Source organism: Suncus etruscus, chromosome 15, assembly GCF_024139225.1.
Source record: "Suncus etruscus isolate mSunEtr1 chromosome 15, mSunEtr1.pri.cur, whole genome shotgun sequence".
Lineage (NCBI taxonomy): Eukaryota > Metazoa > Chordata > Mammalia > Eulipotyphla > Soricidae > Suncus > Suncus etruscus.
Window position 1 is genome coordinate 19,728,703 of NC_064862.1, and position 125,221 is coordinate 19,853,923.

General features: G+C 42.9%; 3 protein-coding genes across 3 annotated transcripts; 1 reads left to right on the forward strand and 2 right to left on the reverse strand.

Annotated features, from left to right (window-relative positions):
* Window positions 1-14,776: 14,776 nt before the first annotated feature.
* Window positions 14,777-28,704, reverse strand: VPS29 (VPS29 retromer complex component). Its single transcript, XM_049789379.1, has 4 exons — window positions 28,652-28,704; window positions 18,940-19,131; window positions 15,464-15,699; window positions 14,777-15,243 (listed from the first exon to the last, which is right to left on the reverse strand). Exons 1-4 carry the CDS (start codon window positions 28,652-28,654, stop codon window positions 15,126-15,128), a joined length of 549 nt encoding a protein of 182 aa, XP_049645336.1. The 5' UTR covers window positions 28,655-28,704; the 3' UTR covers window positions 14,777-15,125.
* A 41-nt stretch (window positions 28,705-28,745) lies between these two features.
* On the forward strand, window positions 28,746-63,100 carry RAD9B (RAD9 checkpoint clamp component B). Its single transcript, XM_049787766.1, is given in 14 exon segments — window positions 28,746-28,752; window positions 28,839-29,051; window positions 34,328-34,398; window positions 35,993-36,065; window positions 36,068-36,129; window positions 37,386-37,500; window positions 47,512-47,618; window positions 47,742-47,806; window positions 48,675-48,797; window positions 50,159-50,206; window positions 50,208-50,379; window positions 51,959-51,971; window positions 62,092-62,155; window positions 62,917-63,100. Coding segments are annotated over 14 exon segments (1,317 nt in total).
* PPTC7 (protein phosphatase targeting COQ7) lies at window positions 59,191-115,288 on the reverse strand. The gene is made up of 6 exons (XM_049789362.1): window positions 115,063-115,288; window positions 79,973-80,152; window positions 73,367-73,565; window positions 67,198-67,321; window positions 65,455-65,584; window positions 59,191-63,169 (listed from the first exon to the last, which is right to left on the reverse strand). The coding sequence occupies exons 1-6, from the start codon at window positions 115,286-115,288 to the stop codon at window positions 63,111-63,113; spliced, it is 918 nt and encodes a 305-aa protein (XP_049645319.1). The 3' UTR covers window positions 59,191-63,110.
* Window positions 115,289-125,221: the final 9,933 nt, after the last annotated feature.

A 125,221-nucleotide genomic window follows, 5' to 3' on the forward strand; every position in this document is an offset into this window, starting at 1 on the left:
TAAACTTGCAAAAATTCAAAAACAATAAAAAATAAAACATCTGCTTTCTCGTTTGTTTCCCTGACACTGAGAGTGGTGGGGTTCAGGGGAACAATGGGGGTGACACAGCTCTTAAATACACTGTTGCCTCCTGGAACTCCTTTGGAATGAGACAGCTGGTGCTCCCTCACATCTTCAAAGCAGGTTGAGGGGCTTTCAGTTTTTAGGAAGGTATAAGCAATCCCTTGCCCTGTCATTAGAGCATTTTCATGAAGAGAATTAAGAATTCAGTTGCCCCCAGAATCAGAAGGTATGGCCTGATTAACAGGCAGTCAGGAACCAGTCATGGACATGCAGATTTCTCTGAATGTTTTTGGGCAACACTGAGTCTGTTTTATTGGTTTTTCTGGAAAGGACACAAGAGTTGTGATGCCCTTCCGAGAACAATCCCTTGCTCCAAGACGAAATACTGAATAGAGGTGTTGGGAAGAAACACTGACTGGATTGTCACCTACTCTTGGGGTCCCAAAGGTGCCTGAGGATCCACCAGGGAGTTCCATGAAAATGGAGCCAGAGAGATGGCATGGAGGGCATCTTGCATGCAGAAGGTCGGTAGTTTGAATCCCGGCATCCTATATGGTCCCCCAAGCCTGCCAGGAGCGATTTCTGAGCGTAGAGTCAGGAGTAACCCCTGAATGTTGCTGGTTGTGACCCCCCCCCGAAAATTAATAAAATGTGCTTTTTGTTAAAAACACTAATATCTACTCTCAGGGCTCTGTAACAAGGCACTGCCCAGGGTCTCAAAAACATCCCAGGGATATTTTTCTGGTGGGCACTTGATGTCATTTTTCTAGACTTTCTGAAAGCTTGTTCCTAAGAAAACAGAAAAAACAAAAACAACAAAAAATTCCTCCAAAAAGCAAAAAAACAAAAACTACAGAAACCTAAACTTAAGTAAACAAACCCCTCCACCAAGAAAAAGAGGGTGCCAGAGCAGTGGTACAGCGGTAGGGCATTTGCCTTGTACACGGCTGATCTAGGTCAGACCACGTTTCAATCCCCTGGCATCCTGTATGGCCCTCCCAATCCAGGAGCTATTTCTGAGTGAATAGCCAGGAGTAATCCCTGAGCATCACTAGGTGTGGCTCCCAAAATAAACGAGAGGGGTGGAGGGAGTGAAGGAGGGAGGGAGAGAGGAAGGAAGAGAGAGAGGGAGAGAGAGAAAGAAACTTGAAATATATCAGTCATGTCAGCATAGCCTTTTTTTTCCCTTCATCCCTTAACTCCATTTATAATTATGTTATATGCTGTTCCTTAACAGCTCACGTAGCCGTTGCGAAAACAGCAGTACTGATATATTCAGTTCTGTATTACAGAGTGTTTAAAAACCTGCTCTTGTAGGTAAGCAGAGAAAAATGTGTGTGTGTTCACAGAGTTTTATAGCACACAATTGATCAAAATAACTAAAATATAGTAGTATAAATTATTGTAAATACATTTTTGTAAATGAATGTAGACATTTTATTTTTACAGAATACTTAACCTGATTTCTGTTCAACTTCTCTATGCATAGCCTAACCATAATTATAATTTAACCATTAATTCATAAAATTAGACTTGAAATAAATGTTGGATTGCTCCCTAACTCAGAAGTTCCTCATGTCATTGATAAACATACAGTTTGATGTAAGTATTAGTTGCTATTTTATCTACTTGGGGGAAAGATGGAGGAATAAATGTAAATGATGAATATATATAATAAATCAGATTATTACATGATTAATGGATCACATTATTTATCAAAAACAATAGGATTTATATGATGAAACAGACAATAGCCATCAGTGAAAGAAAATAGGCCCATTTTGGCAGGCTACACAATTAACACACAAAAATCAATGGCCTTTTTATACACCAATAATGATACGGAGGAAATAGACATTAAGAAAACAACCCCCCAGGGCCCGGAGAGATGGCACAATGGCGTTTGCCTTGCAAGCAGCTGATCCAGGACCAAAGGTGGTTGGTTCGAATCCCGGTGTCCCATATGGTCCCCCGTGCTTGCCAGGAGCTATTTCTGAGCAGACAACCAGGAGTAACCCCTGAGCACAGCTGGGTGTGACCCAAAAACTAAAAAAAAAAAAAAAAAAAAGAAAGAAAAAACAAAGAAAGAAAGAAAACAACCCTCTCGGGGCCGGATGATAGCACAGTGGCATTTGCCTTGCAAGCAGCCGATCCAGTACCTTAGGTGGTTGGTTCGAATCCCTGCATCCCATATGATCCCCCGTTCCTAAGGTGGTTGGTTCAAATTCTGGCGTCCCATATGGTCCCCCGTGCCTGCCAGGAGCTATTTCTGAGCAGATAGCCAGGAGTAACTCCTGAGCACCACCAGGTGTGGCCCAAAAACCAAAAAAAAAAAAAAAAAAAGAAAGAAAAAGAAAAAAAATACAGTCCCATTCACGTTAGTGCCACACAAACTCAATTATCTTGTAGTCAACTTGACTAAAGATGTGAAGGACCTATACAACTATAAAACAACTATAAAGCCCTGCTCCAAAAAATAAAAGACACGCAGAAATGAAAACACATACCCTGCTCATGGATTAGCAGGATTAACATTATTAAAATGGGGCTATCCCTAAACCACATGCCCAGAGACCCAGTGAGGTGGGTCCCAAAGAGGAGTTTAAAGGGGTCTCAAGACTCTCCCCATTTCCCACCCGGCTCATTAGGGAGGGTTTGGGTGGGGGTGGTGAGCTTCCAGGCTTCCAGCTCTTTGAAGGATCTCTTTCCTTCCTGGGAGCCAGGAGTGTTTGCCAGCATGGGTGATGGCAGGCCTCTGCCATGCCAAAGGCCTTTTTAACCAGGCCTAGGAGGGGTGTGGGGCTTCAGTCACCCCAACAACCTTCCACCACCTCTCTCAAGAACTCCAGGGCTACCTCTGGGCCACACATGAAGGGGGCCAGTGAGGTGGGTCCAGAAGAGGAGTTTAATGGGGTCTCCAGACTCTCCCCATTTCCCACCCAGCTCAGGAGGGAGGGCTTGAGTGGGGGTGGTGAGCTTCCAGGCTTCCAGCTCTTGAAGGGAGTGTTTGCCAGTGTGTGGAATGGCAGCCCAAGAGCACAAGAGGTGCTAGCTTCAGGAAGTCATAGGCACCTTTCCTTAGTACCCCTGTCCATTCTGAAACCGCGCGGGGGCACTATAAAAATACAGATAATTATTTGGATACCAGTGCATTTTATCTGTTTGTCATATACAGAATGTCTATGTTGTATACTTTCCTTCCCTCCTTGACTCACCACCCAAAAGCTCGTTTGTAGTCCTTTACTACTTCACTCCCAACACCCATTCCCCCCCCCCCCCATTTAACCGTTTTTACCACAATTTCTTGGCTCCACATGAAGCACATTATTATCCCTAACCAAGCTAGCTGCCAACCAGCTAACAAAGTGGAAAAATAGACTCTCAGGCCGAAAGGAAAACAGAAATCTGTTCCTACTTATCTACTCTCAGCAGCCGCCTCTCCTCCATCTTCCTTCACTGTGTAACTGTGGTTGCTACCATACTACGTTATGAATCGTTCCTAATCAAAGGCATTTTCCGACATGGTACTGCTAGGGGTCATTTTATAGACTCCAGAAGGCCAAATCACAGACCAAAGTAGTGTCCACTTCGTTGATTTCTGCTCTCAGCTTTGTTCTTTCCTTCTGACTCCCTATTTTTGATTCTTTTTGTTGAGCACTTTCTAATTCTATGAGCTGCGTCATTAAGCTATTCAGGTATGCCCCTTCTTTCTTCCTAATGTGTGCTTGCAAAGCTATAAATTTTCCTCTCAGTATCTCTTTTGCTGTGTCCCATAAGTTCTGATATTTTGTGTCTTTATTGTCATTTGTTTCCAGGAAAGTTTTGATTTCCTCTTTTAATTTAATTTCGGACCCACTGGTTGTTCCAGGTGTTAAAAGTTTTTCTGTGTCCCTTTGTAGTTCACATATCATTTCAGAGCCTTGTGGTCAGAGAAGGTAGCCTGCAAAATTTCTATCCTCTTGATATTATGGAGGTATGTTTTATGTGCCAGCATGTAGTCTATCCTAGAGAATGACCCATGTACATTGGAGAAGAATGTGTATCCAGGTTTCTGGGGATGGAGTGTCCTATATATATCTGCTAGGCCTCTTTCTTCCATTTATCCTTTCAGGTCTAGTATATTTTTGTTGGGTTTCAGTCTGGTTGACCTATCAAATGTTGACAAAGCCATGTTGAGGTCTCCCACAATTATTGTGTTGTTATTGATATCCTTTTTCAGATTTGTCAACAATTGTATTAAATATTTTGCTGGCCCCTCATTTGGTGCATATATGTTTAGGAGAATGATTTCTTCCTGCTGTACATATCCCTTGATTAATACAAAATGTCCATCTTTTCCCTTACAACTTTTCTGAGTATATGTATCATCTGATATTAGTATGGCCATTCCAGCTTTTTTATGGGTGTTGTTTGGTTGGATGATTTTCCTTCAGCCTTCAGCCTTTTATTTTGAGTCTATGTTTGTTCTGACTTCTCAGGTGTGTTTCTTGTAGGCAGCAGAAGGTTGGATTGAGGTTTTTTTTTTTTTTTTTTTTTTATCCATTTAGCCACTCTGTGTCTCTTAACTGGTGCATTTAGTCCATTGACATTGAGAGAAAGAATTGTCATGGGTTTTAGTGCCATCTTTGTGTAGAAGTTTGGTGTGTCTGTTGGTCACTCTTTTTTTTTTTGGTTTTTGGGCCACACCCGGTAACGCTCAGGGGTTACTCCTGGCTATGCGCTCAGAAGTCGCTCCTGGCTTGGGGGACCATATGGGACACCGGGGGATCGAACCGCGGTCCGTCTCCTAGGCTAGCGCAGGTAAGGCAGGCATCTTACCTCCAGCGCCACCGCCCGGCCCCTGTTGGTCACTCTTGTCTTAAAGTAGATCTTTCAGTTTTTCTTTTTCTTTTTTTTTTTTTTTTTTTTTGTTTTTGGGCCACACTCAGCGGTGCTCAGGGGTTACTCCTGGCTGTCTGCTCAGAAATAGCTCCTGGCAGGCACGGGGGACCATATGGGACACTGGGATTTGAACCAACCACCTTAGGTCCTGGATTGGCTGCTTGCAAGGCAAATACTGCTGTGCTATCTCTCTGGGCCCTCAGTTTTTCTTTTAAGGCTGGTTTTGAGTCTGTAAAGTTTCTGAGCTGTTGTTTATCTGTGAAGCCATATATACTTCCTTCAAACCGGAAAGTGAGTTTTGCTGGGTGCAGTATTCTAAGCGAAGCATTTATTTCATTGAGTTTTGTCACTATGTCCCACCACTGCCTTCTGGCCTTGAGTGTTTCTTGTGACAGGTCTGCTATAAATCTCAATGATGCTCCCCTGAATATAATTTCCCTTTCTGATCTTGCTGCTTTCAGTATTCTGTCTGTCTCTGTGGGATTCGTCATTGTGACTAGGATGTTTCTTGGGGTGTTTTTCCTGGCATCTCTTTTAGTTGGTACTCTTTGGGCATGGAGGATTTGGTCACATGTATTCTTTACATCTGGTAGTTTCTCTTTAATGATGTTGTTGACCATTGATTCTGCCTGGAGATTTTCTTTCTGGGTCTCTGAGACTCCAATGATTCTTAAGTTGTTTCTGTTGAGCTTATCAAAGACTTCTATTTTCATCTGTTCACATTCTTTGAGTAATTTTTCCATTGTCTGATCGTTTGCTTTAAGGCTTTTTTCCAATCTCTTCTGCTGTATGGAGTTGTTATGCATCGCATCTTCCAGCTCACTAATTCTATCCTCAGCTGCTGTTACCCTTTCGGAGAGCATATCCACTGAGTCTTTCAATATGTCTACTGAGTTTTTCAGACCTGATATTTGACCTGATATTTCAGTTTGGAGTTTTCTGATTTCTATCTTCATATAATCTTGATTCTTATTAGTGTTCTGTTCTATACTTTCTTTGAGTTCTGTGAACATCCTCCATATTTCTTCTCTAAACTCCATATCTGAGAGACTAACTAGGTGGTTAGCCATTTCTGGGTCATCAGAGTTTCCATCTTCATTCTCTTTGCCTGGTGCTGGCCTGTGTTGTTTCTCCATTGTCACACTTGTATTGTGGTGATGGTATTCATTTGTATTATTGTGGTGGTATTCATTGGCAAGTCTGCTAGTAGGAATGCTGAACAAGTCCAATCTCAGGCCACTGGGAACAGCAAGACCCAAGACGACTGCCGGCACCTCTGACACCCAGTAGAAACCAGCAGGTATCAGTCTGTGGACGATTCGTTTCACCTCTGAAGCAGACAAGTCCGCTAGCAGGAATGCTGAAGAAATCCAGTCTCAGGCCGCTAGGAACAGCAAGGCCCAAGATGACTGCAGAGCACTCCTGACACCCAGCAGAAATCAGCAGGAATCAGTCTCGTTTCTGGGTTCTTTGTTGTGTCCAACTGAACTGTGTTTATTCCCTCTGGAAATAATCGAGAGATGTGGTTACTATAGCTACAGAGTATGATTCTACTTCAGTATTCCTTTGATCAAAGTTGTTTTTAATCCCCTGATCCCTCCTCCTCATCTTCCTTTAGTCCCGAATCCTCTGACCCTCTTCCTAATCCTCCTTTCCCCTTCAATTCCTTTTCTTCTGTTTGCCTCCCTATTCTGTGGGTTCAAGCTAATCTAGGCATCCCCTCTTTACTACATTACATTTTCTCGTACAGTTATACTACTAGTAAAGGAGATTATTTTGTGTTTGTCCTGGGTTATTCACTAGACATATTTTCCCAGTTTCATTTAGATTGCAGCAAAATGCTTGATCTCATTGTTCCTTGCAGCTGCATTTCACATTGTGTATCAGTGCCAGGAACTTAATTCAGGATTTCAGATAAACAAGGGTTGAGGGCAAGCATTGAGCCATACCTATAGCTCCTAAATGTTTTCTATGATTTCATGGTTTTTCCTCCTTTTTACTATTCATATAATTTGTTACATATGTATTTGTGAGCCAATTATAGTAATAGAGGGTAACCAACCTTACATTTCAGATTAATTTCCATTTGGGCCCAGACATATATATAAAATCCTTTTGCTTTATTTGGGGAGGGGAACACCAGAATTATTCACGGGCTACTCCTGACTCTGCAATCAGGTATCAGTCTTGGCAGACTTGGGGGCCTCTATGGGATGCCAGGGATCAAACCCAGGTTGGTCATGTGTAAGACAAGTGTCCTGCTACCGACCCCAAATGCCTTGCTACCAGGTTTGATATTTAACATTTTGTGGAAGATTTTCATGATTATGTTCACAAGGGAAATTTATCTTTTTTTTATTGTTTGCTATAACGTCCTCTGATTTTCATTTATGGGGTGACATTCATAGAGAAACTGATGTGACCTTATTTCTGAATTTGTGAGGACTCAGTATTGCCTTTTAATCATTTGACAGTTCAGAGATAAGCCATCTAAGCCTATTTCATTTGTGGGAAAATGTACAATTACTCATGTGCTTTTTGCTCTAGAACTATTATTTAATATTTTTAGTCAGTAGGTAATTGGGATCTTTCTAAAAATTTGCTTCACTTACACTTTGAAAAATTGATGTAACCAGATAAAAAAGGAAAAAGTCAAGCTCTCACTGTTTGCAGATGACATTATACTCTACTTAGAAAACCCTAGACTCTACCAAAAATCTTCTAGAAACAATAGACTCATATATCAAGGTGGCAGGCTACAAAATTAACACACAAAAATCAATGGCCTTCCTATACACCAATAATAATAGGGAAGAAATGGATGTTAAGAAAACAACTCCATTCACATTAGTGCCACACAAACTCAAATATCTTGGAGTCAACTTGACTAAAGATGTGAAGGACCTATACAAAGAAAACTATAAAACTCTGCTCCAAGAAATAAGAGAGGACACAGGAAATGGAAACACATACCCTGCTCATGGATTGGCAGGGTTAACATCATTAAAATGGCAATACTCCCCAAAGCATTGTACAGATTTAACGTGATCCCTTTAAAGATACCCATGACATTCTTCAAAGAAGTGGATCAAACACTTCTGAAATTGATTTGGAACAATAAACACCCTCGAATAGCTAAAGCAGTCCTTGGGAAAAGGAATATGGGAGGCATTACTTTCCCCAACTTTAAGCTGTATTACAAAGCAATAGTTATCAAAACAGCATGGTATTGGAATAAAGGCAAACCCTCAGATCAGTGGACTAGGCTTGAGTACTCAGAGAATGTTCCCCAGACATACAATCACTTAATCTTTAATAAAGGAGCAAGAAATCCTAAATGGAGCAAAGAAAGCCTCTTCAACAAGTGGTTTTGGCACAACTGGCCAGCCACTTGCAAAACAGCAAACTTAGACCCCCAGCTAACATCATCTATGGAGGTAAAATACAAATGGATTAAAGACCTCGATATCAGACCTGATACTATAAGGTATATAGAACAACACGTAGGTAAAACACTCCATGACATTGAGACTAAAGGCAACTTCAAGGAGGAAACTGCACTCTCCAAACAAGAGAAAACAGAGATTAACAGATGGGAATATATTAAGCTGAGAAGCTTCTGCACCTCGAAGGAAATAGTGCCCAGGATACAAGAGCCACCAACTGAGTGGGAGAAACTATTCACCCAGTACCCATCAGATAAGGGGCTAATCTCCAAAATATACCAGGCACTGACAGAAATTTACAAGAAAAAACCATCTAATCCCATCAAAAAATGGGGAGAAGAAATGGACAGACACTTTGACAAAGAAGAAATACAAATGGCCAAAAGACACATGAAAAAATGCTCCACATCACTAATTATCAGGGAGATGCAAATCAAAACAACTATGAGGTACCACCTCACACCACAGAGATTGGCACACATCACAAAGAATGAGAGTGCAGTTTCCTCCTTGAAGTTGCCTTTAGTTCTGGCAGGATGCGGAGAGAAAGGAACTCTTATCCACTGCTGGTGGGAATGCCATTCAACCTTTCTGGAAAGCAATATGGAGATTCCTCCAAAAACTGGAAATTGAGCTCCCATACAATCCAGTTATACCATTCCTAGGAATATACCCTATGAACACAAAAATACAATACAAAAATCCCTTCCTTACACCTATATTTATTGCAGCACTATTTACCATAGCAAGCCTCTGGAAACAACCAAGATGCCCTTCAATAGATGAATGGCTAAAGAAACTGTGGTACATTTACACAATGGAATATTATGCAGCCGTCAGGAGAGATGAAGTCATGAAATTTTCCTATACATGGATGTACATGGAATCTATTATGCTGAGTAAAGTAAGTCAGAGAGAGAACGATGCAGAATGGTCTCACTCATCTATGGGTTTTAAGAAAAATGAAAGACATTCTTGCAATAATTTTCAGAGACAAAAGAGAGCAGGGCTGGAAGTTACAGTCCACTTCATGAACCTCACCACAAAGAGTGATGAGTTTAGTTAGAAAATAACTACATTGTGAACTATCCTAACAATGAGAATGTATGAGGGAAATAGAAAGCCTGTCTAGAGTACAGTTGGGGGCGGGGTGAGGAGGAGGGATATTTGGGACACTGGTGCTGGGAATGTTGCACTGGTGATGGGGGGTGTCTTCTTGTATGACTGAAACACAACCACAATCATGTTTGTAGCCAAGGTGTTTAAATAAAAAATATTATTAAAAAATAAAAGAAAAAAAAGAAATGTGGAAGGAAGATCATTTAGCTAGAGCATTAAGGAAGATTATACTGGGAAAAGTAATTCAGACTGTGACACAGGTTAATTGGAGGTCTTGGGACTTGAGTTTAGATTTGGTGTATTATTCAGATTTCCTTATTGTGTCAGTTTTTTGTGTAGTGGGACTCCCAAGAGAACTTGAATCCACTTCTCAGCAGGGTGGAATCCTGGGGGTGGGACTCCCTAGAGGAGTTGGGGCCACTCTTGGCCTTACTCTTCCAACCACATTGGATGGTTGGTTGAAACACTGCTCAGGCTCTGCCCTACAAGTTACCACCAATGTCCTTTCAGCAGTGCTGGGGGACCAACAGGGGCACATTGGCCCCCTGTCCTATCTCCCTTGCCCACTGTGTCCATTTTCTGTAAGTTGTGTTCTCTAATTTGTGTTCATTTAATCTGAGTTAAATGTGTTGGCATGAATTTGTTTATTCTTTTATTTTCTTCTCATGCTTGCAGGATATTGACTGGCAATTCCTTCTTTGGCTTGTTACAGCTGATTGGTGTTTTGCTTATGGAACCCCATTCTCTTTACTGGATCATTTGACCTACAGATTAATGTTCTTGATCTTTTTTAAAAATACGTTTTGGGGGGGTCAGAGAGATAGCAAAGCAGCATTTGCCTTGCAAGCAGCCAACCCAGGACCTAATGCGGTTGGTTCGAATCTGGCATCCTACATGGTCCCTTGTGCTTGCCAGGAGCTATTTCTGAGCAGAGAGTCAGGAGTAACCCCTGAGCACCGCCGAGTATGGCCCAAAAACCAAAAATAAAAAACAAAAACTAAAACAAAAACCAAAAAAAAAAGACAAAAACAAAAACAAAACAAACGTTTTGTTGGGGCCAGAGCAATAGCAGAGTGGTAAGCTGTTTGCCTTGCATGCAACCAACACAGGATGGGCGTTGGTCTAAATCCCGGCATCCCATATGGTCCCCCCAAACCTACCAGGTGTGATTTTTGAGCACAGAGTGAGGAGTAACCCCTGAGCTGAGCGCTGCCAGGTGTGACCCAAAATCAAAAAAATTTTTTTTTGTTTTAAGACATACCTAGCTGTGCTTAGGGCTTACTCTTAGCTCTATGCTCAGGGATTAGTCTTACTAGTTCTTAAGACCATGGGGGCTGCCTGGAACTGAATCCAGGTCAGCCCCTTTCAAGGAAAATGCCCTGAACTCTGTACCATCTTTCCAGTACTTATTTTAATTTTATGTATTTGTAAAATCTTATTATGAAGTAGATATCTGCAATTTTCTGCATTTCGTGTCATTATATTTATTTTAATAAATTTTATTTTATATAAATCATTTAATTGAAACATAAAATACACAGTTGCAAAGTTGTCATGATTGATTTTCAGTCATATAATATACAACAACCTTCACCAGTGAACATTTCCAGCCACCAATGTCTCCAGTTTCCCTCCCGATCTCCCCCATGCTCTCGACCCTGCTGTCTCTGTGACTGACATTTTTCTTCTCTCTCTCTCTTCCTTTTTTATCCTCAGACTGTGGTCTGCAAATAAATTTTATTTTTAATATTTTAATTAAGTTTTTATTTTTATTAAGTTGTCATGATTTATAAAGTTATTCGTAGTTGAGCACACTGAGTTCCAACTCCAGTCCCTCCCCCACTGTCAACTTTCCTCCACCAGTGTCCCCAGGTTCCCTCCTACTTTCCCCTAACTCACAGCCTGCCTCCTTATAGGCACTTTTTGGAGGAGGGAAGGAGGGGAGTTTAATGAGAGCCTCACCTGGAGGTATTCAGGACTTGTGCCCGGCTCTATACTCAGGGATCTTTCCTGGTAAATTCAGGCCACATGGTGTGCCAGGAATAAAACCTAGGCCAGCTGCATGCAAGCAAGCACCCTATCTGCTATACTATTGCTCCACCCCCGACACTTTTTTTTTTATTAAAATTGCAACATATGAGGGTCCGAGAAATATAGTACAAGCTGGTAAGGCTCTTACTTTCAGTGTGGCCGACCTGAGTTCAATGCCCAGAATCCCATTTGGTCCCCCTCCTCCCAGCCCTCCAGAAGTGATTCCGAGCACAGAACCAGGAGTGATTCTTGAGTGCAGAGCCAAGAGTGATTCTTGACATTGAGAGTTATGGTCCCAAACTACAAAATTATCATACATTAGTGGATTTGTTGAGAGGATACTTTTTACATTGTATCTTCAGTCTAGTATACTCCTTTCTAAACATGAGGTTGAAACAATTTTGTTAGGATCCAGAGCGATAGTGGCCCACTTGCACAAGGCTGACCCAGGTTCTATCTGTTGTACTACCTATGTTCCCCAAGACCACCAGGAGTGATCCCTGAGCATTAAGCACTGAGCACCACTAGATGTTTAAACAAATTTTTGTTTTTTTGTTTTGTTTTTTTTTGGTTTTTGGGTCACACCGGCAGTGCTCAGGGGTTATTCCTGGCTCCAGACTCAGAAATTGCTCCTGGCAGGCATGGGGGACCATATGGGACGCCGGGATTCGAACCGATGACCTCCTGCATGAAAGGCAAACACCTTACCTCCATGCTATCTCTCCGGCCCCACAAATTTTTGTTTTGACCTAAATTAAGAATAGTTGGTAAGACTACATCAAACAAACAAACAAAAAAAGACTACATCAAACTAAGAAGTTTCTGTATGGCAAAAGAAACGGGCTAAAACTAAGACATCTAATTGAGTGGGGAAAATATTTGCACTCAAACACATGAGATAAAGGGTTGATACTAGCATATATAAAAGTACAAAGATCAATCCCCACCCTCTCAAATCTAAAACCCTCATCAAAAAACACCTCTCTTTGGGAAGACCAAAATTTGCCCAACAAGCACATGATAAAATGCTCATCATCACTTATCAGGGAAATCCAAATCAAGACAATCTTGGTGGGGATGTGGTGAAAAAGGAACTCTCATCCACTACTTTTTTGTGTGTGTGTGGTTTTTGGGTCACACCCGGCAGTGCTCAGGGATTATTCCTGGCTCCATGCTCAGAAATTGCTCCTGGCAGGCACGGGGGACCATATGGGACGCCGGGATTTGAACCGATGACCTCCTGCATGAAAGGCAAACGCCTTACCTCCATGCTATCTCTCCGGCCCCTCATCCACTACTTTTGCAATGTTGTCTGGTTCAACCCCTGTGGAAAACAGTATGGAAGGTTCTTAGTAAACTCAGAACTGAGTTGTCATATAATCCAGCAATTCCACTTTTGGGTATCTGACCCTGGGACAGAAAAATTTCATTCAAAAGGATGTATGCATCATTATTCATTGCGGAACTCAGTACAATAGCTAAGAGTTGGAATCAACCCAGATGTTCAACAACAGATGAGTAGATCATGAAGAAGTAATAAATATTTACTATAGAATACTACATAGCTTTAAGGAATGATACAATCATGCAATTCACTGCAACATGGATGGAACTGGAAGATACTATGTTAAATGAAGCCAGAAGAATAAATACAGGATGATATAACTTATACGGGGTATTTAGAATAACTGCATGAAGGAATACAGTGGTTTAAATGGGGGATGTCTAGAACACTTGGCCCCAGAGTACAGCGAGGAAAAGGAAAGAAATTGAGTGGAAGAGAAAAACAGGTGTGGGGGACAGGGGCCAAGGAGATTCAGGTGCATTATTGGTATTATGAAAGGACAGAACTAAATATCCAAGCCACAGAGTCAACAAAAATGAAATCATGAGGCCCATACTTTAACAATAAAACTTAAAAAGGTGCCTGTTATGATGACAGGCTGTGGCGCAGAGTGGTGTATGGGATGGACTTTGGGAACATTGGTAGAGGAAGGACAACACTGGTGGATTGGCGCTGAAATATTATATGTCTAAAACTTAATAACTTCGTAAATCACAATGCTTTAAATAAGAAATAATTAAAAAATAGTTGAATTTTAAAACAAGTTTGGAGTCAATTTTAATATGTTATATGTTGACTCATTTAGAAAAATGAAAAAGATTTGATATTATAAGGGAGATCCTAAAGATTGTTTCACTTATACATAACTTTTTTTTAAACTTTATTGAATTGATTGGTTGGTTTTTGGGCCACACCCAGTGGCACTCAGGGGTTACACCTGGTTCTGCACTCAGAAATCACCCCTGGCAGGTTGGGGAACCAAACAGGATGCTGGGGATTGAATCGGGTCCCTCCTGGGTTGGCCACATGCATGGCAAATGCCCTACTGCTGTGCTATCTCTCCGACCCCCTTTATACATAATCTTAATAAATGTCTAGTTTCATTTGGTCTCTCATTTTTACTTTTTTTTTTTTTTTTGGTTTTTGGGTCACAACCAGTAGCGCTCATGCGCTCAGGGGTTACTCCTGGCTCTATGCTCAAAAATCACTCCTGGCAGGCTCGGGGGACCACATGGGATGCAGGGATTTGAACCATCATCCTTCTGCGCCTAAGGCAAACGCCTTACTGCTGTGCTATCTCTTCAGTCCCTCATTTTTACAATTCTTTATTTTGGTGGGTTTTTGTTTTTGTTTTTGGTATTTTAGGCCACACCCAGTGACTCTCAGGGATTACTCCTGGCTATGCGTTCAGAAATCGCTCCTGGCTTGGGGGACAATATGGGATGCTGGGGGATTAAACCACGGTCCATCCTAGGTGGGCATGCAAGGCAAATGTCCTACCACATGTGCCACCGCTCTGGCCCCTCATTTTTACAATTCTTAAAAAATTAGGTCACGGGTCCAGAGAGATAGCACAGCGGTGTTTGCCTTGCAAGCAGCCGATCCAGTACCTAAGGTGGTTGGTTCGAATCCCAGTGTCCCATATGGTTCCCCGTGCCTGCCAGGAGCTATTTCTGAGCAGACAGCAAGGAGTAACCCCTGAGCACTGCCGGGTGTGGCCCAAACACCAAAAAAAAAAAAAAAAATTAGAACACGATTTGGGACATTGGTGGTGGGAATGTTGCACTGGTGAAGAGGTGTGTTCTTTACATGACTGAAACCTAATCACAATCATTTATGTAATCAAGATGTTCAAATAAAGGAAAAAAATTAGAACACTTTATCAAGAAAGTATAAATGAAAGGTAACTTTATTACTTAAGAGAAAAATGTATACAAGAAAGTCTAAAATATTTCTTCCCATGCATTACTTTGTAATAAAATTTCGAAGATATATTCAGGATACATTTTTCTTAACGTGACCATTTACTGTGTGGTGAACATTTTTTCATAGAAATCATATACATAAACTAAATATTTTCTTATAGTTTACAAGAAGCTTAGCACATTGTATTAACAGAAGATGATATATTTTACTGCAAAATATATAAAAGTGATACAATTTTGTGACAATTGTTTAATTACTTGATTTCAACAAGAGAATGAAGAAAAAAACACAAAAATCATCAGGACGGTCTGGCTTTAAGATTTTTTGTATTCAATTCGTTCTACTTTCACGTCATCTCCAATTAGTTGATACACATAAGTGACAACTGTCGAAGCCTGAATATCCATCAACACAAATGAAGGAATAATGTTACTGAAAGAAAATACAAAGAACTTCAGTGTGTTGACAGTAGCATTATAAATTTAAATTTAAGAAGAAATTTATTACATAATTAAAAATAATAGTCACTAAAGAATGACTACCAAAATGGTTAGAACTATTCAAATGGCTGAATTTCTCTCTTATGAAATGTCACACAGGCAATAATTGACCTTACAAAATAAAAAAAATTCTCAATTCATATACTACTCACGTTTCCAAGGCATTATATGCTCCAGTGGCAGAACCTGGGTTAATGTAAAACTTATTTTCATGCTCAAATGCTTCAAATTTGTGTGTGTGCCCCGAGATAAGAATGTCCACATCAAACTGCCTCTGCAAAAGAGCTAAGCTGGCCATATCTCCCCAAGGGATAACTTGATGCCCATGGATCAAACCGATTTTGAATTGTCCAACAGTTACAACTTTCTGTTCTGGATAGTTCAGATTCTAAAGAAATAGACAAAGAAAACAGATATATTAGAGATACAAATGTTTAAAAGACCTGCTGAAATATTCATTCTCATTGACATTTTAATGTAAGTACTCCATATCCAACACATGTATTAAATAGCCTAGGCATATAACCTGAAGCAAGGATACATTCAAATTAGGGGGCCAAAGACATAGCTCAGTGGGCTGAGCTCATGCTTTGTATCCAGAAGGTGCCAGTTCAATCCTGTGAGCAGAGAGCAAAGTCCCTGAGGATGGCCATATGTGACCTCAAAATCAAAATAACAAATCAACACCCCAGGTTTTAAGAGTTATATATGTGATTTAAACTACAGTGTTAACAATTATAAAGCAGTACCAGTTAAGCACTTTTTTTATGGGTCTTATAACTACCAGCTTATTTAATATTTATAAACAATCCCAGGAGGCAAGTTCTATTACTTCTGAATGAAATAGGCAAAGTTAAAATAACCCGCCAAAGGTCACATGCTAGAAAGTGGCCGAGGTAAGGTGGAAACTCCTGTGCCAACCAAAAGTGACTCTACACCCCCCCCCCTTGGTTTCTGGGCCACACCCAGCAGTGTTACTTCTGGCTCTGAACTCAGAGCCTTCTTCTGGCAGGTTCAGAGGACCTTATGGGATGCCAGGAATCAAACCCAGTTCTGTCCCAGGTTGGCCACATGCAAGGTAAATGCCCTACTACTGTGCTATTGCTCTGGCCCCCAAGTGACTCTTTAGCTGAGTCAGGAGTAAGCTAAAAGCACTGTTCTGTGTGGCCCAAAAACAAAAAAGAATTTTAGCTTATTTGTTTTTTGGGACACACTTGGCAATGCTCAGGGGTTACTTCTGGCTCTGTGCCCAGAAATTACTCTTGACTGGCTCAGGGAACCATCTGGGATAACTGGGGATTGAACCTGGGTCAGCCGCATGAAGGCTCCAGCCCACAAAAGATTTTTGTTTTGTTTTGTTTTTGGGCCACAATTGTGGTGCTCAGAGGTTAATTCTGGCTCTGTGCTCAGAAACCACTCTGAACAGACTCAGGAGACCATATGGGATGCCGGGAATCTAACAGGGTTGGTCCTGTGCAAAGCAAGCACCCTACCCACTATGCTATCGCTCTGGTCCCTCAAAAGATTTTTAAAAGACAGAAACTCTAGCATTATAGCTCTAGTATTTGTGAATTTAGTATATCAGAAGCAAAGAGTTTGTCATTTACTTGGGGGGATGAGACAGTGGGATTTGGACCACACCAAACAATGCTCAGAACCCCTGGCAGTGCTCTGGGACCATATTGAGTGCTTGAGATCGAACCCTGCAAGCTGTGTGCACTGTAATTCATGATAGTCCCAGAAGGACAGAACTTGATTCCTGCTAAGGAAACTAACTTAAGTATATATACAGCATAAACAGAAACAGGTTTTAATAAATCAAATTTACAAACAAAAAGTTTGCCCATCCCTCCTCAATGCCTGTCCTGTACTTCCACAAACCTCTTAAAATAAGGTCTAGGAATATGGTTAAAATGGTATAGCATAAGAGTAGGAGGAGAAAAAAGGCATAGCATATGCCGTATATGTGCAAGGCCCTGAATTCAAGCCCCTCTCCAATCACCTGTGATACAGAGTACCACCAAAAGTGGTTCCTACAACAACAAAAGCAGTCATATCTTCTCCCTATCCAAACTATCCACAATAAGGGCCGGAGAGACAGCACAGCAGCAAAGTGGTAGGGTGTTTGCCTTGCACGCAGTTGACCCAGAATGAACAGTGGTTCGAATCCTGGCATCCCATATGATCCCCTGAGCCAGCCAGAATCGATTTCTGAATGCAGAGCCAGGAGTAACCAAGTGTCACCGGGTATGGCCCAAAAACAAAAACAAAAACACAAAAAAGGAAGGGGTGTTAGAGCCACTGAAAACGAAGGAGTAGGTGGGGGCATTGTCAACCTTCTTACACCTGTAGACAGGAGTATCACCGGGTATGGCCCCAAAAACAAACAAATAAAAAAATAGAGCTGAATGTGTCTGACAACACAGCTAATGAATGCAACCTCAGAGAGCCAACTTAAGTATACAACCTTAGACAACACACACATACCACCCTGTTCATCCTAGCTCCAAAGGGAATTATTAATAAAAAGTAATTTTATGTCTTAATGTATATTTTAACAAGCAGTATAAAATAAACTATTTTGTGCCAAGTTAGGTGATGAGATTAGGGGGGAAATGGAGGGGATACTGGGGACAACAGTGGAGGGAAGGTCAGACTTGGAACACTGGTTCCAACTGGTGTTGGAACACTGAATACCTGAAGAAACTGTATTATGAACAACTTTGCAACTTACAGTTTTTTTATTTATTTTTTGGTCTTTGGGTCACACCCAGCTTTTGTTCTGGGGTTACTCCTGGCTCTGCACTCAGAAATTGCTCCTGGCAGGCACAGGGGACCATATGGGATGCCAGGAATTCGAACCACCATCCTTCTGCATGCAAGGCAAACATCCTACCTTCATTCTATCTCTCCGGCCCCGCAACTTACAATGTTTATAAAAATTTAAAAAAAAAAGTAAGGCTGAGATTATACTATGCCTGAAGGAGGCTCATTCCATCCTGGCATCAAGTAATCCCATGCACTACTGGGAGTAACCCCGGAGCACTTCTGGAAACAATTCTTGGGCCCAGAGTTACAAATAGCCCCTGAGCATTTCTGGGTGGATCCAAAATCCAATGCTAGGGAGATGGCGCAAAGGGCTGGAGTACACACTTTGCATGTGAGATTCTCAGGTTTGGGCCTTAGCACAGCATAATCACTTACCATTTCTGGGAGCAGTCTTGAGTACTGCTAGGTGTGGTACCAAAACTGACAGCAACAACAAAGAAAAATTTAAAAAAAGAAGTTGACAAACTCAGGTCTTAAATTGAGGTTCTATATGAAAGATTAAGAAGGCAAGAGCTGTGACAGAGCACTTCCCTTGCACGCATGAGACTATAGGTTTGATCCTTAAAACAGGGGGGAAATAGGGGCCAGAGTAGTGGTGCAAGTGCTAGGGAGTTGATCTTGCATGCGCGAACTGCGGTTCGGTTCCCCAGTGTCCCATATGGTCCCCCAAGCCAGGAGCGATTTCTGAGCACAGATTTCAGAGCATCACCGGGTATGGCCCAAAAAAAAAACGAGCCAAAAAAGGTCAGAGGATAGTCCAGTGTACAGGGCATTGGAAAGGGAGAAGGAGATACATCACCTCATCGAAGTCTCCTCTTACAATATGAACATCTCCAGCCAGAGTCTTGAGGTAGTCATAACTCTCTTTGGTGCAAAGGTTTCCGGTACAGAGAATATGCTGAATTTTTCCTGGCACCAGCAGCTTTTTGAATTTAGCAGGCAAACTGTTGCACCGGTGTGGAATGTGCAGGTCTCCTAATACCAACACCAACTTTAGAGTACCCGGGTGAGACAAAATGTCATGTTAAAAATGTTATAAAAAAAACATTCCTTCCTCCCATAAAGCCCTCAAATTAAACTTATCAAACATTCCAGAATCCCAAAGAGCTGAAGTTATACATATGGTTCCGCTCAAGACCATGTAAATAAAAATATATGATAATGTGCTCTGATATAAATCAATTATCATTTTGGTCACAAGGGCCAGTGTTTGCCTTGCACAGGCCGACCCGGGGTTTGATCCCTAGCATTCCATATGGCCCTAGAGCCTGCCAGGAGTGATTTCTGAGCACAGAACCAGGAGTAACCTCTGAGTGCTGCCAGGTATAGCCCAAAAACCAAATAATAATAGTTTTTGTCACAAACGTGCAAATAACATAATAATTGATTTGTCAAGAACACAGTGCTTAGTGCAGTGGCGCAAGCGGTAAGGCGTCTGCCTTGCCTGCGCTAGCCTAGGACAGACCATGGTTCAATCCCCCAGCATCCCATATGGTTCCCCAAACCAGGAGCAATTTCTGAGCGCATAGCCAGGAGTAACCCCTGAGCACCACTGGGTGTGGCTCCTCCCCAAAAACAAATAAACAAAAAAATTAGCAGTATAATAAAAATAATACTAGGCCATATGGAATTTTTATATCTAATATGGCAACTCATATTTTCATATGTCATATAAAGCTTTACACTGATTAAGAGAACAGTTAAAGATATAATAATCAAAACTTTAATTCTATGGAGCCAGAGAGATTTCACATGGTGGGGCATTTTCCTTGCATGTGGCCAACCCAAGACAGATCCTGGTTTGATTCCCAGCATCCCATATGGTCCCCCGGCCTGCTGGGGGTGATTTCTGAGTGCAGAGCCAGGAGTAACCCGAGTGCTATGGGATGTAGCCAAACAACCAATCAATCAACTAATAAATGAATAGTTCTGCTTTGTTTTTTTGTTTGTTTGTTTGTTTGTTTGTTTGTTTGTTTTTGAGTCACACCCGGTGGTGCTCAGGGGTTACTCCTGGCTCTGTGCTCAGAATTCGCTCCTGGCAGGCATGGGGGACCATATGGTATGCCGGGATTCGAACACTGTCAGTCCTTGGTTGGCCTCATACAAGGTAAACAACCTACTACTGTGCTATCTCTCTGGCTTGTAACATTTTTTTTAATAATTCCATAATTTACTATAAGGGCAATTTTTTTGAGAAACACAGTCCAAAATTTTTGTTATTTTAGCTATACCTAAAACTACTGGCTATATATGTTATGGAAGTATAAAAATAGCATGTTTTATAAATCTTAGATTTTTATTGTCAAATAAGTCAAATGTCTCTACTGCATTACAGAATTTTTACTTATATATATGTATATATACATATATAGTTTAAATAATATATAGTTTTTTGGGAAGAGGGCACACCCGGCAGTGCTTGAAGTTAGTCCTGGTTCTGTGCTGCAGAGTTACTTCTGGCAGTGCTAGAGGTACCATATGGGATGCCAGGAACTGAATCGCCAGGCCAACTGCATGCAAGGCAAGTGCCTACCCACTGTACTATTTTTCTGGCCTCATATAGTTTAAACTGTGTGTGTGTGTGTGTGTGTGTGTGTGTGTGTGATGTAATTTGGGGAGCATAGCCTCCCAGAGCTGGGGGATCATGTGGTGTAGTTTAAACTGTGTGTGTGTGTGTGTGTGTGTGTGTGTGTGTGTGTGTGTGTGTGTGTGTGTGTGTGTGTGTGTGTGTGTGATGTTATTTGGGGAGCACAGCCTCCCAGAGCTGGGCGATCATGTGGTGTGAAGGACAGAACTGGGGCCTCTCACATATAAAGCATGTGGTCTAGCCCACTGAGCATCTCCCTGATCTTGCCTTTTTGTTTTTTGTTTTTGGCTTTTTGTTTTTTGGTCACACCCCGATGTACTCAGGGCCATATGGGATACCAAGATCAAAACAGATCACTCACATGCAAAGCAAGCACCTTACTGATGTACTATCACTCTGCCCCCTCACTCTCCTTTTTTTACTGCCTAGATTAAATTATTATGAACTCAATGTATAGTTCCCAAACTTAAAATAACATTTTCATAGGTTCTTTGTGTGTGTGTGTGTGTGTGTGTGTGTGTGTGTGGTTTTTGGGTCACACTCGGCAGTGCTCAGGGGTTATTCCTGGCTCCAGGCTCAGAAATTGCTCCTGGCAGGCATATGGGGGGGACCATATGGGACACTGAGATTCGAACCGATGACCTCCTACATGAAAGGCAAACGCCTTACCTCCATGCTATCTCTCCAGCCCCCATTTTCATAGTTTTAATGTGCATTAGAGCATTAGAACAAAAGAGTTCAACTAAATGAATTTAGCAGAGGTGGTTTAAAATTGCAACATAATCTCAAATGACAAAAATAAATTTTGCATTTAAATATATAATAAAAATTTAAAAACTACAAAATTTTAATTTAAAAATCAAATACTCTTTTTTTTTCAGGGCCACATACAAAGTTTCTTGGGGATTATGTAATGCTGGTAATAGACTCCAAGACTCCTGTATGCAAAGCGTGCATTCCAACTCTTCTAATATATATAGTCTTCTAAAGAACTTTATTTTTGGTGGGGACAGAGGTCACACCTACCGGTGATCAGGGTTTACCAATCACCAGGGCTTAGGAGACTATATATGATACTGTAGACTGAATTCTAGTAGGCCTTGTGCAAGGCAATCTCACTTTGTCTGTTGTACTATCTCTCTGATTCCTTGTTTTATTTTTTTGGAGTTGTTTTTGGGGTCTCAACTAAGTGTGTCCAAGGCTTATCCCTGGCTCTGTGCTCAGGGATTACTGCCGGCAGTATTCAGGGGACCAAATGCAGTGCCAGGGATCAAAGTGAGGTTGGCTTACCCACTGTACTATCCCTCCAGCCCCAAAGAAAATGTTCTCATGTTAATTACTATAAGCACTTTTGATCGGCTATTTTCTATAAAGATGTATATATCTTTTAACTGTTTTCAAAATAGGCAAAAAGAATCGTTAGTATAATCAAAGAAAACATTAAATATTTAAAATTGAATAAAACAAAAAATAGTTTTGTCATCAGTCTGTAAATTGAAATTAATCAAAAAATAAAATGAGTAAAATTAAAATGATTACAAAAAGAAATGTTGATTCATCTTAAAACAAACTCAGAGTAAATGCAAGGGGAGGGTACTAATAACAAAGTAAGAGTCACTGAAATAATACAAGGTTACAAAATTAGCTTGAAAAGATACTGTTAAAGTTCTTTATATATATAATATATATATACATATATATATATACACATATATATATATATATATAGGGAGGGTTGGGTTTTTGGGCCACACCCGGTGGCACTCATGGGTTACACCTGGCTCTGTGCTCAGAAATCACTCCTGGCAGGCTCGGGGAACCATATGGGATGCCGGGATTTGAACCACCTTTGGTACTGTGTCAGCCGCTTGCAAGGCAAACGCCCTACTGCTGTGCTATCTCTCCTGTTCCAAAGTTCTTCTTTATAAAGAGTAGTGTCAGATGCATCTGTTTAATAACATTATTGCAACTCAAATCTTAATGACAAAGTATCTTGAAAAACTAAAAATCACATTAAATTTCTATCCTTAACTTTAGTTAATAAAAAGAATATCTGGGGGCCAGAGAGGTGGCGCTAGAGGCAAGCGCTAGCCAAGGAAGGACCACGGTTCGCTCCTCTGGCGTCCCATATGGTCTCCCCAAGCCAGGGGCAATTTCTGAGCGCTTAGCCAGGAGTAATCCCTGAGCATCAAACGATGTGCCCCCCCCCCCAAAATAAAAGAATATCTGGAAATATTTTGATCTTCATGTACAGAAAGGGATACCTTCAGACATGGATTGAAGTACAATTAATGTGGGAAGCTGATATATTAAAAAAAAAAAAAGTGAGGCGCCAGAGCGGTAGCATAGTGGGTAGGATGTTTGCCTTGCCCGTGGACAGCCTGGGTTCAATCTCCGGCATCTCATATGGTCCACCAGACCTGCCAGAAGGGATTTCTGAATACAGAACCAGGAGTAACTCCTGGGTGTAGTCAAAAACACCTAAAAAATAGAAACCCCTAAAACTCATATCCTGAGTGCAGAGCCAGAAGTAAACCCTGAGTATTGCCAGATATGCCTCCTCCCCTGCCAAAAAAAAAAAAAAAAAAAAAAAAAAAGCTATCTAATAGGTTGAAAATGTTTAGAACCAATAATGAATGAGCTATTTAATCTGAATGTGTTAGAAAAAAAAACTTTAGCGAGAGATTATATAATAATGGTTGATGATTTCAATTCTATGATCTACTATGCCCAAGTATATAGTCAAACAATTAACAGTCTAAAGATATAACAATGATAGAAACACTTCTTATTGGGGAGGGGGTCCAGCCACACCCAGAAGCGCTCAGAGTTTAATTCTGGCTCTACACTAAGGGACCATTTTGGGTATTGTAGATAGAAGCTTGGTCAGCAGTGTGCAAGTCAAATTCCCTACCCCCTGTACTAGTTCTCCACCCCCAAATATTTTTTTAAACTGTATTGATTGATTGACCACACCCAGTGGCGCTCAGGGGTTACTCCTGGCTCTGCACTCAGAAATCACCCCTGGCAGGCTGGGGGACCATATGGGATGCCAGGAATCAAACTGGGTCCCTCCCAGGTCAGCCACATGCAAGGCAAACACCCCACTGCAGTGTTATCTCTCCAGCCCCAAAATATTTTTTCTTAATCGCTAAGAAATTATTTAAAATTAGTAAGGATGCTTACAGAACTCAATTAGTTTTCTTTTTTGTTTTTGGGCCATATCTGGCAATGCTCAGGGGTTATTTCTGGCTGTATATTCAGGGATCAATCCTCGTAGGCTTAGAGGAACATATGGGATGCCTGGTTGGCATGTGCAAGGCAAGATACCTTACCTGCTTTACTAACTCTCCAGCCCCAATTTTGGCTTTCTTTAGTTTACTATATAGTTTTATTCAACACAACAGAATTATAGAAAAATAGAGCTACAGAACCAAAGTAATACTCTGAGAAATACTGTTATCCAAATTCCATACTATTCTGATTAGATGTGATCCTTTTTTGGGGGGGTGGGGAACCTCCCCAAAAGATTGAAGGTTCCTGAGACCAGAGGAACCCATCAGCAATCTGCCAAAGTTGGCAGTTCAGTGTAAAAACCCAAAAATATGATGCTATAATAAAGTCCAAGACCCTGCAATGCATCGAAGGACCAGGGCGGCAATATGGTTATTGGACTATACTGGGGAACTCCAGGGACACATCCAGAAGTGTTTAGGATCTCTAGGGCTACATTCTTTGATAGTTGGAGGTGAATGTAACCATGCTGAACTATCTCCAACCTCAAAAGGTAATCTATTTTTGTTTGTTTGTTCATTTGTTTTTGGGTCATACCTGGCTATGTTCAGATTCTGCACTCAGAAGTTACTTTTGGCAGTGCTCAGGAGGTCATATGGGAAGCCGGGAACAGAAATTGGGTTGTGCAAGGCAAGCACCTTACCTCCTGTACTATCCCTCTGGCCCTGCAGATGTAATCTTTAAACACACACACATACACACACACACACACACACACACACACACACACACACACACACACACACACAAAATAGATCCTGGAAATGCCAGCCCTATTAAATTTATATAAAGAATCAATAAAATCACAGTGTAAGAATTTGGTACTTCCTATTTGATAGACCTAGAATGGATGAAAAAAATTCAGTAATCAGATACCCAAACCACAATTGTTAGTATGAGCTAAGAGAAGAAACTTACTCTGTGCCCAGCCTTAGTGAGATGAAGAAGTTGATTGCAGACAGGGGTTGGAAAAAAAAAAAAGGGTGAAACATGACCAATGTTAAAAGAAAGCAATGAAAAGAAGCAAACAAAAAGAAAACAACCAAAATTTCACATTAAATGAATATGCAATTGTTGATTTCTGAGTGTTATGAAAGAAAATGTTAAAAATCAGCTTGGGGGCCGGAGAGATAGCATGGAGGTAAGGCATTTGCCTTGCATGCAGAAGGACAGTGGTTCAAACCCTGGCATCCCATATGGACCCCTGAGCCTGCCAGGAGCGATTTCTGAGCATAGAGCCAGGAGTAACCCGAGTGCCACTGGATGTGACCCAAAAAACAACAAAAACAACAAAATCAGCTTGGGTCAAAAAATAAAATTACTGTAGTCCTAAGCATATGTACACTTAAAACAAGCAAAAATGATTTGCTATCATTTTAAAATATGTGCATTCAAACACATAGGCAGCTTATCAATTTCCTCTGATTTTCCTATTTTATTCTAAACATTGACTGTCACTTTTATTTCCAATCTTTAGACTTTATAACATGACTTGAAAGATTCCCTCAGTAAGAGTTTAGATGGAAACTAACACTTTCTGAATTCTCTTTTTTTATGATTCTACAGCAAGTGTGCTCAAGAATTACTCGAGCTCAGAGCTCAGGGTATTATCTAGTGCTTAGGATCAACTCTGGGGCTCCCCACACACACATATTATGTGTTCTAGTCCTGTGAGGTATGTCTCTAGAGGTATTTTCTAAATTCTGAAGATCTAAACCTCAAGTATACTGATATTTTGGGGCCAAATCTGATGATGTTCAGAAGTTACTCTTATTTCTGTACTCAGGGATCACTCCTGGCAGTGTTTGGAAGACAATATGGGATGTCGATGATAAAATTCAGGTTGGGGCCAGAGCGATAGCATGGAGGTAAGGTGTTTGCCTTTCATGCAGAAGGACGGTGGTTCGAATCCCGAATCCCATATAGTCCCCTGTGCCTGCCAGGGGCAATTTCTGAGCATAAAGATAGGAGTAACCAACCCCTGAGCAGTGCCAGGTGTGACCCAAAACCCAAACTCCCCCCAAAAAAAAAATCCAGGTTGGCCACGTGCAAGGCAAGTGCCTTCCTTACCTATTGTGCTATCTCTCCAGCCCAATATTATTCTTTGTTTTGGGGCCACACCCAGCTGTGCTCAGGGCTTACTCTGACTCTGTGTTCAGAGATTATTTAGAGTGCCAATAATCAAATCGGGTTGATCACATACAAAGCAAGTGTTCAGCCTGCTGTACTATCTCTCAGTTTCCACAAGTATACTGATTTTTTTCTTTTTGGCTTTCGTTTTAACACCCAGTAGTGCTCAGGGGACCATACAGGATGCCAGGAATTGAACCCAGACTAAGCACATGTAAAGCAAACACCCTACCTACTGTATTATTGCTCCAGACCCTGATTGTTTAATTTTTTGTTTGTTTTTTTGGGTCACAACCTGATACTTAGGGGTTACTCCTGGTTCTGCACTCCATAATCACTCCTGGTGGACTCAGGTGACCATATGGAGTGCAAGAATTGAACCCGATTTTTAATTTTTAGGTTTTTGGGGGTTACTCCTGGCTCTGTGCTCAGGAGACATTTCTGGCGATCCTCGGGGGAACAATATGGGATGCTGGGGATCAAATCTGGGTCAGCCACATGCAAGCCAAATGCCCTACTCACTGTGCTATTGCTCTAGCCCCCAATTTTTAATTTTTTTATGTTCAAAATTTCAACACTGATCTCTCTTGATTTATAACAGATTTATTTCTCATGAAATCAAAATAGGCTGAAAATCATCCTAAGAAACAAATGAATTTACTACACTGATATATAGCCACCTACATGATGAGGAAAATGTAAAATGGCTAATCTAGTGGTTTTCAACTGTCTTTCCACAGACCAATGACAGGCTGCAGAAATTGTTTATTTAACAAATGGTACACTTGGGTCGATTCACAGTTCTACTGTAAACAAATATATAATATTGATAAATGTATTGTTTAATATTTTTCTCTTAACAGTTCACAAAATGTCATTTTCATCAGAATGGAGGTATAAAAAAGTTGTGACCTACAATCTATATATATATATATATATATATATATATATATATATATATATATATATATATATATGTGTGTGTGTGTGTGTGTGTGTGTGTGTGTGAGTTGTAGTTTGCTTACCAGTATAAAAAGAGGATTAGGGCAAAAGAGATAGCTCAACCAGGCCATGTTTGGGATTATAAACCCTCTATCAGGGGCCAGAGTGATAGCACAGCCATAGGGTGTTTGCCTTGGACTTGGCCGAGGATGGACGGTGGCTTGATTCCCGCCATCCCATATGGTCCCCTGAGCCTGCAAGGAGTGATTTCTGAGCACAGAGCCAAGAGTAACCCCTGAGTATGACCCCCCCCCCATTAAAAAGCAACCATAATCATAATCACCAAGGGGAGCAACTCCTGAGCATAATCACCACCACCAAGAAAGAGAAAATACTATGCATATTGCTGGTCTAGAAAAATATATAACTCAAGATATAAATATTAGAGTTTCTTTTGGTATGTGTGCATGCCACAGCCAATGATGATGCTCAGGGGCTATTCCTGTCTCTGCAGTTAGGAATTCCTCCTGATAGTGCTTTTGGGACTGTATGGGATCCTAAGGATTGGACTAGATCTGTGGTCGGCAAGCCGTGGCTCATGAGCCACGTTTGGCTCTTTACACTTTTTAATGCTGCTCTTCTGTGTGCCGGGCGGCCGGCCGCTCCAGGAGTCAGGACTCTGCTCCTAGCCTCTGTCAGTGCATGCCCTGTGTGGCTCTCAAAATAAATTTCAATCGCGGTTCTGGCGAGATTTGACTCAGTTGAAAAAAAAAAAAAAAAAAAAAGGTTGCCCACCACTATCTAGTTACTAGATAGACTGTGTCTAAGGCAAGAGCCGTCCCCACTGTGCTATCTCTTTGTCTTTTCAAAGTTAGTTTCTAATGAACGCTTATCACTGTTACAAAAATTGTAAAAAGAAAACTTGAACTAATTTTTGTAAAGTTGAAAAATTGCCCATAGGTTGATTAAAATGAACTAATTTTTGTGAAGTTGAAAAATTTGTCCTTAAGTTGAAAATTGTCCATAATTGAACATTTATTGGTTGCCACTAACTCACCACCTAAAAAAATCATAATAAAAAGATTCCTCAAGCCAAAACTGATTTTTCTAAACACCCCAATTTGCTTTTAGAGGGGGACACTACAACTAGCCGTCCTAATCTCCTTTGCCAAACAAAATGCTCCCCATCCTAAAAGGCTCGGCTCCGGCTCGATTCTGCATCTGTTCTGCATCGTTCCCTGAATAAATCAACTACCCTACGGGGGGGAAAAACCTTCTGTCGTGTGAATATGGGATCAGATCGGGTCATTTCTTTCCTCTTCCACCAGGCAAAACTGGAAAAGCACCAGAAGCCTAAAGTAAACCCTGGGCTGTCGTGGTTCTGGATCATCCAGGCCTCCCTCCTCTCCTCCAGGGCTCTGGTCCGCTCCGCATCGCCATCGCCTTCCAGGGCCGCCCCCAGCACACGCGGCCCCTTCTGCCCCTGGGCCGCCCCGGCCCTCCTCGTCCGCTCCCCGGCAGCGAGGCCCGAGCAGCAGATCCCCGGCCGCGTCCTCACCATCCTGACAGTCGGACGCGGGCTCCGCTCGGCTCCACCGTCGCCGCCGCCCTTCTTCCGCTTCCGGCTGCCCCGCCCACTCCACGCTTGGCCAATGAGAGGCCGGCCTGGCCTACGGGGGCTCGCACGGGCCCTTCCCCGCCGACTCGGCCCGCGAGGCCATTTCGTTCCGTTCCGTTTCCGGAAGTGGGAGGGAGAAGGCGGCCGGAAGAGGAAGAGGCCTCCGAGAGATCGCGACGCTCAGGAAGGCGCAGGCGCAGGCGCAAGCGCGGGAGTGCGGGCGGGAAACATCCGGGCACCTCGGGCCGGGCCGAGCCGGTCGCGCCGCCGTGCAGTCAGTCAGTCAGTCAGGGCCCCGCCGCTATGCTGAAGTGCGAGATGAGCAGCAGCCACGTGAAAGGTGTCTACTGAAGGAAGTCGGGAGTGGGACCTGCCAAATGGTGCGTCGAGGAAAAGAGAACACCGGGAGCTGAGAAAACCCTGGACCCGACTCGCCTCCATCTGCCCTGGGTGGCGCCAGGGCCTCCCGCACATATGCAAGCCACGTGACCTGCACGTGCCTCCCCATGTGCTTTAGCAATAGTAACACGTGTTGGAGGGGCTGGAGGCATGGCAGTTGCCTTGCACATGGCCCACCCGAGTTCCATCCCCGGCCTCCCATAGGGTCCCCCGCATCCTGTGCAGAGCCAGGAGTAATGCCCGAGCACTGCCAGGGTGTGACTCCTCAAAACAACACAAAATTAGGGGGAAAAAGGATTTATATCAAAGCAGCCATGGAGTCACTTCACTCCAGGTCTGATTCCAGGCCCTTCAGCGAAAAGTGCTCCTCCGTGGGAAGACTTGCCGCAGACATGAGTTGGACCCTCACGAAGAACGCGGTGACAAATCGGAATGCTCTGGATCGTGATTGTAAATGGACCTTTAAAGTAGGTTACCCTAGCAAGCCTCTATCTAGGGAAATCTGGTCCTTTCTTACAGTCCAAATATGTCGTCCAAGAAAAAGATCATGGAGAGGCCTCTTGCGTTTCATTTGGACTGGCCCAAGTGGTAATGACCCAGAAAGTTGCCGCTGCCTATAATTCTAGAAAGTTCTTGCACAGTGTTGTTCTTGCCTCAATACTCAACTGTATGATGTAATTTTGGTTTTCCTCCTGAACTATAAGCATGGGAGGACAGGAACTTGTCTTGTTTTAGTTATTGTTTTATGTATTTATTTATTGCCAGCTTCAGAGAAAAATGGTTAATGCAAAGTGATGCAAAATGGAAACTTATTTTTTGGTCATTCTGTACAGTATCAATTTTAAGGCCCATCTATTTTACCCAACTTCGTGGTTCTTTTTTTTTTTTTTTGTGAGGAGTGGGTATGGCGGGGGCACCTCTCCCAGCAGTATTCAAGAGTGCTTGGGGTGACATTCAGGTTCTCTCTGGCACCTTTTCATATTCTTAGGTAATATGATTTTCTGGATCGATTGTGTGTACTGATATGGTCATCCATCTCTGGTGCAACATAACATCCTTTTAGTTTTATTTGTGGGGGAAACATCCAGCAGTTGCTCAGGGCATACTCTGACTCTGTGATCAAGGATTATACCTGGTGCTGTCCAGAGTGCTGAAGTGCTGCTGGTGAGGGAACCCATGTCAGCAGTATGTAACACAAGTGACCTAACCGCTGTGCTAGTCTCTTGGGCCCTTTTAAAATTATTATTATTATTATTGTTATTGTTATTATTATTATTATTTGGTTTTTAGGTCACACTCGGCAGTGCTCAGGGTTTACTCCTGGCTCCATGCTCAGAAATCGCTCCTGGCCAGGCTTGAAGGATCATATGAGATGCCAGGATTCGAACCACTGTCCTTCTGCATGCAAGGCAAACACCCTACCTCCATGCTATTTCACCGGCCCCCAAATTATTCTTAATTTATACTAACATTAAAAGTGCCAGACTAGGGGGCCGGAGAGATAGCATGGAGGTAGGGTGTTTGCCTTGCATGCAGAAGGACGGTGATTTGAATCCCCGTACCCAGATGGTCCCCTCAGCCAGCCAGGAGCGATTTCTGAGCGTGAAGCCGGGAGAAACCCCTGAGCACTGCAGGGTGTGACCCAAAAACAAAACAAACAAACAAACCAAAAAAAGTGCCAGACTAGTTTAGGCAATCGATTTAACTTAGCCCAAACTTCTCTTTTTGAGGGGCATCAATGTGGGGGTGTGGCGGGGGATCTAGCATTTTCCATTCTCTGCAACATTTGGAGTGCATATTGAGTGTCTCTAGTTTCTTTCTAGTGACTTGTTTTGGTGTTGGTGTTGGTTTTGGAGTGGGGTCCACACGCAGCAGTACACTACTGCTCCTGGCTCTGTACTCAGAAGCACTCCTGTATGGCTGGGGGACCATCTGGGGTAACCTGTATTGAACTCTGGTCAGCCTGTTCAAGGCAAGCACTCTGTCTCCCCAGTCCCACCAGCTCATGACTTGTCTTGAAATCGCCACCTGTCAAGTTATTAAAATTTCCCCTCATTTACTTCCTTTTTCCCTTGCTTTCTTTCTCCCTTTTCTTCACCCAGTGGTGCTCAGAGCTTCCTCCTGGCTCTGCTACTGAAGGGTCATTCCTTGCAGAGCACTAGGGACCATCTGGGTTGCTGTATATTAAACTGGGTAAGCTTTGTACAAAGCAAGTGCCCTGCCCTCTCCAGCCCCCCTTTTTTTAATTTTACTTAAATTTCATAGAATTTTGATGCATAAATTGTCTTAGATCTTTTATTGATAACTTCAGAGTGGATAAATTCAAGAGATCACAAATTGAGGCAATTCTCAAAGTTTCCTCAGAGTGTTCTTTTTTGTTTGTTTGTTTGTTAGTTTTTGTTTGTTTGTTTTTGTCTGTTTTTGGGCCACATCCGGCGATACTCAGGGATTGCTCCTGGCTGTCTGCTCAGAAATAGCTCCTGGCAGGCACGGGGGACCATATGGGACACCGGGATTCGAACCAACCACCTTTGGTCCTGGATCGGCTGCTTGCAAGGCAAACGCCGCTGTGCTGTCTCTCCGGGCCCTCCTCAGAGTGTTCTATTGCTATCATATGAAGACATGCTTCAACCAACTTGTATTAAATTATATTTGTAAAAAAATTCAAGATTTTTTTTTTTGGTTTTTGGGTCACACCTGGCAGCACTCAGGGGTTACTCCTGGCTCTATGCTCAGAAATCGCCCCTGGCAGGCACAGGGGACTATATGAGATGCTGGGATTCAAAAAACCGTTCTTCTGCATGCAAGGCAAATGCCGTACCTCCATGCTATCTCTCTGGCCCAAAATTCGAGAATTTTTAACTTGCTTGTAATTCCTCTGAAACATGTCAAATGCCCTGATAAATGATAAAGTTCAACACTTGACATGTTTTGTGCATAATAGTGACTATTATAGTTTACATCATATTTGAAGTTGAACAGCCCCTAAGAATCTCCCAAATAGTCTAATGAAACTCTAGAAAACCAGCCTAATTGAGGTGTAAAGTAGTTATATTTCACTTTTATCAATCCCACTAATAACAAGTCAGCAGATCAAGATAGCAACGCTTTACATAGTAAGGGTACATGGATTGGAAGGGAGCTCAGATGGCATTTAACCCAGACCCTCACTCTTTTATAAATGAGGAAGCAAATTCAGAAAAGTTCAGCAAATTAAGCATATTTGGGAGTTACAGCAGGACACCTACCAAGACCATATTTTTTCTGTACAGAAGTGACCATTTACTGGTTTCCATCCACAGATTAGTACTAATTTGTGGGCCAGTTGAAAATATCTAAAATGGGGGCCGGGCGGTGGCGCTGGAGGTAAGGTGCCTGCCTCGCCTGCGCTAGCCTAGGACGGACCTCGGTTCGATCCCCCGGCGTCCCATATGGTCCCCCAAGAAGCCAGGAGCATCTTCTGAGCGCATAGCCAGGAGTAACCCCTGAGCGTCACAGGGTGTGGCCCAAAAACCAAAAAAAAAAAAAAAAAAGAAAATATCTAAAATGCCACGATTTTTTCTTGGCCTTTTCTTTTTGTTTGTTTGTTTATTTTGGGGCCACACCTGGTGATGCTTAGGACTTACTCCTGGCTCTACACTCAGGAATCACTCCTGGCATGCCTCAGCCCTTTGTGTTATTTGACTTTGATCCTCCCTAGAGATTCTAGGGCTGCCAAGAATCATATCTTTTGATTTTTTTGGCCACACCTGGCAATACTTAGGAGTTGCTCTTGCCTTTGCTCTCAGGAATTACTCCTGGCTATGCTCTGGGACCACATTGGATGTCACATGTAAGGCAAGCACCCTACCTTCTATACTATTGCTTACCCTGGACCACCATCTGATGCACTGGGAGAATCTGAGGTGTTGGGAAGCTAACCAGGGCCCCAAGCATGTCACACATGTAGTCCTGCCTTTTGGCTGACTTTTCCAGCCCTATTAAAACCTTGGAAGGTGGGGTAGGGGTTCAGACTGTGGACATTGGCAGCAGGAGATTGGTGGCAGGAAATATGCAGTATGAAGAGATGGGTGTTAGAACACACATTATGACTGAAACTCAATCATGAACAACTTAACTCTTGGTGATTCCATTTAAACATTTTATTCATGGGGCTGAAGTAATAGCAGCAGATAGGACATTTGCCTTGCATGCATCCAACCCGGGGTTCAATTCCAGCATCTCATATGGTCCCCAAAGCCTTCTGAGTGCAGAGCCAGGAGTAACCACTGAGTGCTGCCGGGTGTGGCCAAAAATACAAAAACCCAAAATTTTAAATTCAATTTTTAAAAAAGAAAAAGGGGGTAATAAATAGTTTACACCAACTTCTCCATGCTCTATTTTCACACTTCTGGGAGATGGGGGAATGTAAGAGATGTTTTTTTTTTTTTTTTTTTGTTTTGGGGGGCCACACCCGGCAGTGCTCAGGGGTTACTCCTGGCTGTCTGCTCAGAAATAGCTCCTGGCAGGCACGGGGGACCATATGGGACACCGGGATTCGAACCAACCACCTTTGGTCCTGGATCGGCTGCTTGCAAGGCAAACGCCGCTGTGCTATCTCTCCGGGCCCAGAGATGTTTATTTAAAAAAAAAAAAAAAAAAAAAAAACGTTAGTGGGGCCGGAGAGATAGCCTGGAGATAAGGCGTCTGCCTTCCAAGCAGAAGGACGGTGGTTCCAATCCCGGCATCCCATATGGTCCCCTATGCCTGCCAGGGGTGATTCCTGAGTGTAGAGCCAGTAGTAACCCCTGAGCGCTGCCAGGTGTGACCCAAAAAACAAAACAAACAAACAAACAAAAAAAGCATTAGTATGGAAAGTGGTTTTCCATATTAGCTCTGTGTTATAGTAAAAGCATAGGATCTATTTGCAATATTTTATTCAGGTTTATAAGAACATTAATGATACCATGCCATATCATAACAATATTTCATCCCATTCTAACCTTTATTAAAAGGTACTGAAGTGTGTTTTATCATGTTTTACACTTACTGAATGAGTTTATGGAGCTCTTATTACATGGCATTTTGTCAAGTGTATTTTACTAATTAATGTAGCATTAATCTATAAAGCATTGTTCTTTACTTATTTATCTTGAGTACTGTGAACGCTGAATAGTCTTATTATTTATTTTCATTGTTAGATAAATATGTAAGTAGCACTTTTCTGTTTCTCCACAGCATTTGGAAAAGCAGTTCAAGCTGTGTCACGAGTTAGTGATGAACTGTGGTTAGATACAACTGAAAAGGGTGTAAGTAAAATATTAACTAATAGGCCTATTAAGGTTAAAATCCTGATATTAAGTAATCCAGAAACTGAAATGATCATTGTACCACTCATCTTTTCTATATATATCTGAATATTTAGGGCATAGTAAACTTTAGTATCATGCATAAAACTCAGTTAATTTCAGGGGGCAGAGAGATAGCACGGTGGTAGGGTGCCCTGAATGCTGCTGACCCGGAACGGACCCAGGTTCGATCCCCGGCATCCCATATGGTCCCCTGAGTCTGCCAGGAACAATTTCTGAGTGCAGAGCCAGTAATAACCCCTGAGCGCTGCTGGGTGTGGCCCTCCCCTCCAAAAAGAAACAAACAAAACATCAGTTAATTTCTTTTTTTCCCCTCCCTCCCCAAAACTCAGTTAATTTCAACCAAAAATCATGGACTAGTCCATAAATTAGGTGTGACCTGAAATATTCTGTGGGTCCTGAACCCTTTGGGTTTTTATTGTTTTGTTTTATTTTCTGTGGGAGGGAACACCGTGTGATGCTCAAGGTTTACTCCTGACTCTAATTTTCAGGGATGCTTTGGGGCCATAACCTGCAATGCTCAGAGCTTACTCCTGATTCTGTGCTCAGGGATTACTCCTGGCATTGCTGTGTGATCACATATGTGCTAGAAACTGAACCTATGTCAGCCCCACGCAAGGCAAGCACCATACCTTCTGTGCTATTTCTCTGATACTGAATTAATTGAAATAAATTTTTATCCTTAAAATTAGGAGAGGGCAGGTTGGAAAGAAAGTATAACAGATAAGGTGCACTTGCCTTGCATGCAGTCAACCTTGGTTTGATCCCCAGAATCCCATATGGTCCTTCAAGCCCACCAGGATATTTATTCCTGAGTGCAGAGCCAGGAGTAACCCCTCAACATTGCCAGATGTAGACCAAAAAAATTTTGGGAGAGGGATCAATTTATATGTGTGTGTATATATACACACATTAACAAATTCAATACACTATAATGCTGTTCATGTGATATATTTCATAATTATAGTTCATTAACACTATTAACATGACATTTTGAACATGTTAATTGTTCAACATAATATTTTTTCTTCTTTATTTCCTACATAATATTATTTTAAATCAATAATTTAAAAGAGGGGCCAGAGTGATAATGCAGCCATAGGGCGTTTGCCTTGCACATGGCTGACCCAGGACAGACCTGGGTTTGATCCCTGGCATCCCATATGGTCCCCTGAGCTAGGAGTGATTTTTGAGCATATAGCCAGTAGTAACAGCTGAGCATCACTGGGTGTGTGTGGCCCAAAAAACAAACAAACAAAAAAAAACCAAAAACACAATAATTTAAAGGAACTTGATTTTCTCCTTTTTTTGTTTGTTTGTTTTTGGGCCACACCTGGTGATCTACACCTGGATTACTCCTGGATATGTGCTCAAAAATCGTTCCTGGCTTGGAGGACCATATGGGATGCCAGGGGATCAAACTGCAGTCTGTCCTAGGTTAGCACGTGCAAAGCAAATGCCCTACCACTGTGCCACCGCTCCTCCAGCCCCAATTTCATCCTAAATTGTATCTTATAATATTTTATCTTTTCAGCTTGCTTTAAGGTCTGAGAACTCCTGCTGGTCAGCATATGGCTGTGTTCTCTTCTTTCCTGTGTTTTTTCAACATATCAATGGTCAACAATGGATAATAATGCAACACTGAATTTAAATTGCCAGTTGGGAATGAAAGTAAATATAAATGATCCTAATTTTATAAGTATTTATTTATAAATCTTTTATTTTTGGGTTTTTGGTCACACTTGGCAGTGCTCAGGAGCTACTCCTGGCTATGCGCTCAGAAGTTGCTCCTGGCAGGCTTGGGGGACCACATGGGATGCTGGATTCGAACCGGGGTTGTTCCTATGTTGGCCACATGCAAGGCAAATGCCTCACCGCTGTGCTATCACTCTGGCCCCTTATTTATAAATCTTATATAAATATTTGTTATATAGGTTGTAGAATCATTCTATACTTAATTTATTTTGGTTTGAATGATATATAAGACAAGTTTATTCATTTATGGAGATAAAATCTCTCATTCAAGGGGCCGGAGCAATTGCACAGCAGATAGGGTGTTTGCCTTGCATGTGGCCAATCTGGGTTCTATCCCTGGCATCCTATAGTCCCCAAGCCTGGCAGGAGTGATTTCTGAGTACAGAGCCAGGAGTAATCCCTGAGCACCGCTGGGTGTGGCCCAACCCCCCCACCAATAAATCTCTCGTTAAAAATAACTAACATGAGAGCCAGAGAGATAGCATGGAGGCAAAGTGTTTGCCTTGCATGCAGAAGGATAGTGGTTCGAATCCTGGCATCCCATATGGTCCCCTGAGCCTACCAGGAGTGATTTCTGAGCGTAGAGCCAGGAGTAGCCGCTGAGCGTGGCCGGGTGTGACCTAAAAACCAAAAAAAAAAGTAAAAATAAAAAATAAAAATAATAAAAATAGGGCCCGGAGAGATAGCACAGCGGTGTTTGCCTTGCAAGCAGCCGATCCAGGACCAAAGGTGGTTGGTTCGAATCCCGGTGTCCCATATGGTCCCCTGTGCCTGCCAGGAGCTATTTCTGAGCAGATAGCCAGGAGTAACCCCTGAGCACCGCTGGGTGCGGCCCAAAAACCAAAAAATAAATAAATAAATAAATAAATAAATAAATAAATAAATAAATAAATAAATAAAAATAACTAACATGGGGGCCGAGGAATAGCACAGTGGTAGGGCATTTGCCTTGCATGTGGCCAATCTATTACAGACCTTGGTTTGATCTCTGGTGTCCCATATGGTCTCCCAAGTTAGGAGTGATTTCTGAGCTGCTAGCCAGTAGTAAACCCTGAGCATCACAGGGTGTGACCCAAAAAGAAAAAAAAAACAAACTAACATAAGTTTGCTAACTGCCCCCCAAACAAACCTGATAACCAAATTAACTATTTACTGTTCTATATTTGTTACAGTCAATTCTGCCCATCTTTAAATGTCTGAATTTCCATGAAAGAAATGTAGAAAAGTGCAAGATATTCACCAGATCTGATAATTGCAAAGTAATTGTTTAGTTCTTTTGCAAACATGGTGGGTATAATTAAAATTATATTTTTATTTATTTTTTGTTTTTGTTTTTGGGCCACACCTTGCAGCATTCATGGGTTACTCCTTGTCTCTGCACTCAGAAATTGCTCCTGGCAGGCTCAGGATGCTGGGAATCAAACCTGGGTCAGCCGCATGCAGGACAAACACCCTATCATTTGGCTATCACTTCAGCTCCCAAATTAAATGTTTTTATTTGGCAGGAGTAGGATAAGGGCTTGGATCACAGAGGCGGTGTTGGGGATGGGGGAGGGTGTGTGTAAGTGGGCAGGGAGTATATTTGGTTCTAGAGATCACCTATGGAAGGACCCATGTAAGGAAGTGTTTGTATCAAATTATTGCTTGAGTTGTTTGTTTGCTTGTTTGAAGGACACACACAGTGGTATGCATGGCTTACTCCTGACTCTGCATTTAAGGCTCACTCCTGGCAGGCCTAGGGGGACCATCTGGGGTACCAGATATTGAACTCAGATGGGCTACATACAAGGCAAGTACTCTACACGCTATACCGTTTCTCTGGCCCCAATTTTTTTTTCAAGTTAAGACTATTCAAACTAGATGCCATGAATTCCATTGCATTATTGCTTATAATCTGTGTAGTTTGGGGCTGGCAAGACAGGACAGTGGACAAAGCCACCCAGTCAACCTGGGTTCAGTCCCTGATACTCCATATGATTTCCTGACACTACCAGGAGTAATCCCTGAGTGCAGATTCAGAAGTAAACCTTGAGCATTTCTATGTCAAAATAAAAACAAAAGTCAAAAATAAATTTAAAAGATGGCTGGAGCTATTACACAGTGGATAGGGCATTTGCCTTGCACATGTTTGATCTGGGTTCTATCCCTACATCCCATATGATCTCCTGAGCCTGTCAGAGATGATTTCTGAGCGCAGAGCCAGGAGTAACCCATGAGCACCACTGGATATGGCCCCAAAACAAGCAAACAAATAAATAAATTTAAAAGAATCTGTGTGGTTTTGGGTTGAAGTTGTAAATAATCGAAAAATATTATTCTTGTTATAGAGTATTATGAGATGATTGGGGTTTTTTTTGTTTTTTGTTTTTTTTGGTTTTTGGTTTTTGGGTCACACCTAGCAGCGCTTAGGGGTTCCTCCTGGCTCTACACTCAGAAATTGCTCCTGGCAGGCTCAGAGGACTATATGGGATGCTGGGATTTGAACCACCGTCCTTCTACATGGAAGGCAAACATCCTACCTCCAAGTTATTTCTCCGGCCCAATTGGTATTTTCTTTTATGGTTGTTATTATTGTTTTTGGACCAGCAATATTTTGGCTTTTCTCTTGACTCTGCACTCAGGCATTATTCTTGGCTCTGAACTTAGAAATCACTCCTGGCAGGCTTGGAGCACCATATGGGATTCCGGAGATTGTACCCAGGTCTGCCATGTGCAAGGCAAATACCTTACCAGATGTGCTATCGATCCAGTCCATTTTCTTTCTCTAAAAAAAACGTTTTTTAGGCACCATGATTTACAATATTGATAATGGCAAAGTGTCATTCTTGTATAAAATATCCCAACATGGAGGCCAGAGTGATAGCACAGTGGTAGGGTGTTTGCCTTGCATGCTGCTGACCTGGAACAGGCCCAGGTTTGATTCCTGGCATCCCATATGGTCCCTCGAGCCTGCCAGGAACAATTTTCTGAGCACAGAGCCAGGAGTAACCCCTGAGCGCCACCAGGTGTGCCCCAAGAAAAAAATTATATATATATATAAATTATATATATACATATATATATATACACACACCAACACCACACAACCCTTTACCATTGTCAGCGTTACTCCACCATTGTCCAGTTTCCCCCACTTCAACCCCAACACACACACACACCACAGAGCTCTGTTTGAGTAATTGTTGTTTCTTTTCTGCATACCCTCATCTGTGCTATATAAAGGTTCTGAGGTGCGGTTGGAGAGATAGCACAGCTGTAGGGGCTTGGAGAACTTTATGGATTTCCTGGGGATCAGGCCTGTATCAGGCCACATGCAAGGCAAATGCCCTACCTCATTATTGCTGAGACCCTAAAGATGTTTTTGGGTTTTTTTGTTTTGTTTTGTTTTGTTTTTTGCCACACCCAGTGACTCTCAGGGTTACTCCTGGCTATGCACTCAGAAATCGCTCCTGTCTTGGGGTTCCATATGGGACGCTGGGGATCGAACTGAGGTCTGTCCTGGATTAGCGTGTGCAAGGCAAGTATCCTACTGCTGTGCTACTGCTCCGCCCCCCTAAAGATTTTTTAATCTGTTAAACTGTTCTTTAAAATTATTAAGATAAGCACATCACTCAGAATTCAGTAGAAAGTCACTGTTGAGCTTTGTTGTAAATATTGCTACTTAGGGTTTAGACTTGAACCCTCAAATATGCATAGTATTAAGAATTCTAAAACAAAAAGAATTCTATGGTAGTTATTGCTACTTAAAAATCACATAACTTCTGGATACCTCACTTGTTACTGCTAAAGGGTATAAGCAAAACGTTCTTCAAACAGCCATAGGGAGGACAGCTTGGAGACACTGGAAATTTATAAAGTAAATTTCATCAGTCAGTACTAAGTTCCAGGCAGCATAAACAGGTACATATAATGTACATACAATTTTGAGTCTACTGAAATGTCTAAGTTATAGCACCTAAAAGTTCTTTACCTATTAATACTTCCTGTCGTTTTTTTTCTTTGTTTTAAAAATTAATTACTTTATTTTGGTTTGTAGAGTGCACTCTATGATGCTCAGGGGTTACTCCTAGTTCTTTACTCAGGAATCACTCGTGATGGTACTTGAGTGAACCATAAGATATTTTTATATAAATATATTAATATATTAAAGTTAGTAATATAAAAGAGATGCCGGGTCTTCCAGAACTCAAAATTAAAAAATGTTGGTGCTAAAAGAATCAATATAATATTTACCCTTTAAGCAAGTTGGTAATCAAATTGATAAAGCTTCTGGGAGTTCTGAAGAATCATTAAAGAGAGGAAAATAAAGAACCTGGATTTCAGACTTCCTCTCTCACAAAAAACATGATAGAATCTTCAGGGAGTCCCAGAATTTTCTTTTTTTTTTTCTTTTTGGTTTTTGGGTCACACCTGACAGCGCTCAGGGGTTCCTCCTGGCTCTGTGCTCATAAATCGCCCCTGACAGGCACAGGGAACCATATGGGATGCCGGAATTCGAACCACCGTCCTTCTGCATGCAAGGCAAATGCCCTACCTCCATGCTATCTCTCTGGCCCCATACTCAGAATTTTCTCACACACACATTACTACATTTCAACTTTTATAAAAAACAAAATAAACGAAAAAAAAAACTACTGGACTTGGGACACAGTAACAATGCAATAACTATTTGGTGAATAGGTGAGTGAATGAATGATGAATGCATGGCTTCTTAAAAGTAACTAATTGGTGAGTCTAGTGTTCCCATTTCCCTTGTCTGAAGGGTCATAAATTTTTAGTGGCTTCCAGACGTCTTTAGGGTTTCTCATTTATTTTGGTGATTTATAACATACAACAACAAATTACCAGTGGAATATGTTTAATTAAAGTTCTATCTTTATTTGGGGGGGTGGGGCCACACCCGGCTATGCTCAGAGGTTACTCCTAGCTATATGCTCAGAAATAGCTCCTGGCAGGCACGGGACCATATGGGATGCCAGGATTCGAACCAACCATCTTAGGATCTGGGTCGGCTGCTTAGAAGGCAAACACTGCTGTGCTATCTCTCCGGCCCCAAAGTTCTATCTTAATGTTAAAAAAATAATTATTAGGGCCGGAGAGATAGCATGGAGGTAAGGCATTTGCCTTGCATGCAGAAGGACAGTGGTTTGAATCCTGGCATCCCATATGGTCCCCCGAATCTGCCGGGAGCGATTTCTGAGCATAGATCCAGGTGTAACCCTTGAGTGCTACTGGGTGTGACCCAAAACCCAAATATATATATATTTATATTTATATTTATATATATGTATATATATATATATATCTATTACCAAGAGGGGCTGGAGTGATAGCACAGTGGTAAGGCATTTGCATGGCCAACCCAGGACAGACCTGGGTTTAATCCAGCTTTCCATATGGTTCCCCGAGCCTGCCACGAGCAATTTCTGAGTGCATAACCAGGAATAACCCCTGAGCACCACAGGATGTGGCCCAAAAATTAAAATAAACCAAAAATTAAAAAAAAATTATTAACAAGAACTGCAAAGATAGCTCAATGGGCTGAATGTGTGACTTGCTTGTAAGAAGCCTGGGTCTGGGGCCGGAGAGATAGCATGGAGGTAAGGCGTTTGCCTTTCATGCAGGAGGTCATCGGTTCGAATCCCGGCGCCCCATATGGTCCCCTGTGCCTGCCAGGAGCAATTTCTGAGCCTGGAGCCAGGAATAACCCCTGAGCACTGCCAGGTGTGACCCAAAAACCAAAAAAAAAAAAAAAAAAAAAAAAAGAAGCCTGGGTCTGATCCCTGGAACTTCAGGGTCTTTCGAGCTCTGCCAGAGTAGTCCCCAAGCACCAAGTTTGGTGTATCCTTGAGCATTGTCTGTGTGGCCTCAAAAACAAACAAAATATTAACAGGTTATTTTATTCTTTCAAAGGTATTAAAAGAACTCATAATATGTATTTTCAAGAAAGTCAGCACTTGCAAGTTATTTTTAAAAATAATCTATGTTCTAATACAATTATGATTCAACCAAGGTAATTAATTCAGTTATTTTTCTGAATGTAGTATGTCTACAGCATAAATAATTAATCTCCTGGATTTCTTTTCGTTTTTGGGTCACACCTGGCAGTGCTCAGGGATTACTCCTTACTCTGTGTTCAGAAATCACTCCTGATAGGCTCAGGGGACCATATAGGATGCCAGCAACTGAACCCAGGTTGGCCACATGCAAGTCAAACAACCCACCCACTGTGTTATGTCTCTGGCCCCACATTTTTTTTTTTTTTTGGTTTTTGGGCCACACCCGGTGCCGCTCAGGGCTTACTCCTGGCTATGCGCTCAGAAGTCACTCCTGGCTTGGGGGACCATATGGGAAACCGGGGGATCAAACCGCGGTCCGTCCAAGGCTAGCGCAGGCACCTTACCTCTAGCGCCACCGCCTGGCCCCCTGGCCCCACATTTTTAACATTTTGATTTAATATTTTGATGTAAACTGATTTTATTCCTTAGTATTCTCTTTTTATTTTTTGTCTATAAAATGAACAAGGCCTCCCTTCTGTTTGTCAGTGAAAGTACACTCAATTTTTCAGTGAAACTGTAATATTAAACATGGATTATTTTGTGAGCCAAAGGATGTTATCTTTATTAATACTGTCTTCAACTAAAATAGTTTTATTCAGAAAAAATTAGAGAAAGGAAGAAAAAGAGAGAGATGTATGTTCAAGAGAGAACACGAACTTCTCCTGTGGAGGAAAAGCAGAAAGTACATATCTCAGGTTGAAATGTTGGCCAATCTTCAAACTGGAGTGTGCTATTAATTTTTAAGTTAGAAAAGCAATATATGATCCTTGATGTAGATCTAAAATTTATAAACAAATGTAAAAAATTTTGTATTTATATTTTGTCAACTGTGATAAAATAATAATATTGTAAGCTTTATCTAAAAATAATTTTTCTTACTAGCTCTAGTTGGCAAGGATAATATCTGTTAAAAATTTGTCTTCTAGTTATAATCAATCTATGAAGCTATTATGCTTTCTTTTCTTGTAACTATTTTTTTTTTTTTTTTGGTTTTTGGGCCACACCCGGTAACGCTCAGGGGTTACTCCTGGCTATGTGCTCAGAAGTTGCTCCTGGCTTGGGGGACCATATGGGACACCGGGGGATCGAACCGCGGTCCGTCCAAGGCTAGCGCAGGCAAGGCAGGCACCTTACCTTTAGCGCCACCACCAGGGCCCCTCTTGTAACTATTTTTTTTGGGCCACACCTGGCGGTGCTCAGGGGTTACTCCTGGCTATCTGCTCAGAAATAGCTCCTGGCAGGCACGGGGGACCATATGGGACACCGGGATTCGAACCAACCACCTTTGGTCCTGGATCGGCTGCTTGCAAGGCAAACGCCACTGTGCTATCTCTCTGGGCCCTCTTGTAACTATTAAGGTCTCTTTATTTGTCCCTATCAAAATGATATCACATTACATCTATATAGTTTTTATTTTTTCAAAGAAAATATATCACTGATATTGCTTGACAACTTGGTTAAGTTTCTATGTCAATACATTTAAATAAACTGATTGTGTGTGTGTGTGTGTGTGTGTGTGTGGTTTTTGGGTCACACCCAGCAGTGCTCAGGGGTTATTCCTGGCTCCAGGCTCAGAAATTGCTCCTGGCAGGCACAGGGGACCATATGGGGCGCTGGGATTCGAACTGATGACCTCCTGCATGAAAGGCAAACGCCTTACCTCCATGCTATCTCTCTGGCCCCAAATAAACTGATTCTTTTAATGATGACATAGATTTTCATTGTACAGTAAGCTGTAATTTACCCATTATTCTATTAGTGGGAACATAGATTGTTTCCAACTTTTTACTATCACAAATAATGCTGCTAATTAACCATACAACAGTGTATTGCAACTCGTTTCACAACAAATAACTTACAGCCTTAAAAAAACATTTAGGTGGGACCAGAGAGGTGGCGCTAGACGTAAGGTGTCTGCCTTGCAAGCACTAGCCAAGGAAGGACCGAGGTTCGATCCCCCGGCGTCCCATATGGTCCCCCCAAGCCAGGGGCAATTTCTGAGCGCTTAGCCAGGAGTAACCCCTGAGCATCAAACAGGTGTGGCCCAAAACAAACAAAGAAACAAACAAAAAAGAACATTTAGGGGCTGGAGCAATACAACAGTGGATAGGGTGCTTGGCTTTTTACCTACCCAGGCTAAATCCCTAGCACCCCATGTCATCCCTTGGGCTCTGCTGGAATGATCCCTAAGTACAGAGCCAGGAGTAAGCCCTGAGCTCTGCCATGTGTGCCCTGTCCAACCCTCCCTGGAAAAAAATAAGGCATTTATCACTTCATAGGCATGGTGCATTTAATTGGATGCTTCTGGCTCAGTGGCTCTGGGTTGAAGATAAGTTGAAATTAAGTTGGTAGCCAGGGCTGTGTTCTGTCATCTGAAAACTATCCTTGGGGAGCCTCATTGCCTAGTTGCCTGTCAGGAGGCCTTTGAAGACTCACTTCCAAGTTGCTAGCAGGTCTGGTTTCTCCACCATGAATTCCTTCTGTCTACTTCCTGATCCTCCTGTCATGGCACTTGGTAATGGGGAAGAGATGGGTAAGAAAAAACTACCAAATTCATTTTGAGGGGGGGGTTTGGGCCACACCCGGTGACGCTCAGGGGTTACTCCTGGCTATGCTCAGAAGTCGTTCCTGGCTTGGGGACCATATGGGACGCCGGGGGATCAAACTGTGGTCCATCCAAGGATAGCGCAGACAAGGCAGGCACCTTACCTCTAGCGCCACCGCCCGGCCCCCCAAATTAATTTTTTGGAGGGACTATGCTGCATTGGTGCTCCTGACTTTGTGCCTGGGGTTGCGCTTGGCAATATTTGGGGGACCATGTGGTGCCAAGAATTGAAAGCATTTCTGCTCCATGCAAAGTATTCACTCCAGGCTGTTCAGCTGTCTAGAGCTAAGAATCTCATTTTCATCAAACATGTCAATTTCAAAAGTAGGATAAGTAAAGAGAGATAATACAGGAGGTAAAGGAGGTAAGGTGCTTGCCTTGCATGTAGCCATTCCATGGTCCATCCTGGCCCTACATACTGGACTCTAAGCACCTACAGGAGTGTCCATACCCCACCCCTAGAAACAGTAGTCTAGAACTTCTAATGCGATAAGAAAGATAAATACTAAAAAATGAGCAAAGGATTTGAATAGACAATTTCCCCATGATTTACAAATGGCCAGTAAGCACGTAAGAGGATGCTCAACATCCTTAGCCATTAAGGGCGTTTCAAATTAATAAACTAGATCCATGACTTGTCTAAAGGTGTTTTTTTGTTTGTTTTTGGGTCACACCCAGCAGTGCTAAGGGGTTACCCTGGCTCTGCGCTCAGAAATCGCTCCTGGCAGGCTCAGGAGACCATATGGGACGAAGGAAAAGGAACCACCATCCGTCCTGGGTTGACTGTATGCAAGACAAATGCCCTACACAGTGCAATCTTTCTGGCCCCTTCTTTTGCCTTTTATTGCTTTGTTACACCACTGTTGAAGTGAAAGCAATGTTTTTACTCTGCTCTTCTCTTTTGGGAACATCTTTATTTGGGGGGGGGGCTAACTACCCAAGTAGTTCTTAGGGTGTCCAGGGGCCATCAGTTCAGCACAAGGGCCTGAGGATGCAGTGCTGCAGCTCTGCTCTGCTGGAGACACCCAAACACCTCAGGAATGCTGAGGACCTCCAGGGCTGTACCTGTGTGGTGCCAGGAATCGAATCTAAGCCTCCTGTATGAAAAACCATGTTCTGGGGCCGGTGAGGTGGCGCTAGAGGTGAGGTGTCTGTCTTGCAAGTGCTAGCCAAGGAAGGACCGCGGTTCGATCCCCGGCATCCCATATGGTCCCCCCAAGCCAGGGGTAATTTCTGAGTAACCCCTGAGCATCAAATGGGTGTGGCCCGAAAAACAAAACAAAACAAAAAACCATGTTCCAGCTCACTGAGTTCTCTCCAGCTGCAGAGATGGTTATTTCTTTTGTTTGTTTTAGCTTTTTGGGCCTCATGTGTCTGTGCTCATGGATCACTACTGGTGGGCTGGGAATATATATAGGGTGTTAGGGACTGAACCCAGGTAGGACAAAGTGATTTAAAGTGCTTTACCTGTTGTACTATCTTCCAAGTTATTCTAAAGAGAATGGAGATATTAAGGCATGTTTAAATCAGGAGTTTTAATATCAAGTAAACTTGTAGGAAGGCCAGAGAGATGGTTTAGAAAGTAAGATGCTTGCTTTGCTAGCAGCTAACTTCTGTTCCATCCTCAGCACTGCACATGGTCACTACCAGGAGGGGTTACTCCTAGGAGGAGTCCTTGATCACAGACAGGAGTAAGCCATGAGCACAGATGTTCCCGGCCCAAATATCACCTTAACCTGCTGCAAAAAATAAAATAAAAATCTAGTGGGTGGAGTGATAGCACAGCTGTAGGGCATTTGCCTAGCACTTGGCTGACCCAGGACAGATGCCGATTAGGTTCCCCGAATCCCGTCTGCTCCCCCTAGCCAGGAGCGATTTCTGAGTTTGGAGCCAGGGGCAATCCCTGAGTGCCACTGGGTGTGGCCCGAAACAAACAAAATTTAAGGATCTTTGGCACAAATTGTTTGAGATTTTTATCATAAACGCCTTTTTTTTTTTTTTTGGCATTGATAGCAATAAGAACATAAAAGAATTTCTCCCCACACCCTTCACTTGGCTGTGATCAGGTTTTATTCCTGGTTCTGCACTAAGGGCACTAACTAACTAAGGGCAGCCAATCCAGTTCAATCCATGACACCCCAGATAGTCCCCCAAGCACCACCAGAAGTAATTCCTGAGTGAAGAGCCAGAAGTGCGCCCATCCTGGCCCCAAAACCAAAGGAACATGAATCTAAAACAAATACCTCAGGAACTGTATTTTGTGGGGGGTTACTCCTGGCTCTACACTCAGAAATTGCTCCTAGCAAGCTCGGGAGACCATATGGGATGCCAGGGATCGAACCTGGTCAATTCCAGATCAGCTATATGCAAGGCAGATGCCCTATCCGCTATGCTATTGCTCCAGCCCAAGACACTAATTTTTTTTTTGGGCCACACCCGGTGGTGCTCAGGGGTTACTCCTGGCTGTGTGCTCAGAAATAGCTCCTGGCAGGCACGGGGGGCCATATGGGACACCAGGACTCGAACCAACCACCTTTGGTCCTGGATCGGCTGCTTGCAAGGCAAACACCGCTATGCTATCTCTCCAGGCCCCCAAGACACTAATTTTATTCTTTACTTTCCTATATGAAATAGACTTGAACAATTCTGTACACAGTGAAATGATTGTTGGTCCAGATGAATTTGATTTCTTTCAAATTGGAGTTGACACTGAAATAACATTTTGCTTCAAAGAATTAAAGGTAAAATAAATGTCATTGTCAAAATTAGAAGTTCACCTATAATTTGTAAAATATTCATTAATTGATTTTCGATATAGTTTCTTTTAAAATAGAGATTTCAAATGCTTTGCTTTTTTCTTTTAGGGAATGCTGACATTTTCAAAAGCTTTACATGCACCTATATCCATTCATTTTGATTTTCCTGGGAAGTAGGTCTTTTGAAAACTTTCTTTTGCTACATATTAGTAATGAAAACTGTTGAATCACTTTGAAATTAACACACTTAGAGTACCTGACTTTATTAGCAACATTTACCAAACTATCATTTTGAAAGATACTGTAACATGGTGTTTTAGAATTGGTAATCTTGCTTAGAAACTTATAACCTTCCACTAAATGATATTTAGAAATTTGACGTGACAAATTTCATACTTAGAAATTAATACAGATTAAAAAGTTAAATCCACTGGATATATGCTTTTTTTTTTTTTTTTGGTTTTTGGTTTTTGGGTCACACCCGGCAGTGCTCAGGGGTCACTCCTGGCTGTGTGCTCAGAAATAGCTCCTGGCAGGCACCGGGGGCCATATGGGACACCGGGATTCGAACCAACCACCTTTGGTACTGGATCGGCTGCTTGCAAGGCAAACACCGCTGTGCTATCTCTCCGGGCCCACTGGATACATGCTTTTAACACATCTCAAAACTTAAAATTTCAAGTGAGAATGGATTGAGATAAATACAGTATATGAGGGGCCGGAGCTATAGAACAGTGGTAGGACATTTGCCTTGCATGAAACCAATCCAGCATGAACCTGGTCCCCCCCTAGTCAGAAGCGATTTCTGAGTGCATAGCCAGGAGTAACCCCTGAGCATCACCGGGTGTGGCCTCAAAACAAAACAAAACAGTACAGTATATGAAACTGGATTTGATGATTCTGGTGTTTAGGTTTTAGGACTATTATTTTATGAAAAGTTTTTTTTCTTTTACTGTTTTTAACTCCTGAGTAAGTTTTGTTTTCTGGACATTTCCCAGTGTTCATCACATAATGAGTGTGATTTTTTTTCTGATTTCCTAGGCCTGTGGCTTTAAGTATTGATGACATGTTACTGGAAGCTAACTTTGTTTTGGCCACTTTAGATGATGAGCCAAGTAGAGCGTCTTCTCCACAATCACTGTGTCTTTCACAAAGACAAGGAAGGTAAAGGCACATTTTAAAGCTATAACCAATGGTTAGGAATGAACTATTGTAATCTTATTCTGAAATATCTCGTGGCATTTATTTAGAAAACAATTGACAATAAAAAATAAAACAAAGAAAGGTAATCAAAAGGTACAAAAAAACCCCAATTGATTAAAAAATTAGAAAATCAGGGGCTGAAGCTGTGGCTCAAGCTGTCAGGCATCTGCCTTGCAGAGCTAGCCTAGGACAGACCAAGGTTTGATCCCCGGCATCCCATATGGTTCCAAGCCAGGAGCGATTTCTGAGTGCATAGCCAGGAAGAACCCCTGAGCGTCACGGGGTGTGGCCCAAAAACAAAACAAAACAAAAAAAAAATCATAAATTCTGCCTAATGTGGAAAATAACTAGAAAAATGCTTAACTTTAGAGCCAAAGAGATAGTACAGCTGTTCGAGTACTTGCATTGCAGGGAGCTTGATCCTAGCACCATGGCATGTGGGTTCAAATGCTATCTGCCTCCAAATTAACTGGAGAAGCATCACTGCTTTTAGATATTGGCCTTTCTCCTTAAATCAGATTTTAACAATATAATATATATCAAATTTAATTAATATAATAAATATAATAATATGGTTTATCTTTACTATTATCCAGAATTCATTTAAATATTTAATTTTTTAATCTTTTATTAAGACACCATGATTTATTAAGTTTTTAGTTGAGTTTTAGGTATACTGTGTTCCAGCACCAAGCCTATCACCACTGTCAACTTCCCTCCACCTTTACTGAAAAATTAAAATCTGTCTTTTTTGCTTATTTGGTTTGGGGCCATATTGCAAGTGCTTAGGACTTACTCCTGCCTGTGTGATCAGGGATCACTCCTGGCAGGGATCAGGAGCCATTTGTTGTCCTGGGGATTGAACCTGAGTCAGCAGCATGCAAGGCAAACACCTTACCTGTTGTAATATCTTTCCAGCCCCATAAATCTGAAAATTCGACAATTCCATATTTGGGGGCTGGAGCAATAGCACAGAGGTAGGGCATTTGCCTTGCACGCATCCGACCCAGGAAAGACAGACAGGGATTAGTTAATCCCCAGTATTCCAGATGGTCCCCCTGAAGCCTGCCAGGAGCAATTTCTGAGCACAGAGCCAGTAGTAATCCCTGAGTAACCCCTGCCAAGTGTGGCCCAACCCTCTCAATTCCATATTTAATTTTCTAAACCAGTGTTGTCACCATCATCCAACATTGCTTTCTTAGTTATATAAAAGATACATTTATATAACTGAGAAAGATTTGTAATTCACAATGATCTCAATAAAGAAAAAGATACATTTAAAATCAAACAGTTAATTCATTTAATCTCTATTAATACCTCAGGTCAGATCTGATATGCTCCAATTCAAAGGCTGGCAAAAATTTAACCAGAAACACCCAATAAGTTTCACAAAAGGTTTTATGCCAGTGAAACACTCACAAATATCTCTACACTCGAAAATGGTGGCAGCCCTGAAATGGAAAGTACAAATTGAAACAGTAGTCAAGTCCAAGAAAGTAGTGTCAGTAACTCAGAAGAGCCAGGGTCTCTGTATGGCAAGAAGGTAAAAGAAAGACCTTAAGACAAGGCCATATTTTAGTCAAAAAGTATCGCCTGTACCCCTTTGCATCTCTCTGCACCTGCCCACCACCAAAATCATGGAATTGTTTTCTTGCTTTTTGACAGAGAAGAGGTGAAGCCAGTCTGAGATAAAGGAAAGACTGACTGTTCTATAGAATGTTTAATCAAAATAGTTAAATTGCACATTACTTTTAATAAATTATCTTTGTTTGGCATATACTTACCTTTGAATCAAATACACCAAGTCAGATGCTTTTAAACTAAGTTTTCTTCTCTATTTTTTTTTTTTTTTTGGTTTTTGGGCCACACCCTGTGACGCTCAGGGGTTACTCCTGGCTATGCGCTCAGAAGTTGCTCCTGGCTTCTTGGGGGACCATATGGGACGCCGGGGGATCGAACCGCGGTCCGTCCTAGGCTAGCGCAGGCAAGGCAGGCACCTTACCTTCAGCGCCACCACCCGGCCCCCTCTATTTTTTTTTCAAATTTGGCTAGAAAATACTGTTATCTGTAGCAGTACAAATGTAATTTTTATCCCAAGAAGCATTACATATTTCTTGAATGTAGGATACCAGTTAAAAGAGCCTGTTGTCAATGTTTTACTGCATAAGCTTCATAAAGTGCAGTAGTGTTAAATCTTATTGAAGAATAAACATGAAATTATATTTATTGAAACAAACTGACGCATCCTAATAGTCCCAGTTTTTCATGTTTATGTTAATACCTTATTTATGCTTGTTTTACTGTTGTTTTGGTTAGAAAATCTAAGCTACTTGATTAGAATTACGAGACATTTAAATTATTAGGCTTTTAAAAGAGTAATTTTAAAAGTGATTATCTCATGTTACACAGAAGGCACTAAAATGAATAAACTCCACTTAGTCACGTTGATGCCTGTTTATTGAATACTTCTTATGTGCCCAGTACTATGTCAAGATTCCTCTTATTAATAATAAGCATGACTGTAAAAGTGAAATTTTCAATCTTATTTTCTTGCTCTGTGCTCAGGAATCACTGAGTGTTTGTTCAGAGAACTGCATACAGGTCTGGGGATCCTACCAGGGTTAGCTGTAGGCAAGGCAAGTGCCTAACACCTGTACTCTCTGGCCCTATTTTATTTTTATTAGAGAAAACCCCTGATTTGGGGAGAGGGTAATTCCTCCCAAAAGTGCCCAGGTCTTCTCACTCCTTGCTCTCATAGGGGACCATATGGGATGCTGGAGATAGATTTCGGGTCAACTACATGCAAGACAAGTGCCCTACCGACTACTATCACTCTGGTCTCCAACATTTCTAATTAACCCTTAATTGCACCTGATTGGCTTCAAGGGCCACACCCGGTGACGCTCAAGGTGACGCTCAAGGGTCCGCAGGCTCTACACTCAGAAATTGCCCCTAGCAGGCTGGGGGACCATATGGGATGCCGGGAATTGGACCAAGTCCCTCTGGGTCAGCCGAGTGCAAGGCAAATGCCCCACCGCTGTGCTCTCTCTCAGGCTCCAATTGCACCTCTTTTTATTAGAGGAAACTAAGTTTTCCCTTCTCCTACTTGTTATTTGTAACAGGATGCACTTACGGGTATTTTATTCTATAGGTTATACTTCAGAGATTCCGACACTTAATTCACCTACTATTCCTTTTTCAGAAAGTTAATCAGGGCCCCCTGGAAATCTACCTTCTTTAAGTTAACAAATGGCCCCAATTGCGCACAAATAATTATTTGAAGCCACCAGCATTGCAGTGTCCCCCAGGGGGCAGTATTGCCCATTTGGGGAAGCTATTAGAATTCATTATCATCACTGACTTTGCTATTCAAATTGCTCCATATTTGGCCACTGGAAACATCTTCAGGTTGATCCCTTTGATAAATCTCCAATATATTTTTTTAACTCTTCTTTACTTTTTGAACCTTTATTTAAGCTTGTTTTGCTACAGCCGTTATTAGGTTTGGAAATATGAATTGAGTTAGACAGTTGAAAGACTGTAAGTATATCTGAAATAATTCAGTCTCCTGAATTTACTTGTGTTTCTCCTGCTTCAGACCTGGAATCGGCCAGTGTCCCATGAGCTCTAATTCCTTTGGATACGGCATATGGAAACCAATTTCTGGGTGCTGAGAATGTTCTTTCATGAATACTGGGATTCCATTGTTTCCAGCAGGCTAGAAAATTAATCCAGTATTGACAAATACACACATATTGTATCTATCTGTTCATATGAAGGCATATGAAAGTGCATGAATTCATACTGCTACCTCCAGTTAAAATCAGCACCCTAGGGTTCATGGCAGCCCCCACCCTTCTCTTGTTTTTAACTCCCTAGGTCATAGACAAATTGGGCCCTTAATTATCTCCAGTATTACTGATTGTTCAATCTTAAAATACATTGTTTCAAAATTGCTCAGCCCATAACCCTAGAAACTAACTATAGAGCCGGGAGAGATGGCACAGCGGCGTTGCCTTGCAAGCAGCCGATCCAGGACCAAAGGTGGTTGGTTCAAATCCCGGTGTCCCATAGGGTCCCCCGTGCCTGCCAGGAGCTATTTCTGAGCAGTAACCCCTGAGCACCGCCGGGTGTGACCCAAAAACTAAAAAAAAGAAAAGAAAGAAACTAACTATAGACACACTATGTTGTGAAAATCTATTTTGTCTTTAGCCGTGAAACAAATATTCAAAACTAGTTTCTTAGATTATGTAGGTTATTCTTTGTCTTTGCTCACTCATATTTCAATAGTTATATTAATCATCTGTAAGCATTACTGGCTATTTTCTATTTTGGTTTCTGCAAATCCTTATTTTGTTCCTTTACTTTGGGTGCTATACCATTAGCCACACTGGAAATGAAAACTTTTAAGTAGATAAGCTCATTCTCTCCTTTGTACTTTTTCCTCATGGCCCCTGAATGAATAATTCTCATTATATTCTCACTTACTGGGTTCCATCCCCAGCACAGCATAGGTCCCCTAATCCCATCAGGAGTGATCTGAGTGCAGACCTAGGACCAAGTCTCAGCACCAACAGGTTTGGTCCCCAATCCAGCCATCCCCCCAAAATTGACTCACTGGAGGTAGTACAATATATAAGGTATTTGCCCCTCTCTCTCACACACACACAGCTGACTCAATTCAATGCTGGTCTTTGCATATGGTCTTCTGAGCACCAGTGGGCATGGCTTAATCCACTTCTCCTAAAAAAACAAACACAAAAAAAAAAAAAAAAGCCTTTTTTGGGCCAGAGAGATAACATAGAGGTAGGGTGTTTGCCTTGTATGCAAAAGGATGGTGGCTTGAAACCCTGCATCCCACAGGCTCCCTCGAGCCTGCCACGAGTGATTTTTGAGCACAGAGCCAGGAGTAACCCCTGAACACTTCCAGGTGTGACCCAAAACCCACTAAAAAAGCCTTTTCCTACATAAAAGTTGAAGAGAAATAATTCATATCTCATGTTTCCTCTAGAACTTGTGGTTTTACCATTTTAAATGTACAGGCTGAGCCATTTGTAGTTTTTTTTTTTTAATCAGGCCACACCCATTTGATGCTCAGGGGTTACTCCTGGCTAAGCACTCAGAAAGTGCCCCTGGCTTGGGGGGACCATATGGGACACTGGGGGATCGAACCGCAGTCCTTCCTTGGCTAGCACTTGCAAGGCAGACACCTTACCTCTAGCGCCACCTCGCCAGCCCCATGTAGTTTCTTGTGTTCAATAATATGAGGATCCAATTTTATCTTTTTCAAAAAGACTACCCAACTCTCAGATTAATTTCTTCTAAGGTCTACCTTTGCCCTAGTAACTTAAGATACTCCTGTATGGGGGCCGGGAAGGTGGCGCTAAAGGTAAGGTGTCTGCCTTGCTAGCGCTAGCGTAGGACGGACCGCGGTTCGATCCCCCGGTGTCCCATATGGTCCCCCCAAGCCAGGGGCGATTTCTGAGCGCATAGCCAGGAGTAATTCCTGAGCGTCAAACGGGTGTGGCCCAAAAACCAAAAAAAAAAAAAAAAAAAAGATACTCCTGTATGAAGAAAAAAAAAAAAGATACTCCTGTATGAAGTTTCTGAATGTATGTATCTGAGTTTTTTCTAAGACTTTTTGTTTTTTTTTTGGGGGGGGGGGTCATGCCTGGCATTCTGATATGTAATTAAAAGGTGATTCAAAATAGATATTTAGGGGTCGGAACAATGGCACAAGTGGTTGGGCATTTGCCTTGCACGGTTAACCTAGGACGGACCGAAGTTTGATCCCCCCGGCATCCCATGTTCCCCCAAACCAGGAGCAATTTCTGAGCACATAGCCAGGAATAACCCCTGAACATCATCAGGTATGGCCCCAAAAGCAAAACAACAAACCAAAAAAAAACCAAAATAGATTATCTAACATTATGTAAATTTAGGAATAGTAAATTACTGAACAGCTTACAAATGAGTAACTCATGGGGGCCGGGCGGTGGCGCTGGAGGTAAGGTGCCTGCCTTGCCTGCGCTAGCCTAGGACGGACCGCGGTTCGATCCCCCGGCGCCCCATATGGTCCCCCAAGAAGCCAGGAGCAACTTCTGAGCGCATAGCCAGGAGTAACCCCTGAGCGTCACAGGGTGGGGCCCAAAAACCAAAAAAAAAAAAAAAAAAAAAAAAAAAAAATGAGTAACTCATTCTTATTATAAATGAAATGCCTGTAACAAGCATGATGCATTGAAATATAGTAATGACATGCACATGGTACATGTTAAACAATTTTAAATAAAATAAAAGCTTGACAGTTACTTAAATATACTGTACAAATTCACAAAACAAAATCTTTCAAAACAAGTTGAGGTAACCTCAAACATAAAAGTATTAATGCAATAAACCAGGGAATATTATCTCCTTTAGAGACTTTCTATTTTCTCAAGTAGATTCTGATCAGCCAAATAGAGTATTTTTGCCTTGCACATGGCCAACCTGAGTTTGAGCCCAGGCATCCTATAGATTCTTTAAACACTATCAGTAGTACTTCCTCAGTGCAGAGCCAAGAGAAGCCCCTGAGCATCACTGGGTGTGGTCCAAAAACAAGTAAAACACCAAGATTTTGCTTTTGTCTTTACTGGAATTTATTTTCTATTTTGTTATGCCAGGAATTAAACCTAGGGTCTCATGCATGCAAGGTACAATGTGACCCTAGGGTTCATGGCAGTTTGTAGTTTTTGTAATTGTGATTTTTAAATTTCATTTTACATGAGAAAACTTGACAACTGACAACTTTATCATATCTTGAGTCATTCTGTTTCAAAACAATGTTGTTTTTTTATTTTTCACTTTGGGTCACACCCAGCTTGGCTCAGTGCTTGGGGATTACTCCCCATTGTGCTCAGGGGACCATTTGGTGTGATTTGCACCCAGACCTCTCATATGCAAGCACTAGGCTTTGGTCTTTTGATCCAACTCCCCACCCCAATCCTTAGTATTAGAAAATTCTAAAGTGAAATCTCTTAATTCAACATAAGAAAATAAGGTCTGGAGAGGTAGTACAGCAGGTAAGGTGGTTGCCTTGCATGTAGCTGAACTGGGTTTGATCCTCGGCATCCTAGGTGTCCCCAGAGCACACCAAAGAGCCAGGAGTAATCGCTAACACTGCTAGGTGTGACCAAAACCCAAAAAATGAAAGTCCAGTGGGTGTTTGCCATACAAAAGGTAGACCTGGATTTGATCCCAGCCATCCAATTTGGTTCCCTGTGAGGAGTAACTCGAGCATTGCCAGGTGAGGCTCCAAAACAAACAAAAAAGATGATATATACTACTGTGAAAAAAAGAAATAACAAATTCAACTTTTTCATAAGAGTATGAATGGATCTTAAGCTCCTTACCTGTTGTACTTGATCCTCAGAGGATGATGGTTGGTGGATTGTTTTCTTTGGTTTTTGGGTCACACCCAGCAGCACTCAGGGGCTACTCCTGGCTCCACGCTCAGAAATCGCCCCGGCAGACTCATGGGATCATATGGGATGCTGGGGTTAGAACCACCGTCCTTCTGCATGCAAGGAAAAACACCCTACCGCTGTGCTATCTCTCCAGTCCTGAAGGAGGATGGTTTTAACTGAAGGATAGGCTATTGTGGCTGGAAACAATAGCAAGGTAAAGCTTGAGTGCCAAGTCATGCTGGAGGAGTCCCTTGAGTCATGTAAAGACTTAAAAGTAATAGTACCCTAGCACTTAACACTATTTGAAGGACATTAACAAGGAGGGTAGAAAAGGTAAATTCTTCAGCTTTGGGAATGACCCACATCTGGAAATGCTCAGGGCTTACTCCTGATGGGGAACCATCTAGAATACTGGGGGATCGAAACTGGGTTGGCTGTGTGCTACACATGTGCTACACGAGTCTACTCTATACCCTGGCTCTGGCCCTAGGTTTCTGCATTTTAAATCATTTTGTACAACAAATATACCTAGAAGTAGGTGTCTGTCAAGCATGCAGAAGCATTTCCTATGTACAGAGAAAGTTCAATAGGCTCCTTCAAGCCAATGTAATCACTAGAATTTATTCATTTCCTATAAGTTTAACTTTTTCCCAATAGCTATTTAAAGAGCTTCAATAAATCGTGGGCTTGTTGTTGTTGTTTTGGTTTTGGGGCCATATCCAGTGGCACTCAGGGGTTACTCCTGGCTCTGTACTCAGAAATTACTCCTGGCAGGTTCTGGGGACCACACAGGATGCTGAGGATCAACCTCGGCTGGCCATGTGCAAGGTAAACGCCCACCCTGCTATTTTGTTCCAGCCTAGAGTTTCAATGTTTTGTGACTTAGAATAGTCAGTTTTTTTCATTTACATTTTGCTACTTTCAGACATAGTGAAAAAGGTATGAAATGTTTGGCCATGCAATGCCATGACTTTTTTTGGACTGCCTTTTATAAGATTTTTTTAACCTGAATAAAAGATCACAGATAAATTATATATACATATATATGGCTGTTTTGGAGTGGTTTTTTCGGGTGTGGGTGTGTGCTGTACCTGATGATACTTAGGGATCACTTCAGGTGATTCCTGGGGAACCAGTGGCCATGCGCAGAGCTGAGGCTCAAACCAGGTATGGTAGTGTTAAAGGCAAGCATCTTAAACCCTGTATTCTCTCTCCTATCCCTAAATATTATAAGTTTTTATTCCACAGCTTTTAATTGTCCTCATTTTCTTTTGGTTTTTGGTATTTGGGCCACAACCGGTGTGGCTCCTCTCCTGGCTATGTGCTCAGAAATCGCTCCTGGCTTGGAGGACCATGAGACATGGGGGGGGGGGGGGTGGTGGTGGAATCAAACCTCGGGATATCTAGGTTAGCTTGATCTAGGATAGCATGTGCAAAGCAAACGCCTTACCGTCTGTGCCATATCTTTCTGGCCACAAATTGTCCTAATTTTCAAATAGAATTTGAAAATTTGAAAATGATTAAGAACTTAATGAAAGTTGATATCAAAGTTGTTTTTTTTTTGGGGGGGGGTCACATCTGGCAGCGCTCAGGGGTTACTCCTGGCTCTGAAAAGGATGAAGTGTACTTAGCCCCTTGAAAAACTAACTGCTTGGGGCTGGAGTGTTAGGACCCTTGGAAAGGTGTTTGCCTTGCATGAGGCAGACATAAGTTTGATCCTCACCATGCCTATGTTCTCTAGTCTACAGGAGCAATTTGTGGATGCAGAGCAAGAGTAAGCTCTGCATAGCTGGGTGTGGTGAACCCCCCCCCTTAAAAATTAAAAGGAATTAACTTCCTCCCCACAAAAATTTAAAAAAATCCACTAGCTAATGTAGCATTTTATCATTAGGTTTGTCTGCAAAACCACTGAATCATAAGAAAATGTTAACTAGCAAGCAATTGTAGTTTAGATTTTGTGAGTAATTCATAAACAATTAGTAAGCTTAAGAACTATGAAGAGTTCTAACCAACCAAGAATGAATTTGGTTCTTCTAGCTCATCAATGAGTCATAGCTACCCACAATAACTTAATAAAAATTCAAGTTCATCCCAAAATGTTCCAGTGAGTAAAAATGGGCTTTCACCGAGTCTTTTGTACAAACTGGTAATACCCACATAATCTCAAAATGTTCTGTTATTCTACTAAAGATTTATTATCTTATGCTTACACTACCAACAAATGCAGAACATTACACCAAGAACAATAATACACAAATGTAACTGTACATCTCTGTGCTTTAAGGAAAAAGCATGAATATCTAGAATATCTAGAATATTAAAAGCTTGGGTACAGCACTGGTCTGTAAAAAGATACACCATGAAATGACAATATAATTTGGAGAGTACTAAATGTGAAAAATACCAGGTTTGTTTGTCTGGTTGGTTGGTTTTGTTTTGGGGCCACACCACTGGCGCTCAGGGGTTAATCCTGGCTCTAAGCTCAGAAATAGCTCCTGGCAGGCTTAGGGGATCATATGGGATGCTGGGGGTCGAACCTGGGTCCGTCCAGTTCGGCTGCTTGCAAGGCAAACACCCTACCACTGTACCATCACTCTAGCCACCTGCTTGTTTGTTTTTAAGCTTAATTTCATACCATTTGGAAGGTGCAATGCCCTTTACCACCAGGAGCAACCACCAACCAGAACATGATGTAGTCTCTAAGCACTGCCAGGCACATCTCCTAACTTTCCACTACCACCCCCAATATAAATAAAATAAACTCATAAAGACAAAGTGAGAGCTATGAAGTATAGAGTCCCTGCTGGACTCAGAGGCTTGGAAACACAGCCTTGGTAGAGATCAGCAACAAACTCTAGCAAGGGTCTCTGTTTTATTTCATTACTATTCAAATTGAGGAATACACACACAGATTAGTATAAATACTATATTTATTAAATATCTTTACAGTTTATTTAAATGTATTTACAGAACTATTCCTGCATAAGTTATATTCAGACATCCAACTTAGGTCATTGCCTCTTGGGTAAAACAAAAAATGATAGTCTTAACAAAAAAAAGCAGCTCATTAGTATACACAAATTCAAACTTACTTCATTGTTTTTAACCATCCTTTCCACAAACTAACTGCTAACAGTTAAAATTTTGACTTAGACAATGCTGACTTTTAGTTGATGAGTTCATCAATTTTGCAAAGAACTTAAACTTTTAAAAAAATAAATAGAATCAAAATGTTTTCTACTTTATATTTTCAGTTTAACAAGCAATATTTTTATATCGTAAAATCTGTTAATTGCAAAAGTGAACTTCAAGAAAATTGAATGCTTATGTAGCTTCTACCAATAAGAGCTGGTGTAAGGTGACAAGGATCCACAAACTTACAAAAAATACAAACATTAACAGTTCTACCCAATCTTGTTTACAATCACCAAAACTCAAAACTGACTCAGTAAATAAACTCCCACAATTCCTGTCCTGGTACTTGAAGTGATATGTCGATACTGTGTGGTACTGAAAGCTAACTGTCTGCCCTGCACAAATGCAGCAGACAGGACAGGACACTTCCAGCAGGCAATGCTTGAAATGCGGCTCTAATCCGACATAGCACAACCCGCAGACATGCACACCTGGAATGGATTCTTTTGTGAGTTAGTAGCCATCAACCATGTCAAGCCAGTACAGTGCTTCAAAGAACCTGTCTCTCACTTCACATCATCTTTCCATTTTTAAGACCCTATGGGCTCTATTTCATTTTCACTCCATGAGTATTTTTTTTTGTGCACAGGCAAGCTTAAATTCACAGGAAGAAATAAGGTTCTGATATGTTTAGAGTGCACATTTTAAAACAGAACAAAATAAAAATTTCAAGCATGTGATAAAAATATTGATTTTTATAATACAGTATTGCTTTATAAATATAGATGGAAAAGCTATAAACTTTACTGATCTTTGGTGCATCCAGAGAGGGATAAATAACTTGCTATTTGTAAATTAGAAATCCAAATTTTCTCTTTTGTTATAAAAGTCCATTACATGAGGCAAATGTGTGTGCTTTTATACTATTTCATTTCAAATATAATTCACACACATTAAGTTCAAAATTAGAACCACCAAGTGTTATCTCAGTCACAACACACAGAAACTAGGGTCTTTGTGACCTGGAAAATTCCAGTATAGGTCCAATACAGCCTCTGAACAGAGAGTAAAGGAGAGTTACTTGGTAAGTAGCACTCCAGCTGACTCCTGGCAGTCATAAAATTAAGTGCCTAACACAAAAATAGCAGGGTAAAAAAAACGAACAAACAGAAAAAACCTGCATCAGTAGTAATCTATACACCCAGTCCATAGTCAGTTCCACTGTAAAATTCAATTCTTGTTCCATGATTTTTTTATATTGCTGGAACTTATTTTCCATTTCATTTTATTAGAAATTTGTTTTGTTTTGGGGCCACACACAGTAATACTCAGGTGTTGCCCAAAACCTTATTACTGGCAAGCTGAGGGGACCATATGGGATGTTGGGGACAGAACCCAGGTAGGCCGAAAGAAAGGCCAGCTCCCTACCCACTGTACTATCGCTTTGGCTGGCTCCATATACTCTCAATTTCTAAACTGATTATACAAATCATATGAATCACCACCAATGTAGCTTTACATGGATTGTATCTGATTGGTTAAATAAGAGCAAAGAAAGCCGTGACTGAACCAGAACTGGCTTTACTAGTAATTAAATGTTGGCATTGGAAAATTAATGCAAATATACGCAGATCCTAAGGCTATAAATACCTCTGACCAGAAATTAAAAAAACAAAAACAAAACAAAACAAAAAAACCGCACAAGAACACAAGAGGACTGAAGCTGTTAGCCAAATATAAATGTATTACAACAAATCCCTTCTGGATGCAACTTTCTTTACTTAAACAGAGACTGCAAATATTTTGTGCAAAATAAATACCTGCCACTCACCACTCACGCTTCCATGTTTTGTCACAGCACAATGGATTCTCCTTAGACAGTTTTCCCCCAGTCCCTTTTCCACCAAAGAACTGTTTTGTCAAGTTAGGGTAGTTAAGGCATTCTGACATGTAATTAAAAGGTGATTCAAAATAGATATCTAACATTATGCCAATTTAGGAATAGTAGATAAATTACTGAACAGCTTACAAATGAATAACTCATTCTTATTATAAATGAAATGCCTGTTACAAGCATGATGCATTGAAATATAGTAATGACATGTACATGGTACATGTTAAACAATTTTAAATAAAATAAAAGCTTGACAGTTACTCAAATATACAGTACAAATTCACAAAACAAAATCTTTCAAAACAAGTTGAGGTAACCTCAAACATAAAAGTATTAATGCAATAAACCAGGGAGTAGTATCTCCTTTAGAGAAACAGACTTTCTATTTTCTCCACAAGCAGATCCTCATCAGGTTTAACTGCATTCTCCTCTATACACCAATGTTACCTGACTTATATAAAACATGGCTTTAATTTAAGGATTTCTAAGTATATATCTTTTTCTACCACCAAGTTAATGAAGGAAAAAATTGACCCAAAAATATATATCTTTACAGCAGTTGACTTGTACACAAACCTTAAAAATACGTTTGGGCTTACAGATAATGGGAAAACTGAATGCGGGATAGTTTTCTATCGAAACTATACACTGCAAGATGGCTATTTGGAAACTGTAAACATTAAGCTGATTCAAAACCCCCAAACTCTGTGTAGGACAAATGCAAAGGCCAGGTCATCACCAGGATACTTCCTTGTGGGCTCTTGTGCTGCTGTCTCTGCCCCAGTGCTCTTCCGCGAACTCCCCGAATTTAGAGCTCGTTCTCGAGAAAGCCAGGCTGCTCGAGCAAGGTCTGAAAGAGACTCGGAGTAGCAGGACCATCAAAAGCCAACACCATTCAGTTATGGCTGTTCTCTTAGGCCTTTTAAGCCCAGGAGATAGATGGAGCTCCCTGTGAAGAATGGCAGCTGGTAAAAATATCTAGGAGGGATTTCAGCCAAAACATGAACTTTCTAGACTTTGAAGAGTTTTGTACTCTCAGTAATATTTCCATTTTAAAAGTCTAGTACCCCGGTCCTCCTGCAGCTCAGGCTACCAGCATGTGAACTGAACTTCTCAGTAAACTGCCAACACTTTCATTATAGCATTATCAAGCATCTTTGAAAAACCATGAAACATTTGCATCCAATAGCTAAACTGAATTTTCTTTACAATCTATAACAAAAAAGCCCCTGGATCGAGATTCTCTAACCTGGAGCAGTATTTCAGAGCAGAATTATTAGCTCCTCAAAAATAGGAGATTATAATAAAAACATAAAGCCACACCCAATCATCATAACAGACGGTATAATACATGTGTAACATTTCTTTTGATGAAAAATGGTTCTACAAGATGTACCATAGCATACAATTTGCGTTGACTTTTAAAATCCCTTTTACACATTGTAATTTTGAATCCATTTACCAACAACATTTATGATACTGATGAGCCATTTTTGAAAAGTGATAACCAACTTTGGCTTTCAAAGCCTCCACCCCATCGTGGATAGGGGCAATGAGAAATGAAGACCAATTTTCAAAAATCTTGATTCTCTTCAAATGCTGCCAGCAGATATGAACTAGTGAATGACAGTAGTGGTTCTCAACAAAGATCTCAACTGGGTTTCAAAAAGACGGGCAAAAGGTTTACATCACTGGCCATTGAGATCAGTGGCAAAGAAGGTGGTCCTGCCAGCAGGATCAACTCAGACAGCAAGAGGGAGTTTGGGATGATGAAAAGGAAAGGCAGGAGCTGACACTCGCAAGTCAGTCTGTATACTCAGCCACTATGGAAAGAAGGACGGTGATGTCGTCTGGCTTTCCACCTAAAATAAAAATAAAGTCATATTCATATAGCTGAAAAGAAAAGGCCAATTAGGGGTTGGAGAGATGGCATGGAGGTAAGACGTTAGTCTTGTATGCAGAAGGATGGTGGTTCAAATTCCAGCATCCCATATGGTACCCTAAGCCTGCCGGGAGCGATTTATGAGAGTAGAGCCAGGAGTAGTCCCTGAGCGCTGCCTGGTGTGCCCCAAAAACGGAAGGAAGGAAGGAAGGAAGGGAGGGAGGGAGGGAGGGAGGGAGGGAGGGAGGGAGGGAGGAAGGAAGGGAAGGCCTGGAGAGATAGCACAGTGGCGTTTGCCTTGCAAGCAGCTGATCCAGGACCAAAGGTGGTTGGTTAGAATCCTGGTGTCCCATATGGTCCCCCGTGCCTGCCAGGAGCTATTTCTGAGCAGATAGCCAGGAGTAACCCCTGAGCAACGCTGGGTGTGGCCCAAAAACCGAAAGGAAGGAGGGAGGAGAGGGGGAAGAGGGAGAGAAGAGGGAGAGAAGAGGGAGGGGAGGGAGGGGAGGGAGGGAGGGAGGGAGGGAGGGAGGGAGGGAGGGAGGGAGGACAGAAGGGAGGGAGGGAGGGAGGGAGGGAGGAAGGAAGGAAGGAAGGAAGGAAGGAAGGAAGGCAGGAAGGAAGGAAGGACGGAAGGACGGAAGGAAGGACGGACGGAAGGACGGAAGGAAGGAAGGAAGGAAGGAAGGACGGAAGGAAGGAAGGAAGAAGGTTAAAAATAAAATCCGGCCAGTGTGGTGGCACTAGAGGTAAGGTGCCTGCCTTGCCTGCGCTAGCCTAGGACGGATCACGGTTTGATCTCCTGGTGTCCCATATGGTCCCCCAAGCCAGGAGCAATTTCTGAGCACATAGACAGGAGTAACCCCTGAGTGTTACTGGTGTGGCCCAAAAACAAAAAACAAAAACTAAAACAAAAAAACCAGAAGTTTTTAGGGGCCAGTGAGGTGGCGCTAGAGGTAAGGTGTCTGCCTTGCAAGCACTAGCCAAGGAAGGACCTCGGTTCGATCGCCCAGCGTCCCAAATGGTCCCCCCAAGCCAGGGGCAATTTCTGAGCGCTTAGCCAGGAGTAACCCCTGAGCATCAAATGGGTGTGGCCCGAAAAACATAAATAAATAAATAAATAAATAAATAAATAAATAAATAAATAAATAAATTCCTTCACAAGTACTAGGAGATAAAAGCTTCTAAGGTAGGTAGATCTGGTTTGTCACTATAGCCTACATGGAAAAATATAGTTATTTGGTAAGGGGAATTAGCAAAAACAATATTGTCAAAATATGTCCAGCTTCTTTGTAACCAGAACTCTAGAAATGGCTACCATTCTCAGTATTAACTGTAAATAAGAATTCTGGTTAAGATAAATTATTTTTATTTGGGGGCATATCCAGCAGTGCTCAGGGGACCATATGAGTTTTTGATGACCAAGCCTGGGTCATCTGTGTGCAAGGCAAACACACTACCTGCTGTGCTATTGCTCTATTCCCTGGTGAAGATAAATTCTGCCTCATAAGAAAGTCATATGCTTTTACACATAATCCTAATAATCCTAATTTGGACAAATACAGCTGATACTTAAAGCAAGAGTAGTCCTGTATTTGCCAAATAACTGTGATATTTGATTTTTAGTTTTTGTTTTATTATTTCCTGGAAGACTAAAAAAAAATGTTTTACATAATATTCTATCATCAAAACCTGGCTAACTCCGCTAGTTCTGACCTGCTAGCACCAACATGTCCCAGTTCTAAGGGTTGCATTAGCCTATTCCCAAAGTGACATATGGCTCAAGAAATAGGACTCCTCAGGCAAGGTCAGTCAGTTATTTCTTCAAAACCTGCTGTGGCAAAATTTAGCATGCAAATACCATCCATGAGTTCAAAAAGCCAGAGAGAGGGAGTAGTAACTGTCAAGAGGAGTGAAGGGCAAAATATCCAACTGTTAGGAATGTCCAGGCCTTCCAGGCAGAGTTTGGCACCTTTTAGGCTCAAGTCCAAGGCAGTGAAGTACTAGCCATTAAGGGCTTTAGGTTTGGCAGCCAATTAAGTTCTTTCCTGAAGGACATCCTCTGTGGGAAAGATCTGATGACATGGCTGGTTCATATGCTCCAGCATTAAAGGCTGCTGACCTTACTCAAAGCCACAGACTTAAGGCTGGAAAGGGAGATCTTACCATCTGACCTCAACTGTCACTTACTTCACTCAGAGTCTAGAATAGTCCATTCTGCTGTGTTCCCAATCAGTTCCTATCATCTTCCCAAAACATGCTTACCTCTCACATTCAATCCGTTGTCACATGCGAACTGTGCAAAAGGTGACATGTAGTTTGGATCATAAGCTAGCTCATGAGCTTGCTCAGCAATGCTTCTTGCTGTCTGTTGTATACTCTCATAATTTGAATTCTAAAATGAAAGGATGGAGGAGTTATTATTTTCATAATGCCTATGATTTCCGTAAGCACTAGGGGAGGGGGACAGATGGGTAGAGGGTGTGTGGCTCCCAAGAGGCTCTCAAGAGAACTAGGGGCCCCTCCAAGTGCTTTTTTAAAATTAAAATATTTGGGCCCAGAGAGAGAGCATAGCGGTGTTTGCCTTGCAAGCAGCCGATCCAGGACCAAAGGTGGTTGGTTCAAATCCTGGTGTCCCATATGGACCCCCGAGCCTGCCAGGAGCTATTTCTGAGCAGACAGCCAGGAGTAACCCCTGAGCACCACCGGGTGTGGGGCCCCCCCCAAAATAAAATAAAATAAAATATTTGGCAGGTCCATATCTAGCAACATTCAAGGATCACTCCTTGAATCTGGTCTGCATTCAGAAATTGTTCTGGCATTACTTGTGGGAAAATATAGGGTGCCAGGGTCCAAACACTGGGTCAGCCATATGCAGTGCGAACATCCTCCCCACTGTGCTACTGTTCTGGCCCCTCCTGGTGCTCTCAACCAACTCAGTCACAGTTCACTTCAGGGCCCAAGGATGTAATGCTGCTTGGGCCCTGAGGAATGCCAAATATCATCCAGGACACTCTGGTGGTACTCAGGGGCCTCCAGGATTGCACCCTGCTCTGTTTGGGAGACCATGTCATGCTGGTGATTGGATAGGGGTTGGAGCATACAAGTATTAAGGTGTTTAACTGGCTTTTGAGCCATACCCAGGTGTACTTAGGGCTTACTCCTGGCTCTGCACTCAGGAATCATCTGTGGTACGCTCAAGGATCATATGGGATACCAAGGACATGGGATCACATCCAAGGTAATCATCCTACCCACTATACAATCTGTCTGAACTCTTAGTCTTCATCTTTTTCTTTTTTTTTTTTTTTTTGGGGGGGGGGGGGCTACACCTAAGCTCAGGGCTTACACCTAGTTGTACCGGGAAACCTTGGGTGTGAACCTCCCCCTTAATCCCCCCCAAAAAGAGAAAGACTAGGAGCCGGAGCAATGGCGCAACTGGTAGGGTGTCTGCCTTGCACGCGCTAACCTAGGACAGATCACAGTTCGATCCACTGGAGTCCCATATAGTCCCCCAAGCCAGGAGCAATTTCTGAGCACATAGCCAGGAGTAAACCCTGAGAATCACTGGATGTGGCCCAATATAAAATAAAATTAAAAAAAAGAAAGACAGGGAGAGAAGATGGGCAAGACCATCCTTCCCCACACATTTTTTTTCTTTTTTATTCGTTAATTTTTTTTCCCCACACATTTTTGAGTGATCCCCAAGGATACTTCTAAGAGAGAAATTATTTATTTCAAAAACAACTTACAGTGCGAGTGATAGTATGGTAGGTAGGGCGAGGCCAACCTGGGATTGATCCCCCGAGCTCTGCCAACCAGGAGTGATCCCCAAGTTCAGAGCCAGGAGTAAACCCTGAGCATCACCAGGTGTGGCCCAAAAACCAAAACAAAAAAACTCTAAAATTACTATTTTCCTAAATTTACAAAATTATCCCTTCCAAAATCTGAGGTACTGCAAACAAAACAATAAAACTGTTTCCCAGGGCCAAGCTTTGAACCAATTACCTTTAACTTTTTTAGTTCCTGCAGGATCATATAATCAGGCATGTTGTCAAAGAGCCCATCGGTTGCTGTCAGGATAATGTCTCCTAACTGGACATCAAAAGATGTGCTATCAGCAGCATCTGGGCTGTTGAAGGACAAAATAGGAACAAGATTATAAGAAAGCCCTCTAAAACCTATTGCTCAAAGTTCCAAGCAGGCACTAAGTAATCATTCAATGACATTTAAAAAAAAATATTATTATAGGGGCTGGAGAAATAGCACAGCGGTGTTTGCCTTGCAAGCAACCGATCCAGGACCTAAGGTGGTTGGTTCGAATCCAGGCATCCCATGTGGTCAGTCCCTCGTAGCCAGGAGTAATCCCTGAGTGCTGCCGGGTGTGACCCAAAAACAAAAAAAAAAAAAAAAAGCAAAACTCTATAATGAGTCAGTAATAAAAAACAGTTAAGGGGCCAGAGTGCTAATATAGTTGGTAAAATTCTTGCACTGTATATGGTTGAGCTGAGTTCAATCTCTGGAACCCCATATAGTCCGTCAGTCCCCCAAGCCTGTCAGGAGTGATTACTGAGTGTAGAGCAAGGAGTAAACTCTGAGCACTAAGTGTGGACCAAAAATGGAAGAAAAAAAATAAGTTACAAATTTCACTAAAGAGGCCAGAGAGATTGCACAGTGGTAGGGCGTTTGCCTTGCACACAGCCAACCCAGGATGGGTGGTAGTTCAAAGCCTGGCATCCCATATAGTCCCCATGCCTGCCAGGGGCAATTTCTGAGCACAGAACCAGGAGTAACTCCTGGGTGCCACTGGGTGTGATCCAAAAACCAAAAAAAAATTTTTTTTCACTGACAACTGAAATAGATATTTTGAAAACTTAACTAAAGCCAGAAAGTAAAACTGAGTTTGAAGATCGGTCATGCATGGTTTTAAAGGAGGACACATTATTATGAGTCGAGATATTATCATGCCTTTAAAATTCAAGTGGAAATGAGTCTTTATTTCCTAATTCTTTAGAACCAAATTTTATACTCTTCATTTTCCACTCATTATTTTCTCTGCCATTTTAGACCTGGTTCTTATTAAACTTTATTATATAAGGCTCTTATTAAACTTTATATAACTACCATAGAGGATAGAGAAGAGGATGCAAAGCCTGGGAGAATTCCTATGAAATATCTACAGTGTATATATTACATTGTAACACATGTAAAGCACTAGCAATTACTAGGTAACTAGTAAATCTACATTAGTACCAGTATGTATTATTCGGGCAGAGCAAGGACTATATCTTCTCCAAAGTACACAGGTATTCATATACAGGTATTCATGAGTGTTCATGGAACATTCTTTCAAGAAGTATCTGTATTCACTATGTACCTTAAATCTAACTGTGAAAGAGTTGTAATTCACACTGGTCTCAACAAAAAAAAAAAAGGAAGTATCTGTTTAATGCACAAAAGGCACGTGCGTTCCAGGCTGGAGAGATTGCATAGAGGTAGGACATTTGCCTTGCATGTGGCTGACCTGAGATGGACCCGGGTTTAATCCCTGCCATCCCACGAGCCTACCAGGAGCAATTTCTCAGCATAGAGCCAGGAGTAACCCCTGAGAGATAGCATGGAGGTAAGGCATTTGCCTTTCATACAGAAGGTCATTGGTTCGAATCCCAACATCCCATATGGTCCCCCGAGCCTGCCAGGAGCAATTTCTGAGCGTAGAGCCAGGAGGAACCCCTGAGCGCAGCCGGGTATGACCCAAAAACCAAAAGAAAAAAAAAAGAAGTCCTAAAATTTACCTATACATGAATAGACATAATATCGTGTTAAGTGAAATAAGTGATAGGACCACAATAGTGTAACAGTTGGAAATGATCACTCTGGAGGGTAAGTGATATGCATGATACCCTTTCAAGTAACACTATTGCAAACCACAGTACCTATAAAGAAAAAGGGGAAAATGAAAAATAGGGAAGAAAAGTGTCTTCCATAGATAGAGAGGGCGAAGGCACACAGGAACCTGGAAAAATTGGTAGCAGGAAGTGTACACTGGTGAAGAGATAGGTGTTGGAACATTGCATGACTGAAACGTAACCATGAGCAACTTTTTGTTGTTGTTTGGTTTTGGAGCTACATGTGGTGATGCTCAGTGGTTACTCCTCCTCTTCACTCAAGAGTCATTCCTGGTGGTACTTGGAAGACCATGTGAGATGCATGCAAGGCACCCTACCATTGTACTATTGCTCAGGTTCCCATCAAAAACTTTTTGTTTTGTTTTATTTTTGGGTCACACCCGGCAGTGCTCAGGGGTTACTCCTGGCTCTACACTCAGAAATCGCTCCTGGCAGGTTCAGGGGACCATATGAGATGCCAGGATTTGAAGCACCGTCCTTCTGCATGCAAGGCAAATGCCCTACCTCCATGCTATCTCTCCCCCATCAAGAACTTTTTAACTCTGTATCTGACAGTGATTCATTTTTTTTTAAAGTGTCTGTTTAATGATTCAATACAGGAAGAAAAAAAGACCCTCCAAATTGGTGGGGGAAATGAATATAATATTAATTAAAAAGCCTGGTGCAGACAGTGCTATAGATAGATGCTTTTCTACTGGGATACAAATCTGGAAGATTTCAAAGAGAAAGGCAATAGCAGCTACCTCTGAGGAGAGAATGTGTGGCTAGGGGCCAGGATAGGAAGTAGGATCTTTCTGTGTAAAACTTTCTAAAAAAACAGATGGAAATAGTTTGTTTTTTTTTGTTTTTTTTTTGGTTTTTGGGCCACACCCAGTAATGCTCAGGGGTTACTCCTGGCTATGTGCTCAGAAGTTGCTCCTGGCTTGGGGGACCATATGGGACGCCGGGGGATCGAACCGCAGTTCGTCCAAGGCTAGCGCAGGCAAGGCAGGCACCGTACCTTTAGCGCCACCGCCCGGCCCCGGAAATAGTTTTTTTATTCTCAGATAATACTTGATGAAAATAGATCTGATGAATAAGGGGAAAAACCCAGATGGGGAGAAGAAAAACATCACATATTCAAAGTCACTTGAGTTGGTCTGTCACTCTCAAAGGCCAGCTTCACTGCTTTCAGGCCTCCAATGCGAGGTAGCTGATAATCTACCTTACCCTGTAATAAGGGAATGAGAGCCAGGAAAAAATTCATACACTGTGCTGAGAGAGAGGGGCGAAAACCAAAGCAATCAGCTTGACCAAAAAACACTCCAAACTTACATCAAGTTTAAATCTAAAACTAGCTATAAAAGGAAAAATTGTAAATGTAAAAGATTTAAGTATTGTCTAGTAAGTAGGAATAATGACTAAAGGAGGGAGAAAAATGACTATAAAACTGGTGGAAGTCAGGCTAGTATCTCTTGTGGAATAAAGAGCAACAACACAAAGACACTTGACATTCGCTCCATCTTTAGAAACCAATCAAATGTTACAAGTTTGTGGCCCGAGAGATAGCATGGAGGTAAGGCGTTTGCCTTTCATGCAGAAGATCATTAGTTCAAATCCTGGCGACCCATATAGTCCACCGAGCCTGCCAGGAGTGATTTCTGAGCATAGAGCCAGGAGTAACAACCCCTGAGCACCGGGTGTGACCCAAAAAACAAACAAATAAAAAATGTTGCAAGTTTAAACTAATGGCCAGGTTTGACACTGAATCTCTTTCTGCTGAGATATTCCTTTCCCCAGGAGTGTCCTTCACTATTCTGCCTGAGAGAGGAGCTGCCATTGGACAGTCCATCTTCCTCTCCCAACACTCTTACTCATGAGCTTGGTGTTCTGCCAGCTGCAGTTTCTCCCATTTTGATGGAACATACTGTGCTGCTGGAAACTTTTGACTGCACTGAAACACGAGCTAAAATCACATGCTAGCAAGCTATCTCTTCTCTGAAAGCAACCTCTACCTCGCCGGCAGGCCAGGCAAAGTGCTACCCTAACCAGATGTCCCGAAGGTAGCATGGAAGATAGGACCAGGCCATCTAACACAAGCAAGACAAAAATCAAATAGAAGAAAAATGAAAATACTGTTTTGTATGAACTGTTAGCTGAGCCTAATATCTATTTCAAAGGCCTTGGGGTTCTGGCCCAATTTTATAGTTCAGCCTATAATAAAATACTATTACAATTATTGTAATCCATCATACTGCATATAAAAAATGCTTCTAGGGGCTGGAGAAATAGCATGGAGATAAGGCGTTTGCCTTGCGTGAAGGACGGTGGTTCGAATCCCGGCAACCCATATGGGCCCCCGAGCCTGCCAGGAGTAACTCCTGAGCATTGCCCGGTGTGACCCAAAAACCAAAAGAAAAAAAAAATGCTTTTTAGGAGTCAGCAACAGACTTAAGATGGGAAACAGTGAATACTTAAATATATAATATACTCATCATAATTTTAAAAAAGGCAATTATAGGGGCCGGAGCAATAGCATAGTGGGTAGGGCATTTGCCCTGGATGTGACCAACCTGGGTTCAATCCCTGGCATCCCTTATGGTTCCTTGAGCTTGTCAGGAGCACTTAGAGCGAGGAGTAACCCCTGAGTGGCCCTAGGTATGGTCCAAAACAAAAGATGGCAGTGATAAGCATTTTAGTTTGGAGTTAAGATCTGGCTTACTAAGAACTAAGTAATAACAAGTTACAAATTTTTGTAATCTACTGTTTTTGTTTTTGTTTTCTTTGGATTTGGGCCACACCCAGTGGTACTTAAGATTACTCCTGGCTCTGCACTCAGAAGTTACTCCTGTCAGTCTCGGGTACCATATGGGATGACGGGTATCAAACCCACGTCACCTGCGTGCAAGGCAAATGCCCTACCCACTGTACTATCACCCTGGCTGCTGTAATCTATTGTTTTTAATGAAATGATTATTTAATAGTTATGAATTCCAATGTGACAGGTCCTCTCAAATTCTGAAGATAGTTCATACTATCTTGGAAGGGATTTAACAATTTAGAAATGGACTGAGAAGGTAACATCACAGGTCATTTCCAAACCACCTGCCTCCCATTTCCTTAAAGTTAAATTCTTTAACTTAACACAAACTCTACACAAACTGTAAGTGATTTTTAACCTCATAAAATCAGATTATTATTAATACGTCAATAATGTGGAGCCAGAGAGAGCTCAAGTGGTAGGGTGTTTGCCTTGCAAGCAGCTGACCCAGGACCAACAATAGTTCGAATCCCAGCATCCCATATGGTTCGTGGTGCCTGCCAGGGGCGATGTCTGAGCACAGAACCAGGAGTAACCCCTGAGAGCCACGGGTATGACCCAAAAACAAAAACAAAACAAAAAAATCAATAATGCATTCTTGGGCCGGGTAGGTGGCGCTGGAGGTAAGGTGTCTGCCTTGCAAGCGCTAGCCAAGGAAGGACCGCGGTTCGATCCCCCGGCGTCCCATATGGTCCCCCCAAGCCAGGGGCGATTTCTGAGCACATAGCCAGGAGTAACCCCTGAGCGTCAAACGGGTGTGGCCCAAAAACCAAAAAAAAAAAAAAAAAAATGCATTCTTGAAAATCAGGAATTTATTTTAAAGCAGATTTCTGTCTGCATTCTTCCTTAATATCTAGATACAAGAGGTGGAGAAATAGCACAACAGAAGGGTGTTTGCGTTGCAAGAAGCTGAACGGTGGTTCGAATTTCAGCATCCTGTGCCTGCCAGGAGCAATTTCTGAGAGCAGAGCTATGTGTAACCCTGAGCACTGTCAGGTGTGACTCCCTCCTCCCCAAATATCTGAATACAACAATCATACACAGAAATAGCAATCATAAATGTCTACTAGTTCTCCAGCATGATTTAACAAATACAACTCTACTGTGTGGTCTGTCTTGTGGTCTTGGAATGAAAATTGATAGCTCATCAGAATTTAATTTCTCTGCAATATCGAGCTCAAACAAAACACCTTTCAATGTCAAACTCTAAGATCCTCCTGATAAGAACACATTTTCTTTTTTTTTTTTTTTTTTTTTTTTGGTTTTTGGGCCACACCCGGTGACGCTCAGGGGTTACTCCTGGCTATGCGCTCAGAAGTCGCTCCTGGCTTGGGGGAAGGAACACATTTTCAATGTGACTTTTCACATGAAACCAAAAAGTGCTTATTCCCACTTAAAGGGGAGACAGGAGTCAACCTCTGAGTGAGCCTAGTCTAGTTAACTCTTTGTAAATGAAAAGGAAGTTTACCTGTCACTCAAGACGACTCCTTCGGCTTCAGGTGGTGCAATTGAGAGCTGGAATGGAGTGTTGAAGTAATGCTGCTGCTCGTCAGATCGGTGCACAACTTCACCACCTCTAACTACCAGAAAGCCTGAATCACCAAGATTAGCTGTGTGTAAGCGGTGGCTAGTTCTGTCCAGCACCACAATGCAGGCAGTACTGCTACCTAGAAACAAAAATCATCTCCATTTATTTTATCTTCATAAGCTGCCTCTGCATACACATTTTCATCATCACAAAGATATATAACATAATTTGGATCTCCTTTGCCTAAAATCCCCAGTTAATAGTAATTATTAATATTAATATTGTATTAATACTGATTGTGTTAATATTAATTGTTGACCAGGGTCAAGAAAATAGGGGGAGAAATGAAACCTATTTTATCTAATAGTAAAATGGTCTACAAATGATCTGAATTCTTCCATTCAGGGGAAGAGAGGGAGAAAAAAGGAAGGAGAGAGGAAAGGGGTTGAGAGAGAAAAAAGACGACAACAACAGTGACAAGAAAAAGGCTATTTAAAAAAAAAGAAAAGAAAAAGGCTATTTAAGGGGCCAGAGAGATAGCATGGAAGTAGGGCATTTGCCTTGCATGCAGGACAGTGGTTTGAATCCCAACATCCCATATGTTCCCCCCGAGCCTACCAGAAGCAATTTCTGAGCAAAGAGCAAGGAGTAACCCCTGAATGCTGCCAAGTGTGACCCAAACATTTAAAAAAAAGGGGGGGGGCTGTTTAAACAAACAATTTCAACTTATTGTTATAACTGGGGCTGGATAATATAGCAGGTAGGGCACTTGCCTTGTACATGACTGACGCAGCTTCAATCTCTGGCACCCTATATAGTCCCCACTCCGAGCACTACGAGGAGTGATCCCTGAGCATAGAACCAGGATTAAGTCCTGAGCATCACCAGGTATGGTCCAAAAACAAAATAAACAATGCCATAATTTATGCTAGTTGTCTAAAGCATGTTGTTAAGATATTAACAAGCCTTAAAAGCCAGAATGAAAATGCTACATTTTCATCATATTTCTCATTAGTCATTGCAGGAAGCCTTCTCCACACAATTCACTAACATTTAAGATTGGGCACATAATAACTTTTAATCATATTTCCATCTCCTGAGGTTATGAAGAACTCATTAACAGTTTTTTTGGGTAATTTGTAGCTGTAAACTTTACAGAGACAACTAATGCTCAGAGGTGAGAGACAATATTTCTGGAAGAAAACAAAACACTACCACTTAACTTAGCAGCACAGCCACAGCATGAACTTCCCCTAACTGAAAGGCAGTACAACTAAACCTATTCTGTAGGTTTAAACTTAAACCTACAGAAAAAGGGCAAAATAGAAAAATAAACAATTCAATATGAAACTAATGTAAAATTATCTGTTTAAGCATGAAAAATTAATTTCTCCAATTACCTTTCTGCCTACTAGTTTAACTAAATACTAGAGTCAGAAGAAGGTAGTAAACAATGCTTGCAAGAACTGGGGGTCAAATGGTAAATCCTAACATGTTTGAGACCCTGGCTTCAATAGTACCATATCCCCTGCACTATGTACCTACCCCCACAGGTCCAGTCTTCAGCATATTAGGTATGATCTCAATAGTGATAGTATAGGAACTGTGGTCACCAATTTTATGCAGGTGAGAAAGTAAAACAAAACAACCTTAAAGGGCAATACACCCTTTAATACATGTTCTTCAACACAACAATCCCACTGAAGAGGGGACAGGGAGATAGTTGTGTCTTGCATATCCAAGGACCAGAGTTCAATCCCCAGCTCCACATGACCCCACTCAGCACCCTGGTTACTCTACACCACTAGTTCTGAGAAACACTGTGCTCAATCATCCAAGGACTGCTGGGAATAGGCCCTGCGCCCTCTTAAGTGCTGCTTGGGAGAACCCAAGAAAAATTAATTCTTTAATTTCAGGAGGAAACTAGAAATCTATTTAAGATTAAGAGACAAGTTAAATAAATTACAGCAACCCTGGGAGTAGCAGTCTCTAAGTACTGCAGATTTAACCCGACAAAAACCAAAAAGCTGGGCAAGTGATGCTTACTCAGTAGCATATGGTCCCCCGAGACTGCTAGGAGAGATTTCTGAGTGCAGAGCGAGGAATAACCCTAGTGCCGTTGGGTGTGTCCCCAAAACAAAAGCAAAAGCAGGGGCTGGAGAGATAGCATGGAGGTAAAGCGTTTGCCTTTCATGCAAGAGGTCATCGGTTCGAATCCCAGCGTCCCATATGGTCCCCTGTGCCTGCCAGGAGCAATTTCTGAGCATGGAGCCAGGAGTAACCCCTGAGCACTGCCGGGTGTGACCCAAAAACCACAAAAAAAAAAAAAAAAAGCAAAAGCAAAAGTAAAATAAAGGGCTAGAGAAATAGTATAAAGGTTAAGATGCTTTTCTTGCTTGTCTTGCACCCAATTTGCGCCTTAGCACCACATCTGGTCCCAAAGTGGTACCAGAAGTAATTCCTGGACATAAAACCAGGAGTAGGGGCCGGAGAGATACCATGGAGGTAAGGTGTTTGCCTTGCATGCAGAAGAACGGTGGTTTGAATCCCGGCATCCCATATGGTCCCCTGAGCCTGCCAAGAGCAATTTCTGAGCCTAGAGCCAGGAGTAACCCCTGAGCACTGGCGAGTGTGACCCAAAAAACAAAATAAATAAATAGATAAAATAAAACCAGGAGTATACTCGTAAATCTTGAGTACTCAAAGTCCAGGTGAGACCCAAAATAAAAATCAAATAAAACAAAGAAAAAGAGTCAGGAACAATGATGATGCTCACTAGCAGATCACTTACCTTGCAGGGGAGAGACCCTGGGTTTGATTCCCAGCACCAAATGGTCCCCTTCGCACCAAGACCAGGGTTGTTATCCCTGAGCACAAAGGCTGGCCCCAAAACAAACTAAATAAAAAGTAAAGCAGGGCTAGAGAGACAATTCAAGAGGTTGAACACCTGTTTTGCACGCAGGAAGCCTGTATCCCAATTCCTAGTACCACACGATCCCCTGGGTACACTGGGAATGACCTCCAAATACCGTACTAGGAGTAGACCCTGAACACAACATAACATACTGAGAGTTGGGATCAGAGATAGTATGGTAAGTAAGTTGTTTACCTGCCTTCATTCACCTGGCCTGGGTCTAATCCTGGCAGGCTCGGGGAGCCACATGGGATGTGGGAATTGAATCGAGGCTGTCTGAGTGCAAGGCAATCACCCTACCTGCTGTACTCCAGCCCCATTATATCATTGTTATTAATTTTTCCTTAATGAAAATGTCTAATAATAAAAGCACATATAAGTATTTTTCTCATAATGTTTAGAAATTCAATAGATCAATCTACAGACGACATGTGTACTACCCTACCACTCTACTACTAACCTACCATTAAATGTCTAAAAAAAAAAAATAAGGCACCAGAATGTGGTTTAGTGGTAAAGTTCAAGCCTTACAAGTACAAATTGGAAGTATCTTTATATAATCTGCTCCATAGCTTAGATCAGAGCTAAAACCAACATTCTTAGTCTAATTCAAGAAAAATTCCAGTTAGCAAATGACTGGCAAAAATTTCAATCATTAGAATCACTAAACAAAACATTTTTTGAAAGCTGATGGGACTTAACGAAGAGCATAAGTAGCATGGTCTTCAAGTTTTTACTGTAAAAAGGGCTCATGTTGACTCTTTACAACTCACTGGCAAACCCAAGCTATCACTCTGCTTCAGCTGAGACAATAACCTGCTGAGTTAAAATAAAAATGGTCCACACAGTGACAGTTAAAATATGCAAAGCAGCCATAGCAAAGACATGGCTGGCCTTACAGAATAGTATGGGTTGCAGGCACACTTCTATTTCCTCAAATTACTGGTGTGTGCAGATGACTCAAACATGACAGCCTAATAAGAGAGAACTCATGTTAGGGACAAGGAAGCAAAGAAGAGATTGAAAATGGTGTGGAGGACAGTACTGCATGTTGCAAGGCAAAACAACTGTATGATCCAGATAGGCAGTCAGGCAAATTCCTCACACTAAAATGGAAATATTTTTTTTTATCACCAAGCTCTTTATTTTGCAAACATCTGCAAACTCTTTTGTGCAGCAAACAGAGAAAAACATAACCTTATTAGGTTTGGTCCCTCAAATTCTTAAATCTATGCTGGCTTAAGACTAACATTCGGGCCCAGAGAGATAGCACAGCAGCGTTTGCCTTGCAAGCAGCCGATCCAGGACCAAAGTGATTGGTTCAAATCCCGGTGTCCCATATGGTCCCCGGTGCCTGCCAGGAGCTATTTCTGAGCACACAGCCAGGAGTAACCCCTGAGCACCACCGGGTGTGGCCCCAAAAAAACAAAAACAAAAAAAAAAGACTAACATTCATTTATGGATTTCTGAGTAAATTCATGTCAACAATTAGCATGTAATGCCAATCCGTATCTAAAAGAACCAGAGAGACATAATACAGAAGATAGGGTAACTGCCTGGCATGTCACCAACCTGGGTTGATCCCTGAGGTACCACATGGTCTCCAAGAGTGATCCCCAAGTGCAGAGCCAGAAATAAGTCCTAGCACTGATGGATGCAGCCCAAAAACAAAATAAGAGAAGCTAGATATTCTATTATTATGGCCTTTGTAATTTAATTATTTTTAAAAGCTTTCTATCAATTCCTGAACTAAAAAAAAGAAGTACCTAATCTTGTAAAGTCATTATTTATAACTATATCTGAAATTCAATAAAGTTGTGCAGTCTTAGCCAAAATATTAATTTAGTTACAATAGTTGATTAGAAATGCTTAGATCAGGAAATAAAGAAGAGTGTGTGTGTATCAAATATGCTAAGGATTACTTCAGTGTATCATTTTTAGAAGAAAAAAAATTCCTATATTCAATAGAAAATCTCCTTTTTGTTGTTGTTTCAGGTTATAGTGGCGGTGCTCAGTGGTTACTCCTGGCTCTGTGCTCAGAAATCGCTCCTGGCAGGCACAGGAGACCATATGGGATGTCGGGATTTGAACTACCTTCAAATGGATTGGCTGCATGCAAGGCAAATGCCCTTCTGCTGTGCTGTCTCTCCGGATCTCAATAGAAAACCCACTCCCACCTACCCAAAGACGCTCACAAGTTACTCCTGACTCTGCACTTTGAAATTACTCCTGGCAGTGCTCAGAGAACCATGAGATGAGTGTCAAAACTCTCAAACCCAGGTTGGCTGTGTACAAGGCAAATGTTCAGATATATCAGAATAAATAAGAAGAGAAGAGCTAAGAAGTAAACAAAGAGTTCACAATGCAAATCAAGTTAGTTGTATTTGGGGGGGAAGGGGTCACACCAGCATCATCCAGGGGGATACTCCTGGCTCTGCACTCAGAAATCGCTCCTGGCAGGCTCAGGGGACCATATGGGATGCTGGGATTCGAATAGCCGTTCATCCTGAATCCATCCTGAATTGGCTGCGTGAAAGGCAAACTCCCTACCACTGTGCTATGTCTCCAGCCCCACGTTAGTTGTATTTTGAACTAGCGATTTCTAGTCAAGTAAATGTGCTGGGCAGCCAGAGATACTCAGGCTGAGTACCTGTGTCTACAGACTGTCAGGTGTTACACAACATATTAGATAGTATTCTGCAATGTTGTTTCTCTCAACATGATTCTGAATAGTACATAAAGCTTTAAGTTGTTCTATGTTTTGAGGGAAAAAACAGGGGCGAAGGGACTCCTAATCAATGCTCAAGGGACTTGCGGGGGAGGGGAGGCTTCCTGTTAGTCTCAGCCAACTGGTCAGCAGTTTAATATTACAGGCCCAAGACTGTGGAGAGCTGCTCAGACGCTACAGTATTGGATAAGTGTTCCAGCTGCCAGATTGCTGGAGAAACTGTTTGCTGGACTCCCTGCTACTACTGCCTTTTGCTGCTGTTTCTTTTCTCTGGTCCTTTCCCTGGCTGACTCCTTGTCCTGTCCCAACCTTGGCACTCTCTTTCTCTCTCTCAGCCTATGGGATTGGCTGTAAGGTTCCTGGCCTTCCTGCTTTGCCTCTCCCTCAACTAAACCCTATTTCTAATTCTCTTGTTGGGGTTTTGATAGACCCTGACACTAGGCACTCAGTAATTGCTCTTGACAGGCTCAAGGGACTATATGGGATCAAATTCAGAACAACTGATATGGCAAGCATCCTACCCACTAGCCCCAAGGTTTTTTTTTTTGTTTTGTTTTTGGGTCACACCCAGAAGTGCTTAGGGGTCACTCCTGGCTCTACGCTCAGAAATCACTCCTGGCAGGCTTGGGGGACCATATAGGATGCAAACCATCAACCTGCATGCAAGGCAAATGCCCTACCTCCATGCTATCTCTCCGGCCCTGTAGCCCCAGTTTTTTAAAAATTACATTAAGTCTGGTGCAACAGTACAGTGAGTAGAGGATCATACAGGGAACCAGAAATTGAAGCCACATCAGCCACAGGAAAGGCAAGCACCCTACTTTACTTGCTGTACTATGGCTCTGGCCCCACACTCACCTCCCAGATCTCTTTACAAAGGAAAAATTATAGGATATTTACTTACCAAGCAAAGGTACTTTATTTTGCAGCAGCTCACAGTAGCTTGTAGTCAGGATTCCAATGGGATTACTTGGTACAAACCGTCCTTCTTTCACTAACCGTTCACATGTCCGCATTAAAGTCCCTGAGAACTGAGACGGATCAACTCCATAGTCTCTCCATCCTCCTACACCATCTGCAACCCCTAAAAAAAAAAATTACATGTAAAAGACAGTCTTACCAACTTCAGAATTCTTACTATCTTTCCTAAAAAATAATCTTATTATCTACCAATCCATCTGTTCACCCTGAAGTTGAAATTCAGAATTAAAAGTATTATTGTATTCACATGGCTTTCCATATCAATTCTCTTAAGTCCCCACTTAGAATCTGATCTTCCATAAAATTTGTACCATGAGAGCCACTAGCTACCACAGGGTGGCATCACATACCAACTAAGAATTCAAACAGAATTACTATCTTTGTACAGAAGTATCTTGTTTGTTTTTTATTTGGGGACCACACTCAGGCTGGGTGCTTGGGGATCATTACAGTGATACCTGGAGGTTCATGAGGTACCAGGGACCAAACCCAGGAATTCCACAAACCTTATGCTAACTTGTCAAGCTATTTCTCTAGATATAGAGAATTGGTATATAGAATATTATTAAATATAGAATATAATAAAATATAGAATAATTTTGTTATTGACTTGCTATTTAAGCCTGTGTTCTCCCTATTTAAGCCTGTGTTCTCCCTTGAACACGTACTCACTTGTCTCTGTCTCTTTGCTTCTTCCACTCAGGAGAAATCTATATACTCTTGAACATATATGTTCTCTCTTTCCCCTCACATCTAAGTAAGTTTCAATTAAAAACAGGATGAAAGGAAGGGAGGGAGGGAGGGAGGGAAGATTGATGCAGCAGATTAATTTCTGCTGTATTTTATAAGAAAAAAAATCTTACAGTACTGATGTGGGGAGGCCAGAGTTGGAGCAACAGTATATTTAATTGTTAAGATGGCACACAGCTGATGCAGGTCCACCTATAGTCCCCACGGCCATCAAGAGTGATCTGAGTGTAGAAACTTGCGCACAGATGGATGTCCCCACCCCACCCCAATAAATTACTGTGGGGACTGGAAAGATAGTACAGGGGTTAAGGTATTTGTCTTGCACACAGCCAACCTGAGTTCAATCCCTGGCACTCCATATAGTCCCCTGAGCCATGCCAGGAATAAACATGCCAGCCCTGCACATAGAGCCAGGAATAAACCCTAAGCACTGCCAGTTGTGACCCAAAAAGCAAACCTAAAAAGTACTGAGGCGGGTGGAAATATAACTGAGCCAAGGCTAGTGATCATTAAGAATGCCAAAGCAGGGACTGAAGATGTAGCTGAAGTGACAGAGCATATGCCTTGCATCTGCAAGGCCCTGGTTCATTCCAGCACTGCATGCATGACTACACCACCACCAACAGCACCACGGGATGTGTGCCTTGCAGCCTCTACAATTAACAACAATGAAACAAAAACACCAAACTTTCTGTTTCAAAAATGGTAAACAAATATGGAACAAAAAATAAAAGAACATAAAAATGTTCTGTATCCTTAAAGCAAAACACTAAGCCATACAGGGCCTGTGCCGTCTAATACAACTACCACTACCACTACCACAGCTGGCTACAAAGTTCTTGTAATAAAACTGATTCAATCTGAGACAGCTCTAAGTAAAAAACAAATGCAGAATTTGGAGAACTTTATGTAGAGTAAAATGGGTCACATAAAATATAACTTAATGGTCGAACATTGCACTGCATGTGAGGTCCAAGAATTGATCTCCAATACTACCCACACAAATTAAATAAAAACTCATTAATTGTAGACTAAGTGATGAAACATTTTGAATAACACACTAGTAAAACATACACATGAGGGGCAGGAGAGAGAGCACAGCGGTAGGGCTTGCCTTGCAAGCAGCAGACCCAGGACCAATGGTGATTCGAATCCCGGCAGCCCATAAGGTGGCCCGTGCCTGCCAGGTGTGCTTTCTGAGCAGAGAGCCAGGAGTAATTCCTGAACACCCCTGTGAGTGGTCCAAAAACAAAACAAAACAAACTTGTACAAATGAAGTTCACTCATTTCTATTTTTAAATTTCTGTGATTACTGTGAGATTATTTCTTTGTGTGTTTGTGTGTTTTGGTTCACACCCAAAGATGCTAAGGGGTTCCTGGTGGTGGTTCCCCCCATATTTAAATTGTTTTCAGGATTACATTTTACTTAAAGACTAAATATAATTTTATTCACATATAAAGACAGTTCTGCCATAGGCAGGGGCAAGTGGAGTGCGTGTGTGACCCCAGTACACTCGGGTCTAATCAAACACCAACTCGCTCATGCTTGAGAAGTAGGACTCCTCTCTCCTTGTCACTTCAACCAACACACAGGGGTTTCCTGCAGAAGTTGCACTCTGCTGAAGATATGGCTGGAGCTCCAGCCCAGCTCGACTCCAGGGGGCCAACAGATTATCCGTTAAGATTTTCATCAAGGGGCCGGGCGGTGGCGCTAGAGGTAAGGTGCCTGCCTTGCCTGCGCTAGCCTTGGACGGACCGCAGTTCGATTCCCCGACATCCCATATGGTCCCCCAAGCCAGGAGCAACTTCTGAGTGCATAGCCAGGAGTAACCCCTGAGCGTTACCGGGTGTGGCCCAAAAAAAAAAAAAAAAAAGATTTTCATCATTATGAAAGAAGCAGAACGCCTGTCTCGAATAGAGGCAAGGGTGGGGGAGGGGCATTGGTGGTAGGAATGTTGCACTGATGAAAGGGGGTATTCTGTGTATGACTGAAACCCAACTACAAACGTGCTTGTAATCGTGGTGCTTAAATAAAGATTTATACATATTTAAAAAAAAGATTTTCATCTTTTCGAAGTGTCACTAGGGGTGAGGTGATCCTCAAGAGTTCCACTCCCCTGGGTCTGATGAGTTGATTGCTTGGATGTAGATGTTATGTCTGCTCATCAGTTCATCACATACTTTATGTTTTTAGCAGCATCTGCAACCTGAACAAGGATGATGTGGCTGAGGCAGTGGAGGGCTGACTGGGAGACTGGTGTCCACCAGCATCTATCTCATGAACATGATACTACACTCATGCTAGCAGTGAAGGACCTGGCCCTTAGGGTTCTTCAGGATGTGCAGAGCTCCAGCCAGCTGCATGGAGCAGCAGGGAGGTGGAGAAGATGAAGTCAGCTGCATAGGACTGGATGGACTATGTCCACCAGGGAACTTATGTTGGCAATATACCCTCCAACATATCCAAAGGCTTTGCCAAGAGTTCCAGAAATGATGTCATCTTGGGGTATGACTCTGTCCTGGTTGTCGGGCCCTGTGTAAGCCCCATACATGAACCTCATCCACAAAGGTGATTGCTCCAAACTCAGGGACAGTATCATCACACAGCTCTTCCAGTAAACATACTGCTCTATCCATCGAGTGGACAGTTATAAATCCAACAATCTTGGGGGTGGAGGAGTCAAATCTTATAGTAGTTCTGAGGTGGCTGGTATCACTATGGTGGAAGGTGTCCTTCGGTACTCTACTTTTTCCAGAACCCTTGGATCACATAAGTGTGGTTCCCAGAATAGAAGAAAATCTCATTTTGGCATCAGTTTATTAGAATGTGGTGTTAGGGATCAAACCCAGGTCAGTCATGTGCATAGCAGCATCCTACCTGCTGTATTATCTATCCAGCCCTTACTATGACATTTAGTGTCAGTGATTCATATTTTACTTGATGGTACTAATAGATTTTCACAGTTCTAAAGAGCTGTTAATAAATTGTTTATGGGAGCCTTCTTCATTAAAAGGAAATGAGTATTCAATAGTCAGTAAAACATCAAAGCCAACATTGTAAGACATCTATCTATTCAACTCCCTGTAAAGCACAACGATGGTTGCTCTTTTCAACATTACTATGAATTTGTTTTTAAAATTTAATAGAAAAAAATTAAATGCTGAGTTAGGCAACAGAGAGGGTTAATACAAGGGTTAAGATACATGCCCTGGGGCCCGGAGAGATAGCACAGCAGCGTTTGCCTTGAAAGCAGCCAATCCAGGACCAAACGAATCCGGGTGTCCCACATGGTCCCATGGTCCCCCGAGCCTGCCAGGAGCTATTTCTGAGCAGACAGCCAGGAGTAACCCCTGAGCACCGCCGGGTGTGGCCCAAAAACCAAAAAAAAATAAAAATAAAAATAAAAAAGATACATGCCCTGGGGCCGATGAGGTGCCGCTTGAGGTAAGGTGTCATTCCCCCACACACACATGGTCCCCCCAAGCCAGGGGCAATTTCTGACCGCTTAGCCAGGACTAACCCTGAGCATCAAAAGGATGTGGCCCAAAAAACCAGAAATAATAAAAAAAAGATACATGCCCTGAGGCAGCCGACCCCAGTTTAATCCCCAGCACAAGTCTCCCAAGCATTGTCAGGTACAGTCCTGAGTGTCCCAAAACACCACCAGGTGTGGCTCTAGAAGCCTCCAAGTACTGCTGAGGTGGCCTGGTAACCATGGCATCACAGGGTACCTAGCACCACATCTTCAGGCCCCCACTATGAACAACCAGCCTTCTTGAAAATGCTGGGAAGGGCCTCTAGGGCTTCTGAGGACCAATTGAGACACACCCCACCCATAAAAGGATATTATATATCAAGTATCAGGTATGTATGTATGTATAAAAAACATTAAATCTGATTTGGTTGGTTTTTTTTTTTTTCTGGTTTTTGGGCCACACCCAGTAACGCTCAGGGGTTACTTCTGGCTATGTGCTCAGAAGTTGCTCCTGGCTTGGGGGACCATATGGGATGCTGGGGGATCGAACTGTGGTCCCTCCAAGGCTAGCGCAGACAAGGCAGGCACCTTACCTCTTGCGCCACCGCCCGGCCCCGTTAAATCTGATTTGTAATACAATATTATGAATCTCCTAGAAAGTATTTGGATTTTATTTTCATAATGAATCTAAAATTATCAGGGATTTTATTATTTTAAGGCTTTTTGAGCAGTAAACATTTTATGCAAATGTATAGCTTGAGAGTGGGGGGGAGGGTGGGACTCAAACCCAGAATTGCAGGGCCACACCCCCAGCCTCATCATCAGTGGTTTTTATACATTCTACTTTTTTCCTAGCCACTCCTCTCCTTCCTTTGTAGTTGCTGCAAAGATTGTGGATCACATACACATTGGGCTGTTGTGCTCACATTGTGCTGCTTGCTCGAGATCGCACACTGGGCTGCAATGCTTGCACACTCAGCCACAGTGAGCACTGAGGTTTGCACTGTTGGTATGGTTCTTGCACACATACTGGTCGGGGCTACTGTGGTCTCACAAAAATGCTCAGCAGGAGGTGCACTACCTGGCTGTGGGGCGCATGCATCGCATGCATCTTTTTCGCTATGCCAGGGACCACAGATAACAAGAGCTGCAAGGCTCAAACAGAGCTACCAGACCTGCACTTGGTGCCTGTTCTTGCAAGGCAAGTATTCTAAATCACCATGCTAATAATCCTCCAGGGCCCAATACACAAGTTTATTTGAGGGCCACACCCAGCAGTGCTGGGGAAACCCAGGACTCCTGCATGTCAAGCCTGTTGCCCAGCCTACTGAGTTACCTCAATTCTTTCTGTTCGTTCTGAGCCACTCCTGGTGGTGCTCAGATATTACTGCTAGGTGCACACATAATTCATTGCAGCACTATTTCCAGTAGCCAGAATCTGGAAACAACCCAAACACCCAACAACAGATGAGTGGCTAAAGAAACTATGGTACATATACACAACGGAATACTATGCAGCTGTCAGGAAAAAAATGAAGTCATGAAATTTTACTATACATGGATAGACATGGAAAGTATTATGCTGTGTGAAATGATTCAGAGGGAGATGGACACAGAATATTCTCATTCATCTGTGGTATTTCAGAAAAACAAAAGACAGCATGGCAATAATACCCAGAGACAATAGAGATACGGGCTGGAAGGACCAGTCCACAATATGAAGTTTATCTTCAAGAGTGGTGAATGCATTCAGAGACAATAACTACATTAACAACTATCATGACAATGGTAGTGAGGGAGAGAAATACAATGCTTGTCTCAAAGACAGGCAGAGTGGGGGAAAGAAGAGAGGGGACTGGTGGTGGGAATGTTGCACTGGTGAAAGGAAGGCTGTTCTTTTTTATGACTGAAACCTAACTAAGACATGCTTATAATATAATGCTTAAATAGATTATTAAAATAAATTATATCACTACGTGGGTAGTAACTTTCTCCAACTTTTGTGATCAACAACAAGAAAAAATTTCACATTAGAGTAATCCAAATTAGCTAATTAGTAATGTACCATCTGGAATTTCTTTCAAAATAAGGAGGAAGCAGTATCCGATAGAAGAATGGATAGTGTAGTTATTAATAAATAGATTCATCTCACTACTTTCAAGGAGAGACATAAAGACAACAGACCTAACCTAGTAATTGGAGGTAGGAGTGTGGGCCACATCTGGTAATGCTCAGAAATTACTCCTGGCAGACTTGGGGCACCATATGGGAAACTGGGGATTGAACTCGGGTCTGCCGAGTACAAAGCAAATGCCCTACCCTCTGTGCTATCGCTCCAGCCTCCTAACCTAGAAGTCCTAAGCAGCAACACTTTTTGTTATGCAAGCAGGAGATTTAGAAAATTCTTTTTTTTTTTTTTTTTTTTTTTTTTTGGTTTTTGGGCCACACCCGTTTGACGCTCAGGGGTTACTCCTGGCTATGAGCTCAGAAATCGCCCCTGGCTTGGGGAGACCATATGGGACGCCGGGGGATCGAACCGTGGTCCGTCCTACGCTAGCGCTTGTAAGGCAGACACCTTACCTCTAGCGCCACCTTCCCGGCCCCGATTTAGAAAATTCTTAAGAGAATCTAAAGCAGTTTAATATAAATTTACTTTTGATTAATTATAACTTCACTAAATAAGTTTTCTTCACAATTTAAAATGCAACTCCACTTGTTGAAGCAATTCATTCTTTTCAAACCACTGAACACTCAAGGGAAAAGTTTCTTGGCCATTTTTGTTATTGTTATGGTTGCTGCTGTTTTGGGGGATAACACCTGGCTGTGTGCACTCAAGAATCTGGCTCCAGTGGTCACACCTGGCAAAAGGTGACCACATGAGGTGCCAAATCGAACCCAAGTCAGTCTCAAGCAAACAAGTGTCCTACTCCCTGTACTATATATATCAGCTCCTCTTAGCCAGTTTTTTTTTTGTTTTTTTTTTGGGCCACACCCGTTTGACGCTCAGGGGTTACTCCTGGCTATGTGCTCAGAAATCGCCCCTGGCTTGGGGGGACCATATGGGACGCCGGGGGATCGAACCGCGGTCCTTCCTTGGCTAGCGCTTGCAAGGCAGACACCTTACCTCCAGCGCCACCTACCCGGCCCCCTCTTAGCCAGTTTTTGATCTAAGAGTCACAATTACCTTTAAACAAAAACTACAAAAACTTACAAATGCCCTTCACAAGAAAATCATTAAAATCTGAAATAGCACTTGTAAGTTGGTCCTGGCACTAACTAAATAACCTGTCAGCAAGTTATAGAGGCTGACCTGACACAGCCCCTTCAACATTAATCAAGTTTCTCCGAGAATAGTTTAACCTTTCAGGCACCTGTTTGCTTTCCTACAGGAAAAGATCCCAAACAAAATTCTACTGGTCAAAGGTCTTTTAGAGGAAAAGAAGATTCTAAAGCTCGTACACTTTTCAATAAAGCTATAGGGGAGATATATATTTTACTTATACAATAACCAATTATATAATAAGACCGGTTGTGTTAGGAGTAAGAATCGTGCAAAAGGAACATCAAGAACTGATAGCAAATCTTGTGTTTTATTCTGAAGGATGACAAATAGCTCATCATCACAATTCCCCTTCGTAAAAGTAAAATCTTTTTGTATGATTAAGCACTTAAGGAATAATTTAGTTTAAAAGTCACAAAAAAATTATTTCTAATTCTTATTAAAAACAGAAGTTGATAAAAGAGCCTTTTTCTTTGTACTGCTCCCACTCTGCCTGCTAACATGGGAATGGGATTTATCATTTTTACTATTTTTTTATTTGTTTTGGGCCACACCCAGTGATGCTCTGGGGTTACTCCTGGCTATGCGCTCAGAAATCACTCCTGGCTCTATATGGCTTCGGGGGGAGAGGGCCCATATAGGATGCCAGGGACTGAACTGAGTTCTATCCTAAGTCAGCTGTGTGCAAGCTCTACCACTATGCTAACACTCCGGCCTCTATTTTTACCTTTTGGTAATTATCTGAATTATAGCAGATTTTACTTGTTTTATAAAATAATTTACAGAAATGCCTATAATTCAAGATTTTAGTATTTCTTTATTTCATTATTATATAAAGTGATAAATATGTATGAAAATACATATATAATTTCCTATAAAGTTTGACTAATTGGGACCCACAATTATTATTGTGGAGCTGAGACAACTAGTTATTTTTGAGGCTGACTTCTCTCAACAGCAACTTCAGTGGTGACTGTCATTATCACTTAATAAAAAATCATGCTAAAGCCAGAAGAACCTATACATGTACATTTAAAGCTTAATTTAATTCATATCAGAAAGAATACTTAATTTCTTGCAAATACAGAAACTGCAATTCAGAGAGAGAACACCTTTCAAGCCATGGAATTAATCCAGATATAAAGGGAAATGTCATTCAGAATACATTTTAAGGATCAGAGAGATAATACAACAGGTAAGTTGCTTGCTTTGCACATGGCCAGTCCAGAGTTGATCTCTGACATTCCATATGGTGCCCAGGAATAATTCTGAGTACAGAGCCAGAAATAACCCCTGAGCATCGCCATGTATGGCCCAAAATCAAACGAATAAAAACATAAAGTGAGTTTGTTTGAATATTTTAGATAAAAATTAGCTAAAAGTACTATTTATTTTACCTTATCTTAATGTGGCTAATAGAAAACACAAGATTACATACATAAGGAGCTCAAGAGATGGCTCAGTGGCTTATAGAACTTGCTCAGCATGTACAAGGTTATGAGTGCTAACACTCGTCAGTCCGAACTGCCTGCAAGCTTGAGGCAATCCTGACAGCTCTGCTATTCAGATCCCTAGAGAGAAAGGTTCAAAAGCTGGTTCAGTGGCTTCCAGAGCACCAAGGGAAGGATCGAAGGCATGAGCTTATTAATGCATAGTGCTGTGTTTGCACCAAGGTAATCCTTATTGTCCCAAGGTCTGGGATCCCCAGTGAGAGGAGAAAAAAAGATTATGTAATTTGCCTACAATGTGGCTACAATCAAAAGTTACCATGGTTTCTGGTTATAAATGATAAAACCCAAGGTCAGAACAAGAGTTCAGGGGCCGGATTGGTGGCACAAGGGGTAGGGCATTTTGCCTTGGAAGCGTACTGACCTAGGACAGACCATGGTTCGATTCCCCAGCGTCCCATAAGGTCCCCCCACAAGCCAGGGGCATTTTTTTTTTGATTTTTGGATCACACCTGGCAGTGCTCAGGGGTTACTCCTGGCTCCAGGCTCACACCTGGCAGGCTCAGGGGACCATATGGGATGCTGGGATTGAACCAATGACCTTCTGCATGAAAGGCAAAAGCCTTACCTCCATGCTATCTCTCCAGTCCCATCCCAGGAGCAATTTCTGAGCTCACAGCTAGGAGTAACCCCTGAGCTTCACCAAGTGTGGCCCAAAAACCAAAAACCAAAAAAATAAAAAGAGAGAGAGCTCAATGGACAAGTGCATGCTTTCTTGCAAGAGATCCAGATTTAAGAACCAGTTCCACATGGCCTGCCTGAGTAACTCAGGAGTGACTTCTGAGTACAGAGCCATGAGTAGACCTCACGTACCACCAGGTGTGGCACAAAATAAAAATAAAAAAATAAAAATAAATAAAAAAAATAAAAACAGGGGCTGGAGAGATAGCATGGAGGTAAGGCGTTTGCCGTTGATGCAGAAGGATGGTGGTTCGAATCCAGGCAGCCCATATGGTCCCCCCACCCCACCCCGTGCCTGCCAAGAGTAGCCCGAGTGCTGCCGGGTGTGACCCAAAAAACAAACAAACAAAAAAAAAAACATAAAAATAACTTGGGGGTGGTGCGGAGAGATAGCACAGTGGAAGGGCGTTTGCCTTGCACACAGCTGAACCAGGATGGCTGGTGCTTCAAATCCCAGCATCCCATATGGTCCCCTGTGGATGCCAGGAGCTATTTCTGAGTACAGAGCCAGGAGTAACTCCTGAGTGCCGCCAGGTGTAACCCAGAAACCAAAAAATAAGTAAATAAAATAACTTATGGGGGTCAGAGCGATAGCATAGCGGTGAGGCATTTGCTTTGCATGCCCAGCATACCATATAAAGGAAATGTCTTTCAGAAAACATTTCAAGGGGGCCAGAGTGATAGCACAGCAGTAGAGCATTTGCCTTGCAACTGGCCGATCCAGGATGGACCCAATTTCAATCCCCGGCATCCCATCTGGTGCCCTGAGCCTGCCAGGAGCGATTTCTGAGTGAAGAGCCAGAAGTAACCCTTGAGCACTGCCAGTTGTAACCATCACCAAAAAATGAGGTAATTTAAAATATATATAACAAAATGCACATTAAATGTTTAAATGTACATAAAATGTAAATAATTCTAAAAGAAATTATTTTCATGGTTCCCTAAAAAATAATCAAATAATATAATCCATTCCTTTTGGGAGGGGTTTGGGCCACACCCGGTGATGCTCAGGGTTACTCCTGGCTTGGGGGACCATATGGGATGCTGTGATCCGAACCATTGTCCGTCCTGGATTGGATGCATGCTACCACTGTGCCTGATATAATTCATTCTTTTGTTTTTGGGCCACACCCGGTGGCTATGCTCTGAGAAATCACTCCTGGCTTGGGGGGGGACCATATGGGACACTGGGGGATTGAACCACAGTCCATCCTAGGCTAGCATACGCAAGGCTGCTCCAGCCCTATAGTTCATTCTTAAAGAAAATCCCGAACCCAATATGAGTAACTTTGTAAATCACAATGGTTTATATAAAAATAAGAAAATTCTGAAAACAGAGAGAATGGGTAGAGAGGGGAAAGATTAAGAAAGAGATCAGGTGTCAGCTACCAAGATTTTATATTAGAGGTAAGGAGAAAAGTAAACTAGATAATCATTGGAGATTTAAAGAATGAATACAAAGATACTTGTAATTGATATCAATGTTTTTTTATTAGGTTTCAGGATTCTGGAATAATCATGAAACAGATGACCACTAGTTGGGATGAAAGTGGGATTTCCCTTAGAAGATACTGAATTCTGCCTTGAGCAGGCTGAATTCTGGGTATCAGCATAGTATTTTTGTGAAAATGGTCTATCTAAAACCCAGAGCTCTTAAATTTCGGCTGAGAAAACAATGTGGGTCAGATGGCTCACAAAATTCAGTAATCAATCCACATCATAAGGAAGGATGAGATGATCAGGGAGCACATACAGAGTACTAGTTCAAGGAGAGGGAGTATGTACCTTAGGGCCAAATTCCTGGCTAAACAGTTCATCTGTGAATTGCATGTAACATATGATAGTGGAAACTATATAGCTGTGTGTAAAAGCACTTTGACCCCTGTACTGTCTCCTGCCCTTAATCTTACTCTATGCATCAAATTACAGCTAGAGATCACCAATTTAAGTTTAAATAACAAACAAGTAATCATCCAATTTATCTGAATGATAGTTTCCTTAGCTGTAATGAGTTTGAGCTTGATGACTAGAAAGCTCTTATATGCAAAAGATAGTTTGCACTGAAAATAGCAGCTCTTTTCCTTTAAAACACTGTAATCATCTTCTGTGTCCATAAGTAACATTCTGTCAGCACAGATCTAGCTTAAGTGTTTCCTTTGACCCAAAAATCCAATTAAAACCTTTATCAGATGAAGATAATGGCCATATATCTAAAATAGCTTATAAAAGGCTCATCTAACAGAGTACAAAAAAATCCCTTGTTCTGTTTTTCTATCTCCCAGAAGGTCTTTTTGTGGTTTTTTTTTTTGTTTTGTTTTTGGGGTTTACTCCTGGCTATGCCCTCAGAAATCGCTCCTAGCTTGGGGGACCATATGGGTTGCTGGGAGAGCGAACCACAGTCCTTCCTAGTTGAGCTTTACTGCTGTGTCACCGCTCCAGCCTCTCCCAGATGTCTTTTTATTCTTTATAAAAGTAGTAGTCTGGGGCCGGAGAGATAGCATGGAGGTAAGGCGTTTGCCTTTCATGCAGAAGGATGGTGGTTTGAATCCCGGCATCCCATATGATCCCCAGAGGCTGCCAGGAGCGATTTCTGAGCATAGAGCCAGGAGTAACCCCTGAGCACAGCCAGGTGTGACCAAAAAAAATAAATAAAATATTAAAAAAAAAAGTGCCGGAGAGATAGCATGGAGGTCAGGCGTTTGCCTTTCATGCAGGTCATTGGTTTGAATCCTGGCATCCCTTATGGTCCTCTGAGCCTACCAGGGGCAATATCTGAGCGTGGAGCCAAGAGTAACCTCTGAGCACTGCCGGGTGTGACCCCAAAAACCAAAAAACCAAAACAAAACAAAAATCTAATAACGAAAAAAAAAAAAGAGAAAGAACAAGATTTAAAAAAAGAAAAAAGTAGTAGTAGTCTGGGTATCTTTTTAAAGATACTGGGGCTGGAGAGATAGCATGGAGGTAGGGCGTTTGCCTTGCATGCAGAAGGACAGTGGTTCAAATCCCGGCATTCCTTATGGTCCCCCGAGCCTGCCAGGAGAGATTTCTGAGCATAGAGCCAGGAGTAAACCCTGAGCACTGCCGGGTGTGACCCAATAAACCAAAAAAAAAAAAGAGCCAGGAGTAATCCCTGAGAGCTGCTGGGTGTGACCCAAAAACATAAACAAAAAACAATTTGATATAACAAACATTGTGTAAGTTTCAGGCATACAGCCTTATATACTGGTAAATCAATGTCTACATGTACTACATATTTACCACCTGACATGCTCCTTTTTTTGGTCTATTCTCTGTCTATTTCTCTCTGTCATCCACACCACTTCAATTTTTCTTTTAGTTTTTTTGGGTTTTTTTTTTTTTTGGTTTTGGGACCACACCCCGTGGCACTCAGGGGTTATTCCTGGCTCTGCGCTCAGAAATGGTTCCTGGCAGGCTTGGGCTGTCGACAATATGAGATGCCGGAAATTGAACCAAGGTCCGTCCAGTGTTGGCTGCGTGCAAAGCATACACGCCCTACCTACTGCCTACCTCTCCAGCTACCTCAGTGGTTACTCCTAGAGTGCTTGGGGGACCATACTGGAGTTGACTACATGCAGGTTGAGTGCCTTAACCCATCCTAGCTCTGTGGTCTAACATACAGTTCATCTAGTAGGATGGCTACTTAACCATGAACTAAAACTAGAGGAGAAATTGAATATGACTCTGGCTGAATTCTAATAGCTAATTAACAAAAAGTATCTGGAGACCCTTTGTACTCAACAATAAGGTGTCTGGTTTTACACTTTCTGCAGTGATAAGAAACTTTATAGAAGTGGTCCAGTGGGTTTCCTTTCAGATGCTTAGCCTCTTTCAAATACTATAGTGTTCTCAAAGCTAATCTTATTTGTCTAGAAGTATTACAACATAAAGCACTAACTAGAAAATAACTAGAAAATTTCTATCAAATAAACAACTCACATTTTCATCAACATTCCTGAAACTTCAACTTTATTTATTTATTTATTTATTTATTTATTTTTGGTTTTTGGACCACACACCCAGTGAAGCTCAGGGGTTACTCCTGGCTATGTGCTCAGAAATCACTCCTGGCTTGGAAGATGGTATGTAACGCCAGGGGATAGAACAGTAGTCCATCCTAGGTCAACCATGTATAAGGCAAACGCCCTACCACTACGCCAACGCTCTGGCCCCATGAAACCTCAACTATTTGAGCATTTAAGAACACTCCCCTGTGATTCAGGAATGTGAAATGTGTCTGCAAATAATTATCCCAAAGGTAACAAAAAACTGGATTACTTTAAAAAAAAAAACCAACAGATTCAACAACTGAAGAATTCAGAAAAGTACAAGTTGCTTTGACTAACAGTCCTTTCAGTTCTCTAGAGATGAAATTATATGGATTGTGATGTTCTACTTGCTTTAACAAGCAAGTGATCTATTCCCTTTGCACAAAGTTTCCACCAAAGCAACCACTCTGCATTAATCACAATGAAACCTGCATCTTGACTCTCCAGAGACTGAGCCTTCGTCAAAATCTCTAAGCAGAACAGCTAACTCAAGAGCTAACTTGATAAGCTGAGGCAATGGAAATAAAAGGATGGAAAGGAGAAAAATTTTGCAATATGAACGAAAATAAGACTTCTACAATTTTAAATCTGATAAAGATATGAAATTGCCAGGAAACCTAACAAACTCAGTAACTCAAATGTTCATTTTATTTAGAATTTAAAATACAATAGCTATTCTCTAGCTAGTAAACATTAAGTTATTTAATGATTAATGCATTAAGGGGCCAGAGTGATAGCAAAGCAATAAGGTGTTTCTCTTGCACACGGCTAATACAGGACAGACCCTGGTTCGAATCCCAGCATCCCATATGGTCCTCCAAGCCTGCCAGGAGTGACTTCTGAGTGCAGAGCCAGGAATAACCCCTAAGCGCCCCAAAACCAAAATAAAATAAAATACATTAAATGCATATAGGTACAAATCACACCTGCCTTGTCTTAAAAACTGAAAAATAGTCAGAAGGTACACAGCAAGAAAGGTTAACATGTAAGGGGCCGGAGAGATAGCATGGAGGTAAGGCGTTTGCCTTTCATGCAGAAGGTCATTGGTTTGAATCCCGGCATCCCATATGGTCCCCCGTGCCTGCCAGGAGCAATTTCTGAGCGTGGAGCCAGGAGTGACCCCTGAGTGCTGCCACATGTGATCCAAAAACAAACAAACAAAAAAAAGGTTAACATGGGTTAACATGTAAGAGAAGCCTTGGGGACACTATCAGGTGTGTCACACACACACACACACACACACACACACACACACACACACACACACACACAAAATGCTGAAGAGAAAGTTAGAAATTATGAAGGCAAAAAAATTAAAGACAACCTTTTACAAATGAAAATGTTGGGGTCCTGGGCCCGGAGAGATAGCACAGTGGTGTTTGTCTTGCAAGCAGCTGATCCAGGACCTAAGGTGGTTGGTTTGAATCCCGGTGTCCCATATGCTCCCCCGTGCCTGCCAGGAGCTATTTCTGAGCAGATAGCCAGGAGTAACCCGAGCGCCGCCAGGTGTGGCCCAAAAGCCAAAAAACAAAAAAACAAAACAAAAATGTTGGGTCCTGGAGCAGTAGTGATAGTATAACAGGTCGGGCGTTTTGCCTTACACACAGCAGACCCAGTTTTGATCCCTTGAGCACAGCCAGAAACAATTCCTGAGCAGAGACAAAAGCAGCCTCTGAGTATCTGGGTGTGGACCAAAAACAAATGCTAGGGGAGCAGAATGACAATACAGTAGATAGGGCACTTGCCTTGCATGTGGCCAATCCAGGTTCAATCCTTGGTGCCCAATATAGTCCCCGTAGCCCCCTCACAAATAAACCCTGAGTGTAGAGCCAGGAATAAGCCTAGAATACTACCAACTATTTTCCCAAAACTGGTGGGTGTTGTGAAAAGACAGCAAGCAAAAAAAGAAAAATATTCTGATTTTACAGGTTAATTTAAAGTAACATAACACATAGAAAATAAAGCCACATATCCTTTACCTAACTCAAAGACGATTCTGTTTACTCTGCTTTCTTCACCTCTCTCTTTGAAAGAAAGAACTGGCTTTTACTAAAATAGCAACCACTGAGAGGGATCATGAGTCACATGCAATCCTGGCATAGTCACTCTTGGGGGAGGGGGGCCCACACTGAGTAATGTTCAGGAGTTACTTATGGCTTTGAACTCAGGAATTACTACTGGCAGTGCTTGGGGGACCATCTGGGATGCTCGAGACTGAACCTCAGTTCACAACATGCAGGCAAGCATGTAGTACCTTCTGTACTACTGTTCCAGCCCCAGACACTCTTACTGTTTTTTTGAGAAAACTTGTACTTTTAATAAATTTACCAAGTAGAGAAACTACTGTTCCCTAACTTAGGAGCTTCAGACTTATTCCTAGTAGTACCCAGGGTGATGAGTGGTACCCATGGTGATGAGGGTACCCATGTGTGATGAGTGGCTGCAATGTAAATATCTTAATCTCTGCACTATCTCTCCAGCAACAATGCTATCATATTTTTCTGTTACAGACTGTTCAGTAAGTAACTATCTTTTAGCTACTTATTTACTTTAGGACACATCTTTTTTTTTTGTTCTCCATTCATTTTTCAGTGACGAGCACAAGTTCCATTAATTGGAAAGATTAATAAAAACTACACAAATCATTTAGAAATAAATCTCACATTTATATCAAAATTAAGGGGCCAGAAAGAGTGCAATGGGTAAGACACCTGCCCTGTATGTAGCGAACCCGGCCACATATGATTCCCGACATACCATGTGGTCCCAAGTGGGCAAGGAATGAATGACTCCTGAGTCCAAAGTCAAGAGTTACCTCTGAACACTATAGGGTATGCCTCCCAAACAAAGCAAAAAGTTCAAAATTAAAATTACTAAGCACATTTTTCATTGAACATTTGGGAGGCAGTGCTTTGAGCCACACCCAGTGGTGCTCAGGAACTACTCCTGGCAGGCTCTAAACACCATATGTGGGGGCCAGACAGATAGCATGGAGGTAGAGCGTTTGCCTTTCATGCAGAAAGACGATGGTCCCAATGCCCTACCCATTGTACTATCTCTCTAGGTCCACCCACTATATTATCTCTTTAGGTCCAAGTTGGGAAAGGTTTAAGATATATGACTATAATAAATACACACCAGGGACTGGAGTGATAGCACACAGTAGGGTGTTTGCCTTGCATGCTGCTGAGCCAGGAAGGACCCAGGTTCAATCCTCAGCATCCCATATGGTTCCCCAAGACTACCAGGAGCGATTTCTGAGTGCAGTAACCTGAGTGCCACAGGGTGTGGCCCATAAACAAACAAAAAAATTAATGCATACCAATAAAATCAGAGGAGGATCAGATTACATCAAGAGAAAAATTTAGGGGCCAGCGAGGTGGTGCTAGAGGTAAGGAGTTTGCCTTGCAAGCACTAGCCAAAGAAGGACCGCAGTTCAATTCCCCCCCCCCCCAGCGTCCCGTATGGTCCCCCCACGCCAGGGGCAATTTCTGAGCGCTTAGCCAGGAGTAACCCCTGAGCATCAAACGGGTGTGGCCCGAAAAACAAAAAACTAAAAAAATAAAGAGAAAAATGTACAGAAAAGCATTCATGAAGAAGAGTAGCGTGATAAGAGCCTTAAAGAATGAAATCATGAGTTGTGAATGAGGAAAAGTGGAAAAAGGCATTTTTGGCAGTTCCCTACAACTGACTAGCATAAACAAGGTTACCTTGGAGCTCTAAGAGCAAAGAAACCTGGTCTCTGGAAAATGCTGACACCCCTAAAAAAAAAAAAACTTTACAGCCCAGACAAAGCTTTACAAGTTAAGACTTTTATATCCCTGGGGAAAAGGGGCTAGTCAGAGGTCTCAGTAGTCCTAGAAGCACAATCTTAATACAACTAGGTGGGAAAGGTCTTATATTCATTCTAATTAGGGAGTTTGCTTCAACTATTATTCTAGGAATAGGTAACAGTGAAATGGTTTCAGATTCAGCTAAGATTTCTCTAAGTTGGGGCCTGAGAGAGAGCACAGCAGAGCCTTTGCCTTGCACAAAGACAACCCGAAATTGATCCCCACCACACCACATGGCATCCTGAGCCTGCCAAGAGTAACACCTGAGCACCCTTGGGTAACCCCCCGAAAAAAGAACTAATAAAAAAGTTTTAAACGAGGGCCTGGAAAGATAGCACAGCGGCGTTTGCCTTGCAAGCAGCCGATCCAGGCCAAAGGTGGTTGGTTCGAATCCTGGTGTCCCATATGGTCCCCTGTGCCTGTCAGCAGCTATTTCTGAGCAGATAGCCAGGAGTAACCCCTGAGCACCGCCGGGTATGGCTCAAAAACCAAAAAATAAAATAAAATAAAAATTTTAAATGATCAATTCTAACTTCAGAGGCTGTGTGATACACTACACAAGAGCAGAGGAGGCTTCTAGAATCAATTCTAGATTGATTCAAACCATTTCCTGGAAAAAATGAAGTTATCCTACCTCTCTGGGTCTCAGCATCTTTACCCATATCTAAAAATAGAAATGGTGGGGCTGGAGAGATAGCACAGCAGCATTTGCTTTGCAAGCAGCCAACCCAGGACCTAAGGTGGTTGGTTCGAATCCCAGCATCCCATATGGTCCCTGGTGCCTGCCAAGGGCTATTTCTGAGCAGATAGCCAGGAGTAACCCCTGAGCACCGCCGGGTGTGGCCCAAAAACCAAACAAACAAACAAACAAAAATAAAAATAATAAAAATAGAAATAGGACACTTGCCTTGCACTCGGTAGACCCAGGTTTAATCCCTAGCTTCACATATGGTTCCCTATGTACCATCCAAATAATTCCTGAACATAGTCAGGAGTTACTCCTGAGCACTGCCAAGTGTGGCCCTAAAACAAAACAAAACAAAACAAAACAAAAATTCTCTAAACCAGTGTCAGAGCGTAAGGCAGGGCGCAGTGGCACAGGGCATAAGGCATTTGCCTTGCGAGCTAGCCTAGGACAGACCATGGTTCGATCCCCCGGCATTCCATCAGATCCTCCAAGTCAGGGGCAATTTCTGAGCGCATAGCCAGGAGTAACCCCTGAGCGTCACCAAAAATAATAATAAAAATAAAAATAATACTCTGAACAACAGAGGACTGGTGAGGAATATGGATGATGAGTGCCTGCAGCTGAGTTCAGTTCACAGCAGACATATTAAATAAATGAGATATTCCTCTAAAGATGATTAAAAAAAAATACAGACGTTGGGACCAGAGCAATAGCACAACTGAAGGGCATTTGCCTTGATTGCAGCCCTCCCTGGTGTTATCCCTGGCATCCCATAGAGTCCCACAAGCTTTCAGGGCCAGGAGTCATTTCTGAGCAGAGTCAGGAGTAACCAGTGCTGCTGGGTGTGGCCCAAAATGCAAACAAATAAACAAACAAAAACCACAAACACTGGTAGACAAGATAATCTGAGAAGTTACATTATCACATTCCAGAGCTGTGCAAGGTGTCCTGTCCTGAGCTGGCTACAAGATCCTCCTCTCACAGACTGAGTTGTTTTTTTTTTGTTTGTTTGTTTTTGGGTCACACCAGACAGCGCTCAGGGGTTACTCCTGGCTTTGCGCTCAGAAATCAATCCTGGCGGGAACCATATGAGATGCCAAGATTCGAACCACTGTCTATTCAAATCAGTTGCGTGCGCTGTGCTATCTCTCTGGCCCCAGACTAGTCTTAATGGAAAGAAACCTGGAGAGGAATACGTCACTCCTAGCTTTATTTGTTTATTTCTTTGGAGTGCAAGTGAGGGGATGATGACCACACTCAGTGGTGCTTAGAGCTGCCCTGGGATCATTCCTAGGGATACTCAGGGGACCATGAAAAATTCAGTGGAGGGGATCAAATCAGGGCTGGCAGCATTCAAGGCAAGAATTTTAATTTCTGGAGCCAGAAAGATAGCATGGAGGTAGGGTGTTTGCCTTGCATGCAGAAGGGCAGTGGTTCAAATCCCGGCATCCCATAGGTTCCCCGAGCCTGCCAGGAACGATTTCTGAGCATAGAGCCAGGAGTAACCCCTGAGCACTGCCAGGTGTGACCCAAAAAACAAAAACCAAAAAAAAAAAAATTATAATTTCTATATTTATAACCCAAATAATTTCTTTAAGCTTTTTGTTTCTTTGTTTTTGAGTCACAGCCAAAGGCACTGAGGAGTTACTCCTGGCTTTGCACTAAGAAATTACTCCTGGCAGGCTCGGAAGACCATATGGGATGACAGAGATCAAACCTGGGTGGGGAGTGGGGAGCAGTATGCAAGGCAAACTTCCTATCCACTGTGATATTGCTCCAGCTCCAAAAGCTTTGTTTTTCTAATCTGTGAAATAAGGTGAAAGAGGACAAATTCACTCAAGAATTCCTTTTTCGCAGATCCAAGATTCTGAAATTCTGAGTCACTATAAAAATTAGAAACCTATTTCAGACTCTACTCTACAAAATGAAGGTTAACAGATAGTTATATTTTACTTCAGACAAAAATTAATACAGAATAAAGTAGTTCTGAAGCAAAGGTTCCATTTCAAGTTTCCTAATTTATTCTTTCCCCAAATTTTACTGCCACATGTATACTTTCAAAGATATTGTAACACAGTGCTGAGCAAAAGCATTGCCCTATGTCCTTTTCTTTTGGTTTTTGGGTCACACCTGGAGGCACTCGGGCTACTCCTGGCTCTGCACACAAAAATTGCTCCTGGCAGGCTCCGGGGACCATATGAGATGCCAGGAATCAAACCGGGGTCCGTCCTGGATTGGCCACATGCAAGGCAAATGCCCTACCACTGTGCTATTTCTCTGGCCCTTGTCCTTTTCTTTCTTGTTTTTTTTTTGGAGGGGGGGGGGGTTAGGGCCACATCCAGCAGTGGTCAGGGGCTACTCCTAGCTCTGCACTCAGGAATTACTCCTGGTGGTGTCAGGAAGACCATATGGGGTACCAACAATTAGACCGGGGTCCACTGAATGCAAGGCAAACTCCCTACCCACCATACTATCACTCCAATCTCCATTTTATTGGGGGGGAGGGTGTATGCATCACATCTAGCTGTACTCAAGAGTTTATTCCAGGGCCCAGAGAGATAGCACAGTGGTGTTTGCCTTGCAAGCAGCCGATCCAGGACCAAAGGTGGTGGGTTCAAATCCCGGTGTCCCATATGGTCCCCTGTGCCTGCCAGGAGCTATTTCTGAGCAGACAGCCAGGAGTAACCCCTGAGCAATGCCGGGTGTGGCCCAAAACCCCCAAAAAAAAAAAAAATTAAATTAAATTAAAAAAAGAGTTTATTCCATATAATGTGCTGGGGATAGAACCTTACCCACTGTATTATCTCTCTCTAGCCTGCCGTGTCCTCTTTTTTTTTTTTTTTTTTTTGGGGGGGGGCCCACACCTGGCGGTGCTCAGGAGTTACTCCTGGCTGTCTGCTCAGAAATAGCTCCTGGCAGGCACGGGGGACCATATGGAACACTGGGATTCGAACCAACCACCTTTGGTCCTGGATCGGCTGCTTGCAAGGCAAACACCGCTGTGCTATCTTTCCGGGCCCTCACACAAATTCTTATACAAAATGTAACATTGACAGGAAGGCAGAAATACTTTTGCAGTACTCTCCTACTACTAAGAGAAAAACATTTGCTGGATGCTGGCATCTAGAAAGATCAAAATACATAGCCATAGTAGGGCAAAAAGAAAGAAATTCCCTTTCTTCTGAACACAGCCTATAAATAAGTAAAAGAAAAAAATTCAGTGTGAAAATATCTTGGAATCGGCCCGAGTCAAAATAGTACTGGGCCCTTGAGTAGAAAGCATTCTTTGTAGAAAGTCACTTTTGTAGTCTCTGGCAAAGTTCTTGCAGTCATTTCGTAGTCCTGGGGATTCACACCAACAATTCAATTCTAGAACTGTTCACCAGCTACAAATTTATTCACCTCAAAAATAACTGTTTAAGAATCTGGTAAATTTCTAAGCTGTTAAATCTAAGACTCAAAATCAAACATAAGCATAAAAAACAAACACATAAATTGAATAGGACCACACCCAGCAATGGGCAAGTGGTGTGGTTCTCACACTTTAGTACATTGGCTACATGTGTTCTACCACCTGAGCTATCTCCACAACACAAAAGCTCTTAAGAGTTTCATAGAACTGGAATAGTATAATGTAGTATTACCTTTCTGGAGGGAATCAGAAAGTGTTTATTCTTTCTAAGGGCTAACATTTATATCAGAAGCCTTGAAAATGTTTATAGTCAGGGCTGGAGAGATAGCAGGGAGGTAAGGCATTTGCCTTTCATGCAGGAGGTCATCGGTTCGAATCCCGGTGCCCCAGATGGTCCCCCGTGCCTGCCAGGAGCAATTTCTGACCCTGGAGCCAGGAATAACCCCTGAGCATTGCCGGGTGTGACCCAAAAACCACAACAACAACAACAAAAAAAAAAGAATAAAAGAAAATGTTCATAGTCTTTGAAGGAATTTCTCCAATGAAAATATTCAGATGTAGTGATAGTCACTCTATAAAATGGGAAACAATCTAAGTAAAACAGAGGACTGGTTAAATAAATTACAAGACCATGTAGGCATAACTCCATAAACCAAACAAATATTGGAACTGAAGAGACAGTACAGCAGGTAGGATGTTGGCCTTGCATGTGGCCTGCCTGGGTTCGATCCCCTGCATCCTATTTGGTCCACAGAACACCATCAGGGGTAACTCCAGAGAAGATGCAATTATGAGCAATGCCAAATGTGGCACACACGTACATACAAGTTATAGATAAGCAAGGAAGAGGTCTCAAATGGTAAAGTACATTTAGGCCTGTTTGATCCACCACATTGCATGCGTTCCACACATACACACTAGTCCTATCAGAGAATAGCCCATGAGGCCTCCAAGCACCACCTGATGTAGCCTTGATGAGGTGTCAGCATGATGGAGAATGTCTCTTTATTGCAGTTATAAAAAAAAAAGAAACAGTAATATATATATACGCGTGCCGCATAGTTTTTAGATACTACAATCTTGTTATTAAGGTTTAATTGACGTGCTGGCACTTTTGAGGAAATTCTTTGGTTTTGTGCGGCAGTCTGGTCACTCGGGCTCAAAAAGGTTAGCCATCACTGTCCCAGACCTTTTCTCAAAGCAGAGATGCCAGAATTACTGGTATCCAGACAGCAGGCAAGAGTTTAACACACTGAACCATTTTCCAGATCCATCTTCTATGATTTGTTTTGTGTTTTCGGACCCAGCAGTCCTTACCTCAATGTGGTAGATCCAACCACATGCAAATTAAGCACTTAACCTCTATACTATCTCTTTGACTCTCCAAAAATTTTATTTCTATTTATATATTTATTTGAGTACACACCTGGGGTTACTCAGGGCTTATTCCTGGTTCTATGCTCAGGGATCACTCCTAGTGGACTTAGGACTTTAAGCTGCGCTGGAAATCTAACCTGGGTCAGTCACGTACAAGCCAAGTACCAAGGGTACTATACTTCAGCTCATCTCTAAAATTCTAAACTAAATGAATAAAGCTATGTCAACTGTCAATTCAAGGAAATGTTTTGTGGGGGCCAGAGAGATAGCATGGAGATAAGGCTTTTTGCCTTGCATGCAGAACGACGGTGGTTCGAATCCTGGCATTTCATATGGTCCCGAGCCTGCCAGGAGTAACCCCTGAGCGCTGCCGGGTGTGACCCAAAAACCAAAGAAAAATAAATAAATAATGTGTTTTGGGGCTGGAACGTTGGCGCAGCGATAAGGCATTCTAGGTAAGACCTAGGATGGACTGTGGTTTGATCCCCCAGCGTCTCATATGGTCCAAGCCAGGAGCGATTTCTGAGCAAATAGCCAGGAGTAACCCCTAAGCATCACAGGGTGTACCCTCACCCCCAAGAAAAGAATATATTTTTGCTTTGGTAAACTTTAATTTTTCTCTCTAAGCTAGACTTTTATTTTTATTTTTTGCTATGCTAGACTTTTAAGAATTTAAATGATGAAGGGGTTGGAATAAAAATAACAGTGGGTAGTGTACTTGCCTTGCATGTAGTCAACCCAGGTTCATTCTAACTCCAGTACCCCATATGGTTCTCCCATATCACTCCTGCCAGGAGTGATCTCAAGCACAAAGCTAGGACTAAGTAGTGAACACTCTTGGTGTTGACCCCAAAACCTAAAAAGAGAAAAAAGGATAAGATACAACGAACAAAATGTAAATACCGGATTTTAAAGGAGTAAATGTGTATGAGCCACACAAAGTCCTCAGCTTTCAAAAGCCCGCAGCTTCAAAAGCAGTGGGTCAGCTTTTGAAGTTTTTTGGTGTAGACGCAGTTTGGCGTATTGCTCAACAACAGAAAAAGTATTTCAGATTTCAGAGAAAAAAAACCTTTATAAAAGTCTGGCAGATTTTTAAAAGAGCTGGCAACTTCCTAAAAAAGAGAGGTAGACATAGTTTATTGTTAAAAGACAAAAATTAGGATCCATAGACAGGGCTAGAGAGTGAGTACAGCAGGTAGGGTACTTGCCTTACACACAGCCAACCTGGGTTCAATCCCTGGCACTTCAATATGACCTGAGCCCAGCAGAAGTAATTCCTGAGTACAGAGCCACAAGTAATCGTGAGGACCAACAGGTGTGGACCCCATCCCTCCCCAAAAAAACAAACTAAAACTTAGGATACAGAGATCTGAGTTATAGTATAATGGGTAGGGAATGCCTTGCACGTGGTCAACACGAATTCAATCCCCAACATTACATATGGTCCTATACATCTGCCAGACTTAACTCTTGAGCACAGAGTCAGGACTATATCATAGTACAGAGCCTGTACTATCTCCCTGGCCTTCACATCACTAATTTTTTTTTTTTTTTTTTTTTTTTTTGGTTTTTGGGTCACACCCGGCGGTGCTCAGGGGTTACTCCTGGCTCTATGCTCAGAAATCGCCCCTGGCAGGCACGGGGGACCATATGGGATGCTGTGATTCGAACCACCGTCCTTCTGCCCCATCACTAATTTTTTAATAAGACCAAAAACAAACATATTGATTTTAATTAGCACACTGACAGAGCACAATTTTTCTACATTTTTCTAATTTTCACAAATTTTCTAAATTTTTCTAAAATTGCTGACTAAAATAATTGAAAGCCTCCAGCACTGTCAGGTGTAGTCCCCAAACCAAAAAGAAAACAAAATTAGGGACCGGAAAGAAAGCATGGAGGCAGGGTATTGCCTTGCATGCAGAAGGACAGTGGTTCGAATCTTGCCATCCCATGTGGTCCCCTGAGCCTGCCAGGAGCGATTTCTGAGCGTAGAGCCAGGAGGAACCCCTGAGTGCTGCTGGGTGGGACTCAAAAACCAAAAAAAAAAAAATTAGGATCCATATTTTTATTTTCATTTTTGAGGGTAGATGGAGGATTTTGGGTCACATCTTTTGGTGCTCAAGGACTACTCCCCCGCTTGGTGTTTGGGGGACTATGCAGTGCTGTAAATTAAACCTGGTTCTACATGCAAAGCATGAACTCCCACCTTAAATAAATCACCTCCCTCTCTTTTTTTTTTTTTTTGCAGGGGGGGGGGGGGAATCTCAAGCAATGCTCAGAATGCTGAAGCCCTCTGTGAGAGATAATCAGTCAGATTGGCAATTCAGTGATAGAGCTCCAGGATGAAGTAATGCTAGGACCTCAGGTGCTGCAAATTACCCAGGCCACCCTGGCTGGTGTCCATAGGGCCTCCAGAGCTACATTCAGCAATGTTCAGGGTCATCCTGGGTCACACTCAGTGATGTTTGATGTTCAGGGGACCAAGTAGTAGTACTGGCAGGTGAATCTACATCAAGCACAAGCCTTCCCCTATACGAGTGATGGCTAACCTTTTTGAGCCCGAGTGCCCAAACTGCCACACAATGCCCGTTCCTCCCACTGGCCAGTCCAGCCCTGTTGCCAGGTGAGCTGCAAAGCAGACACTGGCACACTCGCCTCCCACCGCATGTCTTAATTGTGGACCCCTTCCCGAGTGCCAGCTGCAAGGCCTTCGTGTGGCATGCGTGCTATAGGTTCGCCATCAAGGCCCTATACTATCTCCCTGGCCTCCATATCCCTATCTTTTTCTCTTCTTTTTCAGGAACATACCCAACTATGATCTGGAATAATTTGTGGTTCTGCACTCAGGAATCCCTCCTGGTGGTGTTCAGGGGACTGTATTATGGTGGGATGTTGGGGATCAAACCTGGGTCAGCCATAATCAAGGAAAACACCCTACCCACTCTATCGCTCTAGTCTGTATTTCTTAAAAAGAAAAACACTTTAATTTTCAGCAGCAAACTGACAAAACAGTTTTTCAGCTAATTAGAAGGAGATTGAATTTAAAAGTTAAATTTCCTTAGAAATGAATACTAGTACAAAGCATTTTCCTGAAATCCAAAACCTAAATCTCAGGTACGGGCTCTCTAAAAGGCATAGGAGTCCACAGCTAAATGTCAAAAATGGATCTGACATTTAACTTGAACTTGACACAAGCGTTTATTCACAGAAATGGTTGTAGGTCAAATACTCTGACCTGGTATAGTTTCTCTTGAGTCACACACTAGTACAAACTCCATTTGGACACTGTTGCAATCATTCAGGTTATGTACTGCCTAGTTCCATAAAGCAGGGCTAAAGTTCAGGAACAGTCTCCACCTGGCCCCCACCGCACCCCACCCCAAAAATACCACCTCAAACGACAAAATTGGCATTCTACCTTCCATTACAATCTAATTTTTTTCGGGTATTTTTGGATGGGTTTTTTTTTTTTTTTTTTTTTTTTTTTTTTGGTTTTTGGGCCACACTCGGTGATGCTCAGGGGTTACTCCTGGCTATGCGGTCAGAAACGGCTCCTGGCTTAGGGGACCATATGGGACACTGGGGATCAAACCAGGCCCGCCCGTCCTAGATCTGCTGCGTGCAAGGCAATTGCCCTATCACTGTACTATCCTGCCGGCCTCTAATCTTTTTCGTATTTAGTTTATATTGTGGGATACAGAAACAACGTGATACTCATTTATGAATATAAAAAAAAATGTGGTGAGAAACCGGGAAGGTGGCGAAAGAGGTAAGATGTCTGCCTTGCAATCACTAGCCAAGGAAGGACCGTGGTTCGATCCCCCGGCGTCCCATATGGCCCCCCCAAGCCAGGAGCGATTTCTGAGCATCAAAGGTGTGGCCAAAAAAAAAAAAATGTGGTGAAATCTATATAGTGGAATATCATTCAGTCATAAAAATACTTATATTTGCTATAATGTAGGTAATCTTTGAAAACAATGCTAAAAGTCATAAACAAAACATAACATAATTCCATTCATATGAAATATTCAGAATCTATAAAGGCAGAATCCTACTTTCTTTTGTTGAAGCTGAGGAAAGAGTTAGTGAGGAAATTTTATATGGCAAAAAAATTTCATTAGTGATAATGAAAATACTCTGTAAGGGGCCAGAGCAGTAGCACAGCAGGCAGGGCATTTGTCTTGCATGCAGCCAATCTGGATTTGATCCCCAGCATCCTATACAGTACCCTGAGCCTGACAGGAGATTTTTGAGCACCACTGGGTATGGCCAAAAAAATACCACAAAAGGGCCGGGCGGTGGCGCAAGAGGTAAGGTGCCTGCCTTGCCTGCGCTAGCCTTGGACGGACCAGAGTTCGAACCCCTGGTGTCCATATGGTCCCCCAAGCCAGGAGCAACTTCTGAGCGCATAGCCAGGAGTAACCCCTGAGCGTTACCGGGTGTGGCCCAAAAAAAAAACAAAAAACAACAAAAAAAATTACCACAAAAATAAAAAAATAAAACACAAACTCTGGAACTATTTAGTGGTGATTGCACCATTTTTCTGAATGTACTAAATGCCACCAAATTTTTCACTTGATCTGTTTCTGTTTTATTTTGATGGGGCCACACCCAGAGATGCTTGGTGAACCATGAGTTGCCAGGGATCAAATCTGGGTCCCACTCCCATGTATAGCACACAATCATCCCATTAAAATATCCCTCCAGGGCCCGGAGAGATAGCACAGCATCGTTTGCCTTGCAAGCAGCCGGTCCAGAACCTAAGGTGGCTGGTTCAAATCTCGGTGTCCCATGTGGTCCCCGTGCCTGCCAGGAGCTATTTCTGAGCAGACAGCCAGGAGTAACCCTGAGCACCGCCGGGTGTGACCCAAAAAAAAACAAAAACAAAAACAAAAACAACAACAACAAAAAAAAAAAAATATATATATATATCCCTCTGGTCCTGAATTTTTCACTTTAGTGGGTAAATTTTAAGGTAGGCAAATGAACTCTCTCAAGTTTTAATAATCCAATCTGGGTATGTTTGCAGTTTCTTAACAATTTCTTATTTTCAAAATACTATGATGATATACTAATTAGTCTAATTTTATTATTTTCTTAGACTAGCTTATTTCCTGATGAAGTTTAAACATATATCAAGTTGAAGGAGAACTCTAAAAGTTGAAACTAGAGCACATACAGTCTCCTGATGGAAGTACTCATCTAAAGAAAACCTCACTGGGACCAAAGAGATGGTACAAAGAGCTTTAAATGCATGTTTTACATTCAGGCCTGAGACAAAAATAATCCCTGAGCATCACCAGATGAGGTCAAAAAAGGGAACATTTTGAGATAGAGGTTCTGTCAAGACAGTTAAAATGATCATGACTAGTGTTGGGGATGTGGTACAGTGAAAAGCATATACCTTGTGTGTGAGGTCATGGGTTGAGTCCAAGGAAGGGAGGGAGGGAGGGAGGGAGGGAGGGAAGGAGGGAGGGAGGGAGGAGGGAGGGAGGGGGGAGGGAGGGGGGGGGAGGGAGGGAGGGAGGGAGGGAGGGGGGAGGGAGGGGGGGAGGGAGGGAGGGAGGGAGGGAGGGAGGGAGGGAAGGAAACTAGCCTAATAGAGCAAAAGTACAATGGGTAGAGTGCCTGCTTGCCTTACACATAGCTAACTTCATTCAATCTCCAGCAGCCCCTATAGTCCCGAGCACCACCAGGTATTAATTCCTGAGTGCAGATCCAGAAGTAACCCCCCTGAGCATCGCCAGATGTGGCACAAAAAATATTAACTTAATCAGGGGCCAGAGTGATAGCACAGCAGGTAGGGCATTTGTCTTGCATATGGCTGACCTGGATGCCATCTCAAGCATCCTATAGGGTCCACCAAGACTGACAGGAGTCTCTTCTGAGCTCAGAGCCAGGAGCAATCCTTGAGGCCCCCTGAGTGCTCAAAAACAAAATAAAAAAAAAAAAAAAAAAAAAAACCTGTCCAAATTCTGGGCACAATCAAATTCAGTTTCTTAAGTACATAAAATTGGGGCTGGAGAAATAAAATGAGGGGTATGGGGCTTGCCCTGCATGTAGCTGACTATCCCTTGCACTACACATGACCCTCCAGGCACTGCCAAGAGTTATCCTTGAACACCAACAACAGGTGTGGCACAAAACTGAAATACAATGCAAAGACTAATACCTCAAATAATTTGAGCTTTTTTATAGGTTTAAAATTATATCAAATTTCAAGTTATCAGCCCCACTGTTTTGGTTCAAAGATATGGTTTAAGTGGTAGAGCACATGCCTCTCGTGTTCAAGGTCCTGAGTTTGATCCCTGGGACCTTTTGGCCTCCCAATCACCACTTGAAGTGACCTCTCTGATGACTTCCAGAACCAAGTCCAGGCCTGAGCCCAAGCAGTTCTGACCCATTTAAGAACAGAACAAAACAAAAACACAGGGGTCCTAATGATAGCACTGTAGGTAGGACACTGCTTTCCATGTGGTAGACCCAGGTTGGATCCCCAGCACTCAATATGGTCCCCAAACACTTCAAGAATGATCCCTGGGGCCGGAGAGATAGCATGGAGGTTTGCCTTTCATGCAGAAGGTCATCAGTTCAAATCCCAGCGTCCCATATGGTCCCCCGTGCCTGCCAGGAGCAACTTCTGAGCATGGAGCCAGGAGTATCCCCTGAGCACTGCTGGGTGTGACCCAAAAACCACCAAAAAAAAAAAAAAAAGAATGATCCCTGAGTGCAGATCCAAGAGTAAGCCCTGAGCACTACTGGGTGTGGGTCAAAAATTTTTTTATAAAAATATTACTTTACGGGGCCAGCGAGGTGGCTCTAGAAGTAAGGTGTCTGCCTTGCAAGCGCTAGCCAAGGATCAGGACCGCGGTTCAATCCTCCAGCGTCCCATATGGTCCCCCAAGTCAGGGGCAATTTCTGAGCGCTTAGCCAGGAGTAACCCCTGAGCATCAAACGGTTGTGGCCTGAAAAAACAAAAAATATATATATATGTGTGTGTATATATATATATATATGTGTATATATATATATATATATATATATATATATATTACTTCACAACTCATTATTGAGGTTAGAATTTTCATCGGAGACTATGCTTTAAAGGTGATATTTTTCAAAAGCTATTTCCCTAAGTTGTGGTTTAATGTACAGAGATGTTTTTGTTACATTTTAATTATGAGTCACAGAAGTGAATAGTCGTAAAAACATAAACCTCATACACACCCTTAAGCAGGAAAAAGCAATAGGACAAACAGTACCAGAAGATAGACTGGTTTTGAATTCACCTATCTTGTCAGAAAAACTGCAACTTTAGTATAACGGAATCCCAGAAAGACTCGACCTAGTTCTCTCTTTAATACAGTAACCTTAGGGGAAGCATTTGACAGTCCGCAGGTATGTATTCTCTTCAGTAAAAGAAAAGAACTGGACCCCAAAGTTTCTGAATCTTACAACTCTCAGGCCAGAGACATAGTATAGCGGACAGGATGCTTACCTTTCTTCTCAGTGGCCAACTAAGCTTGATCATTAGCAGCCCCATGATTGCCCCTAGGCAGCACAGAGCACAGAGCCAGGAAAAACACCTGAGCTCTGCCGGGCCAGTATGGCTAAGACCAAAAATCTTCAAACTCTCACAGTCTTTTATTCTACTGTTAAGTAGCTATGGCTACAGAAGGCCTGGCAAGTACATACTAGACTCCTTTCAGGCTTTTGTGTCCCTAGTCATCAATGCCATATAGAGTAGTAATAAGAGAACTCGTGATTAGCCACCAGGAAGAAGGAAAAAGCAAAGTACACACGACTCCTGCTGGTTCTGGTTTACTCTTGTTGGCCCTAATAAAGAGAAAGCACCTTTGCCAATTTTCCTGGGCTTCGGAGTGGTTCCTATGTCTCACCACACCCACCATACTTGTGTTTTCCTAAAAGACATTTAGTGGGAGACTCTACAAAAACAATGTCTAACACCAAGTATTTTTAGTCACTGCATGACTAATATGACAGATTACTCTTAAATTAAAAAAAAATTAGTTTTCTCTCCTTTGGGGGGTAAGGGAGGCGGCAGTGCTGGGGAACAAGCGTAGGGCCTCACACATGCAAAATGTTTCTACTGCATAGCTATGTCCCCAGTGTGCAGTTTTCTCTTACGCAAAAATAAATAGCTTTCATTCCAAACAGTAAAGGAGTTGTGGAAGATCGTACTGAATTACAGATCCTTAGCAATTAACAGTTACCCCAAGGAAAATATATAGATTATCTAAAGAAGAAGTTTCAAAGCAATGGGTTAATATAACACTATTAAGGACAGTCTTTTAAACTTTTTTTATAAGAAGCACACCTAGTAGTAGTAGGAGGTCCCCAGGGCTACCTACAGTGCTTGGGAAGCCACACAAAGTGCCAGAGATCAAACTCAGTGCCTTGCACATACTAGATATGTGCTCTTCCATTTGAGCTATCATCCTGGCCACTCAACACAGGCCTTAATGCAGTTCCATTTATAAACCCAACTTCCAGGTTGGAAGGCAGTTAGGTACTGCAGACTTGCGAGGCTCAACACCTATTCAAAAGCAAAAAATAGTCAACCTGTTGTAGATGGGATGATTGTTAAGCATGGCAGAAATCACAGGAGTCCTAAAGAATCCTTTTTTTTTTTTCTCTCTCTCTCTCTCTGGCTCTCTCTAATGTGATCAAAGGCTACGCCAAAATCAAGTAAGCATTACTTTTTAGCTGGTTCTTAATCTTGCACCTTTGTTTGGTCCTCTGTGTGGTACACGGATGGACTGTATCAATGAAGTTCCTGAAAACCTACACAAAATTTTGTCTCACACTGTGGAAAGGAGAGAGTTAAAAACTCCAGAATACTGGGCCAGAGAGATAGCACAGAGGTTAAGGCGTTTGCCTTGCATGCTGAAGGACGGTGGTTCAAATCCCAGCATCCCATAAGGTCCCCTGAACCTGCCGGGGGCGATTTCTGCACGTAGAGTCAGGAGTAGCCCCTGACTGCCGGGTATGACCCAAAAACAAAAACCAAAAACCAAAAAAAAAAAAAAAAAAAACCTCCAGAACCTAGGAAAATTAAGAACTGGTTTAATGCCAGATAGAAAACAGAAGAAATCTCCATGCCCACATAAAGACTAGAAGTAATGCCTGTTATTTTAGTTCATTAAAATAACAATGAACATCTTTCTGAAATTAAAAAAAAAAAAAAACATGATGTGATTAGCTTAATTCTCGAGGTTCAGGCAATCTAATCTTTTCATTTTCTACATGACAAATGAGGAGGACCTTGCCCAAAACCAGAGATCAGAGTTGGCAAATGACAAATCTGAGCATCAAACTAGGCTGGGTTTTTGCCAGGAGGATTATATTTTTTTTCAGAATAGTTTTGTTCAAAATTTCCTATTTTCCTTAGAAATATCCTAATATTAATAACCTTAATATAAGGCAGTCATAAGAAAATTTAAATGGGGGCCAGAGTGATAGCACAGAGGCAGGGCATTTGTCTTGAATGTGGCCAACCCAGGTTCGATCACCAGCATCCCATATGGTCCCCCAGCCTGCCAAGAGTGATTCCTAAGCACAGACAAGTGTGACCCAAAAATCAGAAATAAAAAAAGACATATTATTAGTTCCTAAACTGTCGATTCAATCACAAATATTTAGAAAAGTCAGTATGTAGAAAATGTATAAGGGAAAATCTTCAGTGGCTCATATATACTCCCTATTCCTCTGCACTATGATAGCAAAAGGAGCAGAGATCACAAGCTCATTGAGTGAAGCACTTCCTTCCTAAGTGTGACAAAAAAGAAAAATCACTCTATTGGGTCTTTGTTGTTAAGTTTTGGAGGGCCACAACCAGCAGTGCTCAGGCCTACTCCTGGCTCTGTGTTCAAGAATCACTCCTGGTGGGATTCAGGATTGTAGGTTCATCTGTTATCGTACAGGCAAGCACCTTGCCTACTTACTACCTCATCAGTACTTTAAACAAAAGATACTGAATCAGCACTTTAAACAAAAGATACTGAATCAAGGTGAATTTGTATTATTCCAATCTACAACTGACCTTTTGAGAGGTATGTATATCCCTCAAAATCAAGAGTCAACAGTGTTGACAAAACAGCAAATGACTTTAAGTCCAAGTAACTCGTAAGTTAAAACAGAAAACAACCTTTACAGTTCCATGTTCACAAATTGTGTGCTGTAGAAGCAAAGATAATAGACAGTTATTGAGGTCAAATTAAAAAATAATTATTGTCATAAAAAATTTACAGGAGTATTTGCTCCGATGCCAAACTTTGTCTCTGCACATAAAAGAATTTTTTTTTTACATAAAAGAATTTAAAGTAACTAAAACACTCAACCCATTTGAGAAGTGAAACCGACGTGACATTTGAACCCAAGTTCAATGACAACGTGTCCTTCAATTTCAAAGAAAAGTGCTTTATTCAAAGGTGGCTGAGGGGGCTGGAGAGAGAGAAACAGAGACAGAGAGAGCAAGAGAAGAGAGTGAGAGAAGAGGAAGAGAGAGAGGGAGAGAGAGAGAAAGAGGGGGGAGGGAGAGGGAGGGAGAGAGGGAGAAGAGAGAGGGGGGGAGAGAGAGAGAGAGAGAGAGAGAGAGAGAGAGAGAGAGAGAGAGAGAGAGAGAGAGAGAGAGAGAGAGAGAGAACAAGCAAGCGGGGAGGACGCTTGCCTTCCACAAGGCCGACCGAGGTTTTGAGGCCAGTCGAGGTTTGATCCTCAGTAATCGTGCCTCCCCGCCAAAGTCCACCATGAATGACTGCAGAATGCAGAGCCAGGAGCCCCCGGGTGTGACCCCCAAAACCAAATATATACAGTCCCTCAGCAGGCACATTTTATTTCCCCCAGGGACAACCATGAGTTGGGTCCAGTTTCTGACAGCCCGGTCATTTAACTAGCCCTTTTTCGCAGACGCCAAAACGCAGCTGGCACAGGCCTTGGGGGATGGGGGTGGGGGCACCTGTGGCCTGAGCAAAGGCTTCTCCAAAATGCTTCGCTTCTCAGAAGACTGACATGTAGGAGCCGGCTCGACCAACCGGCCGTCCCTCTCTCTCTCTACCTGGGGGTCAGGGGGGAAGTCTTCCACCCGGGGAAACCCCAGGAAGGGCGAGCCTCTTCCTATCCCGCGGGGTCCCAGGGGAGGGAGGGAGGGAGGGAGGGAGGGATGGATGGATGGATGGATGGATGGATGGATGGATGGAGCTTGGCTCAGAGCTCCCAGCCTGGGGAGATGGAGCAACCAGCCCGGGGTGTCCGAGCGGAGCCGAGCTGAGCAAAGAAAGCGACAAGGCCTCCCCTCCTCCGAGGCCCGGACGGGCACCCTGGGCGACTTGCAGGTGGCACGGGAGAGAGGTGAGCGGCCCGCTAGGCGCAGTGACACCTTATGACATTTAACTCGGCCGGCATTGGCATTAGCATTAGCCGAGTGACTCGACTTGGAAGCGTGGCTCGGGGCTGACCCCTACGGACGGGCAGACGGACGGACGGACTTGACAGCCGGGCGGGTCACATTCCCGGGCGCTGGGTGACCTTGAGCACGTGGCCCGGGCCTCGCGAGGCGCCTCGATCCGCTGCTTCCCTTCGCTTCGCCTCCCCGCGGGCTGGGGTGCCGTTTGGGGGCGTCGGCGGGCGGGGTTCGCCGAGTAAGAAGCGCTTCGCCGGCTACTACGGGGCTGGCTGCCCCCGAAACACACACACGCGCCAAGCGCGCGCGCTCCAGACACACCGGGGAAGCCCGGGCCGGGGGGGGGGGGGGGGTGAAGTCCCCGGGAAGGGGGGGCGGCGGACTCGGGTCGGAACCGAACCGAACCGGTCCGAACCTAACCGAACCATTCCGAACCGAACCGGTCCGAACCGAACTGAACCGGTCCGAGCCGAACCGAAGCGGGCCCAGCCGGGCCGGACAGTGATTCCCACTCACCGAGCACGTCGGCCGAGCGGTGGCGGGCCACGAAGCACGCGTCGTCGCCGTAGCAGGCGCCCTTCTTGAGGAGGCCCTTGCGGAAGTCCTTGCCGAAGCCGCAGCCCGCCGTCACCAGCCCGAAGTCGCCGCCGCCGCCGCCGCCCCCGGCCCGGGCGTCGGGCTGCGACAGGCCGCCCAGCACGGCGCGGGCCACCAGCCGCCCGTACGACAGCACCGAGAACATCGCCGCCGCCGCCGCCGCCGCCCCGCTCAGCAGCCGGGGCGCCCGCGCCGCCCGACAACGCCGAGGCCCGGCGCCCGCGAGCTCCTCGGGGCGCTCCTCAGGGCGGCGCGCAGTAGCCGCCGCCGCCGCCGCCCCGACCCGCCGCGCGGGGCCTCGCGCGCGCTCCACCGCGCGCGCCGGAGCCAGAGCGAGCACGGACGATCAGAGCCCGCGGCTCCTGCGCCTCGGCGCCGCTGAGGGGATCCCGGCTGCTGCAGGCGCCGCCGCCGCCGCCGCCATCTTCCGCTCCGCTCGGCGTGTTCCGGGGCCGCGCGCCCGTGGCTCCGCCCACTTCGGGTTGGCCACGCCCGCAGTCCGGCGAGGCTCCGCCCCTTCAGGCTCGCTCCCCGCGCCGCCGCTGCTCACTACTTTCCCCCCCACCTCACCCCCGCTCCGCTCCGCAGGCACAGGGACAGAGCATGCGCGGGCGTTGGCCACGCCCACGCTCCTCGCGAGGCCCCGCCCCCTCGAGCTGCCTCGCTCGCTCACGGGCACCGCCGCTACTCACTACTTTTCCCTCATCCCACCCCCGCTCCGCAGGCACAGAGATGGAGCATGCGCGGGTTTTGGCCACGCCCACGCGGGGGTCCCCGCCTCTTCGGCCTCTCGCGGGCTCGCTCGGCGCCTCCCTAGCCGCCACCGCTATTCACTACTCCCCTCCCCCGCCCGCTCCGCAGGCACCGAGCACGCGCAGAGCAGGCCCGCCCCGCCCCGCGCGCGCGCTGTCTTCTGGGAATTGTAGTCTCCCCGAGTTGTTGGAGTCGCTGGGCTTTTGTCATTAGCGTTCCAACGATCTAGGATAATTCCCCTCCCTCCAACCCCAACCCCAGGCCGTGGAGGGCATCGTGGTTATTGAAGTTATTGAGAATCCCAGGAGGATTCTTTGAGGGTTGTTGTGGTTTTCTTTTTTTTTTAGTACCCTGTAGAGTTTAAAGGCTATGGTTTTCAAATCATTGTTCTTTTGGGGCCGGAGAGATAGCATGGAGGTGTGGCGTCCAAAAAACAAAACAAAACAAAATATATAAATATATATATAAATATATATATATCATTGTTCTTTTAAGGAAAAAGCTGAAAGAAAACAGGATTGGATCGTGTACATGTATTTATTACTAAGAAGCTTTACTGAGAAACATAATTTGTGCTCACCTAAGTGACACCTTTCAACTTTATATATTGGACAGATTTAGGGAGGGCAATATGTTTGGAAGGAATAGAGGCATCTCTTTGAAGAAATAGATGTATCTTTTTTGAGATGAGAGTGGGGCCGATTGTGAAATAGTGGTGAGTTTTATGTATAGCAAGAGAACAACAGATACAGTCATTACAAACCTGTCTTACACTGCTTCAGGTTCTGCATATGATTCTGCCAAATAAATGAGCAGTAAAAAAAAAAAAAAAAGCCAGACTCCAAAATGTCTTACCCCAAACAATGGTTTTCTTGACCTCTTAGGTGTCCAGAGAAATCACCAACTTACCCAAGATGAAGCCCCTTTGCTCTTTCCACAGCTAGTCTCTCCTGGTGAAAGGGCAGCCTTTGGCTAGAAAGGCAGCCTCTTTTATGGGACTGAAGAGAGAGGACAGTGGGTAAGGAATTGCTCTGCACACCACCAACCCTGGTTCAATCCCCAGCACCATAGGCACAGTAATTACTTCAGTAAATGAATGAGAGAACATACATGACACTAGTTCCAAAGCTCTCTAAGGGCAAAGATCATTTGTCATTGTATTATTGGAAGCTAATGCAATGCTTGGCCCACAGTAGGGGAGTTTGTAAATGTTTGAATTTAAAAAAGGAATAACTGAATAGAAGCTATAAATAATAATTTTAAAATAGTGTTTGTTGGGGGGCCAGAGCAATAGCTCAACAGTAAGGTGTTTTTGCCTTGCACGTGGCCTACCTAGGACAGACCATGGTTTAATCCCCGGCATCCTATATGCTTCCCTGAGCCTGCCAGGAGTGACTTCTGAGCGCTGAGCCAGGAGTAACCCCCGAGAGCCACTGGATGTGATCAAAAAAAAAAAAAAAATAGTGTTTGTTGGAATAAAGGCATGCTTGATGAAAAAAGAAATTCACAAATAAAGAAACCTGAGATTAAGGCAAGTGATCTCATTTGGAATAATTTTTAGTGCTATTGAAGCCTAAGTACACAGCACCCAGGAGCACTGGGCTTTTTACTGTTCATTGGCAGCACAGTCATCACTCTGGGGATACCCATCTCGTGCAGCAAATGATTCCACTCCGAGCATTATTCCATGACCCAAATTACTGTCAAAATTTAACATTCTGTGGTTCACAGCGTTCCAACTGCTTTTTTTAGTCATAAAGGTTTTCATTAAAATTGATCTGAGCAAATCACTTCAGAGACGTGAGTGGCATTTTGTCAAATATGTAAAAAAAAAAATGTCAAAAAACTAATTTACTGGGGCCGGAGAGATAGCATGGAGGTAAGGCGTTTGCCTTTTTTTTTTTTTTTTTTTTTTTTTTTGTTTTGTTTTGTTTTTTGGGCCACACCCGTTGATGCTCAGGGGTTACTCCTGGCTATGCGCTCAGAAGTTGCTCCTGGCTTGGGGGACCATATGGGACGCCGGGGGATCGAACTGTGGTCCGTCCAAGGCTAGCGCAGGCAAGGCAGGCACCTTACCTCTTGCGCCACCGCCCGGCCCCATGGCGTTTGCCTTTTATGCAGGAGGTCATTGGTTCGAATCCAGGCATCCCATATGGTCCCCCATGCCTGCCAGGAGCAATTCCTGAGCGTGGAGCCAGGAATAACCCCTGAGCACTGTCAGGTGTGACCCAAAAACCACCAAAAAAAAAAAAAAAAAGCTAATTTACTGGAATAAAGATAAAATAATTCAGAGAAATCCTTGCTGGCTTTCATGGCCACAAGAATTGGAGTGGGATGAAAAAAGGGGGTGGGGCTTCGGGAATCTTCTGCTTGGCATTTCTACGTTAGCCAGATAGGCTAAAGGTTGTTCTTTTACGCACACACAAATCACTACCCGGCAGGCAGGCTGTCAGGTAATTCTACCCCAAGGACACACTTTTTAAAATAGCAGTTCAACCTCTTGCCTTGTCACCCTCCTGCACACCACCTGTACTTTTCATTTGGGGGGCTGTGTCACCTCATTTCCATGTGGCTCACAAGAACCGGTCGGGTGGGATCAGCAGGAACTGAAGATGTGACTCGGGCTGATAACCTCTGTTCTGATGTGATAGAATTTCCTTGAATTTCCCTGCAAATGAGGTGCTCAGAGAAGCACAATTTGAACAGAACCCTTTGTCAAAGTTTCTGCAACTTTGGGGAAAGGGGAGAAGACAGAACCTCAAATTCCCTTGAATCCTTTCTTCCTGGAGCCAGCTCTGAAAAGTTTCCCCATCATTGAAAAAGCCAGGAGAGGGTACTTGGAAAAAACAACTTCCCCTGCCCTGTCCCTCAGGAGCACAATTCCCTTTTGACATTTTGCTCGACTTAAAAAGCCCTGCGCGTTGACATCCTTAACAGAGTCACATTCCGAACACTTCAAGGATTCCTGGGAGGTCAGTCGTCACTGAGAGAAGAACAAGGGGTAAAAATACCATCTGGGCTCCCAGTGCGGCACCTCCGTGGTGTTGGGAAAGAACTCTGCTGGAGTCACCCCCAACTCCTAAAAAAAGACACACACACACACACACACACACACACACACACACACACACACACACACACACACCAGCACAAATTCCCTAGTGAGGTTTTCTGCTTGGCTGGCACACTGATCTCTTCTGATTTCTCTGTAGGAGCACTAATTGGTTTATGGCAAAGTTTCACCACCTCGGAACCACTGACATGTTATGTTGGCACAGAGAATTCCTTGCTGTGGGCTTGCTGTGCCTCAATAAGCAGCAGCCCAGGCCTCTCTCCATCCAATGCCATAGCATATCTCATGTCCTGTGGGGAAAAAAACAAAACAAAACATACACCCCAGATATTACCTGATGTTCCCTGGAGAATGGGGGGAACCTGGGTATGCCATGGGGTATGCCCATGTCAAGCAGGTAAACAAATAACTTACGCTTCTTCTGAGGCACCAGATACTGCCTAAGATTAAAAAAGAAATAGATTGTTTTTACCTTGAGCTTAGTCACAGGTATGAAGGAGCTAAAGAGAAGTCAGATAAGCGCCCTGGACTGAAATAATGGAAGAGCAAGGGGAGGAGAGATGGGTGAGAGAATGAGTGAGAGAATTGCTAGGTCCTTCTCCAAAAAGCGACATCTGTGAGAGGGCTGAGGAGAGAAAGAACCATTCCGGGAAGAAAGAGAAACTCAACCAATGAAGAGGGGATGTGAGGAAAACAATCCAGTTCCTGAGGGTTGGAACAAGAGGAGAAAAGGGTCTTTTCACCTAGTGTGGTCAGTAAACAGAAGGAAACATTGCCATCTCAATGCACAGGGTAGGCCTCAGAGAAGTCAATCCTGAAAGATCACAGGGTGAGCTCACCACAGGACACTTCCAAGGACAAACCTAGGTAAACCGGGGTGGTCAGAGTCTGGGGAAGGGCGGCTAAACATGGCAGGGAGTCGGAGAGATAGCATGGAGGTAAGGCGTTTACCTTGCATAGAAGGTCGGTGGTTCAAATCCCGGCATCCCATAAGATCCCCTGAGCCTGCCAGGAGTGACTTCTGAGTATAGAGCCAGGAGTAACCCCTGAGCGCAGCCAGGTGTGGACCCCCCCCCCCAAAAAAAAAAAAAAAAAGCTTTTGCTAATCTTGAAAAGAGAATGTTAGGGAACATAAGCTCCTGGCCATTAAAATAAATAAAGTTTTGCCTTGCATGAGGTCAACCCGGGAGGGACCTGGTTTATTCCCAGCATCCCATATGGTCGCCCAGTCTGCCAGGGGTGATTTCAGAGCACAGAGTCAGGAGTAACCCCTGACAGCTGCTGGGTGTGGCCCAAAAACCAATAATAAATAAATAAATGTTTTTAAAAAAATAAAATAAGATAAAAAAATTTCAGAGCTACACAGAAATAGTAGAGGAATTCAGGAGCCTGCTTTACCTGAGGCCAATTCAGACTCAATCCCCAGCTCTGTGTGGTCCCCTGGGCCAAAAGCTCTTCAAGTGCCAGTGCTAATAATAACACATGACTATTATGACACATAAAAGTGATCATAAACGGTTAATTATGATAATAAAAATAATAATGAGTAAAAATTCTATACACCCTAGGATGAGTATTATCTTCTGCTTTGCCCACATTTCCTGTGCTGAGTTCCTGTTTAAACAGGCTGCCACCCAACACAACCAGCTGTGTGTGCTCTGTGCACTCCCTCCGTGCACAGACTGATTCATCTTGCCTGTTGCAGGTCTCCTGCCCTCAAAATCTAAATTCCATCAGAGCAAAAGACTTTGTCTTTTTCATTTACAACTTTTTCTCAAGGTTCCAAAACAGTGTGTAGTATCTAATGGGTGCCAAGAAAGTTAGTGGAAGAGCAGGATAAACTGGAGAGGCGCTGGGAAACTTTTAGACACCCAGAAAACTTAGTGCCTACACTTTACTCTGCAAAGACGCCATTTAAAAAAAATTTCTTCTGGGGCCCGGAGAGATAGCACAGCGGCATTTGCCTTGCAAGCAGCCGATCCAGGACCAAAGGTGGTTGGTTCGAATCCCGGTGTCCCATATGGTCCCCCGTGCCTGCCAGGGGCGATTTCTGAGCCTAGAGCCAGGAGTTACCCCTGAGCACCGCCGGGTGTGACCCAAAAACTAAAAAAAAAAAAAAAAAAAAAAAAAAAAAATTCTTCTGGGGGCCAGAGTGGTGGCGCTAGATATAAGGAGTCTGTCTTGCAAGCGCTAGCCTAGGACTGACTGCGGTTCTATTTCCTGGCGTCTCATATAGTTCCCCACCCCCCAAGCCAGGAGCGATTTCTGAGCCATAGCCAGGAGAAATCCCTGAGCATCACCAGGAGTAACTCCTGGGTGTCACCGGGTGTGGCCCAAAAAACAAAAACAAACAAGAAAAACTATTGCCTTGCATGTAGCCAGCTCCTGGTTAGAGTCGATCCCCAGAGCTATATGTGTCCCCCAAATAATCCCGAAATAATCCCTGAGCAAGGTTTTTCATGGTCAGTACTAGGCTAGTGATGTCACCAAACCCCTAGGCCTGCTTCCCTATAGGAGAAGCACTTCCAGAACTCAGGATTCCCATTTTGCTCAAAACACTGTTTAGCTGGCAATATAATTAATCATGACATGGTACTAGAGCAATAGCACAACTGGGAAGGCGTTTGCATTGCACGTGGTCAACCCAGGTTCAATCCCAGCATTCCATATAGGCCCCTGAGTCTGCCAGGAGTGATTTCTGAGTGTAGAGCCAGGAGTAATCCCTGAGTACTGCCTGGTGTGGCCAAAAAATCTTCAACAAACAAAAAAGATGACTAAGATGTCATGTGACCCAGGGACCTTGGCTAGAATGAACTGAATGAAGAATGAGTCTCCAAACCATAAGTGCCTGTTAAAAGCTTATTTGTCTTCTATGATTCAGAGAGGAAATGGACTTCTGTCTAGTACAAGGAGGCTAGCTGGATGCCTCCTTTCTGCTTCCTGCCTGTCCTAAGGTGCTGCCCAGGTCCTTTCTCTTTTCTTTCTGACTGTGGCCTGACCTTTACACCTGGTTCCTCCTTTGGAAATGGGAACCTGTCCCTCTGGGGACTTGCAGTAACCCAGCCTGTGATTCAGCCCTGTCACCGAGAGGGGGAAAAGGAAATCAAGCTCACTAACTCAGTTCATCAATGCAGCAGATAGCTGTGAACTCTTGCTGCTTTCTTCAACTGTTTATTTCTCATTTGGGTTGAGAATTTGGAAATACTGTGAAGGGTGTGATCAACAAGTAATTGCACTTAGAATGATCTTTATAAAACTCTGAGAGACACACTGAGGACAGGCCCTTGGGCAGACAGAGCTCAAATTTCTGCTGCAGTCAGTGCTTTAGCTTCAATGCAACTGAGTCCGGAGGATTCTTGACCAGGGCAGTTTGTGATGGCCACAGTTTTCCAGCAAGATCTCAACTGGCAGGGACCTGAGTACAAGGGCCTCTGGGGCGGGCCTTGACCTAATCCATGTGAACACAGCTTTGACCTCTGCCAGCTGCTGGGACAGGAATTAGGTGACTGGGGAAAAGCTGGTCTGTCCGGGGGAAGGCTGACAGTCTCCCAACTGCAGGGCTTTCCGTTTATAAGCCTTTAGGCTCTGAAGGGTAAGACAACTTTGTTTCCTGTATCACCTCTTTCAGCAAAGTTTTTCACTGTCCTTTAAACAATAAATGCTGCTTAATTTTTTTAGCCAAGTCCAGTAATATTCAGGGGCTACTCCTACCTTTGCTCAAGGTGCTGTGTAATTCTATAGCATGGACAGAATTCCTTTCCTGGGCCAGTACCCTTTCACAGTGATAGGGAGTTTGCCTTTCATGCGGCTGACACAGGAGGGACCCAGTTCGATTCCCGGCATCCCATATGGTCTGCCAGCCTGCCAGGGGCGATTTCTGAGTGCAGAGCCAGGAGTGGCCCCTGGGCACTGTGGGTTGTGGCTCAGAGATCAATCAATCAATAAAGTTTATAAAAAAAAAAAAAGAAAGTTCACACCCCCAAAGTGTTCTTCAGTTCCTAGTCCTGAGGTTGGTCCTGAACTGGCCCCTAGCAGGGCTGATCCCGTGACTGTCAGGTTCTGAAAAGCTTCCTCTACCACTGTGATCCCTAATTGGCTCCTATTGTTCATTGCTGAAGCCTGTTTCATGGTTTCCAATTGGGGAAATCCTGACTCTAATTCTGTCCTTAGAATGGGCTATGTTTTAATAATGAAAACAAAGGATAGAACAGGATCTTTGTTAAGCTATGGACATGCTTCATTGAGGATTGAGGTAGAGGAAGCTAACAACACCAAAAAGCTAAAGAAGGCAGTGAGAGAAGGTTGCTGCCTTTGTCTCTGGTGAACTGGTTTGCTCAGGAAATCCCGGAGGAACAAGATTTATTAAAATATGCTACTGTCACATGAGCAGATCAGAGCAGCATTCTTCAGGATGGCCAAGAAGTAATCTCAGTGTCCTTCAATGAACAGATAAACAAAATAAACAAATATGGTAAATATACAACAGAATATTAGTCACCCATAATAAAAGAAGGGTCTCACAGATGCTAAACAAAGATATGCTTTTTTTTTTTTATTGCCACACTGGGCAATACTCAGGGGTTACTCCTGACTCTGCACCCAGGAATCACTCCTGGTAGTGCTCTAGAGACCAAATGGGATGCCAGGGGTCAAACTTGGATTGGCTGTGTGCAAGGCAAGAGACCTGCCTGCTGTACTATCACCCTATATAAATAGTTGAGAGCATGACACTAAGTGAAATAAGGCAGCCTCAAAAAGATAAATACTGGGGCCGGAGAGATAGCATGGAGGTAGGGCGTTTGCCTTGCAAGCAGAAGGACAGTGGTTTGAATCACGGCATTCCATATGGTCCCTGAGCCTGCCAGGAACGATTTCTGAGCATAGAGCCAGGGGTAACCCCTCAGTGCTGTCGAGTGCAACCCAAAAACAAAAAAACAAAAATGATTTTGTTTATATAAAAAACCTAGAGGAATTGGATTCATAGAGAGAAAATGTGGAGTGCCGGTTGGCAGGGGCTGGAAGGCAGAGGAAATGGGAGTTACTGTTTAATGTGTCCTGAGCTTTAGTTTTGCAAGATGAAAAGAGTTCTGTAGGTGATGGAGGTAATGGTTGCACAACAGCTTGAATGTTCTCAATGCCACTGACCTGAGCGCTAAAAAAATGGTGTCTTAAGGGCCAGCATAGTCACTTAAGAGCCATAACCGCATACCGCCTCCACCTGACTAGCACTACTAGGTACAGCTCTGGGCAACCCTAAATACCGCCTGGAGTGCACCTACCAACTAACTAAAGAAAATGGCATGTAAAATTGTATATTATGCATGATTTTACTACAATTAAAATATCTTTAAAAGGCTAATGCTGGGGCCAGAGTGATAGCTCAGAGGCAGGGTGTTTGCCTTGCACGCAGCTGAACAGGATGGACCAGATGGTACCCAGTTCCATCCCCAGCATCTCAAATGATCCCCCAAGCCTGCCAGGAGCGATTACTGAGTACATAGTCAGAAGTAATAAATAAATAAATAAATAAATAAATAAATAAATAAATAAATAGTTAATAAATAAATAAAAGGCTAGTGCTGCACTGGAGAGATAGCACAGTAGGTAGGGCAGTTGCCTTGTATGTGACTGACCTGGGTTGAATCTCCGGCATCCCATATGGTCCCCTGGAGTGAGACCTCCAGGAGTGAGCTCTGAGCACAGAGCCAGGAGTTAGCCTTGAGCTTCATAGGGTATGGCTCCAAAATAAATAAAATTAAAAATAGGGGCCAGAGTGATAGTGCAGTCGCTAAGGCACGTAGCCAACTCGGGTTAGGTCCTCGGCATCCCATATAGTCAATCTCCTGAGCACCATCAGGAGTGATAGCTGAGTGCAGAGCCAGGAGTAACCTGAGCGCCGCCAGGTGTGATCCCCAAAAAACAAGCAGGGGTCGAATCGATAGAGCAGCAGTAGGGTGTTTGCCTTGCACTGGGCTGACCCAGGACAGACCGTGGTTCGATCCCCAGCGTCCCATATGGTCCCCCAAGCCAGGCACCAGCTGTGGTCCAAAAACCAAAAAACAAACAAACATAAAGAAAACGTTTAAATACAAATATAAGTCCTAGCTTTAGGTAAAATAGCTATATCTAAAGATAAGGGTCTGTACCAAGAGTACAAAAAAGGATTCTTTCATATTAGTAAAGAAAAAGGGGGACAGAGAGATAGTGCAGGGGGGAAGGTACTTGCCTTGGGACCTGGCTTTGATTCCTGAT

What these genes read in the sequence shown, in the direction of transcription:
- VPS29 (XM_049789379.1), bottom strand. An exon ending in TAAGAGGAGACTTCGATGAG is followed by an intron (nt 15,700 to 18,939) that starts GTGATGTATCTC and finishes CTATTTCTTTAG; the next exon opens with AATCTGAACTATCCAGAACA. An exon ending in GCATATAATGCCTTGGAAAC is followed by an intron (nt 15,244 to 15,463) that starts GTGAGTAGTATA and finishes ATTTTCTTTCAG; the next exon opens with TAACATTATTCCTTCATTTG.
- PPTC7 (XM_049789362.1), bottom strand. Translation starts at nt 115,288, where the DNA reads ATGTTCTCGGTGCTGTCGTACGGGCGGCTGGTGGCCCGCGCCGTGCTG. An exon ending in AGGAACTAAAAAAGTTAAAG is followed by an intron (nt 65,585 to 67,197) that starts GTAATTGGTTCA and finishes CTTTCATTTTAG; the next exon opens with AATTCAAATTATGAGAGTAT. An exon ending in CAACGGATTGAATGTGAGAG is followed by an intron (nt 63,170 to 65,454) that starts GTAAGCATGTTT and finishes TTTTTATTTTAG; the next exon opens with GTGGAAAGCCAGACGACATC.